Consider the following 144,179-nt stretch of genomic DNA (forward strand, 5'->3'; position numbering starts at 1 on the left):
ATTAAAAGTATTAAGGATAAGCTCCATCCCAATAAGGATAGTAAGGATTATAAAGAGAAATCATTGGGTTTGCAAAAAATCCTTGAGAAAGAAGATAAGGACCAAAGGATAAAGAAAAAAAAGAAATACAATAGAGACTTGTCTGATTATCATGGGAATGTGGTTTTTGATTGGCAGAAAAAACTCCTTGAGGAGTTGGCCAAGCAAAATAATAATGAGATGGACACATCTGTAGCCACACAGTCCCATGATATGACGGCAGGCCCATCAGGTGCTCCAATTCCTGTTCCCCATCCCAATAAACGAGGGATGCCTCAAACCAGACCCCCAAGAACAGGAGGGAATAATTATCCCCACCATTCACCTTATAGGGGCAAGGGGAACACGAGAGGGGGCCCTTCTTCACGTGGCCAGATGAGACATAGTGGTACACCCGGAACCTCATATCCCTCTAATTATGACCACAGAGGAAACCAACAAGGTTTCTCTTCCAATGGGGCACCCCCCCAGAGGGGGAGGGGAGGATGGCCCTATTCTAGCCAGCGAGGCAGAGGTCACAACATCGCCTACCCAGAAACCTGGAGAGGTGGACATAATGGAAATTTGGGATACCAATCACCAGGTTATGGCCATCCAGGTTTCGAGCCCGATTGGGAAAGTAATATCCCAACATCGAATAGCTTTTTCCCACTTATGGATAGGGATGGACCTGATGGTAGATTCCCTCAGGACCCCTCCCCACCTTACAACTTCGGTGGAAGGGGTATGCCGTCGCTAAGAAGCCTCAATGTACCAGCACCTCATAATGAGGCCACGGTCCCCCCCGATCAGACAAATTGGGGTTTTCACAAAACCAATCAAGGTGTAAAAAGACAGGGAGAAAGAGGAGAGGAGTCAGAGGGGGGAGGAGGTTACGAACAGCAAAAAAGATCCAGAAGGTGACAGGGAAGGGGATTTTCAACTTAAGCTCCAGAGCATTGACGGATCCTGAAAAAGCTATTCTTGATAAGGGCCTGAAATATGTCCCGCCCACCAAGCTGGATAAGTTCCATACCTATATGGACATCCATAGATTTGTTAGGAAGCTGAATATAAAGCGTTATGTGGCTTCTAACCCCATTAGAGATAGTGTGACGTTGGAGACGGGTATTGTTCACTCGGGGCTCTCCAACGCCTCACTATTCAACCCTCCAGGTACACTAGCACCAGCACTCAAAGTGTTTAGGGATATTCTATTGAAAGATTTAGACCTTTTAGAGGTCAAGAATGCTAAACTTAACAAAACCCTACAAGACGGTCTTGATTCCCTTTGCAAAAACAAGGATCTTGTTATAAGACCTGCGGACAAAGGGGGAGGCATTGTGGTGCTTGATCGACAAGATTACATGACGGAGATGTACAGGATTTTGGATGACCAAGGTACCTACACAATGCTTCCCTCTGACCCTAAAATAAAATATGCAAGGACACTACAAAAAATCGTTGATAGGGGGTGTCGTTCGGGCATCCTTAACCAAAAGGAGAGCCTTTACTTGGTTCCTAAGGCCGCACGCACACCCACAATATATTACTTACCGAAAGTTCATAAAAGTCTGGTCTGCCCCCCGGGACGTCCAATTGTAAGCGGCATTGATTCGCTTACTTCCCGGGTGGGCAGATATATAGACTTTTATTTACAACCCCTTGTACAGAGACTGCCATCTTATATCAAGGACTCCAGGCATGTCATTAGACTGCTCTCTGACATTGAAGTTAGAGCGGGGATGTGGATGGTTGCGGCTGATGTATCCAGCCTTTATACCATCATCCCACATTTGTTAGGTTTGGAGGCGGTTAAATATTTCCTTGACAGGGATTCTGGTCTTCCATCCAACCAGGTGGATTTCATAATGGAGCTGCTGGAATATGCAGCCTCCCACAATTACTTTTGGTTCGATAATAACTTTTACAGGCAAAACACAGGTGTGGCTATGGGGGCTAAGTATGCCCCGAGCCTGGCGAACCTCTTCATGGGGAAATGGGAGGAGGATGTCATCTATGCTCGCGATGTACCCCAGATTGTTCTGTGGGCGAGGTACATAGATGACATCCTCCTCCTATGGGATGGCGAACAGGCAGCTCTGCAGGAGTTCATGGTTCTTCTTAATACCAACCAGAGGGGTATCATCTTGAACTTTGAGATGAGTCAGACTGGTATTAACTTTCTGGATTTAAGAGTTTCCATCAATGAGAATAGTATTGTTACATCAACCTTCTTTAAGGAGACCGACAGGAATTCATTCATACCTGTGGACAGTTGTCATCATCGTCCCTGGCTGGAGTCGGTTCCGAAGAGCCAATATCTCCGTCTAAGGAGGAATTGCTCCAGTCAGATCCAGTTCACCGAGCAGGCAAATGTTCTCACAGACAGGTTTCTGGAAAAGGGTTATTCTGAGGAATTCCTGGTGACAACCCTCAATAAGGTGAAGGAGGTAAATAGGGAGGATTTGTTGGTGGAAAGGGGGTCTCGCACCAATGATAATATTTCTTCTGGTGTCCCCTTTCTGACCACGTATTCTCTACAGCATAACTCAATCAGAAACCTTATATACAAACACTGGCACGTGGCGCGCAGTGATAGGATTCTGAGTAAGGTTTTGCCAGAAAAACCACGGGTCATCTTTAGGGGTGTGCCCTCGATACGTAACCAGTTGGCCCCTAACATTTTAAATCCACCAGTTTCCAGACCTACTTTCTTTGGCCATCTAAAGGGATTTTATCAATGTAGAAAGTGTAGGGTCTGTGCATATAGTGCTTGTGCCCATAGACGGACTACTACTTTTTCTTCCAGCAGTACTAAACAAGTATACACTATCAAACCGTTTATTACTTGTACCACGGAGGGGGTAGTATATATGTTGCAGTGCCCTTGTGGCCTGCAATATGTGGGCAGGACCAAGAGGCCCCTTCAGGTCCGCCTCAATGAACATATCACTAATATTAAGAGTGGTTTTAAGAACCACTCTGTGTCCAAACACTATCTACAAGCACATGACAGAGACCCCTCCAATACTCTTTTTCTGGGTATAGATAGGTACAGGCCCCATTGGAGAGGGAGCTCCTTGGTCAGAGAGATATCGAGGTTAGAAATGGTCTGGATTCATAGATTGAGAACTTATGTACCTACGGGTTAAACATTGATACCGATGTTAATGCTTTTATCGATAATTCATGAATTTTCTGTATAGAGTGTGTTTAAGGATTTGGCCTAATATGGTGGATTCTTTCTGTATTTGATAGTATATAGTTTTTAATAACAATTTTTTAATAACAATGTTTTTTGGGGTCTGTGAACTCGATCTGAATCACGAGTATGTGGGCACTTTCCCCTTCCTTCCCTTCCCCCCCCCCCTTCCCCCCCCTCCCTCCCTTTCCTCTCCCCACTTCACCTGATGGGGTTTATATTATGGCATGCAATCTATGGCGGTGCCTTTTGTCACCCGACCGGGTGGACAATGCATTGCCAAAGAGTATGTATCACTTCACATATTCACTTAAATTTGGGGAGATTGCTGATGATAGTCAGGAATCCCTCCTTTTTTCTTTTTTCTTTTTTTAGGGTATTTCTGATGGTTGTCATGAATTCCCTTTTCTTGATTCACATTCTTTACACAAAATTTTTTTCATTCATTAATGCATTGCACGATATAAGTTGTGCTCAGAGAATCGATTTTCATAATTTGGTTCTTTAGACAGAGTTTGTTTTGCTAATTTTTGGAAGGAATTTTTCACATTAGAATTTTCCAATAACTTTTTTGATCATAACCTAGTTTATATTATACCTTATAAGCTTTTCATTTATTTAATCACACATTTTGGACACCGTTATATAATCATAACCTCGTAGGAGGATACGGTAGGTTTCCTCTAACCATTATCTTAGTACAGGATCATTCTTGTTAGTGTATGAGGATTATTACACATTTTAAATATGGGATAGCAGGTTTTTATATTTTATATTTTATTTTTATTTTTTGCTATTTCATAACATTCATATCCTGTTCACATTTAAAATTACACTCACACTGTTGTAGCTGGTGTTAATGTTGGGCTCAATTGTGTTTGGTTGCTGCCTGTCTTGGGAGGGATGCATGTAGTGACACGCTCTCTTCCGTGACGTTTGTAGGTTGCTGCCTGTCCTGGGAGGGATGCGTGTAGTGACACGCTCCCTTCCGTGACGTTTGTAGGTTAAGGGAATTTTTTCCCACACTTAATATGGCGCCTTGATGCTCGGGGTTCAGAACGAGGCTTGGCTTCCTTTATATGGTGGTGAGTCGCTGCGTGGCCCGTTCCCCATTGACAACGTCAGATGATGACTAAACGCGTCTGGGAAGGTACGCACTGACGTCACCACGCTTCCGGAGTAGAGGACGGGCTCCGTTTGTTTGTATGCCGGCCGGCTTTTTGTACACGCGATTTTACTAACTTAACTGTAAGTTACTACTTGTTTTAAAATAAATACTAGAAAGATTTTACACTATGGTGAGTTCTTCTTCCTTCTGGGTCACCCGTGGCTTTCGTGATGGTGATATGTGGCAGCGCAATTGAATCTGGAGTTTTACCCCCCATATGAACATCGGGAGTGCCAGCAAGCTGAAAGGCCTTGGCTGGGCTAAAGCCACTTGCCCTTTTACGCTTGCCATCTGGTAAGCAGGTTTTAACTACTAGGGTGGATTGTCACTACTGCTTCAAAATACACGGTGGCGGTGCTGTTTATTCTGGAAGGATTTCAATATCTCTCTGATGTCCTTTGCATAGACTGTTTAGTTTGAGCGCAGCTTCCCTTTTTCTTGAACTATCTAATTTGGTGTGATCACACTATATGCTGCTGCTAGTTATATATACATTTGTTGGTCAAGCGCGGTTCTCTTTATTTACATATTTTCACATAAGTGTTTGTAGGGCTTGTGTAAGACTGGTATTTCCTCATAGCCAGAAATTAGATTCAAACTTAAGTTTATGCCAAGCCAAAAAAAATGTTCTACTTTTGGATAGAGAAGAATTAGAACATCTTTCAGGTTTTCATGACTCTCTTTCATGGGCTCCGTTAGAAATATTTACCCTTCCTGTCCTATAAACAGTGGTTTCACTGTACACGTATTGAGGAAAAAATTCCAACAGTGACCCAGACAGAAATACAAATCTGACAAGGCTTCTATCCTTCAACTACTCTACCAAAGAAAACCTTTTTTTTTTACTATTTACTGTTTACTAGAAAATTATCCTCAATTGCTGTCTAATAAAATGTTGTCAGAAGATCAGGAATTGAGTGTAAATCTTTGTGAAGGGGCCCTGGATAGCAGTTTAAACCTAACAGAGGTTCTAACCCTTCCCTGCTCTGTTGAAAACTAAAAAAACATGTTTTGGCTAGACTATAATCCAACTTTCCAGGGTCTAGTTGGTGGCTGTGGGGAAAATAAACACTTGAATACATGAGACCCTTTATCATTATGTGCCCATTAGGATGAAATGCCCATATTGAGGTTGACCTGAGCCAAAAACATAAACTAGCGTAAAAAAAAAGATTAATAAAGGTTTAGTGGGAATGTAAGTGGTTGTGAACAGAGAGGATTTATTACATTGTCATAGAAAACATAACACAGTGATTCTTGAAAGAGCCTGTGTTCTGTTTCCTGAAATTAAACCCGAGGAGCGAATGCAGCCAGCTGTAAGCTTCCTTGGCCAACATCAGAAGAGTAGGTGGCAACTTTGAGGTTAAGAGGTGGCTGTAATGTAAGAAGAGCTGAGCCAAAGGGTCTCCTCAGTTCTGTTTCTGGGAAATCTGCTTGAAACACCAAGATGTGAAGCATCTCCATTGCGAGTGGCCCACCTGGTCTTGGGTGGTGCCCAGGGGAAAGCCATGTTACCTGGTTAGAGCTCCTCTAGGCCTTTAGGACAGGAATTTTGGTGCCTTAAGGTGGTCATAAACTATTCAATCTGATTGTACAATCTCCTTTAGATTTTCCAAAACTATACAATGGGACACGCCTAATCCAGCCAACCAACCTGTATTCAATTTTGCACGCCCCTGCACTATATAATTGATGGTAGAACTAAAGAAGATTGTACAATCAGATTGTATAGTGTATGGTGAGCTTTAGTGTGAAGCAATGGATTACTCTGAAGTAATCATAATGTTTCTGCCATGTCAGTTATTCCTGCTGAGCCCCAATGTCCTACTTTGTTTCACTAAAGACTTCCACAGTAATTCTAGCTAAAAATGAAGATTGTTTAAAAAAGTGAATGTTTTTGTTAAATGCACAAAATATTACTTGCTGTTAATATTTGTAAATCATTTAAAAGAATATGAAATAATAACTGAAGGGAACCTCCTCTTCTGGGGTCCTCTGCCAGCATTCCTGGCTTCTCCTCTTCTTGGTAAGCCACTTGCTATGGGGGCACACTTGTGGGCTCCCTCCCTAGCCAAGCTGTCTGCATCTATAGACAGACAGCTTGGATCGGCCCTGACTCCCTTTCCCTTGTCACTGGATTTGACTGAAAGCAGCAAAAGCCAATGGCTTTCACTGCCTCAGCAAACTCTGAGAGAGCAGTGATAGCTCCTACAGATTGTTACAGTGCTGGATTGAGAGAGGGCTCAGGGAACTATAAGGGGGTGTGGGGGGACATACTGCTTGCTAAGCATTTTTTACCCTAATGCAAGGAATGCATTAAAGTGGATGTAAACCCTCACATATACCCAGTGAAGTGAACACCCAGATGATACACAGAGATGAAACAAATCTCCTTCCATAAGTTTTACTTGTATATCTGCTGTCTTCAGCATTATATATTCTTTCAAAAGTGAACATCGTGTTAGAGATTTTCTCTTTCTGTTCAGCACTGGGAGTGAAGACAGCTGATTGGAGGAAAGGCACACACCCCCTCTCCACATAGGCAGAGACTTGCAGAGCTGTTTTCTGAATAGTTAAGCTTTCTGCTAATCTATTTATAGCAACCTCCCATGACACAAAAATTCAGGCTGCTTTTATCTCAGTTGATGGAGAACTTGTCAGAAGTTATCAGGCTGATAACAAAACAACGGAGCAGGAGAAAGCCACAGGACATAGGGCTTTGGAGAGAGATAAGAAAACATTGCAGATATATGTGCTCAGCTCAAATTTCATGAATTGGGTTTACATCCACTTTAAGGTAAAAAATGTTTAGGCTTTAGAACCACTTTAACTACCCAATCAGTTTGTATGCAATCAGGTATGCCTTATACAGTGTTGTGTACACTGTCCTCCTTCTTGCGACCCCGGCGGGCATGCGCAGTCCGCCGGGGAAGCCAGACGTGTCGGCAGGTGTAGTAGGCGCGGCCACGTCTCATCGCGGATGCCTGCGCATGCTCGGTGAGGGCCTGGCGGCGCTCGCCCCACCCGGGGGGCCATTCCAAGCGTGTCTGTCCCTCCTCTACCATTTGTAATCAGCTGTTGGCTATTACACCAACAGCTGATTGGTGAGGAGGGCTTTATATACACAGGCACTCCTCGCACCGAGCGTCCTCTGCTGTGTGCAGGACGCTGTCGGTCTGAGCTGATGTCTAAGCAACACAAAGTAAGTGACCCTAAAACTATGCTTCTACTTGAATTCCTACACACTTATCATTCATATCTGCACCGATGTGGCTAGAAGATACCACTCTTTAACTACAATTGGGAGCTTGTGCCCTCCTTCTATTTCCCCCCCTTTCCCGCCCCCCCTCTCCTCCCTTTCTTCCCTCCCCCCTTTCCCGCCCCCCTTCCCTCTCCCTCCCCCCCCCTTTTTTCTCTTTTTCTCCTTTCTTTTCCCCTCTCTCTTTTCTCCTCTCTCTTCTCTCTTCTCCTTTTCTTTTCTTGCTTTTTCTCATTTTTCTCCCATCTCCTTCTTTCTGCTCTCCCCCCCCTTATACCTATGTCTTTATGGTGTGACATGTACATATACTCACTATTTTTTTGTTAAATACACTATTTTCAATTTAGAAACCCTTGTTAAAACTTACAATCACCCCTGAAGAAGGAGGCTAAAACAACTCCGAAACGCGTCGGGTGCAAGCACATTGGTATCTATACCTATATATGTACAAATACATGAATCGCATTCCTTCCATCATTTGTTATAATGTAATTGATGTTTTTATGATGTCTTTGTAATGAATAAATTTGCTTATATATTATACCTTTTTCTTTATGTTTTTCTCATATGTGCCTTAAAAGTCCACTAGGGGAATTTCTTTTGCTTAAATTCAGGTATGCCTTTGCACTATATAATTAACTGTAGATCTAAAGGTGATTGTATAGTCAGAATGTAACTTGTATTTGAGCATTAGGCGATAAGGAATATTTTTTTTTCCCTACTGGACCAAACCGGGCCACGCTTTATGGTTTGGTTCACACTTGTGCGATGCGGGTACCCTGCAAATCCACTGCGGGTTCCCACATCGCACTCGACTCGTACAGCAGTTCACAATGCCACATGCAAACTGCTGGGAATGTCATACAATGTTAATGACACCCCCAATCAGCTCGCGTATTGCACTGTGAATTGACAGTTTGGACATGAATCGGATCCGATTCTGGTGTGGACCAAAAAAAGGGTCCTGTGCGAGTTTGGTCCGAATGCGATATCAACCATCTGTATGGATGAAATGGCATTGCACAGTCATCGCATGTGATTTGCACTGCACTGCAGTGCGAATCACATATGATCTATGAAACAATGCATACACTTGTGTAAAGATCGGTAATACAATGATGGGTTCAGAGCCATAAAATAAAAATAGAAAATGTTATTATGTTTGAGGGCCGGTCCACACTAGGAATCGCACAGAAACATGCTGTGCATTCTTGTGTGAGTCACATGCGGCTTTGTGCAGTGTGATTTGAGCTCATTCATTTAAATGGGCTCAGATCACACTGCACTGGACGGACTGCACTGAAACCGGATCGCATGGTACTCCTGTACCATACAATCCATTGCAGGCAAATACACTGCGATTGGGAACTGCATTTGGGGTGTCATTAACTTAACATTGACACCTGCTGCAGATCGCAACTGCAGTCCGGTTTCCTGCACCGCATTCTGGTTTGAACAGGGATTGCATGCAGTGATTTATTGCATACGTAAGTACTGTATATTTGATCATATATGCGTAACTTGCAAAACTGTCAACTAGAAGAAGGTGAAGAACTTTTTGAATGTATATGCATACTCACGATTTTTACGTGCCTATAAGCGTGCATTCGAAGGTACAGAACATACTGTAACTTTTGTTTGTCTCAGGATCTTTCTGCCAGCAAGATCCTGCATATCAACATCGGTGAATATGTCCGTGTGCAAATGGTCTTACTTCAAATCATCTGGGGGTTTAGAGTTTTGAGGATGCTGGTCTTTTATTTAGTTATTTTTGTCTTTTGGTTGAACTTGATAGACTTGTCTTTTTTTTACCTGTAGACTATTTATCAATGAAAGGAGAAGAGGAAAAAAACTGTGTGGATATTTCCTTAATTTCAATGTGTGGTATTTAGGTGACTGTCTGTCTGAGACGAAATGGCTGGTAAAAATCAAAGTCCATTGGAGTGATCTTCACGTCACCATCACTAAACCCAGGGCCTTTGAGTATCAGTGGACCTGAATGAGTACTGGGGCAAGAACAGGAGGGCACCTGGAGAGGAAGGCCCTGCTAAGCAGCTGCTGAGTAGTCCTATGAGCGCCTCCGGAATTAGTTGCCTCTAAAGACTATTTGTGCATGCCCTCCTTTTAATGGTTACCCGGGAGAACAGAGATATGGGAGCTGTAATTTTTTAAACTTGTTTTTAAAGGCGTAAGCTCTGGGGCTGTCATCTTTCTGTAGGCCCCTGCGGTTGACAGCACAAGAACCTGAACTTTAAGAGCCATCCCTCGTCGGTAAGGGCTGGGCACCTGTCCCTGACCACAGGTAACCCCTTAGTATGTGGATACGTACAAAGATTGGCACCTGTTTGCCCAAGTGAAATTATGAGATTGCAGTATCTCTGTAAACTAGTTTTTTCCATTATAATTGGTCTTACCTTTCACATTGTATGGGGTGTCAAGTTCTGAGAATGCAGCAGGAAGACATGGCTCAGGGGATACAACCAGTTTTTAAAAGAGAGACCTCCAAAATGAAGTCCTCTGGAGATGAGTTTTGACTCAATAAATTGTTTAGAGGCAATCATTAACCAAACACATATTTCAGTTTCGCTTGATTGCTTGATAACAAGTTTCTCTGGCTTCTAATATTAAAATTCTAAGATAAGTTCTCCTTACAGCCATAACATTATGGCTTTAAACTACACTTTTGGATTGTCAAGGGCGTAGAATTATGTGCACTGCCAAAAAATGAGTTCGTTTTCATTTGAATTTCATTTGTTTTGTTTTTTTTCTTTGTTTTTCGGGTCATTCGTTATGATCAAAATTCATAAATTTGTAAATTCGAAAATAAGAAAGAAAATCCAAAAATTGAAAACTCTAAAATTCTAAATAATAACTAACTAATAATTACTAACTGTGAAATTATAGGTATTGAAATTCGGCTGTTAATGAATGTAACGATAATGAATTTATCCAAAGTTACGATTTATCCGAAATAACGAATGCCGTATCTAAACAAATGGTAAGGATCGAATTAATAATAATAAAAAGTTTTTTTTAATTATTGTTATTTATTATTATTAATTTGTTAAGTTCTATTCGTTTAGATACGGCATTCGTTATTTCGGATAATTTGTAACTTCGGATAAATTCATATTCGTTACTTTCATTAACAGCCAAATTTGAAAGGAAATTCCAATACCTTTAATTTATAAGTAATAGTTAAGTTATTATTAGTTATTATTTCAGATTTTTGAATTTTCGGGTTTTAGAATTTTCGGATTTTCCTTCTTATTTTTGGATTTTTGTTCTTTTGAATTTTCGTTCTTATTTTAGAAATTATGGACTTTCTAATTTTCTAATTTTTGAATTTACGAATTTTCTAATATTTTAAATCTACACATTTATACAAAATTGTGATATTTCTGAATGTACAAATTTGTAGAAATTCGTTAAACGAATTCGGAACAAAACAAATTGCACATGTCTAGTAGGAACATAACTTGCAAGAATGGGAAGCTTTTATGGCTACAGTAGATGGGCAGAGACACAAACTACAATGAATTCTAAAAATTGCAGTGTCAAGGAATTGTAGGAAACTATAACATGCTTAAGCTCATGCAGATTTTAAAAATAATTCTTGGTTAAGTTTAAAGTGACCTTGTCGCTACAGAAGTTTTTATTAAACCAATTTCTGTAAATGAAGAGTGTACATAGTCACCTCTCCTACTGACTTTGCTGCTGAGTTCCACTCCGATGCTGAGAAATCTTCTGCTAAAGTCCACACTGAAACCAATACTTCCAAGAGTGTTGATGTTTTCTGCAGCTCTCACTGGTTTGATCAACTTTGTATAACAACAGTGTACTTTTAAAGTGATTGCTTGCAAGGGGAAAATGTCACTTAAAAGAGAAGCATGGGATTTTTTTTAATGAAATAATCATACTTACCAAGGTGGATGCAGCATTGGTCCCCCACCGTCTCTTCACTGAGAACCGAGCCACTGAACACCGCTGATGGCTCAGTTCTCTCACCTACCCGAGAGGAGAGCTGCTGTCTGTCAATCGGCAGCACTCCTGCTCTGCTCCTCCACGCTCATTGGAGAGCTGAGCTGTGGAGGGGAGGAGTGGGGAGCGGCTGTCTCAGCCTCTCAGCATCTCGCTGAGAGAGCCATCAGTCCAGGCACCTGGCGAATCCCGACCAGAGTCGGGATGACGCAATACATGGACTGATCTTGGTGACGTCAGCAGAGAGCCGACTTCAGTCCGCTCTCTGCTGAAAACAGGTCACAGGAGTGCAAGACAAATTCCACTCCTGTGACCCATAGGAGAAGCCCAGCAGAATAAGCTCAGGCCGGACTTCTTCTTTAACTTCTCTCAGTCCCCAGCAGTACATATTCAAAATAACTCCCTTCTGCCTTGCTCTGTTTGGCCACCTAGAGGGAAGTAAAAGAGCCAGCATAGGCCTGTGTATAGGTTAGTCTTAAGATTGGCCAGGGGAAGTCACATGGGAGTCCACAGCCCTGTGTGAGCTATGACAGGTTTGGAGCTTACACTGTTTGGAGCTTACACATTGTTTGTGTCTTCTTTACCCAGTCCTAGTGGCCAAACAAAGTTGTGGGGGAGAGAGGCAAGGTGACGTGGAGGAGGGAAGAACTAAGTGACCCTTTTTCACTTTACCCTGCAGAGTTTCCTTCTACAAACCAGTAAATCAGTGTGGTGATATACCCATGCATTTCACACAGTTTCGGATTTTACAGGCATGCATACAGTGGCACCAGCCACATTATATGGATTATTAAAACATATGGAAAATCAAAACATCCTTTATTAATACAGTACAAGTACAGCAACAGGTGACCCGCTATGTTAGCAGGCATGCTTCTTCCATTTTTCATCATTGATGTTTACATTGTTATAATAAAACTGGCAACAATTATGCTATTTAGTTCGGGTGTAGGGTACACAATCATCTTTACGTGTTCATGTTCACGCTTGACTACACAGTTAGATAGTGTTTTGAATGACTGTAAACAAATTATTATGACAATACAGGCTATCCCCGAGTTTCAAACATCCGACTGAGGGCACAGAGGAAGTGAGAGGAAATCTACCCCTAGAAAGGGAAATTCTCTCCTTTAAGAGTTATCATGGGTTATCAAGTGTCTCCACTGAAGCTTTATCACCAATCCCTGTTTTCGCGACAACCCAACATTTTCAAATTCCATTTGTCACAGGGACAGAAAGTGAGGTGAAATCTTCTGAACAGGGGCACAGACAGCAAAACAAATGTTACAAGTGTGTTAACCCTTCCCAATGCTATCCAAAAAAACGTAAAAATAAGTTTTTTACCCCAAAGAGTAATATAATCTTCTGTGTAGCGGGCGCGAATATGAGCAGCTGCCAGTTCACAGCGGACACTGATTGGCGTGTATCGCTGACTCTATATGCCAGCACCTGCCGATTGTTCAGTACAGAGGCAGAACAGTGGCCTGCCTATGTAAACAAGGCAGATCGCCATTCTGTCAAGAGGGAAGGCATGGATCCTGTGGCTTTGCACAACAGGGACATACATCCATGTCTTCCCCTAGTAAAAGCACCTCCCACAGAACACAAAAACACTGGCAAGGCACACAGTTAACCCTTTGATCACCCCTGATGTTAATCCCTTCCCAGCCAGTATCATTAGTACAGTGAAAGTGCATATTTTGTACCACTGATCACTGTATTAGTGTCACTGGTCCCCAAAATGTGTCAAAAGTGTCAGTTAGTGTCCGAATGACCACCACAATATTGCCGATTGCCGCCATTACTAGTAACAAAATAATGAAATAAATTAAAATGAATAAAAATATCCCATAGTTTATAGACGCTATAACTTTTGCAAAAACTAATCAATATATGCTTATTGGGATTTTTTGGACCAAAAATATGTAACAGATTACATATTGGCCTAAATTTATGAAGAAATTTGATTGTTTCAATTTTTAATTTTTATTGGACGTTTTTATAGCAGAAAGTAAAAAAAAAAATGTTTTTTTTTTTTTCAAAACTGACAGTCTTTTTATTGTTTATAGCGCAAAAAAAAAACAAAAAAAAACAAAAAAAAAACAAAAAAAAAAAAAAAAAAAAAAAACGCAGAGGTGATCAAATACCACCAGAAGAAAGCTCTATTTGAGGGAAAAAAGGACATCAATTTTATTTGGCTACAGCATTGCATGACCGTGCAATTGTCAATTAAAGTAACGCAGTACCATATTGTAAATAATGGCCTAGTCATGAAGGGGGGGGGAATCTTTCGGAGGTGAAGTGGTTAAGAACAAACTTATGGAATCTTGTTTGTAACCCAGTGACTGCCTGTAAGTGATCTAATAAAGTAGTGCAAAGAGCAGTGATTGTGTGTATAGCACAGCAGCCCAAAGCAACCAGATTTCATATTTTATCAGTATAGAGCAATTGGAAAAATGAATTGGTTGCTGTTGGTTACTTTACATTGCCCCTTAAGACCATTATGCCGTGTACACATGGTCGGACTTGCAAACGAGTTAACCTCCATCGGCATTTCCGACAGAAGAATTTAGAACATGTTCTCTATCTAAGTCCGTTGGAAATGCCGACAGAAAAAGTCCGATGGGGCACATACGCGGTCAGAATATCCGACCAAAATCTCCCATCAGACTTTTTCTGACGAAAATTTTGACCGTGTGTATGGGGCATAAGTGTAAACAGTAGTAGAACAATTTGATGTTGCATTGTATCACATTTGCTGCTGTCCCGCATCTCCTCTCTTGCTCGTCATCCTGATGCAAAGCACAGCCGCCATCTTTTTTCATAATATGTGTATCTTCAGGATAGGGCCATCAGTGACCTTGTAAGTATGAAATGTTCATTTTGCCATGAAATATGTAAGAAGTGTCATTAGAAACTGAAATTCAAACCACAAGAAAGGCTACATTTTCCACAGCAGCCTTAGGGAATCGATACATTCTACAGTTTTTCTCAAGAATGTCCAGTGAAGGAGAAGACCAAGAAGTAGATGGCTACTTTGGAAGGCTGTGATGGTGCTTTCCAGTTAGGCATGTGATATAAACGAAAGCTTGATGGTGGGGCATGAACATGCAAACATAGAAGGCAGTTTTTGTCGGTACATGACAATAATAAAAAATAATAATAATTTTAAAAAAGGGTTTGCTGCAAGACATATACATTTTACCACCCTTGTAAGGTAGATCTGTTTCCATGCAAGACTGATGGAACCACTGCTTTTTTTGTTACACAGCTGTGATAGGTAATGTTTACACTAACATAGTACACAGCATATATTTCAGGTCATCCCAAAGCTAAGATTATACAAGGAATTGGTAGAGAAAATATTGGCTTAGGCAGTGGAGCAGGATATCTGTATTGTTTCAATTTATATACAGTATACATATTTTTATCAATATTTTAGATCATTGCACCACAAAATACACAAAGAGGGAAATGGAAAAGATGAGACTTGAGCTAAACATTATCTTCAGCCCAGCATTATTACCCCAATATTCAGGTGAGCGCTTGTATTCGGTGACGCACATCTGCCGAATGATGGTGTTTTTAACTCTAATGTCGGTTTCATTCGCCTCAGTGGTGTTCTTTGCCTCATTTGGTTTAATTACATATTCAACCATGGTAGTATTGACACAGTCAGTGACAAACCTTTCTTCAGGCACATATGGATTGCCCTGATACTGGGGTTTGTAGACTTGATTGGGCATCTGGTTACGGTAGGAGTTATAGTAACGACTGTCCATATCATTGTCAAAGCTGTATCTCATGTTGCTCATGGCATTTCCTAGGACAAAACCACCAACTACTCCCACTGCTGCTGCACCAGCAACCATCTTCATGTTGGTTTTTTTCTTGTCAGGCTTCCATTGTTTGTTGTAGCTGCTTCCTCCGGGGTTATAATTGTGGCCACCACCTTGATTCCAGTTGGATCCAGGGTTGTTTGGATTGTGGGGATTATAGCCACCTCCTGTATTTGGTGGGAAGGCTGGGTTCTGGCCACGGTTGGGATTCCAATTGCTGCCTGTGTTTCCTGGGTAGCTTGGGTTCTGGTTGCTCCCACTATTACCCCAGCCACCAGTTTTGCCTTTTCCTTTCTTTGAGGCTACTGTCAACACGAGGCAGCAAGAGACAAGGAAAAGGCAGGCCCAAAATGTTTTTGGCATCTGAAAGAAAAATGTAAAATATTTGAGTTATATTTTTTGCAATACACAGAGTCTCATTTTGCAATAGCTAGCCATATGCTGCTGAAAATCAAGAATCATGCTTTTAATGAATATATGCATGCGCAGTAGGAAGCAGGCTGTAAAGCTGCAAGCCTTCACTTCCTGTTTCCTCTAGTGAAGATGCCGGCGCATGCACCCAAAGCAGATTGATGAATCGGCTAGGGGTGCCGACATTGCGGGATACCCGTACAGTTAAGTGTCCTTATATTTTTTTACAGGCTGGAACTCTGCTTTAAGCTGTCCATACACAGGTAGAACTTCATTTAAAAACAACTTTCAAAGCATTCATTCTATTTTTAAACAGTCAATGTGCTCCAACAATCATTTTCAATTATAATTAGTTGAAAAATCAAAAGGAGAAGTATGGGAATTTTTTCTAACTTCCTATCTGAACGAACTAATTTCTAACCATAAATGACTATTCACAGCACTGTCCCTATCATGCTGCTACAAAACACAATATATACCCTGAAGACGCCTGATTGGCTGGAGAAACGCGTTGGACGGGACAACACAGTGACATCATTTCTGGTCTGTGGAACATTTCCTGGTATTATTGCATGTTTTTATCTTTAAACAAGTGAGTGTGATGTTTTAGAGGAATGCTTTTATTTTAATAAAAAAATGTTCTTACACTATGCGAGCAGGGGTGTATCTGCTGCGAGGCAGACAAGGCATTTCCCTTTGGCTGCAGTTTTCAAGGGGGGCAGCCCCGCCCTTAGGCTCCCTCTTCCTGCCACTTCACCCCGCTGCACTGACCCCCGCAAACCCGATGCCCTACAGCTATCAGCTTCCCTCCTCTGCCCTCCCACCGACTTTGGGAGCTGCAGGGCATCCATAGAGGGATTGGTTTGTCCACATAGATCCCCCCTCTGCTCCTTGACCCTCCCTTTAGCCACCTCCAGCTCCCTGATTGCCAGACGCCCCTTCCATGCAGCTGCTGGCTGGCTCTCCCACCTCCTCCTCCCGCCGGTTGCAGCAGCTGCTAATGCGGAAATGTGGATGGATGAAGAGTGAGGGGCGGCTGCTCCATGCAGCTGCTTGTCAGTTCCCCCTCCGCCGGGCTGCAGCCGCTGCTAGTGCGGAAGACCTGGATGGATGGAGAGCCGGGGGCTGGTAAACGTGTTTACCAGACCCTTTCCTGAAAGAATACAGACAGCAATCACAGTACTGATCGCTTCTGTATACATTAATCGCTGACTCATAGTAAACCGTGTTTGCTACTTGTCAGTTTGTGAATGAAATATAGTAAACACTGTTTACTATATTTAATTTTATGAATGAATAGCAGTCTCTATACAGACTCCTATCTCATTTATCCTCAGTGCAGCTCAGGCTGCAGAGAAAGGGACTGACTTCAGTCCCTTTGTCTTAAAAAAGAGTCATTAGAGGTCTGTTTAGACCCCTGATGTCGCTCCAAAGCCCCCCCTCAAAAAAAAAATTGTATCTGTACAAACAAAAATAAACAAAGTCTTAATTTTTTTTTTAAATACAACCGAAAACATAGTAAGAGCCTTTTCACACAGGTTCTGTAAAGCAAATTCGCCTGCTCAGCGGTGGATCTGTCTGCTATGCGGACACAGACACAGCTTGCTTTTCTCTATGGGGTGGTTGGATGGAAACGGACCACCTGTCCATTTCCTTTAGACTGCCATCCAATCTGCCAGACAGATGGGGAATAAATCCCCAATCCATCTGTTTTTGCGGGATCGGATGGTGGTGGGTGTCAATGGACAGGAAGGGGTGGAACAAATTTAAATTGGGGGGGGGCGCCCGATTTTAATCTTGCCTAGGGCAGCACGAAACCAAAATACACCACTGTATGCGAGCCCCCCTTCTGTTCTTATACATGGTGGATGTGGCATGGGGAGTTAAGGCCAAGGGACTGGAGGAGATTGCTGGTGGAGTGGTGAAGGAGAGCTGATGTGGACCATCCTGCAAAGACCCAGGAGGGGAATATAGCAGGAGAAATACTTCATATTCCCATCCCACACGTTCCTGGATAGGCTCTCAAAGTTTGGGTGCTGTAGCAACAACCAGCTGGATACTGGTTCAAGTCACAAAGTAGAAATTTACCAGCACACCATGGATCAACAAAAGTGGCGTCCAAACTGATTATTTATTGCATATTGTGATCATGCAATAAATAATCCTTTGGACACCACTTTTGTTGATCCATGGTGTGCTGGCAAATTTCTACTTTATAGCAGGAGAAAGCCACGGGACTTAGTGCTTTGAAGAGAGATAAGACAACACTGCAGTTTTACGTGCCCAGCTCAAATTTCATGAATCGAGTTTACATCCACTTTTATTTGCAGGGATTTCCTCTAACTTCCTGTTTTGGCTAAAGGACAGGAAGTGAAGATACATCTCCCCAATGGTACACAGACGTCAAACATAAACCTTACAGGGGACCCTCCCTTACTCTATCCAAAATGAAAAAAAAAAGGTTTTGCCTATAGTTCTACTATAATTTGTTAGTCAAGTCCAAAATCTGCTGGTGCATCTAACACTACTCTCTTCCTAGAATGACAAGGCTGCTGTCCAAGTGGAGACACCCTAGGACATGTTTAAGAATGGTAAGCTTCAATATTTAAAATTGGTGTTTTTTGGGTTTAATACTGCTTTAATAAACAAAACAAAGTTTAGTTTGAATGAAATTAGATTGTACTGTATTATGAAGGCATGTATAGAGTTTGCATCTTATGTGAACTAAGTAATGAATGTATTTGTTATACCTACCATGGCAAGACACTCTTTGTCTGTCTAGCATTTTTTATGTTATGACTATGCTCTGGAAGCCTTTTCTGTGCCAAGACTCAGTGTATCTAGCCCAGTCTGCGTCCCCAGAAGTTCTACCATTTTTGAGATAATGGGAAACAAACCTCAACCAAAGTTTTAGGGCAGAAAGTGGAGAACAGATCAAAAAGAAATCCTTATAATGTTCTATTAATGTCAACACTCAGGAGATGAATTATTAGCTTAGGTTTCGATGGAACAAAACACACACTCACAGTGCAACGTCAAATATCACAGAACATCCCAGATATGTACTAGAGATGCCATAAATTGAAGGGCACCCTCATTCACATAAGGTGGCACTGCAGTGCTTACTAATCCAACAATTTTGTATTGAGGTATATAATCTCATCACTAAAACCATTGACAGCCATCCAGCCCCATTCCTACTACACCACACCACCATGACCCTAAAACAATACAAATGCTCATTTAAACCACATTTATTGACTGAAGCCAAAACCCTGATCCCAGGTTTATGGAAATCACAACATGCAACTATTATTTGAGACTTGCTATCTTAGATCAGTGTTTCTCAACATTTTTTTAAGTCAAGGCACCAGTGACAGCACATCCATTAGGGGCGCTTGGGCACTGCCCCCTCTATCCTCGCCACCCCCTATATGAATAATGCATAGCATGAATCTATCCATGGCCGCCACCACAACCCCCTATTCAGGCTTCCGGAACCTTTCAGGATGCCGGGCACCTGAATTACAGTGACAGGGTGTTTTTTTAAGGCACCTGATTAGAGCCTTAGGCTCTAATAGGCTTCAAAATAGGGTGGCTCGTGGCACAGAGCATTACGCCATGACCCCACCCAGGTGTTACAACAGTGAATGAATATCCGCTGTTGTAACACTGATCCTCAATCCGGCCAATCAGAAGCGGGTGTGAGACCCGTTTTCTGATTGGCCGAAAAGAGAAGACTCCCAATTGGCCACCGAGAAGGAGGGAGGAAAACGAAGCTGCCGCTGTGGAGACCCGTGGAGAGCAGGGGAATGGGAGGTTGCCGCCCAGCATGGGAAGCCGCGATGGGGTGTAAAAAAACTATTTTAATAGTTGTACATAATTCGGTAGCATTGACACACGCAAATACACTTTTGTACACTAGTACCGACTACAATTGCAGTGGGGGTTATTTACGAAAGTCAAATCCACTTTGCACTACAAGTGCACTTGGAAGTGCAGTCACTGTAAATCCAAAGGGGGACATGCAAGGAAAATAAAAAACAGCATTTTAGCTTGCACATGATTGGATGATAAAATCAGCAAAGCTTCCCCTCATTTCAGATCTTCCCCTCAGATTTACAGCGACTGAATTTCCAAGTGCACTTGTAGTGCAAAGTGGATTTGCCTTTGGTAAATAACCCCCAGTGTCTCTCCTCTCCCTCAGTTTTTCTCCATCTCAATCACATCCATCAGCTAATGTGACCCCAGTGCTGATGGCGAGGGGCCGGGGAGGGTCAAACAAGGATGCTGTGCAGGCGATCAACACCCTTCTTATCACCATTGTTGACATCACTGGTTGTTATTGTTAGGACACCAGTGCACAATAAAAACCTGTGGCTTTGTGTAACTAAAAGGCAGACTTGATCCACCTGCTGGCTTGTATACATTTTTGGGCAATTTTTAGGCATTTTACCAGGGCACCCCTGAAAAAAAACCTCAAGGCACCCCTGGGTGCATGGGCAACCTGTCTTAGATAACCTCAGATGAATTCGATCTACAATATAGAAGAATTAATTCACATAAGCTAAAATAATATGACCCACTTTTTTAAGAGCTGGACAAAATGGTACCTCTTCAGATATACTCATACCAACAAACAATGTCACCTCCTCTTAACCACCCATAAAGGACTTATTACAATGGTAAAGTACAGTAAGGGTTAATACACCCACTTTTTAACACTTATACACCTGCTAACTATAAAGTAGAGAAGAACTGTCGTACAACCTCTTCACAAACAGGCACAGTTGTACATAATATTGAAAAAGGAGACAGCATCATATTCTCTGGAGCCCCATCCCTATATTATCCAACCCTACCCCCCCATTTCCAATTCCCTCTCTCTCTAATCCACCAAAGCTACATAACCCGATTCCCCATTAAGCTATCCACACCCCGTGGAACCTCTATCCCACCCACCTTTTCCCACATGCCATTCCCTCCTATCCATTACACCATAGCTACCATACCCCTGTATCTACAGGTATGCCTAGACTTCTTCTAGAAGACCATAATATGCAGTCCATGCAGTACACTCCACCAAGAAAGCATACACAAGGAGAAACCGAGGAGAGGAGAGGAGAGGAGGGTGAGGGGAACCGTTTTTATTCCTGCCCTCCACCCACCTAGGTCTGATATAGTCAATAGAATAGATAATAGTTTATGACATTTTTAAGGTCCCCCTCTGAATGCCTATTGTTATTTCTGGGCTGTTGAAGCTATTTTACTCTTCTGGCTAATCCTCAATGTTTATGTAGCATGTTATAGAACAACATTTGTACTGCATTACTTAATGGAGAAGTCCAGCTCGAGCTCGTTTGGCTGGGCTTCTCCTCTGGGTCACAGGAGTGCAATTCGTTTTGCACTCCTGTGACCTGTTTTCAGCAGAGAGTGGTCTGAAGTCCGCTCTCTGCTGACGTCACCAAGGTCATTCCGACTTCGGAAGTTGCCTGGACTAATGGCAGTCATAGCCTCTCAGCGAGCCCCTGAGACGGCCGCTCCCCACCCCTCCACAGCTCAGCGCTCCAGTGAGCGTGAAGGAGCAGAGCAGGAGAGCTGCTGATTGACAGTCAGCAGCTCTCTTCTCGGGGAGCCGAGAGAACCAAGTCATCGGCGGTGTTTGATGGCCGGGTTCTCAGTGCAGAGACGCTGGGGGACAGATGCTGCATCCACCTAAGTAAGTATAATTATGGAAAAAAAGCCAAACCAATACATCTCCTTTAATATACTGCCTTAAAGATACTCTTCAAACTGTTCAAATATTGGCAAAACCTCTCTCGGTATCATACAAAGAATTTTTCAAAACCACTCCACAGGCGGTCGTCAGATGTAGAGAAAAATGGGAGGCGGAGATCCCTGATGTACAGGGAGAGGACTGGGATGAGTTATGGACGCAACCATTTAAACATTTGGTGTCAGCCAGGGATAGGCTGATTCAGTTCAAATTTTTGCACAGGAGCTATTATACTCCAGCTAGGCTGTTTAAGATCTTTCTCAATGCCTCTGCAGAATGTTGGAGGTGTTCCCACTCTCCGGCAGACGCTGACCACATTTTTTGGCACTGTCAACAGGTTCACGGTTTTGGTCGGATGTCACCTCATGTATCTCAGAATTATTGACGGTACCAATACCGCTGACAGTAAAGGTTTGCCTGTTGGGTCTAGTAGATGAAGTGGTGCCATCCCGTGCTTTGCGGACCATGCTCAACATTCTATTATTCTATGGGAGGAAAGCTATTTTATTACATTGGAAGAAGCCGGGTGCACCAACAGTGGCTTTCTGGAAGGGACTAGTAAACGCCATGCTACCCTACTATGATTCTACATACGAAGCCAGGGGATGAATGAAAAAATTTGATAAGGTGTGGCACACTTGGTATAAATCTAGTAGTACGGTAGGATAGAGAAGAGAATGTATATTGTGTTAACAAATTCCAATAGCAACCTGACACCCATACGCCCATAGGAAGAAGAGGCTGCTTTTTCATCTCTTGTCCCCTTCCTAAAATAAGATATCTATATTTCTTCTTTATTGATATACTGTATTAATTTTTCCACCCCGGCAAGTTAAAGGATCACCATGTTTCATAAAATTATGATGTGTGCCTAAATATAATATGCAACTTTCTATAGCTTAATTACCATTGTCCATTGGATATTAATAAATTGAAAAATCCTTCTTTACGAGCTGTGACTCAAGGTTGGGAAGTAGAGCTAAGGGGAGGGGGGAGGGAGGGAAGGGAAGGGTTTTTTTGCTAGACAGTTGAACTATGTTAGTTAGGCAAGTTGGGCCAGGCCATGTTGGCCATATTCGGACGGGGTCCATATGACACGTCTGAGTGCTGTATGTTGTATATTTTTGTGTGTTTGTAAAAAAGAAAACCAATAAACAGAATTAAAAAAAACAAAAAACAAAAAAAAAAAAACTGTTCAAATATTTTTCAATAGAATATTAGAAAAAAATTGACATTTTTAAGTGACTTCAAATTCAATTTGTCACTGATGGAGCTATGGGGTTCTCTGACAAATGATTTTTCTGAAATTCTGTACAAAAGCTTAAACGGAATTTTATCCGCGCATAGCCAGCTTTAACCTGACATTACAATTTTTTTTGTTTTCACTGCTATTTTTTTTCACTGCTATTTTCCAGAAGGAATTCCAGACACAATGCACATGTTCAGGGTATGTATAATGCCCTGTACACACGGGTGGACTTTTCTGCAACAAAGGTCCGACAGTCTTTCCGACGGACTTTCGAGTGACTTTTGACAGACTTCCGACGGACTTTCGAACGAACGGACTTGCCTACACACGATCACACCAAAGTCCGATGGATTTGTACGTGATGACGTACGACCGGACTAAAATAAGGAAGTTGATAGCCAGTAGCCAATAGCTGCCCTAGCGTCAGTTTTCGTCCGTCGGACTAGCATACAGACGAGCGGATTTTTCGACCGGACTCGAGTCCATCGGACAAATTTGAAACATGTTCCAAATCTAAAGTCCGTCAGATTTTCGACTGAAAAAGTCCACTGCAGGTCCAATGAAGCCCACACACAGTCGGATTGTCTGCCGGATTCGGTCCGTCGGACCAGTCCGGTCAAAAAGTTAGCTCGTGTGTACGCGGCATAAAGCACAATTACCATTTTTAAATTTTACCAACAATATAGCAAATATTCACGTTTTGAGTTCAGTTGCACGTCAAGGTGATTTGAACATTATTTCAAATATATCGCTTTCTGATTGTTTTGTTCCATCTCATTAGGAGTCTTTGGAGCTGCTATTTCACCTTTGTACCAGTTTAACTACTGTTAACTACTTTTAGCTTCCAAGCCATTTATCCAAAACAGCGGATCAAACCCCACCTACACACTGTGCCTGCTTTAGAGCAGGCTTCTGCATGTACCTCTTGTCAGCATGGCAACTTACTTTCCTGTTTTTACAAGCAGAAGCCAATCAGAGTGGCTCCTATTTAAAATTATCTCTGAAACCGCAAGTAACCATGTTACACAGCTTCAAATCACAGCTACAAAAAATCTGCTTATAGACATTTGAGCTTTTATTTCTCTGCCTAAAAGCTTGAAGAAGCTTGTGCTTTTTTGGGCTCCTTTGCACGTTTTTATTAAGCTTCTTTGATCTTTTATAAACATAAGTGTTTCTTTTTACACCCATTCCTCAGCTAATTTTTCCTTTTTTTGTTGTGTTTTCAAGCTTCTTTGCACTTTTTCATGCTTTTTCACACGTTTTTGAACACTTAGGCGTCTTTTCTGCTCGAAAGCTCCTCTCCAAAACTTGAGTTTGGTGGTGGGGGGTCTGCCTGTAGGAGCATATGCCTGTAAACTCCTGAAAAAGCCATAGTGTGCATGGGCACATTGGCTAACGTGGAGGGGAGTTTCCAGGCAGAAAAAAAGAGAGCTCAAAAAAGCTCAAAAGCCTGTAGGAGCCGCTTCTTTGAGATGCAGTGTGCATGAGCCCTTACAGTATGATCTGGTGCTTATGCTATTGTTTCTTTATTTTTTATGGGAATGTAACATCAGTTTGCGAATAATAAATGCTTCTCGATGGATATTAATAGTGTCTAGTATTCTTTTAATTCCACACAAATTCAAACTGGTGCTTTTTATTTAGACACATTTGATTAGATACTCCCAACCTAACCCAATGTCTTTTTTCTCTCATTTAATATCTCATTTTAGTTTTTTAACTGTTTAGCAAGCAAAATATTTATTTACATCTATGTTCATTTTGTAGCTTTAGACCCCTTCCACACAGGGCGGATCCGTTTTGACAGACTCCTCTTGCTCAGCCGGGATAGCTCCGCTGATCACCACTGAGCAGGCAGATGACAGGTCTGTCTCCGCTCACTGTGCAGAGATGGACCTATCAGAGTCCCACTCTCCTCTATGGGAGATCTGAAGAAAACGGACAGCCTGTCCATTTTCATCTGATCCGACCCACTGGACGGATGGTGAATGTATCGCCATACGTCTGTTTTCAGTGCATTTTGTCGGATTGGATGTCATAGGACACATGTCCGCTGACATCCGCCTCCCCATAGAGGACAATGGGTGGCCCAATCGCGTCCGCCGGATAAAACGGACAGGTTGATGCGATCCGTCCGATCGTGTGAAAGGGGTCTTACACATGTAGCACCCTGATGTTTAGGCAGGGTTGCTCTTAAATTTACCTACCAAGTAGGAGTTGCATTTGCTGATTGATGGGAGGTCAATTGGTTTCACCCTAATTCTGGAGTTGCTGCACTTCTCTCTTCTGTCACTAGATGGCTGGTTATCTGGTGGCATTAGATAAGACAAGGGCATTGCAAGGACAGATTAGGAATAGATGGGTTGTCTCAGCCAATGGGCAGGGATTTTCTTGGGTCCCTTGGCCTGCTGGGAGAGCCTATTTATTTGGGTGGAGTCAGGTGATTGGGGTTCTGTGCCACCTGGACGGCTGTCTGCGTGGACCTGTGTTGTGGTGCCCGGGCTGCTAGGCCAGAGCCTGAGGCCTAACCCGGAGACATCTGGCTGCTAGGCTGTCTGAGGGCTATCCAGAAGCAAGAGAGCAGCAAAGGGTTGAGATTGCGGCTTGCAGTCCAACCAGAAGTGACGGTTCTGCCGGCTGGAGAACCTGTCATGGTCGGAGGTAGAGGGGATGCGGTCGCCACTAAGGGACCATTCACCTTGTTACCGGGGACCACAGTGAGTAGCTGAAGAAAGTACCAGAGCAGTATTTTCACCAACCGGGGACGGTGAAGAATTGGGAAACTTCAGCAAGGTGTCAAGCCAGAGACCCAGCCAGCGGAGGCGACGCTTGCAGAGCAGTCTTGTGTGCCATGCCAGGGACCGAGCATGCCAGTGGGGTGACGCTTGAGGAGTATCTGTGAACGCCAAGCAAGGGACCCAGCAGGGAGGCGGGGGTGACGCTTGAGGAAGATACTGAGTGAGAAGGTTTTAAGAGCTCAGGGGATTCTGTGGCAGTGGATCAACAAGTCTAGTGGAAGACTGGGAGCTCAGTTGAGTGAATATCTACAAGAAGAGTTTGTAGAGGAAATAAAGAAGTTTGTTACAACTTTTTTTTTTTTTTTAAACAAGTTTATTTTATATGTAAAGAACTTCACTAAAAGTGTTGTAGCAGCATAAATATAGGGCTGTTTTAAAAATGTTTAGTCAAAAAAAATTAAAAAAAATAAAAGCAGAACAAAGGACATGGCCTACAGTACTGCTTGCCCTGGTAGTGGATTGCGCTGCTACTGGTGAAGACAAAGCCTTCTTTCTTCTCACAGTCCGATTAGTGTGAGAGGAAAGTTAAAGGTGGATGCTAACTACAGCTGCTGTTTACATTGTGTGGTGCTGTGATTGGTCACAGTGACCATGTAGTACAGAGTACATCTTTCTGGCATTGTCGCTTCTGTTTGTACATGCGCTGTCTCATTGGACAGTGCACATGCAGTACAGTGCACTTGCATAGAGTAGGGGGCATGCAAGAGCAGTTTAAAAAATGACATCTTAAACCATTGTCCCGCCCTCGGGGGTGCGCCATCCATCCTTTTATGTATAATGAGTGGATGACAAGTGGTTAATGTATTTAACGAAGGCTGGGAAAAAGAATCACTAGAGAGCATATTCATAGAAAATCACATTTATATTGACCTATGTGTTTGAAATGCAAGTATTGGATGCATGTCTAGTAGTAAACAAAAACCACATGGTTCATTGACTGTGCAGAAATCAAACTATGAGCAGAAAGGCAGACAATGATAATGGGCCACAACAAAGTCCAAAAGCAGCATCCATGATCTGTAACTGAAAATTCTGCCTCTTATCTTTTTAAAAGGAAAACTGAGCACCCCCCAGCTCCTGAAGCACGTGGAATACATAGTTAGTCATATTTGCTTCCCGATACATGTTAAAACATTTTTTTTAGATTTAATGTGACATTGTTAGTAGGGGTGCGCATCTTCACTGGCCTCACAATTCCATTCGATTACGATTATCCTGTCCACAATTCGATTCGATTCCGCGATGCATCACGATTACTGCGCACGGTTTTCATCCAAAAAATTCAAGCAGTCAGAAGAACTCAATTTTTTACATTTTATCTGTTCTTAAAATAAAGACAACACTCCCTGCATGTTGCAAAGTGTAAACACAGCAGACAACTTAAAGAGGAGCTCCAGACTGCCCCTAATGACTACAGGAGATGGTCAGAGACTGCAGACATGATATAGGAAGATGGTCAGAGACTGCAGACCTACTACAGTAGATGGTCAGAGACTGCAGACATGATACAAGAGAGCGTCAGAGACTGCAGACATGATACAAGAGAGGGTCAGAGACTGCGGACATGATACAAGAGAGGGTCAGAGACTGCGGACATGATACAAGAGGGTCAGAGACTGCGGACATGATACAAGAGAGGGTCAGAGACTGCAGACATGATACAAGAGCGGGTTAGAGACTGCGGACATGATACAAGAGAGGGTCAGAGACTGCGGACATGATACAAGAGTGGGTTAGAGACTGCGGACATGATACAAGAGAGGGTCAGAGACTGCGGACATGATACAAGAGCGGGTTAGAGACTGCAGACATGATACAAGAAATGGACAGAGACTGTGGACAATGTCCCCATAACGTCCCCCCAAACGACAATGTATGCCATTTCATTAATTTTGGTTTATGCAGGTCTTATTGTCTTAGTGATTGATTCACATCACAACTTCATTGATACCTTTTTTTGTATCATTTATGGTTTTGCTCATCACTGCCCCACACATGCAATGCATGGCTGCATGTGTTGGGTCAGTGATGAGCAAAACCATAAATCATACAAAAAAAGGTATCAATGAAGTTGTGATGTGAATCAATCATGAATAAATTTTGTGAAATTTTACCAGTTATTTGTATTATTAGCTATATTTCTTGTACATGTACCGCAATAGTTCACTTGCCATTTTTTTTTTTTTGGTGAGTTTGGGGTGGGGCCCATAATCCTGAATTATTTCCTTCAATTAATTTGGACGATGGTACATTTCATTAAGATACACCCCGTTTATCTTGTATTGTGAGGCCACATATGTTCTCTCATCAATGAAGTTGTGATGTGAATCAATCACTAAGACAATAAGACATGCATAAACCAAAATTAATGAAATGGCATGGTCACTTTAATGTTTAGGTCCACCATCAAGTTTTTTATGTTATTACGGTCATAATTTGGCAAATTTGCACATAATGATGCATCAGATATGTGTCTGATTGAAATACCTGATGATGATGACAGAGTGTGCACTGGTTTCCCGCCGCAGCCTGTGAGGAGGACAAGCGCAGCCATCTAGTAGTCTTCTGGCTCGCTTGGGTCCCCCACTGCCCTCAGCAGCCTGTTGTGAGGAGGACAAGCGCGAGATGCTGGCTTAGGTCTCTCGCAGCAGCCTGTGTGACAGTGAGCCGAGGAGGACTCTCTGGAGACCGAGAGTCGGGGACACTCGCTCCACATGTCTCCTCTCCTGTAGCAGCCAGCTAAACACACGGCAACGCGGCTGGGGATGACATCAGCGGGAGGCAGGAAATGAGGCCGTGGCTAACACCCATGGCTCAGTTCGGCTCAGTGTAGAGGCAGGGCACAGCGCCTTTCGGCTGCTTTCGGCTCCATTCGGAGAGGCAGGGCACAACGCGCCATGCAGATGACGTCACCCCAAAATCGATTATTTTGGTCGCAGCATCGATGCCAATCACGGACGAATCGCGATGTATTGCGAATCGCGATGTATTGATGATGCGATTAAATTCAACACCCCTAACTGCTAGGCAACACCACTGTGTGAGTATAAGGAAAAGAATCACACAGTTTGTATTAATGCAGAGATCAGGGCTCCGACATATTGTGTCCGAACAGCGAAAACTATTTTCCGCAATCCCGGATTAGGGTCCCAAAGGCTTTAGAGTCTTCGGTGGGACAAAACCTTCAATGCCGTGTCCAGGTTTTAATTGAAAACTGCAGGCTGGCTGAGTGAGCAGGTGTGCACAATTATAAGCAAGGACCTGACCATAGCCCAGGGCTCCCATCAGGACACAGGTATGTGCTCCATCCAGGAGGCAGGCATACTCTCATTAAGAGAGATGTTCTACCTAGGAGACAGCACTCCATGTTGGAGGAGGATTCTTTACCCACAGGACTGAGAGAGTCAGGACAGCTTAGCGAGTCTGGAGAACTGGAAGAGATGAGGTGACTAGGCGAGTCCAGGGAAATGAGGGAGTCTGTAAGTCTTGGAGGAGTGAGAGAGCCCAGGGAACCAGGATATCCACAATTGAAACATCAAAGTGGGCCTATGCAGCATGGTGCTGTAACTACAAACTGAGTGAGCCAGGAGAGCTAGGTGAGACAGTCTGAAAAAACAGTGAAAAGAGCAGCGGTGCTATGAAGAGGGAGCCAGGTGGCACAGCATTTTTGTTACCTATATTGCTGTGTGAAACTGAAACCCCTGCATGGGAAATCCTAATGTAAAATACTTTTCTTCACCTTACCTTTATTTTGTTCAAAAAAAGTGGGCCAGCGAGCCCTAAACCACAGTTTAGACTGCAGGGGGCTTCCATCCCTGGGAGTGCAGGAGAGCCAGGACAGGGAGAACAGACACCGGGCATCTCCTAGCTTTCACCCGGATCAGCCCCAGTGTGGGCACTGGTGGTGTATGAGGTGAGTGTGGGGGCACTGGGGGTGTCTCTCTCACCCCCCTCTTTCTCACCCTCCCCTCCTCACTCCCCTTCTTCCATTTCTTTCTTTTTCCATGTCCCCCATCTCTCTCTCCTTCCTATTCCTATCTCTTCTCCTAGTGGGGGGGAGCACTGTGGCAGGCTATCGGAGGGGAGGAGCACTGTGGCAGGCTATCGGAGGGGAGGAGCACTGTGGCAGGCTATCGGAGGGGAGGAGCACTGTGGCAGGCTATCGGAGGGGAGGAGCACTGTGGCAGGCTATCGGAGGGGAGGAGCACTGTGGCAGGCTATTGGAGGGGAGGAGCACTGTGGCAGGCTATCGGAGGGGAGGAGCACTGTGGCAGGCTATCGGTGAGGGGGAGCACTGTGGCAGGCTATCGGTGAGGGGGAGCACTGTGGCAGGCTATCGGAGGGGAGGAGCACTGTGGCAGGCTATCGGTGAGGGGGAGCACTGTGGCAGGCTATCGGAGAGGGGGAGCACTGTGGCAGGTTATCGGAGAGGGGGAGCACTGTGGCAGGCTATCGGAGAGGGGAAGCACTTGGCAGACTAGAGGGGAAGGGGTGGAACAAATTTAGATGCAAGGGCGTCCGATTTTAGTCTTGCCTAGGGCGGCACAAAACCAAAATACACCACTGTGCCTACATAATATGTGTTGAAATTACCACTTGTAGTCTCTAGCTGACAGCACAATGGCACCATTAGGATACAGGGACAGCTGACACCCTATAACAGGAAGTGCCTGAACAAGTGCCTTCATGGCAGGATCAGATAAAAAATTCATTTTTAAAATTACAATAACGTGTTGAAAATGATATGAGATTTAATGATTGGGTTTACTTACACTTACCTAGAATTAAGCAAAAATAATAGTTAGGATAAAATAGCAGAAAGCCAATGGTATTATCAGTTCTGTAAAAAGGAAGAGTGATAGGGAAAGAGAAGGTTACCAATGTGAGGAAATGCAGAGCATTGGGAGAAGGAAAACAATTGGGCATTTGACACCACTTCATTCCAGTCAGCATCTTGTGATTCAACTGGCAAAGCTGCAAATGGGAGGCAAGAAGCCAGAGGCCAGGAGCATGTAGGCATCAGAGAACGGAAGGTCAACTGTGTTTCCAGAAATAAAGGGCTATTTATGCAGTGGCCATACAGAGATCAGACAAGAGGGTCAAGTTTCTGTTATGTATATACAGTATATGGTTCTTTAACTGTGTTTGTTATTTCATCTATCTGTAATTGAAAGTGTTCCATTCCCATAAATAAACATAATAAAAGTTATTTTTAAATGGTCGCTGCATCCAAATGCGATATCTTAAGCAGAGCTACAGGCAATTTTTTTTTAAATTAAAATATGCTGTATAAAAAAGTGAACTCTCCTAAGGTGTATGCTACCTCCAGGATCACTGCCATTTATTTATTATTTACCATTTAATTCATGCCATGAAGTATAGCTCTTGCTGTGGCTTTGGGCTGTCATACACAGAAGATGTACTGTTCTTTATCCCCCCCCCCCCCTTACAAAATACAAGGCAATCTGTGAATGGATGTGGGAACAGGGGGGCAAACAGCTGCTGCGTATGTAAGATCCATACGTAAGCTCCGTACTGGCTGTCATTGATCTCGACATGCTGGCTGCACAGAAAATCTGTCATTTCCCAGGTACATAAACACAACCCTCTGCAGGGAGGTAGGTAGGGGACTATGCGTTTCTGTAAATGAAGCCTTATTGTTTTACATGGAGCTGACATATCATAGGTTTTACTTTCCTTTTCCTTCCTATATATTGCTTTTGTGAAACATTCTTGTTAAAGCAGACCAGGAATCCCTTGGTGTGTATGTGTACTTTATTGATGGCTCCATGGCCATTCTGGGCATTGTTTTTTTGTAGTAAATTGGTCACTTGTGGCCTTCATTAGAAGCACATGTGACAGAGTAACAATTACTTTTAAATTTACTGAAGAGTTTAGTGATTGGATTTATATTTACTGTCAAACATAAATATTCCAATTTAACCTTCTGCTTAAAGCGGAACTTTACCCATAACAACTTGATAAAAATAATGTTCTTAAGCAAGGAACATATATTCCACAATAATAATTATGCTACCAAAATTAGTGTGTGCTGTATTGTCTCCAGCATTGTTCCTGTTTCTTTTTGCTTGAGGCCACAATTTTGCTGAAGCCCAGAGCCCCTGCGAGCAGCAGTAAATCTTTAGGCTGTCAGCAGGTCAGCCTCTGGTTGCTCTGATTTTAGGCACAGTGCCAAAAACAGAGAGCAACCGAGCATGTACAGAGCAGGGTAAGACAGTGTGTTATTGGATTATAAACAGCATAGGCACGTATTTTTAATGTTTTGCTTGAGCTAATTAGGAAGCATGAGAGCTTGAGCCAATCAAGGAACAGGAGAGTCTGAACCAATTGGAGCATGGGAAAGAAATCTTTCTGTATTGCAAAGGACACTGGGAAGTGTAGTTTCCTAAAGAGCAAAGCACAATACCATTGAATGGCAGAGGGATGGACTCCAAACTACAGGAGCCAAGACCCTTATCTACAGAGGAGGAGAGACATGACTTTTTTTCCCCTGGGTGAAGGGTTGAGACAAAATTATTCTTGCTAGGGAATACTGTGCTGAGAGGACTTGCTATGGGACGAGCAGCTGCCTCAGAGAAAAAGAGCGCCACACAGAGAGGTCTTGCTGCCGGTGTCTGACTGCCTACATCTGAGGGAGGATAGAACCTGCACCAGAGCCAAGGGATCAAGTCTCTGGGACCTGATATCTGGAGCGGGCAAATGTGTGGAACGGGACCTGTCGCCTGCCAGGAATAGTGTGAGAAGAACCCACATTTAACATCTTGCTACACCCTGCTCTGCAAAGACTGCCCCTTGCATAATAACCTGTAGCTATATATCCACTTACTCTTAAAGAGACAGGCTTTTAGTGCACCACCTACAGAGGGCCCCGATGCAAGCTGGTTACCCTTAGTATTAAGGTGCCAGGTACTTTGCCACCCCCTACCGCGCTCAGGAACACTTACTGATACCCATATCTGTTGTATCTTAATAGAATTCACTCAAGAACATTATTATTGAGTCAGTTGGGCATAATCCAGCTCAATAGTGGTTAGTCTGGTTAAAACTTGGTTTAACGCTGTCATAATACAGTTGGGCCTTCCAGTTATAGGCCAGTGTTCAATTTATTCTGTTCTGTAACTTTGCAGTGTTTATTTGCTTCATAACATATCTTATACTGGTACCTGCTACACAACAATACATTTACTTAACCTGTTATCTGGTAGTCTGGGTCTAATTTTCTGTGCATTGCTACATTGTTGTGAATCACTAATGGTTAAAGAGGTTGTAACCCTAAAAAAAAAAAAAAAAAAAAAGAGAGGAGATCATGTTTCCTTATAGCAGGTTAACCACTTATTCAATAAAAGTGGCGTTACTGCCTTTTATTTTGTTTACAAACGATTTTTATTATTGTAGAAGGTAATAGTTTAGTACAAATGTGTAAAAGTAACAAGGGTAAAGCAAGTATATCAAATATGAAATTAATATAAGGTGTATAGTATATAAAAACAAAAAACAAAACAAAAAAAAAACAACAACATTTGAAAAACATAGCAAAACAATAGAGCAATAAGAATAAGATATGAGAACAATTTTTCCTATAAGATTGTATAGTTCAAAACACATTATTGTTCTAAAATGATGTGTAATTAGGTTATATAAAAGGTGATATTTATGGTGGTATGTCCCAAGGGGACCATTTTTTATGAAAAATATGCATGGTGTCAAAGAGCGTATTGTGGATACACTCTGAGAGTCTCATTTGTTCCATTCTATTCAACACCTGGGGCCAAGAAACCGTCGATGAATGCCAATTAAAAGCTATCATCCAATGAATTGAGTTAAACAGTGTGTGTATTAGTCTAATTTTATGTATGGGTACATTAGCTATAGATGCAAACAATAGACACATCTGAGGGGTGAGGGGAATTTTTTGCCTATAACATGCTCAATCTTAGCAGCTGCTTGTAGCCATATAGATTTCAAAATTTTGCAGTTCCAGAAGGTTTTTTACAATGGTATCTTGATCTGGGCTTCCTCTGAAGCATGTGTGAAATACCGATGGATAAAACAAGTTTATTTTATACAGGGTTGGGTACCATCTTGTGTGTACCATCTTGTCAGTGGCGGTGCATCCATAAGGGCGCACAGGCGCCACCCCCTCTCTCCAGCCACCCCTCTATCACCAATATATAGATTCATGCATTGCATGAATCAATTCATGGTCGTTGCTGCCACCCCCTATTTAGGCGCCCGGACCCTTTTCGGGCGCCGGGCGCCTGAATTACAGCGGCGGGCTATTTTTTTGAAGGCTCTAATAGGCGTCAAAAAATGTAAACAGCGAGCACCGTGCTTGGGGCTCACAGTTCACTCAGCTGTGTTGGGAAAGCGAATAAATATTTGCTTTCCTAACAATGAACCGCCTCTCCGCCAATCAGGTGCTTGGGTCTGTTACCCGTCACCTGATTGGCTGAAACGACAGGCGTGGAGAGGATGGGAGAATACATCGAGGACATGGAGAAAACTGCTCACCGCCGTCACCCGCTGCCAAACCGAGACAGAGCAAGTGCCGGGCAGACTACTGGCGGCGGGGGGGCACAGTTGCGGCATTTGATGGGGCACAGTGGCAGCCTTTGATGAGTCACAGTGGCAGCCTTTGATGGGGCACAGTGGCAGCCTTTGATGGGGCACAGTGGCAGCCTTTGATGGGGCACAGTGGCTGCATTTGATGGCGCAGTGGCGGCAATTGAAGGGCACAGTGGCTGCGTTTGATGGGCACAGTGGCTGCGTTTCATGGGCACAGTGGCTGCGTTTCATGGGCACAGTGGCTGCGTTTCATGGGCACAGTGGCTGCGTTTCATGGGCACAGTGGCTGCGTTTCATGGGCACAGTGGCTGCGTTTCATGGGCACAGTGGCTGCGTTTCATGGGCACAGTGGCTGCGTTTCATGGGCACAGTGGCTGCGTTTGATGGCACAGTGGCTGCGTTTGATGGGCACAGTGGCTGCGTTTGATGGCACAGTGGCTGCGTTTCATGGTACAGTGGCTGCATTTGATGGGCACAGTGAGGCTACAATTGATTTTTTTTTTCAGTTTGTTTGCGCCCCCCCAAAAATTTTGAGCACCAGCCACCACTGGTATAACTTGATGGCTGTTTCTCTCACCGAAATTGAGCCAGTACATTTCAGTGCGTTACTGCCTTGTAAAGAAATGTCCCTATACTATACTCTCTGCCTAAAAAGTCCAAGGGGGTTATCGTATCTGCATTTGATGCACATTCTTCCTTATAGCAGATTAAACAGCATAGTGCTTGTGCTGTCTAATCTGTCCCTTCCTATGCTGTAAAAAACCTGGTTGATCCTGCCTGTTCCTGTGTCTTCCTTAGTGTACCGACCACGGTAATCATGGCTGCTGCTCCATAATACCATGGTCAGGTTACGTGCCTCCGTCATCCTGCCTGTCAGCTCCCATGTGTGTGAGCAATCTCCTCCCTGCCCCTCCCCTCCTGCGGCTATTATTAGCTGGCAGTAAGGCTAAAGAAAGATTACTGTCGGCTCCTTTATTCTATCAAGCCATACTACACTGTGTACATGTTTGTATAAAATTATGCCTCTAAATACCTTCTTTCATTTTGTTCCTAGGGTCACATAACCCCGGGTCGCCTTCCTCCCCCGATCTAAGGGCTACAGAGGGAGGGGCTGAGCGGTCACTTGACCTCCCCGGCTGACATCAGAGGGGGATATCTGTCCCTCCTGTTGTAGCCCTTAGATCGGGGGAGGAGAGCGGTTGGAAGTTACGTGACCAGCCAGAAACAAACTGAAAAAAGGTATTTAGAGGCATAATTTTATACAAATGTTCACAGTGTAGTATGGCTTGATAGAACAGAGGGTCTGGCAGTAATATTTTTTGGGGTTTACAACCACTTTATGTTGTCCAGGTGTACATGGTTCTCTAACTCTAACAGGGTGTGTCAGTGTGGACAGAACGGTTTTAAGAGTCGTGGCAGAACAGAGGACCTATCAATATCAGCGGCTCCTGCAGGGGTAAACACAATACAAATATTCTAGATTTACATAATCAGTGGCATCAGTATTCAACTGTTTTATTGGGTGACCCACTTAATAATTTTGTGCAGTTTCTTGTTTGAAATTAGATGTGTTGCTGGCATTTTTCTTAACATGTGATGAATGTGTATGTGTAGAGCCATTACACTGTGTACTGCAGGAGGGTGGCACGGAAGTGTATTATTAACGTAGCTGACAGCTATTTCCAGCCGCTGATGTCACACTTCCTAGAACACGATAGCTCCCTCTTCTTACCCTCCTGCTTAGTAATCCCTCCTCATCTCCTTCTGGCTGAATGTTTGCTACATTTACTTCCAACACTACGTACAGGACAATGCAACATTCTACGACATTATACATGCTCATGTGACGTTTTCTTTAATGGCTTCTCCCACCCACCTTACCCTCCATGCTGACATCTTTCCCTCCCCACCCACTTTATCCCACACTGGAATCCATCCCTCCCCAACCTTCTTACATCTCACATTGATATCTCTCCCTCTCAACCCATCTTACCCTCCACAATGACATCCCCCCCCCCAACCCATCTTGTCCCTCACACTGTGATCCATCTCTCTCCAACCTTCTTATGTCCCACCTTGACATCTCTCCATCGCCAACCATCTTACCCTCCACACTGACATCTCTCTCCACATCCATCTTACCTCCCATGTTGTCATCCAACACACTGACTTCCATCCCTCCCAAACCAACCTACCCTCCATGTAGAGCTCTTTCTTTCCCCACTCATTTTACCCCCATGCTGACATCTCTCTTCACTCATCTTTACCTCAAAGCCAACGTACCTCCTACCCTACTTGTCTCTCCCCACCCTCCACACACCTAGGGTCGTATCTATGGAAAATAGCACCTATGTCAACCACTAAAATTGTGTCCCTGTTCAAACATCTGATAACAGAAAGTGATGGATTTACTGACCCAGGCTAATCCACCACTGAACTATGTAAAACATACAGTCGCTCCAGACTCTAGGTTGTGTCCTTAGCAATGCTCAAACTGGGACAATGCTCTCTCCTATCTCTGCAGTCTCTGTGATTTGGTGAACTTTTGCAGACCCACAGAATGGGGAATAGTCCCTCTAATGTTGCACAATGTCTATTTTTGAATAGCACAGCTACTACAGACCACTAGACCAATACTATAGACCACCAATACTACCCCCACCCATCTCACCAATATTACAGATCGCCACACCAATATTACTGACTACTAATACTGCACACCAACACTACAGACCACCAATACTACAGATCACTATACCAATATTACAGACTACCAATGCTACACCCCATCACATCAACACTACCCGCACTTACCACACCAATACCAATGATAAATATATGTGGCACAAATTGGATTCTCAGTATAGAATGGATCTCCACTATCCTGGAAATATAATAGAATCCGCATTACACAGTGGGGTTTCAGTTATATGATTATAGACTAGATCCCTCAATCTCAAGTGTTGGGCCGCAACATCCTCAGCACACACATCACCAGAATCAGGCACCGTCTTATGACATTAGCATTGTAAAGCTCAGTGGGGAGGATCTTTTCCAGTACCAGCAGAGCCAAGCACTGTGCAGAGAGAGGGCTGTGCCCATTACCCTGATTGGTGACCCACTATGGGTGACTAAACACACCAACACTCACCTACCATCCACATATCTATAGGGGCTGAGCTAGAGCCCCTCTTCAAGTGGTACCCAGGGCATAAGCCATATATATGCCACACTCTGGATATGTACGCCTCCCCCTGCACATCCAAAAGTATTTGTAATATCCCCAACCTTGCCTGTTTTGGAATGAGCAAGCTTCAGCTACTGATGATAATGAAGATATTAACAGTTTCCTTTGCCAGTATTTACAGAAACCACTGCTAAATATGAACTATTTAGCTTAAAAACAGTTCATTGATATATAATCAGTTAATAGAAACTGCTCCAGTCTATTCTCAAAGACCCAGTTATGCCCTATTAAACACTGCCATCTTGCCTCTATTAAAACATAGAAAAGGTAAAGGGTGGCTGCAAGTCACAGTCTACATAGCAGAGACACCTCTGCCCTTCCTGTGACAGTCAAGTGTTACTGCTCTCTGAATGTCAGCAGCCAGGTAAAGTGGTTAGTGATTACAATGGAGCTTAGTTAGTAACTTTTGACAAACGTCCAGATTTGCATATTGGTAATAGTACTGTTTATAAATGAATTCCTTTTTTTAGTGAGGTAAGAGCCTTTAAGATTGATATTTTTATCGTTTTTAGTGTCTGTTAGTCATAAGGAGTCACATAGGAGTTTTATTGTTTTATGGTCATCTTATCAGCTAAGACTTTATTAATCTAGTTCTTAATTATTGTTATTAAAAATACAATACTAATCTAAGGCCTATTTGTTGAACTGTAGCCCTCATGCTGGAGGTCTTTTGAACCACTGAAATGCATTGGCATTGGAAAGAGGGTGGGGGGCTGTAAGCAGGTGCAGTTAGCTAGTCTGCCACTAGGTGGCTCTGTCCCAGAAGAGTGTGGTAATAGGGAATTATGTAAGTGGGTGTTAGGTTCTTTTTTAGACTAATGCCGCGTACACACGAGCGGACTTTACGGCAGACTTTGCCCGGCGGACGGGATTTCGTCGGACAATTCGATCGTTTGTGGGCTCCAGCGGACTTTGTTTGCTCAAAAGTTGGACGGACTTGGATTTGAAACATGTTTTAAATCTATCCGTCGAACTCGAGTCCGGTCAAAAAGTCAGCTCGTCTGCATGCTAGTTCAACGGACAAAAAGCCACGCTAGGGCAGCTATTGGCTACTGGCTATGAACTTCCTTATTTTAGTCCGGTCGTATGTCATCACGTACGAATTCGACAGACTTTGGTGGATTGAGTGTAGGCAAGTCCGTTCATTCAGAAAGTATGTCGTAAAGTACGTCGAAAAGTCCACCAGGCAAAGTCTGCCGTAAAGTCCGACTGTGTGTACGCGGCATAAGCCTTCCTGTAGTGATGTAATCAGTGGCGTTAGTTGACATACATATACCAGGTTGGGGCACGGGACCTAGTGCAGTTGGGGCACGGGAGCCAAAACACCCCAAACCTATGCAGATATGGTCAGCACAGCCAAGGCAGAAGTCCCTGGGTGAGATAGTCCAATACCCAGAAGAGCCAGCTGTAAATAAGAAAACATCTGGAAAGCTGCGCTCCGATAAAAAATCATCTTTTATTATTGCATATAAAACCGCATCCAAGCCCTATTGGGGAAGGGGGGGGGGGCACAGAGGAAAGTCAACACATTTTGTGCTGTTCTACCATTTAATCATGACCCCACATTTATGAGAGACCACCCACTTTCTATAGCCAGCAGCACACCAGAGTCAGCTGGTAATCACTCCTGACCGTAGTCTCCTCTATGGATACACACAAACAACACTGTTTGCAAAATATAAAAACAATGTATCAAACATAAATCAAAACAAAATCTAATCCATGCTGAGCAACTGCTGCAACAAAGTGAGTTACACACTCCTCTGAATGAATCAGAGAGAGCGGACTGTAATGCACCCTGTGACTCAAGGTATTTCCCAGATATAAGCATGTCAATATTTGGGTAATGACATCACCAGCATTCCCCCGACCCTTTTGTTACATTTAGATTTTGACCTGGGAAATCTCCCAGCCCACAGCTGAATGGAGCTAGGGGTAGAGCAGTGTGCGGGAAGCTGTCACATTCTCTGAGCACTGGGGTACCTCCATTTGTAAGCTGGTCCTAATTACTCCCAGTTTCCTAATCTACGAACTGGTGGTAATTCTTCCAGAATTTGTTGCTTTCATAGCGAAAGGTTCTTAAAGCGAATGTTGGTTAGATCATGCACACTAAAATATTTACATATTCAGAATAAGCAGTAAAAGGACATCAAAGGACAATAACCTCATTTTCTATAACTAATTAATGCACATCCACTACCTATTGGCCCTGTAATCTTTTTTTTTTTATTACATTAAAGCGGAGTTCTGCTTAAAAAAAATAAATAAAAATAACTAACTAATAATTAACAAATACTGCAGCTGCTGACTTTTAATAATCGGACACTTACCTGTTCTAGGGTCCAGCGATACGGGCGTACGAAGCCCCCTCGTCTCCCCCTCCTCCCTGCAGCGCTGGCATTGTAACTGTGGGCGCCCGGCTGTGGCTTCACAGCCGGGCACCCACTGTGCATGAGCGAGCTGCGCCGCGCACCGTGACTGGCCGGGCAATCATTTGGGACCTGTGTCGTGTCCCAGATGATTGCCCAGAGGGAGGAGGGAGAGGTGAAATGACTTCCGGCTCCGCAGAGCCCAGGGAGGAAGTGGGAGCTGGAACCCTCATTTTTGAGGGTTTCTGCTCCTCCCCCCAAACAAATGTCATGCTAAATGTGGCATGTCAGGGGGTCACCTTTCTTGAAGCGGAAGTTCTATTTTTGGGTGGAACTCCGCTTTAAATAGTTTCTTAACAGGTTCCCGCCTGACCCATTGTACAATGACGGCTGGGCAGAACCGCTCTTGTTCAGTGCAGCAATTGGTGGGGAGCTTGATCCCTTGGACACAGCGCATCAACAATCAGGGTATAGAGCCTCTTTACCATGGGATCAGCTGTGTCCAATCACAGCTAATCATATGTAAACAAATGCCAGTTATTGTTTTTTTCCTTTCCTCAGCGCTGTCACTGTCTGAGGAAAGGAAAGCAGATAACTGACTTTCCTGTGGCAGGGCACATTTACACTGATCATCAGTGTCCTGATGATCAGTGCAGCTCTGTCAGTGTCCATAAGTGCAGCATATCAGTGCCCATTGGTGCTGCCTTATCAGTGCAGCCTCATCAGTGCCTCTTCATCAGTGACCATCAGTCCAGCCTCATCAGTGGCCATCAGTGCAGCTTCATCAGTTCCTCTTCATCAGTGGCCATCAGTGCAGCCTCATCAGTGCCCATCAGCGCACATCAGTGAAGAAGTAAAATTACTTACTTACAAAATCTTATAACAGAAACGAAGAAAAAGGTTTTTTTTCAAACTTTTTAGTTTGTTTAGCAAAAAATAAAAAATGTAGTGATGATTAAATATCACCAAAAGAAAGCTCTATCTGTCTAAAAAAAAAATGGTAAAAATGTCATATGGATACAGTGTTGCACGACTGCGCAATTGTCATTCAAAGTGCGACAACGCTGAAAGCTGAATATTGGCCTGGGCAGGAAAGATGTTAAAAAGTCCAGCATTGAGGGGAATAAGGATATTTTGCACATTTATCTCTGAGCATTAAAGCATATTAGCATTCCTCTCTGTTGTCAGTGTGCACTCTCAATATAATCTGCCAATATGCAGAAGCAGAATGATGTTCTAGAGTAAGGAATTGAATAATTATGTAATCTGTTAAAGGGAAACTCTACTTTTGCTAAGGAAAACATATTTATTTTATATTGCAAAATAGACTTTTTGGAAATTAAAATGTTTGTACCCTACCAAGAAATGTCTGTTATGTGTTCCCATTTGGTCCTCCTGCACATTCTGCCTCTGCTGAATGTTATCAGTTGGAATTGTTCTTAGCTCCCACTGTCAATGACACCTTCCCCGTGTTACTGAAATGAGGAAGGGTGCTATAGTCTGAAAACGGAACTAAACCCATCGATTTTACGGTTTCAAAAAACAGTTACATTTTCAGCATGCTGGCAATGTTAACTGTCCCACTTGCTCAAAACATCAATTAGCCGGTGTCATAACTGATCATGTGTGTAGCAGCATGGCAACTGCAGATCAAACAGAGGCTAAGATGGCAGCTTCCATGACTGAAAAGGATAGCAGGATTTAGTTCTGCTTTAACACACTTCCTGTCCTGGGGTGAAAATGTTGCTCCTCTATACATACAGTACAATGAACGAGTGTTGGCCCACCAGGACAAGATGTGTGTTACTGGCAGGATCACCAAGTGAAACACAAGAAGACACTCCAGCACGGTGCATGAAAGGTTTAATTTATTGGTTATGCTGCCAACTCTAAGTACTTGAAATTAATAACTTCAGTTGATTTTAAAGTAAAGCTTTTACAAACCTGGATGACTCAAACCAAGCATATGGTGAAAAAATAGAAGCTGCTTAAATAAGCAGCAAAACAACTTCAACATTACAGGACAAGTCACAGTGAATGTGACCAATGACTACAGCTGTATCTTCACTCTGGGGCAGTTAGGAGGCACACAGCCTTGTCATGGTAAATCTATTCCCCCTTCTTTCCTATGGGAAGGTCATAGTCCATTAACGCCAACAAGCAACCTAACATAGGAATGAATGGATAATCAATTGCATGTATGTGCCATGGCCAGGATACTCTAATTGGTGAGCCCATACAGTGAAGATATTCATGGAACATGAACAGGTAAATAGCAGACTTGGGGGAAGGAAGGGTGGTAAGATAACATTTTAAGGATAACCATACTACTAAAAACTACAATTATCTTTAAAGTAGAAACATCACTTCATTTTTTAATCACCTGCAGTCTAAATGCATATACAGTATGACTTGCACTTGTTCCATCCTGCAATTGTTGAGTAGCTTGGTAGGACCACTCACCCCCTGCTAGCCAGGAGATGAATATTTGATAAGAAGTGATGGACAGTGTTCGTCTCTGGCAGCAGGCACACACTGGGGATGAGCATCGCCATTTAGGACACATAAGGGCGGGGTTAATTCACAAAACAAGCTGAAGATCAGCCAGCACTGCAGTGCAATGTACAGAATGTTTACTAGCAGCTGCAGATCTATCAGCCCCACAGCACTGCCTGTTTACTATTCAATTTATGAATAAACAGTCAATACTGTGGTAGCTATGTAACAGATTTGCTGGCACAGTATATGTTTATTAGCAGCTGCAGACCAGTTACACAGCCTTGCCAGTGCTGACTGATCATGAATAAATTCTGTCATTAATACTGACAACAATAAGTCAGTGATCTGGGGATGTGTGATAGATCTGTGGCTGCTGCTAAATTGACTCTTCACCAGAGACCTATCATACAGTTTCACAGAGCTGGTTAATTACTCTTGAATTTATGAATGAACAGTCAGCACAGCAGATCTGTTCATAAAGGGAATCTTAGAGAGAGGTCAATGGCTACAGTGCTGTGCTATAGCTTCCCCATAGAAATGCCCGTAAATTGGGCTTCAGCCTGGGGTGGAGCTAAAGCACAGCACAAACAGAAGTAAAGATGTGTTTTTAATGCACAAAGGGCCTAAGGATCAGAATGGGACCAAGTGCTATATGCACTAGGTCCCATAGGGGATTTAATAGAAATGTAAAAAATTAAGTGATGCCTCTTCCTTAAACATATATTGGGTGTCAAATTCACTAGCAGACCTTAAAGTGAACCTTGCCACTAAAGGCACAGTCTGCTTAATATATCACAGCTTCCTCCCCCTTAACACATACAGTTGTAGCATAAAGAAAAAAAATCTGTATGAAATAAATGTTAGCATGATGTTTATGCAGACAAAGATGCAACAGCCATTCTCATATATTATGCTGTGATTAGTACATGCCACTTGGTGGTAGTGCACTAATATTATGTTTAATGCTTGAAATTTTAAGGATCTTCCTAATGGAACTACCTGGTTAAGGTGCCATTTTCTGTCTTTGTGTTTTCCTGTTGTTTTCCAGTCAAATAAAAAATGGCTCAGTAATGTGTCCAGCACCATCTTGTCTGGTAAGAGAATATCTGTAGCATCTTTCAAACTAAAAGTTTAGTTAATATACTTACCTTATCCCTACTTCCACCTGCAAGGGTAACATCATCACAACTCCAACAAGATTCCAGTGTATATTGAGTATTCTAAGGCTGGCCATAGACAAAATCGCTTGATTCTGCCATCAACACAGTCAGTGTTGATGGGGGAATCCCTCCCATTGTGTTCTCTTGGGGGAGGAGCCGTCTCCGCTAGCAGAACACAGTGAGAATGGCTAGCGGCTAGAACAACCCCTAGCAATAATCATATGTAAATTCCAACAGGCTGGTTGTACCCAAGTTGATTGATCGATCAACTTGGGTACATTTAGCTTGCCTATACAGTGTCTTAAAAAAGTATTCATACTCCTTGAAATTTTTATCATTTTGTCATGTTACAACCAAAAATGTATTTCTATTTTATTGGGATTTTATGATAGACTAACACAAAGTGGCACATAATTGTGAAGTGGATGGAAAATGATAAATGGTTTTCACATTTTTTTACAAAAAAAATCTGAAAAGTGTAGTGTGCATTTGTACTCAGTCCCCTTTACTCTGATACCCCTAACTAGAATCTAATGAAACCAATTGCCTTCAGAAGTCACCTAATTAGTAAAGTCCACCTGTGTGTAATTTAATCTCAGTATAAATACAGCTGTTCTGTGAAGCCCTTGGAGGTTTGTTAGAGAACCTTAGTGAACAAACAGCATCATGAAAGCTAAGGAACACACCAGACAGGTCAGGGATAAAGTTGTGGAGAAGTTAAAAGCAGGGATAGGTTATAAAACATATCCCAAGCTTTGAACATCCCACAGAGCACTGTTTAATCCATCATCCGAAAATGGAAAGAGTATGGCACAACTGCAAACCTACCAAGATATGGCCATCCACCTAAACTGACAGGCCGGGCAAGGAGAGCATTAATCAGAGAGCAGCCAAGAGGCTCATGGTAACTCTGGAGGAGCTGCAGAGATCCACAGCTCAGGTGGGAGAATCTGTCCACAGGACAACTATCAGTCGAGCCTTTATAAAAGAATGGCAAGAAGAAAGTCATTGTTGAAAGAAAGCCATAAGAAGTCCTGTTTGCAGTTTGTGAGAAGCCATGTGGGGGACACAGCAAACATGTGGAAGAAGGTGCTCTGGTCAGATGAGACCAAAATTGAACTTTTTGGTCTAAATGTGTGGCGGAAAACTAACACTGCACATCACCCTGAACACATCATCCCCACTGTGGGGCATGGTGACCCAGACATGGTGATGGCAGTGTTGTGGGATGCTTTTCTTCAGCAGGGACAGGGAAGCTGGTCAGTGTTGATAGAAAGATGGATGGAGCCAAATACAGGGCAATCTTAGAAGAAAACCTGTTAGGGTCTGCAAAAGACTTGAGACTGGGGTGGAGGTTCACCTTCCAGCAGGACACCGACCCTAAACATACAGCCAGAGATACAATGGAATAGTTTAGATCAAAGCATATTAATGTGTTAGAATGGCCCAGTCAAAGTCCAGACCTAAATCCAATTGAGAATCTGTGGCAAGACTTGAAAATTGCTGTCACAGACAGTCTCCATCAATCTGATAGAGCTTGAGCTATTTTGCAAAGAGGAATGGGCAAAAATGTCACTCTCTAGATGTGCAAAGCTGGTAGAGACATCCCCAAAAATACTTGCAGCTGTAATTGCAGTGAAAGGTGGTTCTACAAGTATTGATTCAGTGGGGCTGAATACAAATGCATGCTACACTTTTCAGATATTTATTTGTAAAACGATTGATCATTTTCCTCCCACTTCACATTTATGTGCCACTTTGTGTTGGTCTATCACATAAAATCCCAATAAAATTCATTTATGTTTCTGGTTGTAACATAACAAAATGTGGAAAATTTCAAGTGGTATGAATAGTTTTTCAAGACACTGTACACAGTTTGGTTCCTGCTGAACTGGCTGTGATTCGAACAGTCTATGGCTGGCTTAAATCTTGCAGGGAGGTGCTCCTGCACAATACCATAGAGTCATATCTCAATACTTGGGGTACTCACCATTCCCTGGGATCTTGCTGAAAAGATGGTGGATTTACCCCTTGCAGTACTAAAGCCAGGGTAAATATATTTTATAACTTTTTCTTTACAGTTTTTTTTCTTACTTTAAAGCTGCTATTAATTATGTGGAAAGGGGCCCTGATATATTGTACTTTGCCTTTTACTGCACGGTCTGCTTTAATGTCTATTATTTGGCACAAAGCTAATGCTAATGAAATCGCTCCTGTTGTGCTTGACATACTAATGAGAACTACTAGCCCTGTGATGTGATGATGATCAATCCGATTAGGCCGAAAAGGTCCTGTCCTTGGTTATGTGCAAAGGCGATGCAATGGCTTTAAAAATCCAGTGTGTGGGCCCTGGGATATTTACTTACAAGCCTGGCATGCAAAATATGATGTTACCTAGAAGCTCCTTTTCCTTTCAGAAGCAAGTCTTTATTAATATATACAGTATAGGAAAAAGAATACAATATAAGTATAAACTGGCAAAAAGAAGACAAGATCCAGAAGCTCCAGGAACGAACGTGTTAAGTAACACTCTGAACAAGGCCGCCCCTGTGTAGAGGATTCTACACAACACTGAGATCTATAAGAGGTTGGCTTGAAAGCCATTTTCGCATAGACGTCTCCATAGCAACCCATGACTTCAACCATCTGCTCTCTGCAATTCCCTCCACTTATTATACACAAACACACTGCAAGGAAAATTACAACCGCAGCCTGACTTCAATAGAACTAAAAAGCAATCATGGCGGAGAAATGTGCTCTGAATTATTGGTAATCTTTAGTAGATTACCCCAGGCAGTATTATGACCTATGTTTAAACTAAAATCTATGGATTTAAATACAGAATAACACACAGATGTGTTTCCACTCCAGAAATATTGAAGTGGAATCGTCACTATGGAAACGTCGGAGCTCGTCCGTAAATGTTAATGCATCTCCTGTTTCTGGTGTTTACCTAGTGGAAATTAACATTGAATTGTGCGTGCAGTACAAGCAGAGTCATTAGCACAGACCAGAGGAAATGGGGGTGTTTGTAGCACCGACTGGATTAGCATCTGCGTAGGACAAAAAGAACCATCTCGTGACATCTGCTGAGGTGTCAGATTGTAAGAATGCCCATGCTTGCCTACTAAGCCTGGCAATGCCTATCTTCTTGAGTCATTTTATTTTTTACTTTAAAAAAGATTCCAAACCAGTGTGCCTAGTGAATAGGTTACGATGCTTTGTTCTGCAGGCTCTGTCTGCTGCCAGGAAGCCATTTACTGATTACATAAAAATATTAATATTTTATAGCAGGACCTTAATGTCACATTTTATAATTCAGGTAGGTCCTGGAGTGCTCTAACAAACTGATAGGGACATGAGCAGCCATACCTCTCATTCATAAAATGTCCACAGCTATGCTAGGAAAGGTGAGATTGTGAAAGGAGGTGAGAGTGACCACTGCCGGGACAAGGCCATCTAGAGCCTAGGGCGAACATGCCAACCCCCCCCAAGATAGTTACATAGTTACATAGTAGGTGAGGTTGAAAAAAGACACACGTCCATCAAGTCCAACCTATGTGTGTGATTATGTGTCAGTATTACCTTACATATCCCTGTATGTTGCGGTCATTCAGGTGATTATCTAATAGTTTCTTGAAGCTATCAATGTTCCCCGCTGAGACCACCGCCTGTGGAAGGGAATTCCACATCCTTACCGCTCTTACAGAAAAGAACCCTCTACGTAGTTTAAGGTTAAACCTCTTTTCTTCTAATTGTAATGAGTGGCCCCGAGTCTTATTAAACTCTCTTCTGCGAAAAAGTTTTATCCCTATTGTGGGGTCACCAGTACAGTATTTGTAAATTGAAATCATATCCCCTCTCAAGCGTCTCTTCTCCAGAGAGAATAAGTTCAACGCTCGCAACCTTTCCTCATAACTAAGATCCTCCAGACCCTTTATTAGCTTTGTTGCCCTTCTTTGTACTCGCTCCATTTCCAGTACATCCTTCCTGAGGACTGGTGCCCAGAACTGGACAGCATACTCCAGGTGCGGCCGGACCAGAGTCTTGTAGAGCGGGAGAATTATCGTTTTATCTCTGGAGTTGATCCCCCTTTTAATACATGCCAATATTCTGTTTGCCTTATTAGCAACAGCTTGGCATTGCATGCCATTGCTGAGCCTATCATATACTAGGACCCCCAGGTCCTTTTCCATCCTAGATTCCCCCAGAGGTTCTCCCCCCAGTGTATAGATTGCATTCATATTTTTGCCACCCAAATGCATTATTTTACATTTTTCTACATTGAACCTCATTTGCCATGTAGTCGCCCACCCCATTAATTTGTTCAGGTCTTTTTGCAAGGTTTCCACATCCTGCGGAGAAGTTATTGCCCTGCTTAGCTTAGTATCGTCTGCAAATACAGAGATTGAACTGTTTATCCCATCCTCCAGATCGTTTATAAACAAATTAAATAGGATTGGTCCCAGCACAGAACCCTGGGGAACCCCACTACCCACCCCTGACCATTCTGAGTACTCCCCATTTATCACCACCCTCTGAACACGCCCTTGTAGCCAGTTTTCAATCCAGGTACTCACCCTATGGTCCATGCCAACGGACCCTATTTTGTACAGTAAACGTTTATGGGGAACTGTGTCAAATGCTTTTGCAAAATCCAGATACACCACGTCTACGGGCCTTCCTTTATCTAGATGGCAACTCACCTCCTCATAGAAGGTTAATAGATTGGTTTGGCAAGAACGATTCTTCATGAATCCATGCTGATTACTGCTAATGATATCGTTCTTAGTACTAAAATCTTGTATATAGTCCCTTATCATCCCCTCCAAGATTTTACATACTATTGATGTTAGGCTAACTGGTCTGTAATTCCCAGGGATGTTTTTTGGGCCTTTTTTAAATATTGGTGCTACATTGGCTTTTCTCCAATCAGCTGGTACCATTCCAGTCAATAGACTGTCTGTAAAAATTAGGAACAACGGTCTGGCAATCACCTGACTGAGTTCCCTAAGTACCCTCGGATGCAAGCCATCTGGTCCCGGTGATTTATTAATGTTAAGTTTCTCAAGTCTAATTTTAATTCCGTCCTCTGTTAACCATGGAGGTGCTTCCTGTGTTGTGTCATGAGGATAAACACTGCAGTTTTGGTTACTGAAGCCCCCCGATTCACTCGTGAAGACTACTGGGCATTATGTGTTAGGAAAAATCCCCCCCTCACGAAAAAATAAAAATAAAACATTTTTTTTTTAAAGTCATCAGCTACAAATACTGCAGCTGTTGACTTTTAAAATATGGACTCTTACTTGTCCAGGGTGCCTGCAATATCCTCCCCCGAAGCCGATCTGTCCCTCGGCTCTCGGGTGGAGGCGCCGCCATCTTCGGTAAGGGAATCAGCTTCACAGCCTGGTTCTCTACTGCGCATGCATGGCATAGGACATGATCCGCGGTGATCTATGCCCGGAAGTGGGAGCAAATACCTGTATTATACAGGTGTCTGCTCCCCCCTGAACGGTGCCAAATGTGACACCGGAGGGGGGGGGATCCGATCAGTGGAAGTTCCATTTTTGGGTGGAACTCCGCTTTAAGCATAAATTCCCCCTCCTCCCAGCACAAATCTGCCCCCCTGCTGAAATCCCCCCTCCCAGCATAAATCTTTGCCCTCCACCCCCCCTCAAATCTTCTCTCTCCCAACTCCCCCCCCACCCAAAAAAAAAAAACTCCTACTAGCACAAATTCTCTGCTCCTCAAATTTCCCCTCCGAGTAAACATCCTCTCCCCCCAATAAAAATTCCCCTCAACACAAATGCCTCCCTCCCTCTACCATATCACCTCTACTAGCACAAACACCCCAAATCCCCTTTCCTAGCACAAATCCTCTTCCCACATCCCCCCTCCCAACACAAATCCCTCCTTTCCAAGTACACTCCCTGCAAATTTCCCCTCCTAGAACAATTCTTACCCCCTGCTGCCCCCCAAATTCTCCCACCCAACACAGATTCTCTTCCCCGAATCTCTTTGTGTCGCCCCTCCTGCCCACCCCTTGTCCAGGCTCTGAGAGTGATGCTCTGTGAAGTCACATGGGCACCAAATTAATGGGAAGGAAATACTGTGCTGTAAGGAAGTATCATTTTCAGAAGACTTTTGCTTGTAGTCAGACACAAGTGTTTGTTGGGCATTTATGGACAAGGACAATATTTAGGGTGGGTATTTATAAATGAGGACAATATTTAAAATGGGGCCTGTGACAGACCTAGCTGGGAGAGGGACTTTTGGAGGGGACTGTATGCTAGCCTCTTGCCGATCGATCGTGGGCCCTGGCATTTGGGGGAACGGTGCTCTTTGTAAGCTGTATGCCTGGGGACCCTTGAGACGGTATTACTGTGGATTCGGGTCCTGGTCCCCCAGGACACACAGACTCTGGGGACCCTGGATTTGCCATATTAGAAATAGTGGCTGATTCATAATGCTGGGACAAATACTGTTAGGAGATGCTGATGTCAATGTGTATTGTAAATAAGTCTCTAATATGGGATCTAAGAGTCATTAGATCCCCATTGTTGTTTGTGTTAATTAACTCTGCTATTGTGATAATGTTGATTGGGGATTCTAAGTTACAAGATGGCCAGTCTGGCCTAAAGGTCATGTCTGAGTCATCTAGGCTGTCTAAAGGGATTAGTTAATTAGCCCATGTTAATTAGGTTAATTAGGTTACAGGTGTATTGTTAGAGTAATATGGGCCGGAGGTATGCACCTCCACTGTTAGTGTATAAAAGAGCCTGTATTTTTGAATAAAAGAGATTCCTGGTTGAACTTACATACAGCCTGCCTGGTGTTTGTTCTGAGCTATCACAACTGGGTTAGAACGGCACATAGCTGTAGTTCTAATCCCGGAGCATTGGATGACCGAGCAATCAGATGGTGCGATCTGCAATCTGATTCTATAGCAGCAGAGGAGTGTCGGGAGAGTGGAACTGAGCGAGCAAGGGGCTCGTTACAGGGCCAATGAGAGAAACCTAAGCAAAGCAGCTTGTAACCTGGTTTGGTGGCCTAGTTAGGATATGCAACATTATAAAGGACCTTCACTCTTAAAATGGAATTTAAAGTGTTGCAGGGACAGAAGGTAACAGGTACTATAACTTTTACTATTTCAAGGACATAATCATCGATACTTTGGCAACTGTCCTGGTATTGCAAGCAAGCTCTCTCTGTCTTCATTTGGTCAAGTTGCTTGCTCATGGGCTCAAAAACACTCTGGCATCTCCCTTCCAAGAGCTGATGCTCAAACCTGGCAGGCCACATGTCACTCCCCGTGTACATGTCACTACAACTTTAAACTTGCCCATGGCACCAGTGTGCTTTTGCAGCTAGCATTTGGTGCCAAGCTGCATGCCATGCCTTTAAATACCTTATCCTGTGATGTCACTGCACTGTGATGGGTATCCCTTCCAATCAGCTCTATACCTGTGCATAGAATGCCCCTCCAACAGCCACTAACCAATGTAGTAATTCAAAAGGTACATCATTTCATAGAAGAATTTCTCCTAAGATCCCCTTACAAGCCATGGCATAGGGTACCAATGTAGCCTTGAGTGGAAGCCTACAGCAGGTGAAAAGTAGGCCTTCAACCTGTGGCATTCCACTGGCTCAAGAGGAAGGGCTAGAACCCCCAAAAGATTTTTGGGGGATCATTAACTAGATTTACTCGCACCAGACAGGAAGTAAGAAAAATTCTGCAACAAGGACAAACAGAAAGAAATATCTGGTGTTCTAGCACTCCCTTACACTACTAACAACTGTATTTCTGTCTGTGTTGCAGTTAGAGTTTTACTTTCACTTCCTGTCCCGCTGACAACATTAGCCAAACATTTGCCAAAGAGGGAGTGGAGGGAAATGTCTATAGTGGAGTCCCTGATCCCAGTGAAAACCCAAATGGGGTTTTTATTCCTTCCCCACCTACAGTAAAACATTGGTTTGAGAGTAACTTGATTTGAGAGCGTTTTGCAAGACAAGCTAAAATGTTTAAATAATTTTTGACTTGATATACAAGTAGCGTCATGTCACAACTGAGTATAAAAGAGAAGGGAGGCGCCTCTAAGTGTAGCAATGTGGGTACATTCAATGAAGGTACAACATTTAGCAAAATATTGCTACACTTGGAGGCGCCTCTCTTCTCTTTTATACTCTGTAGCTCCTGCTAGATTTTGCTTCTAATCCCCTTGTGGAGGTTTCCATTTGTGGATGGACATTTTATGGTTACACAACCTATCATATTGCTATAATCCTTTTATATGGACTATAAAATGAAGGACCTATGAATAAATGGTTGTGGAACAAATCATTTGGGTTTCCATTATTTCTTATGGGGAAATTTGCTTTGATATAGAAGTGCTTTGGATTACAAGCATGCTTCTGGAACGCATTATGCTCGCAATCCAAGGTTTTACTGTATTTAAAAACCAAAATGAATAAACATTTAGCTTGACAGACATTTTAACACTGCAGAGAACTTTGTGGCTGGAGGAATTCTGACAGATCACTTGTGTTTTATCTGCCAACGTATTGGTAATTCTATTCAGTCAGTCTTGTGGTTCACACAGCGCAGCCAAGAAATGATATGAGCATTTCCTGGTTTAGCTTTGCAGCTTCTCTCACTGCTTCCAGTCTTTTCATTGGACAACACCAACATCTTTTTAACATCACACTGCTAATCCCTTGTCCAGGCAGGTAATACAAAAAGCTACAAAGCTGGACCTGAAATAGGGGAATCATCTAGGGTAGAATGCCAGGATTGCAAACAAAGAGTTTAGAGCAGCAGCTGCAACTGTGAAGGACTTGTGTTGTTTACCCTTCCCTTCCTGTTTTCTCTTCCAATCACAACATTTTTTTCTCCCAGAATGCAAGGTTTCTGGGAAAGGGACGATGAATACAAAAAAAAGAAACAGCACTCAAAATGCCTCATCCGTAAATTTGTGAAGAAATAGAGAAAAAGAATTCCAAAAAAGGAAAACCTGTGGTCGGACTTTAAATGCACAACAAACAGTAGAAACATACATAAAATTTGAGCATTTATCGAAATATATATATATATATATATATATAATACAAACAACAGGAACATGAAAGAAACATTGATAAAAATCATATATACAAAAAACAATCTATATATGATATGAGCCCTAATGCGTCATTAGGGCCCATATCTTTCAATAAATGCTAATATTTTTGTATATTTCTACTGTTTGTTGTGCCTTTAAAGTCCGACCACAGGTTTTCCCTTTTTGGAATTCTTTTTCTTTATTTCTTCGTGAATGGGAGGACGACAGGTCTCCCCTGCCCATTTACATGCCTTATATTCTCAATGTAAAATACAATTCATTTTGTGAATGGATCAGGAGACACATCCCCTAATGGCGTCCCTAGGGGGGGCCAGAGGGGGCCCTGACCCCCCCAACATTATGCTGCGCCCCACCATGTGCCCCCCCCCCCAATAAAAAAAAAAATTTTTTTTTTTTTACAAAAAATCAATGTCTAAGAGAGAGAGAGTCCCCAGTCAGCTCCTGCGGGTGATTCCTCCCCCCTCCCTCTGCTCGCTGACACTGCATAATGCAAGCACTCCCACAACCACGGCCACCCGATCTGCTCCTTCCCCTGCATCCTCATTGGCAGAGAGAAGAGCGAGTTGCAGGAAGGACTCCACCAGGACTCTCAGTTACTGAAAAACAGACTGATTTCTCCCATCCTTAGGACAGGAGAACCAGCCTGTAAATTCCAAGAGATGCCAGACCAGCGCTGTCAATAGCAGGGGCAGGACAGAAAGAGGAGGCTGGGGAACCCCACAGTGGCAGAACACCAGGGCCCGGTGGCAAGACCACCGTTGCAACCCTGATAGCTCTCCCACTGCTTTGGATTCTTATATTCTCTTGGTATGCTGGTGACATATATCTCTGGTTTTCTGCCACCCTGGGGGGCCCCAATACAGTAGGAAGGGAGCTCACTGCAGAACATGTGAAAGGGCCATTGTGGGGTCGTAGTAAAGGGCCCCAGGAGATTTATATAATTGCATTTTATAGTTGCCCCCCTACTTTTGTCCCTGTCCCCCTATGTGCCCCCCCTAAATATAAAAGCTGGAGACGCCACTGCATCCCCCACAGTGCTGAAAGCATGGGGCATGCACAGGGGGTGTGCCAGGTGGGGCACACCCTAATCACTATGTGCTGTGCCAATTCCCCCTACTGCCCCCCCCCCTGCAGTGCTGCTAGCTTCCCTCTACTGCGGGGGATGTTTCAGGATGTAGAGCAGGGAAAGGGGCTAGTAAATATGTAATTTACCAGCCCCTTCCTTTTCCAAATAAACACAGTGAACACACTTGTCACTGTGTCCATTCATAACTGAAGCATAGTAAACTGTGTTTATTATGCTTCAGTTTGTGAATGAATAGGAAGCCACTTAGCACAGACCAATTTATTCACTGCCCCATGCAGCTGAGGCTGCAGAGAAAAACGTGTGTTTGAGCTTTGGGGTGCACACCCCCAATGCAGTAGGCTGCGCATACCTATGGCTGAAAGATCACTGCTGTGTGGAGTATCTGGTGTCATTGGAGAGAGGATTTTTACCGTAACTAACCAGTGCTTTACCAGTACTTTATATTATCACTACACTATAGCGACCCACAGTGCTGACGGCTGCTGCTACCGGCTGAGTGGGGGTTTGAGTCAAATGTTGTCTGTGTGGAAAGTGTTTTCTATGGTTGTATGAAGACTTGCCTTGCATCTCTGATTTGTAAAGTGTCACCAGCATATAAAGGGTGCCGGTTGGAGACCTGCCAGTGAGATTTTCCTCTTTTGGCCTTACTTGACTCTTGTTCACTCAAGGAGTCCACTTTATCTGGTGAGTGTGGTGTGAGTATCTTGGGTAAACCACAGTGGAAGACACTTATATGTATGCTATCATTTATTGTGCCATGTTTGACTTTATAACAAGTGGGACTCAATTGTTTTTTCCGCACAGATAAGAATTTAACGCTATTATATGTTTTGCTGATATTGGTTTATCACATTAGCTATAGCTCTGTTCCCCTTGATAAGGGTTTATGTATATTGATATAGCTGAGACATTGTCTTGTGGCTGCGGCTGTTTCTCTTTTTCTGTAAGGACTAATAGTAAGTGACTGGATATTGAGCAATTTATTATGCTGTTTTTAACGCAATTCCAAGATCACTCTAGATTTTTTTGGAACAGGTGATTATAACATATTAGTATAAAGTGATTTTAGTTTTATCTCCCAAGCTTGCTATTAAAAGCAAGCACACTTAATCCTCGTACACATGATCAGATTTTCGAACAATCGAATGTCCATTTGTTGTTGCATGCTAGTCTCATGTCTAAAGTGAAGAAGTTTCTCACCATACAAAAATTCTCGTACGACAGAATACAACTTCAGAAGTGACGTGATGTGTTGACTAGTTTTGTACGTATTCTTTCTTTTCTGAGCACGTGTAGTCTTCAGCTTACGATTTTTTTCGCATGAAAACCGTACTAATTAAACGAAAATTTGACGTTGAGTTCACCTACGACAAAAATTTTATAGTCTGCACATCCAGCTTTTGTCTGACGAAAAACCGGAATCGGCTGTCGTAAGCACCATACTAATGATCCAAAAAAAGGGTTGATCGTTCGTTGGACGAAATTTTACTTCTGATTTTCATATCGTGTGTATGGGCCTTAATGGGTTTTTATGCAGACCTTTACCCTATAAAGCAAATTATTTTCACCTGCCTCCTGCCCCCTCTCTCTCCCACAATTAGATATTTTTTTAAAGGTTTTTAACAGTTTTGGGCTGCAGTGCAGCACTTCCTCTTTTCTTACCTTGACAAGAATGTCATTCGCCCCCTGCTCCCAGGAGGGAGTTACACTGGCAGACGCATGTGTGCATTTGAATTCCGTGCATGTGCAGATGTCAGGGTGTGGGTCCCAGCATAGCCATGCGGTACATCTGTGCATGTGCAGGGGTTTCCTGTGTGTGTGTTAGGATGGAGAATGGATGGTATGAAAGTCCCAAATCTCAGTATGTCTGCACATTAGGGTTGCCACCTGTCCGGGATTAATCCAGACAGTTTGGGTTTGGAATCAGGCGTACAGGTTTCAGGCTGCCTGAAACCCGGACACATTATTCAGCCTGGAATATGGCTCCCCAGCAGGGTTGTTGGCTGTAGTTGTCTAAGCTGAGAGTGTCTGTTACACTCTCTTTCATGCTGCCCAAAGCCAGCACTAACAACCCCCCCCCCCCCCCCCACACACACACACACACACACAAACACACACACACACACACGGGAGAGGAGAGAGGGCTCGATCTGCACCTCTTCCTCCCGCCCCTACCCCTCTGTGTCTGCCCACACTCCAATCCCCAGGGATTGGAGTGTGGGCAGACAGTAGTGCGCTTACTTTTGCTTTCCTGTCACCTGATAGCACGCTATAGATCGCTATCAGCTGACATCACAGAGCACTCTAGGCTCTGGAAGGATCCCGACCATATTGTCAGGATCCATCCAGCTGTCTGATTGACAGCTGTCTCCAGTTCTCAGTTTTCGGCTGACAGCCAAAGCCAGTTGTGCGCACCCCCTCCTTAGCCCAGTGCTCCAGTGAGTGCTGTCAGTCACTGCTATCCACCCCAATCAGACTGAGGATTGATCGATCAGCGATCATGTGATTGCTCAGTTCTCAGTGTTAAAGCCAATGTGGGGCAGCTGCAGCATCACACTGATGCTGCGGCATAGAGATGAGTATGAAGTAGGGATGCACCGACACCCTTTTTTTATCAGCACGTATGAATACCGATATTTTCGGTCAAGTAGTAAAAACAGTCCTGCTGCTCCAGGTATACCGGCATTGATGGTGTCTGAAATCCAGCTATGCATGGGGTAAGCATTTTTGACAAAGCACGTATTAAACGTGTGAAACGTGTCAACCATTTTTTCCCTGCCAAATGCCCTGTGCCTGTTTTTATTGATTATTTTTTGAAAAAATAAGCTTTTATCTGCATTATATGGGTGTGCAGTCGTCCAATCTTTTCTTCACGTTTGGTCAAGTACTCGACGATTCTAAGTACTGATATTTTGCGGTGCGATTTGCGTCCATACAAAATGAATGGGCTTGAATCGCGCTGCAAAGAATCGCATATGATTTGAACAGGAATGCGGTGCGATTCCTGTCTGAATCGCATGCGGTTTCCCAACTGCTCCTGTGTGAACCCAAGCTTGTCATAGTGATTACAGCCTGGGTTCACACAGGAGAAGTGCAGGAAACTGCATGCGATTCGGATAGAAATTGCACCGCATTCCTGTTAAAATTGCATGGGATTCTTTGCAGTGCTGTGCATGTCCATTCATTTTGTATGGACGCAAATCACAACGCAAAGTATCAGTTTCAGGTATTGGGAGCATTTTCACGAGTACGAGCACTTGTGAAAATACTCGGGATCTGCACTGATACCGGTATCGATATCGGCGCATCCCTAGTATGAAAGCTGTTTTTTTTTTTTTTTTTTTTTTTTTTTTTTACACAACCCTAAACTTTTACTTTAATACATTGACATTTGATGAAATTCTGTACATTTTTTTTTTTTTTTTTTTTTTAACAGATGCCTAAAAAACAGGTTCAGAAGTACAGATAGCAAAAATGTCATCCTTGTAGAGCAGACAGTTATAATAAATGAATCTCGGCGAGTTGTTAGAGGCTGCTGCAGTTTAGTAAACAACAGCCTTGTATCTATTGCATAGATTTATTCAGAGGGTTATATCCAGGCTTTTTTTCTCAGCGAATAGGTGCAGGTACTCCCCCTTTCCTGAGTCTTCGCCCCCCTACCCACCTCCGAGCACCGTCCCTTTGTTCTACATTTTGCCTAAAGAATGCAGAAAAGTATCATTCTTGGTGCTAAGTAGTTTGGTATGGAATTTGCTAATGAAAAGCAGTAAAATAGGTCCCCTGCAGCCAGCAATAATAGACCTCCCCCCCAGTAACAACAGATCTCCCCAGTAACAATAGATCCTTCACAGCAACTGTGGAAATCCCCAGCAACAATAGATCCCTCCCAGTAACAGATAGCCTCCCCAGCAACAATAGATCACCCCACAAGAAAATAACCTAGCAACACTAGATCCACTCAGCAACAATAGATCACCCCACAAGAAAATAACCTAGCAACACTAGATCCACCCAGCAACAATAGATCACCTCACAAAAAAATAACCTAATAACGCTAGATCCACCCAACAACAATAGATCACGCCGCAAGAAAATAACCTAGCAACACTAGATCCACTCAGCAACAATAGATCACCCCACAAGAAAATAACCTAGCAACACTAGATCCACTCAGCAACAATAGATCACCCACAAGAAAATAACCTAGCAACACTAGATCCACCCAGCAAAAATAGATCACCCCACAAGAAAATAACCTAGCAACACTAGATCCACCCAACAACAATCGATCACCCCACAAGAAAATAACCTAGCAACGCTAGATCCACCCAGCAACAATCGATCACCCCACAAGAAAATAACCTAGCAACGCTAGATCTACTCAGCAACAATAGATCACCCCACAAGAAAATAACTTAGCAACGCTAGATCCACCCACAAGAAAATAACCTAGCAACACTAGAACCACCCAACAACAATAGATCACCCCGCAAGAAAATAACCTAGCAACACTAGCTCTACCCAGCAACAATAGATCACCCAGTATCCAGAATCAATAGTCTCTCCAGCAGCCAGCAACAACAGCCTACTCCCTCAGCAGTAGATCTCTCCCATCAACAATTGACCCCCCAGAAACAATAGATCCCCCCACCAGCAGTAGTAGACCTTCCCAGCATCAATAGATCCACCCCAGCAACATTAGAACCCCCAGCATCAATAGACACTCCAGCACATCCAGGCACCCCTTGGCATATCATTCATTGCTGGAGGTGCCAGAACTGCGTTCCCCCATGTTCAAGCTGAAAAAAAAGCTCTGGTTATATAATTCCTTTCCCCGATTACCTCGAAGCATAAAAACATCATAACACTGCTGTATCAATCCAACCTATGAGACCACATACAATAAATGAAGCTGTATGCTGCATACTCTGACTGTGGATAGATTAGGGACCCCACTATCAAAGAAGACGATGCTTCATTCTATTGCCATGTGTTGACCAAACATTCTGTGGCTTTTTACAATGCAATTGACTGAAGTCTATTGTTGCTGTCATTTCAGGAGCATCGCTGAATACATCAATGGGATCCTGGATGTCGTAAGTCAGTATGATGGCTGTAAGCATTGCGATAAATCCTAAATTATAAAATAACAGTTTGATGTCTGGTGAAGTCTACAGATTATTAACTGCATCGTGTGGAAAACAAACTGATGCTTTTTGCCTTTTTGTTAAATGGAATTATTATTATCAATGTACATGTTATAATATTAGGAGCGAATAATAGTAATAATAATACATTGGCACAAAGACGCATAAGACATGCCATTGTTATATAGCAATAGAAGCTGTTCCATTTGGACAGGCGGTGGGTGTACTGCGTCATTAAATATCCACACCCTTTAATTATTTATATAGATTTCCAGGCTATAAAATGGATTGCAAGCTTGCTGGCTTATAACACCTTGTGAAATGAACAACAAGTCAGAAATGGTAGATTTGTCCAGTAAACAGAACATAAGCTAGAACATAAGAATGGTGGGGTCAGGTATATAATAAGAGTTAAATTACCTTGTCTATGTTGTGCTGATTACCTTTGCTGTCAGAGCTGTGTGTATCTGCTTGTGAAGCTTGTAGGGAGTGCTCAGAATACAAGGCAGAGGAAGGAGGGTGAAGAGGACTGGGAAGGAGGGTGAAGAGGACTGGGAAGGAGGGTGAAGAGGACTGGGAGGGACTGGCACATTGATCCTCACTGAGGGGGAAGGGATGAAGGGAGCACGTTGTTCTATAATGGATATTACACCCGTCCTAATGGCGTGAGGGAGACGAAAGGTTATGGTTTATTCACAGAGCTTGGTTACTAGAAAGCTGACATGTTAATTCTATGGGAACCTGGGCGGAAGGGTGTTTTCATTATTGATTGCATTAATTCATTTTTTCCACTGATAAAGATGGCCCTCCTGCTTGCTTGTGATTTCATGGAAAGAACCTAAACCTTCTGCACTGTTTGAATGGCAGGGCTGTCTTGTTAGAACAGACATGGCGGTATGTGTGTATCCAGGGGGCATGGTAGGTGTCTGTCCAATCTCCAGGTTCTGCATCACTCCAACACCAATAGCCAGCAGAGAAGGACATTTTTCCAACTCTAATCATAAAAGCTTGTCATCAGCAGCAGAAGGCAAAAATTAGGCATAAAAGCAACACATATTCAAGTAGCCAGTAACTCAACAGAGAACTATCATTAGAAGCTCTGGCCCCCTACATTATGTAATTTATTTTGTTGTCTGTTTTTAACGTGATTCCAAGATCACTTGGGATTTCTGGAACAGGAGATTATAACATAGTATAATGTGGGTTTATTTTTATCAACCAAGCTTGTTATTGTAGCAGGCAAATTTAACCACCTCAATACAGGGCACGTACACCCCCTTCCTGCCCAAGCCATTTTTCAGTTTTCAGCGCTGTCGCACTTTGAATGACAATTGCGCGGTCGTGTTACACTGCACCTTAATTAAATTTTTATAATTTTTTTCCCACAAATAGAGCTTTCTTTTGGTGGTATTTGATCACCTCTGCGGTTTTTATTTCTTGCGCTATAAACAAAATAAGAGGGACAATTTTGAAAAAAAACAATATTTTTTACTTTTTGCTATAATAAATATCCAATTTTTTTTTTTAACAAATTTTTTCCTCAGTTTAGGCCGATACGTATTCTTCTACATATTTTTGGTAAAAAAAAATTGCGATAAGCATATATTGATTGGTTTGCGCAAAAGTTATAGCGTCTACAAAATACGGGATAGATTTATAGCATTTTTATTATTTATTTATTTTTTACTAGTAATGGCGGCGATCTGCAATTTTTATTGTGACTGCGATATTGCGGCGGACATATCGGACACTTTTGACACATTTTTGGGACCATTAACATTTATACAGCGATCAATGCTATAAAATTGCATTGATTACTGTGTAAATGTGACTGGCAGGGAAGGGGTTAACACTAGGGGGCGCTCGAGGGGTTAATGTATGACCTAAGGAGGTGATTCTAACTGTGGGGGGAGGGGACTGACTGGGGGAGGTGACCGATCGCTGTCCCTATGTACAAGGGACACGCCATCGGTCTCCTCTCCTCTCTGACAGGACGTGGATCTGTGTTTACATGCACAGATCCACGCTCCTGCTGTGTTACCCGGCAATCGCGGGTGCCCGGCGGACATCGCGGCCGCCGGGCACGCGCACCTGGACCCGAGTGACACGGCGGCGCGCGCGCGCCCCCTAGTGGCTCGGGAAGGCGAGGACGTCATATGACGTCCTCCCAGAATAACAGAAGCCTCGTCCAGCCGTCATATGACGGTGGGCGGTGGCTTAGTGGTTAAGCTATTTCTCATGGTTAGTTTGTGAGTCAGAATTTGGGTCAGAGTTACTGCAGGTCAGGCTGGATTGCTCTACATAGGCAGGTCTCTGGTACCTCCCCCTAGATTTGGAAGTTTAGAGAAGCTTCTAGAAGTTAGTGGGCAGAGGCCGGGAGGGCTGATCTGCATACTTGAGGGAACTTGGCCAATCCTGGCCGAGTCAGCCCTTAAAGGGGTTGTAAAGTTATTTTTTTTTTTTTTTTAAATAACAAACATGTTATACTTACCTTCACTGTGCAGCTCGTTCTGCACAGAGTGGCCCCAAACCTGGTCTTCTGGGGTCCCTCAGCGGCTGTTTCAGCTCCTCCCCGCAAGCATTTACCACCTTCATGTGAGCTCCCTCGCACGGTGGTGAGTGCTTGCGGGCGCGCTCCCGTGATGCAGCCGGCGGCTATAGCCGCTCGCTGTATCACTCGGCCCCACCCCCCGGCGTGCCGCGTCATCGGATGTGATTGACAGCAGCGCGAGCCAATGGCTGCGCTGCTTTCAATCCATCCACTGCAGCCAATCAGCGACCAGGCTGAGCTGCAATGAAGCTGACGAGGACGCGCAGCGAAGATTCGAGGCGTCAGGTAAGTAAAACGGGGGGCCTGGGGGCGGCGGTACTGTCAAAAGTTTTTTCACCTTAATGCATAGAATGCATTAAGGTGAAAAAATTTTTACCTTTACAACCCCTTTAAATTTGGAAAATCCATGCTAGCAGGGGAGTCGGGTAAATGATGAAGTGCTGGAGAGACTGTTAGTGGCCTAGGAGGGTGACCCCTGTGTCTGGGGGTGGGGGGCTCTGCCTTCAGGCTCGGCTAGGGCTGGTTTGGAAGGTCTTATCAGCATCTCCGTTTGAGGAGGTATCTTGCCTAAGGAGCAGCAGGGAACAAGGAGGACAGTGTGAGTACATCAGCACACCCAGGGATTCACAAGCTTTCAGGAGGACAGCGCTGTGCCTAACCTATCCTATGCCTTGCGCTGGGAGATCTTCGTAGTAGCCAAGTGGGCTGGTGGACAAGCAGCCAGAAGGGCTGATAGTTCCTGCAGGCAGTAGATCTGGGAGCAGTTTCTACAGTGGGGTTGGAGATACTCCTGAATGCAGCTTACAACACACTGGGGGTTATTTACGAAAGGTAAATCCACTTTGCACTGCAAGTGCACTTGAAAGTGCACTTAGAAGTGCAGTCGCTTTAAATCTAAGGGGTAGATCTGAAATGAGTGGAAGCTCTGCTGATTTTATCATCCAACCATGTGCAAGCTAAAATGCTGTTTTTTATTTTCCTTGCATATCCCCCTAGGATCTACAGTGACTTTACTTTCAAGTGCACTTTCAGTGCAAAGTGGATTTGCCTTTAGTAAATAAACCCCACTGTGCTATTTTCTAGAAGGGACTGAGAGTTCCTAGTCCTTAAGGGGCTTTGCTTTTGATCACCAAAGACTGTCAGTGTCCAGTAGGGATGAGCCGAACACCCCCCGGTTCGGTTCGCACCAGAACCTGCGAACGGACCGAAAATTCGCATGAACGTTAGAACCTCATTGACGTCTATGGGACTCGAACGTTCGAAATCAAAAGTGCTCATTTTAAAGGCTAATTTGCATGGTATTGTCCTAAAAAGGGTTTGGGGACCCGGGTCCTGCCCCAGGGGACGTGTATCAATGCAAAAAAAACTTTTAAAAACGCCCATTTTTTCGGGAGCAGTGATTTTAATGATGCTTAAAGTAAAAAAAAAAAAAAAGTGAAATATTCCTTTAAATATCGTACCTGGGGGGTGTCTAGTATGCCTGTAAAGTGGCGCGTGTTGCCCGTGCTTAGAACAGTCCCTGCACAAAATGTCGTTTTAAAGGAAAAAAGTCATTTAAAACTGCTTGCGGCTTTAATGTAATGACGGGTCCTGGCAATATGGATTAAAATCAGTGAGACAAACGGCATGGGTACCCCCCAGTCCATTACCAGGCCCTTTGGGTCTTGTATGGATATTAAGGGGAACCCCGCACCCAAATTAAAAAAGGAAACAGTAGTATACAGGCTCTGTACTCTGAACAGCAGTATACAGGCGGTGCAAACAAGACAGGGACTGTAGGTTTGTTGTTAAGTAGAATCTGTAATTTTGAACTGGTACATTTTTAACGTGTTTAGCTCCAGCCAAAAAATCTATTTTAAGCTTTTTTGGAAAACATAGGGAAGGGTTATCACCCCTGTGACATTTGTTTTGCTGTCTGTACTCCTCTTCAGAAGATTTCACCTCACTTTTTGTCCCAATGACAAATGTTTTTTTAAAATGTGGGTTTTTTTGTGAAACAAGGATTGGTAATAAAGCATCAGTGGAAAGGAGAAATGTTTTTCCCATATTAACTCTTATGCCCCGTACACACGGTTGGACTTTGTTCGGACATTCCGACAACAAAATCCTAGGATTTTTTCCAACGGATGTTGGCTCAAACTTGTCTTGCATACACACAGTCACACAAAGTTGTCGGAAAATCCGATCGTTCTGAACGCGGTGACGTAAAACACGTACGTCGAGACTATAAACGGGGCAGTGGCCAATAGCTTTCATCTCTTTATTTATTCTGAGCATGCGTGGCACTTTGTCCGTCGGATTTGTGTACACACGATCGGAATTTCCGACAACGGATTTTGTTGTCGGAAAATTTTATCTCCTGCTCTCCAACATTGTGTGTCGGAAAATCCGATGGAAAATGTCCGATGGAGCCCACACACGGTCGGAATTTCCGACAACACGCTCCGATCGGACATTTTCCATCGGAAAATCCGACCGTGTGTACGGGGCATTACAGGAGAGAATTTCCCTTCCTAGGGGTAGATTTCATCTCACTTCCTGTTGTCTCCTTCCGTTTGCAAGTAGGAGTCGTTTGTAAGTTGGATGTTTGAAAGTAGGGGCCTGCCCTATATACTCAGCAGAAATTTGGGCCTTAGGTGTTGTTGTGGCCACAACACTGTAAGCCCTCACAGGGCCCTGCTGTGAAATATTAGATCAGGAATTGTAATTGCATGCCCCTGTTGAACAGGGGCTGAAAAATTGGGCCTTAGGCACTGGTGCTGGTGCCACAACACTGCAACCCCTCACAGATACTCTAGTTGGAACGCAGGAACGAGCCCTGCTGCAAAGTATTGCATCAAAAATTGTAAGCTATCAAGCTATCAGCGTGATCATTGAGGAGGAAGAGGATAATTACTCAGGATAGTCACTCAGCATCAGCATAGGCAGTCTTTGAAGGGATCTGAGATTTCAAAAAAAAATATTCGGTTACATCAGCATCAGGTGCTTGGTAGCTGGTGGTGATCCAAGATTGATTCATTTTTATGAAGGTCAGTCGATCGACCGAGTCGGTGGACAGACGCACCCTGTGATCGGTTACAAAGCCTCCAGCAGCACTGAATGTGCGTTCCGAAAGAACGCTGGATGCAGGACAGGCCAGTAGCTCATTTGCATACTGTGCAAGCTCTGGCCAGTGATCCATCCTCAAGACCCAGTAACTCAGAGGATTTTCGGTGGGAAAGGTGTCCAAGTCAGATCTTGCCCCTAGGTATTCCTGCACCATGTAAAACAGACGCTGGCGATGGTTGCTGGAACCAATCATACCTTGGGGCTGCGGACTAAAAAATTGTCTGAACGCATCGGTCAGACGGCCACCTTCTTTGACTGACCGAAGCCTCAGCAACACGTTGTCCAGAAACAGGAGTTTGTAAACTCCCAGTCTCTGGGAACGCGTTGCACAGACCTTTCTGCAAGGCCTCCCGAAGATGTTTCATCCTCTGCTCCCACTGCGACGGCAAGATAAGGTCCGCAACCTTACCCTTGTAACGTGGATCAAGGAGGGTTGCCAGCCAGTATTGTTCCTTCTCCTTGATACCACGAATACGAGGATCCTTACGCAGGCTTTGCAGGATCAGGGAGGCCATGCAGCGTAGGTTTGCTGAGGCATTCGGTCCGGAGTCCTTTGGGTCACTAAGGACGACATGGTCCGCAGCCACCTCCTACCAGCCACGTACAAGTCCATGTGTATCTTGGGACTGATCCCTTAAAGACTGCTGCTGATGCTGAGTGCCAGGCTCCACCTCCATACTGACACAATCCTCCTCCTCCTCCTCTTCTTGTGTGATCTTCGGGCACGCCAGAACACTGTCTGGATAAAGGGAGCCTAAAGAAAGTCCTCCTTTTCCTGCCTCTGTTCTGCTTCAAGTGCCCTGTCCATTATTCCACGCAGCGTGTGCTCCAACAGGTGGACAAGGGGGACAGTGTCACTGATGCATGCACTGTCACTGCTCACCATCCTTGTGGCCTCCTCAAATGGTGACAGGACAGTGCAAGCATCCCTGATCATGGCCCACTGGCGTGGGGGAAAAAAACCAAGCTCCCCTGAGCTCCGCACATTCCACAAACTCACGGAAGGGGGCAGAGTCTACCTACTGAAAAGGTAGCAGTTGAAGTGCTAGCAATTTTGCCAAGCTAGCATTCAACCGCTGGGCATGTGGATGGCTGGGAGCGAACTTCTTTCGGCGGTGCAGCAGCTGGGGCAGGGAAATTTGCCTGGTACAATCTGATGTCAGTATACTGAAAGCAGTTTGCCCACAGGTACTTGGCCGTGACACACCTAATTCTACACCTTCATTCCTCTCAGTGCAGGTCTCAGAGAGGACTGAAGGTATAGTGGGGTTGGAGATCTCAGCTGATGAGGAGCAAGGAGAGGTCCTATTTGTTCTTTGGTGTGGGTCTTTTAGATACGCTTGCCAATGAACTGCATGGCAGGTCAACATATGTCTGGTCAAGCATGTGGTGCCCAAGCGGGAGATGTTTTGGCCACGCGAGATACGCTTGAGACATATATTGCAAATAGCAGCGGTGCGATCTGATGCACTCGTCTCAAAAAAGGCCCACACTAAAGAACTTTTGGAATAACGCGCAGAGACAGCAGCGCCCTGCACATGCGGAGCTTTGAGGTGTGATGCAGTCAGTGTGCTACCCTTAGGCTGGACCCTGGAGGGCATCCTGCCTCGTTGGTGATGTGCCTCCTCCTCCTCTCTCCTATCAGGCACCCACGTTGAGTCAGTGACCTCATAATCCCCTCCCTCCTCATCACTGGAGCAAACCTGGCAGTATGCTGCAGCAGGGGGAGCATGACTGACAGATTGCTGACCTTCTTGGGCACCCCCTCTCTCCGTGCTCACGTTACTGCCTTCATCTAGCTCAGTATCATCATCAGAGCCTTCTAAAGGCTGGGCATCCTCCTGGAGCATGTACCCAACACTGTGGTCAAACAGTTCAAGGGACTCCTCAGGAGGACATGGTGGGGCTAGGGAAGGAATCACTGATGCCATTGAGCCGAGGGAAGAGGTTGCGTTGGCAGCTGCTTTGCCAAAGTACCCTGAGCATGGGTGAGAGAGGATGAGGAGGATGAGGACGGCTTGGTCATCCACTCGACCAAGTCTTCCACATGTTGCGGCTCAACACAGCCAGCTGCCGAAAAAAAAAGGCCAAGCGTGTCCCATGGCCACGTGCTGATGAGGATGCACCGTCTCCACGACCAGCACTGTTGCCTCTAGACACGGAGCCTGCTTGCTCTCTTTTATTGGCTTGTGACTGTCTGCCTCTCCTTGTTGGCCTTCCAGACATACTAATGGCCTGTAGCTGCACTAAGCTGGGATATATATATATATATATATATATATATATATATATATATATATATATAAAATATATACTGATACTGCAGCTACTGTAGCAAAATCAACTGCTGCCTGTAGTATAACACCCCCAAACTTCTACAGGTAGCTTTAGCTGTGCAGAGCTCGCAAAAAACTAACTTGTAGCTTTAGCTGAACACTGTGAGGAGGACGCAGTACACTAACTTGTAGCTTTAGCTGAACACTGTGCAGAGGTTGCACTACACTAACTTGTAGTTTTAGCTGAACACTGTGCAGAGGTCGCACTACACTAACTTGTAGTTTTAGCTGAACAATGTTCAGAGGACGCACTACACTAACTTGTAGCTTTAGCTGAACACTGCAGAGGTCGCACTACACTAACTTGTAGCTTTAGCTGAACACTGTGAGGAAGACGCACTACACTATCTTGTAGCTTTAGCTGAACACTGTGCAGAGGTCGCACTACACTAACTTGTAGTTTTAGCTGAACACTGTGAGGAGGACGCACTACACTAACTTGTAGCTTTAGCTGAACACTGTGCAGAGGTTGCACTACACTAACTTGTAGCTTTAGCTGAACACTGTGAGGAGGATGCACTACACTAACTTGTAGCTTTAGCTGAACACTGTGCAGAGGTCGCACTACACTAACTTGTAGTTTTAGCTGAACACTGTTGAGAGGACGCACTACACTAACTTGTAGCTTTAGCTGAACACTGTGCAGAGGTCGCACTACACTAACTTGTAGTTTTAGCTGAACGCTATTCAGAGGACGCACTACACTAACTTGTAGCTTTAGCTGAACACTGTGCAGAGGTCGCACTACACTAACTTGTAGTTTTAGCTGAACACTGTGAGAAGGACGCACTACACTAACTTGTAGTTTTAGCTGAACACTGTGAGAAGGACGCACTACACTAATTTTTAGCTTTAGCTGAACACTGTGCAGAGGTCGCACTACACTAACTTGTAGTTTTAGCTGAACACTGTTCAAAGGACGCACTACACTAACTTGTAGCTTTAGCTGAACACTGTGCAGAGGTCGCACTACACTAACTTGTAGTTTTAGCTGAACACTGTGAAAAGGACACACTACACTAACCTGTAGCTTTAGCTGAACACTGTGAGGAGGACGCACTACCCTAACTTGTAGCTTTAGCTGAACACTGTGCAGAGGTCACACTAAACTAGTTTGTAGCATTAGCTGAACACTGTGAGGAGGACGCACTACACTAACTTGTAGCTTTAGCTGAACACTGTGCAGAGGTCGCACTACACTAACTTATAGCTTTAGCTGAACACTGTGAGGAGGACGCACTACACTAACTTGTAGTTTTAGCTGAACACTGTGCAGAGGTCGCACTACACTAACTTGTAGTTTTAGCTGAACACTGTTCAGAGGACGCACTACACTAACTTGTAGCTTTAGCTGAACACTGCGCAGAGGTCGCACTACACTAATTTGTAGCTTTAGCTGAACACTGTTCAGAGGACGCACTACACTAACTTGTAGCTTTAGCTGAACACTGTGCAGAGGTCGCACTACACTAACTTGTAGTTTTAGCTGAACACTGTGCAGAGGTCGCACTACACTAACTTGTAGCTTTAGCTGAACACTGTGCAGAGGTCGCACTACATTAACTTGTAGTTTTAGCTGAACACTGTTCAGAGGACGCACTACACTAACTTGTAGCTTTAGCTGAACACTGTGCAGAGGTCGCACTACACTAACTTGTAGCTTAGCTGAACAATGTTCAGAGGACGCACTACACTAACTTGTAGCTTTAGCTGAACACTGCAGAGGTCGCACTACACTAACTTGTAGCTTTAGCTGAACACTGTGAGGAAGACGCACTACACTATCTTGTAGCTTTAGCTGAACACTGTGCAGAGGTCGCACTACACTAACTTGTAGTTTTAGCTGAACACTGTGAGGAGGACGCACTACACTAACTTGTAGCTTTAGCTGAACACTGTGCAGAGGTCGCACTACACTAACTTGTAGCTTTAGCTGAACACTGTGAGGAAGACGCACTACACTATCTTGTAGCTTTAGCTGAACACTGTGCAGAGGTCGCACTACACTAACTTGTAGTTTTAGCTGAACACTGTGAGGAGGACGCACTACACTAACTTGTAGTTTTAGCTGAACACTGTTCAGAGGACGCGCTACACTAACTTGTAGCTTTAGCTGAACACTGTGCAGAGGTTGCACTACACTAACTTGTAGTTTTAGCTGAACACTGTTCAGAGGACGCACTACACTAACTTGTAGCTTTAGCTGAACACTGTGCAGAGGTCGCACTACACTAACTTGTAGTTTTAGCTGAACACTGTGAGAAGGACGCACTACCCTAACTTGTAGCTTTAGCTGAACACTGTGCAGAGGTCACACTAAACTAGCTTGTAGCATTAGCTGAACACTGTGAGGAGGACACACTACACTAACTTGTAGCTTTAGCTGAACACTGTGCAGAGGTCGCACTACTCTAACTTGTAGTTTTAGCTGAACACTGTGAGGAGGACGCACTACACTAACTTGTAGCTTTAGCTGAATACTGTAAGGAGGACGCACTACCCTAACTTGTACCTTTAGCTGAACACTGTGCAGAGGTCACACTAAACTAACTTGTAGATTTAGCTGAACACTGTGAGGAGGACGCACTACACTAACTTGTAGTTTTAGCTGAACACTGAGCAGAGGTCACACTAAACTAGCTTGTAGTTTTAGCAGAACACTGTGAGGAGGACGCACTACACTAACTTTTAGCTTTAGCTGAACACTGTGCAGAGGTCGCACTACACTAACTTGTAGCTTTAGCTGAACACTGTTCAGAGGACGCACTACACTAACTTGTAGCTTTAGCTGAACACTGTGCAGAGGTCGCACTACACTAACTTGTAGTTTTAGCTGAACACTGTGAGAAGGACGCACTACACTAATTTTTAGCTTTAGCTGAACACTGTGCAGAGGTCGCACTACACTAACTTGTAGTTTTAGCTGAACACTGTTCAAAGGACGCACTACACTAACTTGTAGCTTTAGCTGAACACTGTGCAGAGGTCGCACTACACTAACTTGTAGTTTTAGCTGAACACTGTGAGAAGGACACACTACACTAACTTGTAGCTTTAGCTGAACACTGTGAGGAGGACGCACTACCCTAACTTGTAGCTTTAGCTGAACACTGTGCAGAGGTCACACTAAACTAGCTTGTAGCATTAGCTGAACACTGTGAGGAGGACGCACTACACTAACTTGTAGCTTTAGCTGAACACTGTGAGGAGGTCGCACTACACTAACTTGTAGCTTTAGCTGAACACTGTTCAGAGGATGCACTACACTAACTTGTAGCTTTAGCTGAACACTGTGCAGAAGTCGCACTACACTAACTTGTAGTTTTAGCTGAACACTGTTCAGAGGACGCACTACACTAACTTGTAGCTTTAGCTGAACACTGTGCAGAGGTCGCACTACATTAACTTGTAGTTTTAGCTGAACACTGTTCAGAGGACGCACTAAACTAACTTGTAGCTTTAGCTGAACACTGTGCAGAGGTCGCACTACACTAATTTGTAGCTTTACTGAACACTGTGCAGAGGACGCACTACACTAACTTGTAGCTTTTAGCTGAACACAGCCAGCTGCCGAAAAAAAGGCCAAGCGTGTCCCATGGCCACGTGCTGATGAGGATGCACCGTCTCCATGACCAGCACTGTTGCCTCTAGACACGGAGCCTGCTTGCCCTCTTTTATTGGCTTGTGACTGTCTGCCTCTCCTTGTTGGCCTTCCAGACATACTAATGGCCTGTAGCTGCACTAAGCTGGGATATATATATATATATATATATATATATATATATATATATATAAAATATATACTGATACTGCAGCTACTGTAGCAAAATCAACTGCTGCCTGTAGTATAACACCCCCAAACTTCTACAGGTAGCTTTAGCTGAACACTGTGCAGAGCTCGCAAAAAACTAACTTGTAGCTTTAGCTGAACACTGTGAGGAGGACGCAGTACACTAAATTGTAGCTTTAGCTGAACACTGTGCAGAGGTTGCACTACACTAACTTGTAGCTTTAGCTGAACACTGTTCAGAGGACGCACTACACTAACTTGTAGCTTTAGCTGAACACTGTTCAGAGGACGCACTACACTAACTTGTAGCTTTAGCTGAACACTGTGCAGAGGTCGCACTACACTAACTTGTAGCTTTAGCTGAACACTGTTCAGAGGACGCACTACACTAACTTGTAGCTTTAGCTGAACACTGTTCAGAGGACACACTACATTAACTTGTAGCTTTAGCTGAACACTGTGCAGAGGTCGCACTACTCTAACTTGTAGTTTTAGCTGAACACTGTTCAGAGGACGCACTACACTAATTTGAAGCTTTAGCTGAACACTGCAGAGGTCGAACTACACTAACTTGTAGCTTTAGCTGAACACTGTGAGGAAGACGCACTACACTATCTTGTAGCTTTAGCTGAACACTGTGCAGAGGTCGCACTAAACTAACTTGTAGTTTTAGGTGAACACTGTGAGGAGGATGCACTACACAACTTGTAGCTTTAGCTGAACACTGTGCAGAGGTTGCACTACACTAACTTGTAGCTTTAGCTGAACACTGTGAGGAGGATGCACTACACTAACTTGTAGCTTTAGCTGAATACTGTTGAGAGGACGCACTACACTAACTTGTAGCTTTAGCTGAACACTGTGCAGAGGTCGCACTACACTAACTTGTAGCTTTAGCTGAACACTGTGAGGAAGACGCACTACACTATCTTGTAGTTTTAGCTGAACACTGTGCAGAGGTCGCACTACACTAACTTGTAGCTTTAGCTGAACACTGTAAGGAGGACGCACTACCCTAACTTGTACCTTTAGCTGAACACTGTGCAGAGGTCATACTAAACTAACTTGTAGCTTTAGCTGAACATTGTGAGGAGGACGCACTACACTAACTTGTAGCTTTAGCTGAACACTGTTCAAAGGACGCACTACACTAACTTGTAGCTTTAGCTGAACACTGTGCAGAGGTCGCACTACACTAACTTGTAGTTTTAGCTGAACACTGTGAGAAGGACACACTACACTAACTTGTAGCTTTAGCTGAACACTGTGAGGAGGACGCACTACCCTAACTTGTAGCTTTAGCTGAACACTGTGCAGAGGTCACACTAAACTAGCTTGTAGCATTAGCTGAACACTGTGAGGAAGACGCACTACACTAACTTGTAGCTTTAGCTGAACACTGTGCAGAGGTCGCACTACACTAACTTGTAGCTTTAGCTGAACACTGTGAGGAGGACGCACTACACTAACTTGTAGCTTTAGCTGAACACTGTGCAGAGGTCGCACTACACTAACTTGTAGTTTTAGCTGAACACTGCGCAGAGGTCGCACTACACTAATTTGTAGCTTTAGCTGAACACTGTTCAGAGGACGCACTACACTAACTTGTAGCTTTAGCTGAACACTGTGCAGAGGTCGCACTACACTAACTTGTAGTTTTAGCTGAACACTGTTCAGAGGACGCACTACACTAACTTGTAGCTTTAGCTGAACACTGTGCAGAGGTTGCACTACACTAATTTGTAGCTTTAGCTGAACACTGTGCAGAGGTCGCACTACACTAATTTGTAGCTTTACTGAACACTGTTCAGAGGACGCACTACACTAACTTGTAGCTTTAGCTGAACATTGTGCAGAGGTTGCACTACACTAATTTGTAGCTTTACTGAACACTGTTCAGAGGACGCACTACACTAACTTGTAGCTTTAGCTGAACACTGTGCAGAGGTCGCACTACACTAACTTGTAGTTTTAGCTGAACAATGTGAGAAGGACACACTACACTAACTTGTAGCTTTAGCTGAACACTGTGAGGAGGACGCACTACCCTAACTTGTAGCTTTAGCTGAACACTGTGCAGAGGTCACACTAAACTAGCTTGTAGCATTAGCTGAACACTGTGAGGAGGACGCATTACACTAACTTGTAGCTTTAGCTGAACACTGTGCAGAGGTCGCACTACACTAACTTGTAGCTTTAGCCAAACACTGTGAGGAGGACGCACTACACTAACTTGTAGCTTTAGCTGAACACTGTTCAGAGGATGCACTACACTAACTTGTAGCTTTAGCTGAACACTGTGCAGAGATCGCACTACTCTAACTTGTAGTTTTAGCTGAACACTGTTCAGAGGACGCACTACACTAATTTGAAGCTTTAGCTGAACACTGCAGAGGTCGAACTACACTAACTTGTAGCTTTAGCTGAACACTGTGAGGAAGACGCACTACACTATCTTGTAGCTTTAGCTGAACACTGTGCAGAGGTCGCACTAAACTAACTTGTAGTTTTAGGTGAACACTGTGAGGAGGATGCACTACACAACTTGTAGCTTTAGCTGAACACTGTGCAGAGGTTGCACTACACTAACTTGTAGCTTTAGCTGAACACTGTGAGGAGGATGCACTACACTAACTTGTAGCTTTAGCTGAATACTGTTGAGAGGACGCACTACACTAACTTGTAGCTTTAGCTGAACACTGTGCAGAGGTCGCACTACACTAACTTGTAGCTTTAGCTGAACACTGTGAGGAAGACGCACTACACTATCTTGTAGTTTTAGCTGAACACTGTGCAGAGGTCGCACTACACTAACTTGTAGCTTTAGCTGAACACTGTAAGGAGGACGCACTACCCTAACTTGTACCTTTAGCTGAACACTGTGCAGAGGTCACACTAAACTAACTTGTAGCTTTAGCTGAACATTGTGAGGAGGACGCACTACACTAACTTGTAGCTTTAGCTGAACACTGTTCAAAGGACGCACTACACTAACTTGTAGCTTTAGCTGAACACTGTGCAGAGGTCGCACTACACTAACTTGTAGTTTTAGCTGAACACTGTGAGAAGGACACACTACACTAACTTGTAGCTTTAGCTGAACACTGTGAGGAGGACGCACTACCCTAACTTGTAGCTTTAGCTGAACACTGTGCAGAGGTCACACTAAACTAGCTTGTAGCATTAGCTGAACACTGTGAGGAAGACGCACTACACTAACTTGTAGCTTTAGCTGAACACTGTGCAGAGGTCGCACTACACTAACTTGTAGCTTTAGCTGAACACTGTGAGGAGGACGCACTACACTAACTTGTAGCTTTAGCTGAACACTGTGCAGAGGTCGCACTACACTAACTTGTAGTTTTAGCTGAACACTGCGCAGAGGTCGCACTACACTAATTTGTAGCTTTAGCTGAACACTGTTCAGAGGACGCACTACACTAACTTGTAGCTTTAGCTGAACACTGTGCAGAGGTCGCACTACACTAACTTGTAGTTTTAGCTGAACACTGTTCAGAGGACGCACTACACTAACTTGTAGCTTTAGCTGAACACTGTGCAGAGGTTGCACTACACTAATTTGTAGCTTTAGCTGAACACTGTGCAGAGGTCGCACTACACTAATTTGTAGCTTTACTGAACACTGTTCAGAGGACGCACTACACTAACTTGTAGCTTTAGCTGAACATTGTGCAGAGGTTGCACTACACTAATTTGTAGCTTTACTGAACACTGTTCAGAGGACGCACTACACTAACTTGTAGCTTTAGCTGAACACTGTGCAGAGGTCGCACTACACTAACTTGTAGTTTTAGCTGAACAATGTGAGAAGGACACACTACACTAACTTGTAGCTTTAGCTGAACACTGTGAGGAGGACGCACTACCCTAACTTGTAGCTTTAGCTGAACACTGTGCAGAGGTCACACTAAACTAGCTTGTAGCATTAGCTGAACACTGTGAGGAGGACGCATTACACTAACTTGTAGCTTTAGCTGAACACTGTGCAGAGGTCGCACTACACTAACTTGTAGCTTTAGCCAAACACTGTGAGGAGGACGCACTACACTAACTTGTAGCTTTAGCTGAACACTGTTCAGAGGATGCACTACACTAACTTGTAGCTTTAGCTGAACACTGTGCAGAGATCGCACTACACTAACTTGTAGTTTTAGCTGAACACTGTTCAGAGGACGTACTACACTAACTTGTAGCTTTAGCTGAACACTGTGCAGAGGTCGCACTACACTAACTTGTAGTTTTAGCTGAACACTGTGAGAAGGACGCACTACACTAACTTGTAGCTTTAGCTGAACACTGTGAGGAGGACGCACTACCCTAACTTGTAGCTTTAGCTGAACACTGTGCAGAGGTCACACTAAACTAGCTTGTAGCATTAGCTGAACACTGAGAGGAGGACGCACTACACTAACTTGTAGCTTTAGCTGAACACTGTGCAGAGGTCACACTACTCTAACTTGTAGTTTTAGCTGAACACTGTGAGGAGGACGCACTACACTAACTTGTAGCTTTAGCTGAACACTGTAAGGAGGACGCACTACCCTAACTTGTACCTTTAGCTGAACACTGTGCAGAGGTCACACTAAACTAACTTGTAGCTTTAGCTGAACACTGTGAGGAGGACGCACTACACTAACTTGTAGTTTTAGCTGAACACTGTTCAGAGGACGCACTACACTAACTTGTAGCTTTAGCTGAAAACTGCGCAGAGGTCGCACTACACTAATTTGTAGCTTTAGCTGAACACTGTTCAGAGGACGCACTACACTAACTTGTAGCTTTAGCTGAACATTGTGCAGAGGTCGCACTACACTAACTTGTAGTTTTAGCTGAACACTGTGCAGAGGTCACACTAAACTAGCTTGTAGTTTTAGCTGAACACTGTGAGGAGGACGCACTACACTAACTTTTAGCTTTAGCTGAACACTGCGCAGAGGTCGCACTACACTAACTTGTAGTTTTAGCTGAACACTGTGAGAAGGACGCACTACACTAATTTTTAGCTTTAGCTGAACACTGTGCAGAGGTCGCACTACACTAACTTTTAGTTTTAGCTGAACACTGTTCAAAGGACGCACTACACTAACTTGTAGCTTTAGCTGAACACTGTGCAGAGGTCGCACTACACTAACTTGTAGTTTTAGCTGAACACTGTGAGAAGGACACACTACACTAACTTGTAGCTTTAGCTGAACACTGTGAGGAGGACGCACTACCCTAACTTGTAGCTTTAGCTGAACACTGTGCAGAGGTCGCACTACACTAACTTGTAGCTTTAGCTGAACACTGTGAGGAGGACGCACTACACTAACTTGTAGCTTTAGCTGAACACTGTGCAGAGGTCGCACTACACTAACTTGTAGTTTTAGCTGAACACTGTTCAGAGGACGCACTACACTAACTTGTAGCTTTAGCTGAACACTGCGCAGAGGTCGCACTACACTAATTTGTAGCTTTAGCTGAACACTGTTCAGAGGACACACTACACTAACTTGTAGCTTTAGCTGAACACTGTGCAGAGGTCGCACTACACTAACTTGTAGTTTTAGCTGAACACTGTTCAGAGGACGCACTACACTAACTTGTAGCTTTAGCTGAACACTGTGCAGAGGTTGCACTACACTAACTTGTAGCTTTAGCTGAACATTGTGCAGAGGTCGCACTACACTAATTTGTAGCTTTACTGAACACTGTTCAGAGGACGCACTACACTAACTTGTAGCTGTAGCTGAACACTGTTCAGAGGACGCACTACACTAACTTGTAGCTTTAGATGAACACTGTGCAGAGGTTGCACTACACTAAGTTGTAGCTTTACTGAACACTGTTCAGAGGACGCACTACACTAACTTGTAGCTTTAGCTGAACACTGTGAGGAGGACGCACTACACTAACTTGTAGCTTTAGCTGAACACTGCAGAGGTCGCACTACACTAACTTTTAGCTTTAGCTGAACACTGTGAGGAGGACGCACTACACTAACTTGTAGCTTTAGCTGAACACTGTGCAGAGGTCGCACTACACTAACTTGTAGTTTTAGCTGAACACTGTTCAGAGGACGCACTACACTAACTTGTAGCTTTAGCTGAACACTGCGCAGAGGTCGCACTACACTAATTTGTAGCTTTAGCTGAACACTGTTCAGAGGACGCACTACACTAACTTGTAGCTTTAGCTGAACACTGTGCAGAGGTTGCACTACACTAACTTGTAGTTTTAGCTGAACACTGTTCAGAGGACGCACTACACTAACTTGTAGCTTTAGCTGAACACTGTGCAGAGGTTGCACTACACTAACTTGTAGCTTTAGCTGAACACTGTGCAGAGGTTGCACTACACTAATTTGTAGCTTTACTGAACACTGTTCAGAGGACGCACTACACTAACTTGTAGCTTTAGCTGAACACTGTGCAGAGGTCGCACTACACTAACTTGTAGTTTTAGCTGAACACTGTTCAGAGGACGCACTACACTAACTTGTAGCTTTAGCTGAACACTGTGCAGAGGTCGCACTACACTAACTTTTAGTTTTAGCTGAACACTGTGAGGAGGATGCACTACACTAACTTGTAGCTTTAGCTGAACACTGTGAGGAGGATGCACTACACTAACTTGTAGCTTTAGCTGAACACTGTGAGGAGGACGCACTACACTAACTTGTAGCTTTAGCTGAACACTGTGAGGAGGACACACTACGCTAACTTGTAGCTTTAGCTGAACACTGTGAGGAGGACGCACTACCCTAACTTGTAGCTTTAGCTGAACACTGTGCAGAGGTCACACTAAACTAGCTTGTATCATTAGCTGAACACTGTGAGGAGGACGCACTACACTAACTTGTAGCTTTAGCTGAACACTGTTCAGAGGATGCTCTACACTAACTTGTAACTTTAGCTGAACACTGTTCAGAGGACGCACTACACTAACTTGTAGCTTTAGCTGAACACTGTGCAGAGGTCGCACTACACTAACTTGTAGTTTTAGCTGAACACTGTTCAGAGGACGCACTACACTAACTTGTAGCTTTAGCTGAACACTGTGCAGAGGTCGCACTACACTAACTTGTAGTTTTAGCTGAACACTGTGAGAAGGACGCACTACACTAACTTGTAGCTTTAGCTGAACACTGTGAGGAGGACGCACTACCCTAACTTGTAGGTTTAGCTGAACACTGTGCAGAGGTCACACTAAACTAGCTTGTAGCATTAGCTGAACACTGTGAGGAGGACGCACTACACTAACTTGTAGCTTTAGCTGAACACTGTGCAGAGGTCGCACTACTCTAACTTGTAGTTTTAGCTGAACACTGTGAGGAGGACGCACTACACTAACTTGTAGCTTTAGCTGAACACTGTAAGGAGGACGCACTACCCTAACTTGTACCTTTAGCTGAACACTGTGCAGAGGTCACACTAAACTAACTTGTAGCTTTAGCTGAACACTGTGAGGAGGACGCACTACACTAACTTGTAGCTTTAGCTGAACACTGTGAAGAGGTCGCACTACACTAACTTGTAGTTTTAGCTGAACACTGTGCAGAGGTCACACTAAACTAGCTTGTAGTTTTAGCTGAACACTGTGAGGAGGACGCACTACACTAACTTTTAGCTTTAGCTGAGCACTGTGCAGAGGTCGCACTACACTAACTTGTAGTTTTAGCTGAACACTGTGAGAAGGACGCACTACACTAATTTTTAGCTTTAGCTGAACACTGTGCAGAGGTCGCACTACACTAACTTGTAGTTTTAGCTGAACACTGTTCAAAGGACGCACTACACTAACTTGTAGCTTTAGCTGAAGACTGTGAGGAGGACGCACTACCCTAACTTGTAGCTTTAGCTGAACACTGTGCAGAGGTCACACTAAACTAGCTTGTAGCATTAGCTGAACACTGTGAGGAGGACGCACTACAATAACTTGTAGCTTTAGCTGAACACTGTGCAGAGGTCGCACTACACTAACTTGTAGTTTTAGCTGAACACTGTTCAGAGGACGCACTACACTAACTTGTAGCTTTAGCTGAACACTGCGCAGAGGTCGCACTACACTAATTTGTAGCTTTAGCTGAACACTGTTCAGAGGACGCACTACACTAACTTGTAGCTTTAGCTGAACACTGTGCAGAGGTCGCACTACACTAACTTGTAGTTTTAGCTGAACACTGTTCAGAGGACGCACTACACTAACTTGTAGCTTTAGCTGAACACTGTGCAGAGGTTGCACTACACTAACTTGTAGCTTTAGCTGAACACTGTGCAGAGGTTGCACTACACTAATTTGTAGCTTTACTGAACACTGTTCAGAGGACGCACTACACTAACTTGTAGCTTTAGCTGAACACTGTGCAGAGGTCGCACTACACTAACTTGTAGTTTTAGCTGAACACTGTTCAGAGGACGCACTACACTAACTTATAGCTTTAGCTGAACACTGTGCAGAGGTCGCACTACACTAACTTTTAGTTTTAGCTGAACACTGTGAGGAGGATGCACTACACTAACTTGTAGCTTTAGCTGAACACTGTGAGGAGGATGCACTACACTAACTTGTAGCTTTAGCTGAACACTGTGAGGAGGACGCACTACACTAACTTGTAGCTTTAGCTGAACACTGTGAGGAGGACACACTACGCTAACTTGTAGCTTTAGCTGAACACTGTGAGGAGGACGCACTACCCTAACTTGTAGCTTTAGCTGAACACTGTGCAGAGGTCACACTAAACTAGCTTGTATCATTAGCTGAACACTGTGAGGAGGACGCACTACACTAACTTGTAGCTTTAGCTGAACACTGTGCAGAGGTCGCACTACACTAACTTGTAGCTTTAGCTGAACACTGTTCAGAGGATGCTCTACACTAACTTGTAGCTTTAGCTGAACACTGTTCAGAGGACGCACTACACTAACTTGTAGCTTTAGCTGAACACTGTGCCGAGGTCACACTACACTAACTTGTAGTTTTAGCTGAACACTGTTCAGAGGACGCACTACACTAACTTGTACCTTTAGCTGAACACTGTGCAGAGGTCACACTAAACTAACTTGTAGCTTTAGCTGAACACTGTGAGGAGGACGCACTACACTGACTTGTAGCTTTAGCTGAACACTGTGCAGAGGTCGCACTACACTAACTTGTAGTTTTAGCTGAACACTGTGCAGAGGTCACACTAAACTAGCTTGTAGTTTTAGCTGAACACTGTGAGGAGGACGCACTACACTAACTTTTAGCTTTAGCTGAGCACTGTGCAGAGGTCGCACTACACTAACTTGTAGTTTTAGCTGAACACTGTGAGAAGGACGCACTACACTAATTTTTAGCTTTAGCTGAACACTGTGCAGAGGTCGCACTACACTAACTTGTAGTTTTAGCTGAACGCTGTTCAAAGGACGCACTACACTAACTTGTAGCTTTAGCTGAAGACTGTGAGGAGGACGCACTACCCTAACTTGTAGCTTTAGCTGAACACTGTGCAGAGGTCACACTAAACTAGCTTGTAGCATTAGCTGAACACTGTGAGGAGGACGCACTACAATAACTTGTAGCTTTAGCTGAACACTGTGCAGAGGTCGCACTACACTAACTTGTAGTTTTAGCTGAACACTGTTCAGAGGACGCACTACACTAACTTGTAGCTTTAGCTGAACACTGCGCAGAGGTCGCACTACACTAATTTGTAGCTTTAGCTGAACACTGTTCAGAGGACGCACTACACTAACTTGTAGCTTTAGCTGAACACTGTGCAGAGGTCGCACTACACTAACTTGTAGTTTTAGCTGAACACTGTTCAGAGGACGCACTACACTAACTTGTAGCTTTAGCTGAACACTGTGCAGAGGTTGCACTACACTAACTTGTAGCTTTAGCTGAACACTGTGCAGAGGTTGCACTACACTAATTTGTAGCTTTACTGAACACTGTTCAGAGGACGCACTACACTAACTTGTAGCTTTAGCTGAACACTGTGCAGAGGTCGCACTACACTAACTTGTAGTTTTAGCTGAACACTGTTCAGAGGACGCACTACACTAACTTGTAGCTTTAGCTGAACACTGTGCAGAGGTCGCACTACACTAACTTTTAGTTTTAGCTGAACACTGTGAGGAGGATGCACTACACTAACTTGTAGCTTTAGCTGAACACTGTGAGGAGGATGCACTACACTAACTTGTAGCTTTAGCTGAACACTGTGAGGAGGACGCACTACACTAACTTGTAGCTTTAGCTGAACACTGTGAGGAGGACACACTACGCTAACTTGTAGCTTTAGCTGAACACTGTGAGGAGGACGCACTACCCTAACTTGTAGCTTTAGCTGAACACTGTGCAGAGGTCACACTAAACTAGCTTGTATCATTAGCTGAACACTGTGAGGAGGACGCACTACACTAACTTGTAGCTTTAGCTGAACACTGTGCAGAGGTCGCACTACACTAACTTGTAGCTTTAGCTGAACACTGTTCAGAGGATGCTCTACACTAACTTGTAGCTTTAGCTGAACACTGTTCAGAGGACGCACTACACTAACTTGTAGCTTTAGCTGAACACTGTGCAGAGGTCGCACTACACTAACTTGTAGTTTTAGCTGAACACTGTTCAGAGGACGCACTACACTAACTTGTACCTTTAGCTGAACACTGTGCAGAGGTCACACTAAACTAACTTGTAGCTTTAGCTGAACACTGTGAGGAGGACGCACTACACTAACTTGTAGCTTTAGCTGAACACTGTGCAGAGGTCGCACTACACTAACTTGTAGTTTTAGCTGAACACTGTGCAGAGGTCACACTAAACTAGCTTGTAGTTTTAGCTGAACACTGTGAGGAGGACGCACTACACTAACTTTTAGCTTTAGCTGAGCACTGTGCAGAGGTCGCACTACACTAACTTGTAGTTTTAGCTGAACACTGTGAGAAGGACGCACTACACTAATTTTTAGCTTTAGCTGAACACTGTGCAGAGGTCGCACTACACTAACTTGTAGTTTTAGCTGAACACTGTTCAAAGGACGCACTACACTAACTTGTAGCTTTAGCTGAAGACTGTGAGGAGGACGCACTACCCTAACTTGTAGCTTTAGCTGAACACTGTGCAGAGGTCACACTAAACTAGCTTGTAGCATTAGCTGAACACTGTGAGGAGGACGCACTACAATAACTTGTAGCTTTAGCTGAACACTGTGCAGAGGTCGCACTACACTAACTTGTAGTTTTAGCTGAACACTGTTCAGAGGACGCACTACACTAACTTGTAGCTTTAGCTGAACACTGCGCAGAGGTCGCACTACACTAATTTGTAGCTTTAGCTGAACACTGTTCAGAGGACGCACTACACTAACTTGTAGCTTTAGCTGAACACTGTGCAGAGGTCGCACTACACTAACTTGTAGTTTTAGCTGAACACTGTTCAGAGGACGCACTACACTAACTTGTAGCTTTAGCTTAACACTGTGCAGAGGTTGCACTACACTAACTTGTAGCTTTAGCTGAACACTGTGCAGAGGTTGCACTACACTAATTTGTAGCTTTACTGAACACTGTTCAGAGGACGCACTACACTAACTTGTAGCTTTAGCTGAACACTGTGCAGAGGTCGCACTACACTAACTTGTAGTTTTAGCTGAACACTGTTCAGAGGACGCACTACACTAACTTGTAGCTTTAGCTGAACACTGTGCAGAGGTCGCACTACACTAACTTTTAGTTTTAGCTGAACACTGTGAGGAGGATGCACTACACTAACTTCTAGCTTTAGCTGAACACTGTGAGGAGGATGCACTACACTAACTTGTAGCTTTAGCTGAACACTGTGAGGAGGACACACTACACTAACTTGTAGCTTTAGCTGAACACTGTGAGGAGGACACACTACGCCAACTTGTAGCTTTAGCTGAACACTGTGAGGAGGACGCACTACCCTAACTTGTAGCTTTAGCTGAACACTGTGCAGAGGTCACACTAAACTAGCTTGTATCATTAGCTGAACACTGTGAGGAGGACGCACTACACTAACTTGTAGCTTTAGCTGAACACTGTGCAGAGGTCGCACTACACTAACTTGTAGCTTTAGCTGAACACTGTTCAGAGGATGCTCTACACTAACTTGTAGCTTTAGCTGAACACTGTGCAGAGGTCGCACTACACTAACTTGTAGTTTTAGCTGAACACTGTTCAGAGGACGCACTACACTAACTTGTAGCTTTAGCTGAACACTGTGCAGAGGTCGCACTACACTAACTTGTAGTTTTAGCTGAACACTGTGAGAAGGACGCACTACACTAACTTGTAGCTTTAGCTGAACACTGTGAGGAGGACGCACTACCCTAACTTGTAGGTTTAGCTGAACACTGTGCAGAGGTCACACTAAACTAGCTTGTAGCATTAGCTGAACACTGTGAGGAGGACGCACTACAATAACTTGTAGCTTTAGCTGAACACTGTGCAGAGGTCGCACTACACTAACTTGTAGTTTTAGCTGAACACTGTTCAGAGGACGCACTACACTAACTTGTAGCTTTAGCTGAACACTGCGCAGAGGTCGCACTACACTAATTTGTAGCTTTAGCTGAACACTGTTCAGAGGACGCACTACACTAACTTGTAGCTTTAGCTGAACACTGTGCAGAGGTCGCACTACACTAACTTGTAGTTTTAGCTGAACACTGTTCAGAGGACGCACTACACTAACTTGTAGCTTTAGCTGAACACTGTGCAGAGGTTGCACTACACTAACTTGTAGCTTTAGCTGAACACTGTGCAGAGGTTGCACTACACTAATTTGTAGCTTTACTGAACACTGTTCAGAGGACGCACTACACTAACTTGTAGCTTTAGCTGAACACTGTGCAGAGGTCGCACTACACTAACTTTTAGTTTTAGCTGAACACTGTGAGGAGGATGCACTACACTAACTTGTAGCTTTAGCTGAACACTGTGAGGAGGATGCACTACACTAACTTGTAGCTTTCGCTGAACACTGTGAGGAGGACGCACTACACTAACTTGTAGCTTTAGCTGAACACTGTGAGGAGGACACACTACGCTAACTTGTAGCTTTAGCTGAACACTGTGAGGAGGACGCACTACCCTAACTTGTAGCTTTAGCTGAACACTGTGAGGAGGACGCACTACCCTAACTTGTAGCTTTAGCTGAACACTGTGCAGAGGTCACACTAAACTAGCTTGTATCATTAGCTGAACACTGTGAGGAGGACGCACTACACTAACTTGTAGCTTTAGCTGAACACTGTGCAGAGGTCGCACTACACTAACTTGTAGCTTTAGCTGAACACTGTTCAGAGGATGCTCTACACTAACTTGTAGCTTTAGCTGAACACTGTTCAGAGGACGCACTACACTAACTTGTAGCTTTAGCTGAACACTGTGCAGAGGTCGCACTACACTAACTTGTAGTTTTAGCTGAACACTGTTCAGAGGACGCACTACACTAACTTGTACCTTTAGCTGAACACTGTGCAGAGGTCACACTAAACTAGCTTGTAGTTTTAGCTGAACACTGTTCAGAGGACGCACTACACTAACTTGTAGTTTTAGCTGAACACTGTGCAGAGGTCACACTAAACTAGCTTGTAGTTTTAGCTGAACACTGTGAGGAGGACGCACTACACTAACTTTTAGCTTTAGCTGAGCACTGTGCAGAGGTCGCACTACACTAACTTGTAGTTTTAGCTGAACACTGTGAGAAGGACGCACTACACTAATTTTTAGCTTTAGCTGAACACTGTGCAGAGGTCGCACTACACTAACTTGTAGTTTTAGCTGAACACTGTTCAAAGGACGCACTACACTAACTTGTAGCTTTAGCTGAAGACTGTGAGGAGGACGCACTACCCTAACTTGTAGCTTTAGCTGAACACTGTGCAGGGGTCACACTAAACTAGCTTGTAGCATTAGCTGAACACTGTGAGGAGGACGCACTACAATAACTTGTAGCTTTAGCTGAACACTGTGCAGAGGTCGCACTACACTAACTTGTAGTTTTAGCTGAACACTGTTCAGAGGACGCACTACACTAACTTGTAGCTTTAGCTGAACACTGCGCAGAGGTCGCACTACACTAATTTGTAGCTTTAGCTGAACACTGTTCAGAGGACGCACTACACTAACTTGTAGCTTTAGCTGAACACTGTGCAGAGGTCGCACTACACTAACTTGTAGTTTTAGCTGAACACTGTTCAGAGGACGCACTACACTAACTTGTAGCTTTAGCTGAACACTGTGCAGAGGTTGCACTACACTAACTTGTAGCTTTAGCTGAACACTGTGCAGAGGTTGCACTACACTAATTTGTAGCTTTACTGAACACTGTTCAGAGGACGCACTACACTAACTTGTAGCTTTAGCTGAACACTGTGCAGAGGTCGCACTACACTAACTTGTAGTTTTAGCTGAACACTGTTCAGAGGACGCACTACACTAACTTGTAGCTTTAGCTGAACACTGTGCAGAGGTCGCACTACACTAACTTTTAGTTTTAGCTGAACACTGTGAGGAGGATGCACTACACTAACTTGTAGCTTTAGCTGAACACTGTGAGGAGGATGCACTACACTAACTTGTAGCTTTAGCTGAACACTGTGAGGAGGACACACTACACTAACTTGTAGCTTTAGCTGAACACTACGAGGAGGACACACTACGCCAACTTGTAGCTTTAGCTGAACACTGTGAGGAGGACGCACTACCCTAACTTGTAGCTTTAGCTGAACACTGTGCAGAGGTCACACTAAACTAGCTTGTATCATTAGCTGAACACTGTGAGGAGGACGCACTACACTAACTTGTAGCTTTAGCTGAACACTGTGCAGAGGTCGCACTACACTAACTTGTAGCTTTAGCTGAACACTGTTCAGAGGATGCTCTACACTAACTTGTAGCTTTAGCTGAACACTGTTCAGAGGACGCACTACACTAACTTGTAGCTTTAGCTGAACACTGTGCAGAGGTCGCACTACACTAACTTGTAGTTTTAGCTGAACACTGTTCAGAGGACGCACTACACTAACTTGTAGCTTTAGCTGAACACTGTGCAGAGGTCGCACTACACTAACCTGTAGTTTTAGCTGAACACTGTGAGAAGGACGCACTACACTAACTTGTAGCTTTAGCTGAACACTGTGAGGAGGACGCACTACCCTAACTTGTAGGTTTAGCTGAACACTGTGCAGAGGTCACACTAAACTAGCTTGTAGCATTAGCTGAACACTGTGAGGAGGACGCACTACACTAACTTGTAGCTTTAGCTGAACACTGTGCAGAGGTCGCACTACTCTAACTTGTAGTTTTAGCTGAACACTGTGAGGAGGACGCACTACACTAACTTGTAGCTTTAGCTGAACACTGTAAGGAGGACGCACTACCCTAACTTGTACCTTTAGCTGAACACTGTGCAGAGGTCACACTAAACTAACTTGTAGCTTTAGCTGAACACTGTGAGGAGGACTCACTACACTAACTTGTAGCTTTAGCTGAACACTGTGCAGAGGTCGCACTACACTAACTTTTAGTTTTAGCTGAACACTGTGCAGAGGTCACACTAAACTAGCTTGTAGTTTTAGCTGAACACTGTGAGGAGGACGCACTACACTAACTTTTAGCTTTAGCTGAGCACTGTGCAGAGGTCGCACTACACTAACTTGTAGTTTTAGCTGAACACTGTGAGAAGGAAGCACTACACTAATTTTTAGCTTTAGCTGAACACTGTCCAGAGGTCGCACTACACTAACTTGTAGTTTTAGCTGAACACTGTTCAAAGGACGCACTACACTAACTTGTAGCTTTAGCTGAAGACTGTGAGGAGGACGCACTACCCTAACTTGTAGCTTTAGCTGAACACTGTGCAGAGGTCGCACTACACTAACTTGTAGTTTTAGCTGAACACTGTTCAGAGGACGCACTACACTAACTTGTAGCTTTAGCTGAACACTGTGCAGAGGTTGCACTACACTAACTTGTAGCTTTAGCTGAACACTGTGCAGAGGTCGCACTACACTAATTTGTAGCTTTACTGAACACTGTTCAGAGGACGCACTACACTAACTTGTAGCTTTACCTGAACACTGCAGAGGTCGCACTACACTAACTTGTAGCTTTAGCTGAACACTGTGAGGAAGACGCACTACACTATCTTGTAGCTTTAGCTGAACACTGTGCAGAGGTCGCACTACACTAACTTGTAGTTTTAGCTGAACACTGTGAGGAGGACGCACTACACTAACTTGTAGCTTTAGCTGAACACTGTGCAGAGGTCGCACTACACTAACTTGTAGCTTTAGCTGAACACTGTGAGGAAGACGCACTACACTATCTTGTAGCTTTAGCTGAACACTGTGCAGAGGTCGCACTACACTAACTTGTAGTTTTAGCTGAACACTGTGAGGAGGACGCACTACACTAACTTGTAGCTTTAGTTGAACACTGTGCAGAGGTCGCACTACACTAACTTGTAGTTTTAGCTGAACACTGTGAGGAGGACGCACTACACTAACTTGTAGCTTTAGCTGAACACTGTGCAGAGGTTGCACTACACTAACTTGTAGTTTTAGCTGAACACTGTTCAGAGGACGCACTACACTAACTTTTAGCTTTAGCTGAACACTGTGCAGAGGTCGCACTACACTAACTTGTAGTTTTAGCTGAACACTGTGAGAAGGACGCACTACCCTAACTTGTAGCTTTAGCTGAACACTGTGCAGAGGTCACACTAAACTAAACTAGCTTGTAGCATTAGCTGAACACTGTGAGGAGGACACACTACACTAACTTGTAGCTTTAGCTGAACACTGTGCAGAGGTCGCACTACTCTAACTTGTAGTTTTAGCTGAACACTGTGAGGAGGACGCACTACACTAACTTGTAGCTTTAGCTGAACACTGTAAGGAGGACGCACTACCCTAACTTGTACCTTTAGCTGAACACTGTGCAGAGGTCACACTAAACTAACTTGTAGATTTAGCTGAACACTGTGAGGAGGACGCACTACACTAACTTGTAGTTTTAGCTGAACACTGAGCAGAGGTCACACTAAACTAGCTTGTAGTTTTAGCAGAACACTGTGAGGAGGACGCACTACACTAACTTGTAGCTTTAGCTGAACACTGTGCAGAGGTCGCACTACACTAACTTGTAGTTTTAGCTGAACACTGTGAGGAGGACGCACTACACTAACTTGTAGCTTTAGCTGAACACTGTGCAGAGGTCGCACTACACTAACTTGAAGCTTTAGCTGAACACTGTGAGGAAGACGCACTACACTATCTTGTAGCTTTAGCTGAACACTGTGCAGAGGTCGCACTACACTAACTTGTAGTTTTAGCTGAACACTGTGAGGAGGACGCACTACACTAACTTGTAGCTTTAGCTGAACACTGTGCAGAGGTCGCACTACACTAACTTGTAGTTTTAGCTGAACACTGTTCAGAGGACGCACTACACTAACTTGTAGCTTTAGCTGAACACTGTGCAGAGGTTGCACTACACTAACTTGTAGTTTTAGCTGAACACTGTTCAGAGGACGCACTACACTAACTTGTAGCTTTAGTTGAACACTGTGCAGAGGTCGCACTACACTAACTTGTAGTTTTAGCTGAACACTGTGAGAAGGACGCACTACCCTAACTTGTAGCTTTAGCTGAACACTGTGCAGAGGTCACACTAAACTAAACTAGCTTGTAGCATTAGCTGAACACTGTGAGGAGGACACACTACACTAACTTGTAGCTTTAGCTGAACACTGTGCAGAGGTCGCACTACTCTAACTTGTAGTTTTAGCTGAACACTGTGAGGAGGACGCACTACACTAACTTGTAGCTTTAGCTGAACACTGTAAGGAGGACGCACTACCCTAACTTGTACCTTTAGCTGAACACTGTGCAGAGGTCACACTAAACTAACTTGTAGATTTAGCTGAACACTGTGAGGAGGACGCACTACACTAACTTGTAGTTTTAGCTGAACACTGAGCAGAGGTCACACTAAACTAGCTTGTAGTTTTAGCAGAACACTGTGAGGAGGACGCACTACACTAACTTTTAGCTTTAGCTGAACACTGTGCAGAGGTCGCACTACACAAACTTGTAGCTTTAGCTGAACACTGTTCAGAGGACGCACTACACTAACTTGTAGCTTTAGCTGAACACTGTGCAGAGGTCGCACTACACTAACTTGTAGTTTTAGCTGAACACTGTGAGAAGGACGCACTACACTAATTTTTAGCTTTAGCTGAACACTGTGCAGAGGTCGCACTACACTAACTTGTAGTTTTAGCTGAACACTGTTCAAAGGACGCACTACACTAACTTGTAGCTTTAGCTGAACACTGTGCAGAGGTCGCACTACACTAACTTGTAGTTTTAGCTGAACACTGTGAGAAGGACACACTACACTAACTTGTAGCTTTAGCTGAACACTGTGAGGAGGACGCACTACCCTAACTTGTAGCTTTAGCTGAACACTGTGCAGAGGTCACACTAAACTAGCTTGTAGCATTAGCTGAACACTGTGAGGAGGACACACTACACTAACTTGTAGCTTTAGCTGAACACTGTGAGGAGGACGCACTACCCTAACTTGTAGCTTTAGCTGAACACTGTGCAGAGGTCACACTAAACTAACTTGTAGCTTTAGCTGAACACTGTGCAGAGGTTGCACTACACTAATTTGTAGCTTTAGCTGAACACTGTGCAGAGGTCGCACTACACTAATTTGTAGCTTTACTGAACACTGTTCAGAGGACGCACTACACTAACTTGTAGCTTTAGCTGAACATTGTGCAGAGGTTGCACTACACTAATTTGTAGCTTTACTGAACACTGTTCAGAGGACGCACTACACTAACTTGTAGCTTTAGCTGAACACTGTGCAGAGGTCGCACTACACTAACTTGTAGTTTTAGCTGAACAATGTGAGAAGGACACACTACACTAACTTGTAGCTTTAGCTGAACACTGTGAGGAGGACGCACTACACTAACTTGTAGCTTTAGCTGAACACTGTGCAGAGGTCGCACTACACTAACTTGTAGTTTTAGCTGAACACTGTGAGGAGGACGCACTACACTAACTTGTAGCTTTAGCTGAACACTGTGCAGAGGTTGCACTACACTAACTTGTAGTTTTAGCTGAACACTGTTCAGAGGACGCACTACACTAACTTGTAGCTTTAGCTGAACACTGTGCAGAGGTCGCACTACACTAACTTGTAGTTTTAGCTGAACACTGTGAGAAGGACGCACTACCCTAACTTGTAGCTTTAGCAGGACACTGTGCAGAGGTCACACTAAACTAAACTAGCTTGTAGCATTAGCTGAACACTGTGAGGAGGACACACTACACTAACTTGTAGCTTTAGCTGAACACTGTGCAGAGGTCGCACTACTCTAACTTGTAGTTTTAGCTGAACACTGTGAGGAGGACGCACTACACTAACTTGTAGCTTTAGCCGAACACTGTAAGGAGGACGAACTACCCTAACTTGTACCTTTAGCTGAACACTGTGCAGAGGTCACACTAAACTAACTTGTAGATTTAGCTGAACACTGTGAGGAGGACGCACTACACTAACTTGTAGTTTTAGCTGAACACTGAGCAGAGGTCACACTAAACTAGCTTGTAGTTTTAGCAGAACACTGTGAGGAGGACGCACTACACTAACTTGTAGCTTTAGCTGAACACTGTGCAGAGGTCGCACTACACTAACTTGTAGTTTTAGCTGAACACTGTGAGGAGGACGCACTACACTAACTTGTAACTTTAGCTGAACACTGTGCAGAGGTCGCACTACACTAACTTGTAGCTTTAGCTGAACACTGTGAGGAAGACGCACTACACTATCTTGTAGCTTTAGCTGAACACTGTGCAGAGGTCGCACTACACTAACTTGTAGTTTTAGCTGAACACTGTGAGGAGGACGCACTACACTAACTTGTAGCTTTAGCTGAACACTGTGCAGAGGTCGCACTACACTAACTTGTAGTTTTAGCTGAACACTGTTCAGAGGACGCACTACACTAACTTGTAGCTTTAGCTGAACACTGTGCAGAGGTTGCACTACACTAACTTGTAGTTTTAGCTGAACACTGTTCAGAGGACGCACTACACTAACTTGTAGCTTTAGCTGAACACTGTGCAGAGGTCGCACTACACTAACTTGTAGTTTTAGCTGAACACTGTGAGAAGGACGCACTACCCTAACTTGTAGCTTTAGCTGAACACTGTGCAGAGGTCACACTAAACTAAACTAGCTTTTAGCATTAGCTGAACACTGTGAGGAGGACACACTACACTAACTTGTAGCTTTAGCTGAACACTGTGCAGAGGTCGCACTACTCTAACTTGTAGTTTTAGCTGAACACTGTGAGGAGGACGCACTACACTAACTTGTAGCTTTAGCTGAACACTGTAAGGAGGACGCACTACCCTAACTTGTACCTTTAGCTGAACACTGTGCAGAGGTCACACTAAACTAACTTGTAGATTTAGCTGAACACTGTGAGGAGGACGCACTACACTAACTTGTAGTTTTAGCTGAACACTGAGCAGAGGTCACACTAAACTAGCTTGTAGTTTTAGCAGAACACTGTGAGGAGGACGCACTACACTAACTTTTAGCTTTAGCTGAACACTGTGCAGAGGTCGCACTACACTAACTTGTAGCTTTAGCTGAACACTGTTCAGAGGACGCACTACACTAACTTGTAGCTTTAGCTGAACACTGTGCAGAGGTCGCACTACACTAACTTGTAGTTTTAGCTGAACACTGTGAGAAGGACGCACTACACTAATTTTTAGCTTTAGCTGAACACTGTGCAGAGGTCGCACTACACTAACTTGTAGTTTTAGCTGAACACTGTTCAAAGGACGCACTACACTAACTTGTAGCTTTAGCTGAACACTGTGCAGAGGTCGCACTACACTAACTTGTAGTTTTAGCTGAACACTGTGAGAAGGACACACTACACTAACTTGTAGCTTTAGCTGAACACTGTGAGGAGGACGCACTACCCTAACTTGTAGCTTTAGCTGAACACTGTGCAGAGGTCACACTAAACTAGCTTGTAGCATTAGCTGAACACTGTGAGGAGGACGCACTACACTAACTTGTAGCTTTAGCTGAACACTGTGAGGAGGTCGCACTACACTAACTTGTAGCTTTAGCTGAACACTGTTCAGAGGATGCACTACACTAACTTGTAGCTTTAGCTGAACACTGTGCAGAGGTCGCACTACACTAACTTGTAGTTTTAGCTGAACACTGTTCAGAGGACGCACTACACTAACTTGTAGCTTTGGCTGAACACTGTGCAGAGGTCGCACTACACTAACTTGTAGTTTTAGCTGAACACTGTTCAGAGGACGCACTACACTAACTTGTAGCTTTAGCTGAACACTGTGCAGAGGTCGCACTACATTAACTTGTAGTTTTAGCTGAACACTGTTCAGAGGACGCACTAAACTAACTTGTAGCTTTAGCTGAACACTGTGCAGAGGTCGCACTACACTAATTTGTAGCTTTACTGAACACTGTGCAGAGGACGCACTACACTAACTTGTAGCTTTTAGCTGAACACAGCCAGCTGCCGAAAAAAAGGCCAAGCGTGTCCCATGGCCACGTGCTGATGAGGATGCACCGTCTCCATGACCAGCACTGTTGCCTCTAGACACGGAGCCTGCTTGCCCTCTTTTATTGGCTTGTGACTGTCTGCCTCTCCTTGTTGGCCTTCCAGACATACTAATGGCCTGTAGCTGCACTAAGCTGGGATATATATATATATATATATATATATATATATATATATATACTGATACTGCAGCTACTGTAGCAAAATCAACTGCTACCTGTAGTATAACACCCCCAAACTTCTACAGGTAGCTTTAACTGAACACTGTGCAGAGCTCGCAAAAAACTAACTTGTAGCTTTAGCTGAACACTGTGAGGAGGACGCAGTACACTAAATTGTAGCTTTAGCTGAACACTGTGCAGAGGTTGCACTACACTAACTTGTAGCTTTAGCTGAACACTGTTCAGAGGACGCACTACACTAACTTGTAGCTTTAGCTGAACACTGTTCAGAGGACGCACTACACTAACTTGTAGCTTTAGCTGAACACTGTGCAGAGGTCGCACTACACTAACTTGTAGCTTTAGCTGAACACTGTTCAGAGGACGCACTACACTAACTTGTAGCTTTAGCTGAACACTGTTCAGAGGACACACTACACTAACTTGTAGCTTTAGCTGAACACTGTGCAGAGGTCGCACTACTCTAACTTGTAGTTTTAGCTGAACACTGTTCAGAGGACGCACTACACTAATTTGAAGCTTTAGCTGAACACTGCAGAGGTCGCACTACACTAACTTGTAGCTTTAGCTGAACACTGTGAGGAAGACGCACTACACTATCTTGTAGCTTTAGCTGAACACTGTGCAGAGGTCGCACTAAACTAACTTGTAGTTTTAGCTGAACACTGTGAGGAGGATGCACTACACAACTTGTAGCTTTAGCTGAACACTGTGCAGAGGTTGCACTACACTAACTTGTAGCTTTAGCTGAACACTGTGAGGAGGATGCACTACACTAACTTGTAGCTTTAGCTGAATACTGTTGAGAGGACGCACTACACTAACTTGTAGCTTTAGCTGAACACTGTGCAGAGGTCGCACTACACTAACTTGTAGCTTTAGCTGAACACTGTGAGGAAGACGCACTACACTATCTTGTAGTTTTAGCTGAACACTGTGCAGAGGTCGCACTACACTAACTTGTAGCTTTAGCTGAACACTGTAAGGAGGACGCACTACCCTAACTTGTACCTTTAGCTGAACACTGTGCAGAGGTCACACTAAACTAACTTGTAGCTTTAGCTGAACATTGTGAGGAGGACGCACTACACTAACTTGTAGTTTTAGCTGAACACTGTTCAGAGGACGCACTACACTAACTTGTAGCTTTAGCTGAACACTGTGCAGAGGTTGCACTACACTAACTTGTAGTTTTAGCTGAACACTGTTCAGAGGACGCACTACACTAACTTGTAGCTTTAGCAGAACACTGTGCAGAGGTCGCACTACACTAACTTGTAGTTTTAGCTGAACACTGTGAGAAGGACGCACTACCCTAACTTGTAGCATTAGCTGAACACTGTGCAGAGGTCACACTAAACTAAACTAGCTTGTAGCATTAGCTGAACACTGTGAGGAGGACACACTACACTAACTTGTAGCTTTAGCTGAACACTGTGCAGAGGTCGCACTACTCTAACTTGTAGTTTTAGCTGAACACTGTGAGGAGGACGCACTACACTAACTTGTAGCTTTAGCTGAACACTGTAAGGAGGACGCACTACCCTAACTTGTACCTTTAGCTGAACACTGTGCAGAGGTCACACTAAACTAACTTGTAGATTTAGCTGAACACTGTGAGGAGGACGCACTACACTAACTTGTAGTTTTAGCTGAACACTGAGCAGAGGTCACACTAAACTAGCTTGTAGTTTTAGCAGAACACTGTGAGGAGGACGCACTACACTAACTTGTAGCTTTAGCTGAACACTGTGCAGAGGTCGCACTACACTAACTTGTAGTTTTAGCTGAACACTGTGAGGAGGACGCACTACACTAACTTGTAGCTTTAGCTGAACACTGTGCAGAGGTCGCACTACACTAACTTGTAGCTTTAGCTGAACACTGTGAGGAAGACGCACTACACTATCTTGTAGCTTTAGCTGAACACTGTGCAGAGGTCGCACTACACTAACTTGTAGTTTTAGCTGAACACTGTGAGGAGGACGCACTACACTAACTTGTAGCTTTAGCTGAACACTGTGCAGAGGTCGCACTACACTAACTTGTAGTTTTAGCTGAACACTGTTCAGAGGACGCACTACACTAACTTGTAGCTTTAGCTGAACACTGTGCAGAGGTTGCACTACACTAACTTGTAGTTTTAGCTGAACACTGTTCAGAGGACGCACTACACTAACTTGTAGCTTTAGCTGAACACTGTGCAGAGGTCGCACTACACTAACTTGTAGTTTTAGCTGAACACTGTGAGAAGGACGCACTACCCTAACTTGTAGCTTTAGCTGAACACTGTGCAGAGGTCACACTAAACTAAACTAACTTGTAGCATTAGCTGAACACTGTGAGGAGGACACACTACACTAACTTGTAGCTTTAGCTGAACACTGTGCAGAGGTCGCACTACTCTAACTTGTAGTTTTAGCTGAACACTGTGAGGAGGACGCACTACACTAACTTGTAGCTTTAGCTGAACACTGTAAGGAGGACGCACTACCCTAACTTGTACCTTTAGCTGAACACTGTGCAGAGGTCACACTAAACTAACTTGTAGATTTAGCTGAACACTGTGAGGAGGACACACTACACTAACTTGTAGTTTTAGCTGAACACTGAGCAGAGGTCACACTAAACTAGCTTGTAGTTTTAGCAGAACACTGTGAGGAGGACGCACTACACTAACTTTTAGCTTTAGCTGAACACTGTGCAGAGGTCGCACTACACTAACTTGTAGCTTTAGCTGAAAACTGTTCAGAGGACGCACTACACTAACTTGTAGCTTTAGCTGAACACTGTGCAGAGGTCGCACTACACTAACTTGTAGTTTTAGCTGAACACTGTGAGACGGACGCACTACACTAATTTTTAGCTTTAGCTGAACACTGTGCAGAGGTCGCACTACACTAACTTGTAGTTTTAGCTGAACACTGTTCAAAGGACGCACTACACTAACTTGTAGCTTTAGCTGAACACTGTGCAGAGGTCGCACTACACTAACTTGTAGTTTTAGCTGAACACTGTGAGAAGGACACACTACACTAACTTGTAGCTTTAGCTGAACACTGTGAGGAGGACGCACTACCCTAACTTGTAGCTTTAGCTGAACACTGTGCAGAGGTCACACTAAACTAGCTTGTAGCATTAGCTGAACACTGTGAGGAGGACGCACTACACTAACTTGTAGCTTTAGCTGAACACTGTGAGGAGGTCGCACTACACTAACTTGTAGCTTTAGCTGAACACTGTTCAGAGGATGCACTACACTAACTTGTAGCTTTAGCTGAACACTGTGCAGAGGTCGCACTACACTAACTTGTAGTTTTAGCTGAACACTGTTCAGAGGACGCACTACACTAACTTGTAGCTTTGGCTGAACACTGTGCAGAGGTCGCACTACACTAACTTGTAGTTTTAGCTGAACACTGTTCAGAGGACGCACTACACTAACTTGTAGCTTTAGCTGAACACTGTGCAGAGGTCGCACTACATTAACTTGTAGTTTTAGCTGAACACTGTTCAGAGGACGCACTAAACTAACTTGTAGCTTTAGCTGAACACTGTGCAGAGGTCGCACTACACTAATTTGTAGCTTTACTGAACACTGTGCAGAGGACGCAGTACACTAACTTGTAGCTTTTAGCTGAACACAGCCAGCTGCCGAAAAAAAGGCCAAGCGTGTCCCATGGCCACGTGCTGATGAGGATGCACCGTCTCCATGACCAGCACTGTTGCCTCTAGACACGGAGCCTGCTTGCCCTCTTTTATTGGCTTGTGACTGTCTGCCTCTCCTTGTTGGCCTTCCAGACATACTAATGGCCTGTAGCTGCACTAAGCTGGGATATATATATATATATATATATATATATATATATATATATATATATATAAAATATATACTGATACTGCAGCTACTGTAGCAAAATCAACTGCTGCCTGTAGTATAACACCCCCAAACTTCTACAGGTAGCTTTAGCTGAACACTGTGCAGAGCTCGCAAAAAACTAACTTGTAGCTTTAGCTGAACACTGTGAGGAGGACGCAGTACACTAAATTGTAGCTTTAGCTGAACACTGTGCAGAGGTTGCACTACACTAACTTGTAGCTTTAGCTGAACACTGTTCAGAGGACGCACTACACTAACTTGTAGCTTTAGCTGAACACTGTTCAGAGGACGCACTACACTAACTTGTAGCTTTAGCTGAACACTGTGCAGAGGTCGCACTACACTAACTTGTAGCTTTAGCTGAACACTGTTCAGAGGACGCACTACACTAACTTGTAGCTTTAGCTGAACACTGTTCAGAGGACACACTACACTAACTTGTAGCTTTAGCTGAACACTGTGCAGAGGTCGCACTACTCTAACTTGTAGTTTTAGCTGAACACTGTTCAGAGGACGCACTACACTAATTTGAAGCTTTAGCTGAACACTGCAGAGGTCGCACTACACTAACTTGTAGCTTTAGCTGAACACTGTGAGGAGGACGCACTACACTAACTTGTAGCTTTAGCTGAACACTGTGCAGAGGTCGCACTACACTAACTTGTAGTTTTAGCTGAACACTGCGCAGAGGTCGCACTACACTAATTTGTAGCTTTAGCTGAACACTGTTCAGAGGACGCACTACACTAACTTGTAGCTTTAGCTGAACACTGTGCAGAGGTCGCACTACACTAACTTGTAGTTTTAGCTGAACACTGTTCAGAGGACGCACTACACTAACTTGTAGCTTTAGCTGAACACTGTGCAGAGGTTGCACTACACTAATTTGTAGCTTTAGCTGAACACTGTGCAGAGGTCGCACTACACTAATTTGTAGCTTTACTGAACACTGTTCAGAGGACGCACTACACTAACTTGTAGCTTTAGCTGAACATTGTGCAGAGGTTGCACTACACTAATTTGTAGCTTTACTGAACACTGTTCAGAGGACGCACTACACTAACTTGTAGCTTTAGCTGAACACTGTGCAGAGGTCGCACTACACTAACTTGTAGTTTTAGCTGAACAATGTGAGAAGGACACACTACACTAACTTGTAGCTTTAGCTGAACACTGTGAGGAGGACGCACTACCCTAACTTGTAGCTTTAGCTGAACACTGTGCAGAGGTCACACTAAACTAGCTTGTAGCATTAGCTGAACACTGTGAGGAGGACGCATTACACTAACTTGTAGCTTTAGCTGAACACTGTGCAGAGGTCGCACTACACTAACTTGTAGCTTTAGCCGAACACTGTGAGGAGGACGCACTACACTAACTTGTAGCTTTAGCTGAACACTGTTCAGAGGATGCACTACACTAACTTGTAGCTTTAGCTGAACACTGTGCAGAGGTCGCACTACCCTAACTTGTACCTTTAGCTGAACACTGTGCAGAGGTCACACTAAACTAACTTGTAGCTTTAGCTGAACACTGTGAGGAGGACGCACTACACTAACTTGTAGCTTTAGCTGAACACTGTGCAGAGGTCGCACTACACTAACTTGTAGTTTTAGCTGAACACTGTGCAGAGGTCACACTAAACCAGCTTGTAGTTTTAGCTGAACACTGTGAGGAGGACGCACTACACTTACTTTTAGCTTTAGCTGAACACTGCGCAGAGGTCGCACTACACTAACTTGTAGTTTTAGCTGAACACTGTGAGAAGGACGCACTACACTAACTTGTAGCTTTAGCTGAACACTGTGAGGAGGACGCACTACCCTAACTTGTAGGTTTAGCTGAACACTGTGCAGAGGTCACACTAAACTAGCTTGTAGCATTAGCTGAACACTGTGAGGAGGACGCACTACAATAACTTGTAGCTTTAGCTGAACACTGTGCAGAGGTCGCACTACACTAACTTGTAGTTTTAGCTGAACACTGTTCAGAGGACGCACTACACTAACTTGTAGCTTTAGCTGAACACTGCGCAGAGGTCGCACTACACTAATTTGTAGCTTTAGCTGAACACTGTTCAGAGGACGCACTACACTAACTTGTAGCTTTAGCTGAACACTGTGCAGAGGTCGCACTACACTAACTTGTAGTTTTAGCTGAACACTGTTCAGAGGACGCACTACACTAACTTGTAGCTTTAGCTGAACACTGTGCAGAGGTTGCACTACACTAACTTGTAGCTTTAGCTGAACACTGTGCAGAGGTTGCACTACACTAATTTGTAGCTTTACTGAACACTGTTCAGAGGACGCACTACACTAACTTGTAGCTTTAGCTGAACACTGTGCAGAGGTCGCACTACACTAACTTGTAGTTTTAGCTGAACACTGTTCAGAGGACGCACTACACTAACTTGTAGCTTTAGCTGAACACTGTGCAGAGGTCGCACTACACTAACTTTTAGTTTTAGCTGAACACTGTGAGGAGGATGCACTACACTAACTTGTAGCTTTAGCTGAACACTGTGAGGAGGATGCACTACACTAACTTGTAGCTTTAGCTGAACACTGTGAGGAGGACGCACTACACTAACTTGTAGCTTTAGCTGAACACTGTGAGGAGGACACACTACGCTAACTTGTAGCTTTAGCTGAACACTGTGAGGAGGACGCACTACCCTAACTTGTAGCTTTAGCTGAACACTGTGAGGAGGACGCACTACCCTAACTTGTAGCTTTAGCTGAACACTGTGCAGAGGTCACACTAAACTAGCTTGTATCATTAGCTGAACACTGTGAGGAGGAAGCACTACACTAACTTGTAGCTTTAGCTGAACACTGTGCAGAGGTCGCACTACACTAACTTGTAGCTTTAGCTGAACACTGTTCAGAGGATGCTCTACACTAACTTGTAGCTTTAGCTGAACACTGTTCAGAGGACGCACTACACTAACTTGTAGCTTTAGCTGAACACTGTGCAGAGGTCGCACTACACTAACTTGTAGTTTTAGCTGAACACTGTTCAGAGGACGCACTACACTAACTTGTACCTTTAGCTGAACACTGTGCAGAGGTCACACTAAACTAGCTTGTAGTTTTAGCTGAACACTGTTCAGAGGACGCACTACACTAACTTGTAGTTTTAGCTGAACACTGTGCAGAGGTCACACTAAACTAGCTTGTAGTTTTAGCTGAACACTGTGAGGAGGACGCACTACACTAACTTTTAGCTTTAGCTGAGCACTGTGCAGAGGTCGCACTACACTAACTTGTAGTTTTAGCTGAACACTGTGAGAAGGACGCACTACACTAATTTTTAGCTTTAGCTGAACACTGTGCAGAGGTCGCACTACACTAACTTGTAGTTTTAGCTGAACACTGTTCAAAGGACGCACTACACTAACTTGTAGCTTTAGCTGAAGACTGTGAGGAGGACGCACTACCCTAACTTGTAGCTTTAGCTGAACACTGTGCAGAGGTCACACTAAACTAACTTGTAGTTTTAGCTGAACACTGTGAGAAGGACGCACTACACTAATTTTTAGCTTTAGCTGAACACTGTGCAGAGGTCGCACTACACTAACTTGTAGTTTTAGCTGAACACTGTTCAAAGGACGCACTACACTAACTTGTAGCTTTAGCTGAACACTGTGAGGAGGACACACTACACTAACTTGTAGCTTTAGCTGAACACTACGAGGAGGACACACTACGCCAACTTGTAGCTTTAGCTGAACACTGTGAGGAGGACGCACTACCCTAACTTGTAGCTTTAGCTGAACACTGTGCAGAGGTCACACTAAACTAGCTTGTATCATTAGCTGAACACTGTGAGGAGGACGCACTACACTAACTTGTAGCTTTAGCTGAACACTGTGCAGAGGTCGCACTACACTAACTTGTAGCTTTAGCTGAACACTGTTCAGAGGATGCTCTACACTAACTTGTAGCTTTAGCTGAACACTGTTCAGAGGACGCACTACACTAACTTGTAGCTTTAGCTGAACACTGTGCAGAGGTCGCACTACACTAACTTGTAGTTTTAGCTGAACACTGTTCAGAGGACGCACTACACTAACTTGTAGCTTTAGCTGAACACTGTGCAGAGGTCGCACTACACTAACCTGTAGTTTTAGCTGAACACTGTGAGAAGGACGCACTACACTAACTTGTAGCTTTAGCTGAACACTGTGAGGAGGACGCACTACCCTAACTTGTAGGTTTAGCTGAACACTGTGCAGAGGTCACACTAAACTAGCTTGTAGCATTAGCTGAACACTGTGAGGAGGACGCACTACACTAACTTGTAGCTTTAGCTGAACACTGTGCAGAGGTCGCACTACTCTAACTTGTAGTTTTAGCTGAACACTGTGAGGAGGACGCACTACACTAACTTGTAGCTTTAGCTGAACACTGTAAGGAGGACGCACTACCCTAACTTGTACCTTTAGCTGAACACTGTGCAGAGGTCACACTAAACTAACTTGTAGCTTTAGCTGAACACTGTGAGGAGGACTCACTACACTAACTTGTAGCTTTAGCTGAACACTGTGCAGAGGTCGCACTACACTAACTTTTAGTTTTAGCTGAACACTGTGCAGAGGTCACACTAAACTAGCTTGTAGTTTTAGCTGAACACTGTGAGGAGGACGCACTACACTAACTTTTAGCTTTAGCTGAGCACTGTGCAGAGGTCGCACTACACTAACTTGTAGTTTTAGCTGAACACTGTGAGAAGGAAGCACTACACTAATTTTTAGCTTTAGCTGAACACTGTCCAGAGGTCGCACTACACTAACTTGTAGTTTTAGCTGAACACTGTTCAAAGGACGCACTACACTAACTTGTAGCTTTAGCTGAAGACTGTGAGGAGGACGCACTACCCTAACTTGTAGCTTTAGCTGAACACTGTGCAGAGGTCGCACTACACTAACTTGTAGTTTTAGCTGAACACTGTTCAGAGGACGCACTACACTAACTTGTAGCTTTAGCTGAACACTGTGCAGAGGTTGCACTACACTAACTTGTAGCTTTAGCTGAACACTGTGCAGAGGTCGCACTACACTAATTTGTAGCTTTACTGAACACTGTTCAGAGGACGCACTACACTAACTTGTAGCTTTACCTGAACACTGCAGAGGTCGCACTACACTAACTTGTAGCTTTAGCTGAACACTGTGAGGAAGACGCACTACACTATCTTGTAGCTTTAGCTGAACACTGTGCAGAGGTCGCACTACACTAACTTGTAGTTTTAGCTGAACACTGTGAGGAGGACGCACTACACTAACTTGTAGCTTTAGCTGAACACTGTGCAGAGGTCGCACTACACTAACTTGTAGCTTTAGCTGAACACTGTGAGGAAGACGTACTACACTATCTTGTAGCTTTAGCTGAACACTGTGCAGAGGTCGCACTACACTAACTTGTAGTTTTAGCTGAACACTGTGAGGAGGACGCACTACACTAACTTGTAGCTTTAGCTGAACACTGTGCAGAGGTCGCACTACACTAACTTGTAGTTTTAGCTGAACACTGTGAGGAGGACGCACTACACTAACTTGTAGCTTTAGCTGAACACTGTGCAGAGGTTGCACTACACTAACTTGTAGTTTTAGCTGAACACTGTTCAGAGGACGCACTACACTAACTTTTAGCTTTAGCTGAACACTGTGCAGAGGTCGCACTACACTAACTTGTAGTTTTAGCTGAACACTGTGAGAAGGACGCACTACCCTAACTTGTAGCTTTAGCTGAACACTGTGCAGAGGTCACACTAAACTAAACTAGCTTGTAGCATTAGCTGAACACTGTGAGGAGGACACACTACACTAACTTGTAGCTTTAGCTGAACACTGTGCAGAGGTCGCACTACTCTAACTTGTAGTTTTAGCTGAACACTGTGAGGAGGACGCACTACACTAACTTGAAGCTTTAGCTGAACACTGTAAGGAGGACGCACTACCCTAACTTGTACCTTTAGCTGAACACTGTGCAGAGGTCACACTAAACTAACTTGTAGATTTAGCTGAACACTGTGAGGAGGACGCACTACACTAACTTGTAGTTTTAGCTGAACACTGAGCAGAGGTCACACTAAACTAGCTTGTAGTTTTAGCAGAACACTGTGAGGAGGACGCACTACACTAACTTGTAGCTTTAGCTGAACACTGTGCAGAGGTCGCACTACACTAACTTGTAGTTTTAGCTGAACACTGTGAGGAGGACGCACTACACTAACTTGTAGCTTTAGCTGAACACTGTGCAGAGGTCGCACTACACTAACTTGTAGCTTTAGCTGAACACTGTGAGGAAGACGCACTACACTATCTTGTAGCTTTAGCTGAACACTGTGCAGAGGTCGCACTACACTAACTTGTAGTTTTAGCTGAACACTGTGAGGAGGACGCACTACACTAACTTGTAGCTTTAGCTGAACACTGTGCAGAGGTCGCACTACACTAACTTGTAGTTTTAGCTGAACACTGTTCAGAGGACGCACTACACTAACTTGTAGCTTTAGCTGAACACTGTGCAGAGGTTGCACTACACTAACTTGTAGTTTTAGCTGAACACTGTTCAGAGGACGCACTACACTAACTTGTAGCTTTAGCTGAACACTGTGCAGAGGTCGCACTACACTAACTTGTAGTTTTAGCTGAACACTGTGAGAAGGACGCACTACCCTAACTTGTAGCTTTAGCTGAACACTGTGCAGAGGTCACACTAAACTAAACTAGCTTGTAGCATTAGCTGAACACTGTGAGGAGGACACACTACACTAACTTGTAGCTTTAGCTGAACACTGTGCAGAGGTCGCACTACTCTAACTTGTAGTTTTAGCTGAACACTGTGAGGAGGACGCACTACACTAACTTGTAGCTTTAGCTGAACACTGTAAGGAGGACGCACTACCCTAACTTGTACCTTTAGCTGAACACTGTGCAGAGGTCACACTAAACTAACTTGTAGATTTAGCTGAACACTGTGAGGAGGACGCACTACACTAACTTGTAGTTTTAGCTGAACACTGAGCAGAGGTCACACTAAACTAGCTTGTAGTTTTAGCAGAACACTGTGAGGAGGACGCACTACACTAACTTTTAGCTTTAGCTGAACACTGTGCAGAGGTCGCACTACACTAACTTGTAGCTTTAGCTGAACACTGTTCAGAGGACGCACTACACTAACTTGTAGCTTTAGCTGAACACTGTGCAGAGGTCGCACTACACTAACTTGTAGTTTTAGCTGAACACTGTGAGAAGGACGCACTACACTAATTTTTAGCTTTAGCTGAACACTGTGCAGAGGTCGCACTACACTAACTTGTAGTTTTAGCTGAACACTGTTCAAAGGACGCACTACACTAACTTGTAGCTTTAGCTGAACACTGTGCAGAGGTCGCACTACACTAACTTGTAGTTTTAGCTGAACACTGTGAGAAGGACACACTACACTAACTTGTAGCTTTAGCTGAACACTGTGAGGAGGACGCACTACCCTAACTTGTAGCTTTAGCTGAACACTGTGCAGAGGTCACACTAAACTAGCTTGTAGCATTAGCTGAACACTGTGAGGAGGACACGCTACACTAACTTGTAGCTTTAGCTGAACACTGTGAGGAGGACGCACTACCCTAACTTGTAGCTTTAGCTGAACACTGTGCAGAGGTCACACTAAACTAACTTGTAGCTTTAGCTGAACACTGTGCAGAGGTTGCACTACACTAATTTGTAGCTTTAGCTGAACACTGTGCAGAGGTCGCACTACACTAATTTGTAGCTTTACTGAACACTGTTCAGAGGACGCACTACACTAACTTGTAGCTTTAGCTGAACATTGTGCAGAGGTTGCACTACACTAATTTGTAGCTTTACTGAACACTGTTCAGAGGACGCACTACACTAACTTGTAGCTTTAGCTGAACACTGTGCAGAGGTCGCACTACACTAACTTGTAGTTTTAGCTGAACAATGTGAGAAGGACACACTACACTAACTTGTAGCTTTAGCTGAACACTGTGAGGAGGACGCACTACACTAACTTGTAGCTTTAGCTGAACACTGTGCAGAGGTCGCACTACACTAACTTGTAGTTTTAGCTGAACACTGTGAGGAGGACGCACTACACTAACTTGTAGCTTTAGCTGAACACTGTGCAGAGGTTGCACTACACTAACTTGTAGTTTTAGCTGAACACTGTTCAGAGGACGCACTACACTAACTTGTAGCTTTAGCTGAACACTGTGCAGAGGTCGCACTACACTAACTTGTAGTTTTAGCTGAACACTGTGAGAAGGACGCACTACCCTAACTTGTAGCTTTAGCTGGACACTGTGCAGAGGTCACACTAAACTAAACTAGCTTGTAGCATTAGCTGAACACTGTGAGGAGGACACACTACACTAACTTGTAGCTTTAGCTGAACACTGTGCAGAGGTCGCACTACTCTAACTTGTAGTTTTAGCTGAACACTGTGAGGAGGACGCACTACACTAACTTGTAGCTTTAGCTGAACACTGTAAGGAGGACGCACTACCCTAACTTGTACCTTTAGCTGAACACTGTGCAGAGGTCACACTAAACTAGCTTGTAGATTTAGCTGAACACTGTGAGGAGGACGCACTACACTAACTTGTAGTTTTAGCTGAACACTGAGCAGAGGTCACACTAAACTAGCTTGTAGTTTTAGCAGAACACTGTGAGGAGGACGCACTACACTAACTTGTAGCTTTAGCTGAACACTGTGCAGAGGTCGCACTACACTAACTTGTAGTTTTAGCTGAACACTGTGAGGAGGACGCACTACACTAACTTGTAGCTTTAGCTGAACACTGTGCAGAGGTCGCACTACACTAACTTGTAGCTTTAGCTGAACACTGTGAGGAAGACGCACTACACTATCTTGTAGCTTTAGCTGAACACTGTGCAGAGGTCGCACTACACTAACTTGTAGTTTTAGCTGAACACTGTGAGGAGGACGCACTACACTAACTTGTAGCTTTAGCTGAACACTGTGCAGAGGTCGCACTACACTAACTTGTAGTTTTAGCTGAACACTGTTCAGAGGACGCACTACACTAACTTGTAGCTTTAGCTGAACACTGTGCAGAGGTTGCACTACACTAACTTGTAGTTTTAGCTGAACACTGTTCAGAGGACGCACTACACTAACTTGTAGCTTTAGCTGAACACTGTGCAGAGGTCGCACTACACTAACTTGTAGTTTTAGCTGAACACTGTGAGAAGGACGCACTACCCTAACTTGTAGCTTTAGCTGAACACTGTGCAGAGGTCACACTAAACTAAACTAGCTTGTAGCATTAGCTGAACACTGTGAGGAGGACACACTACACTAACTTGTAGCTTTAGCTGAACACTGTGCAGAGGTCGCACTACTCTAACTTGTAGTTTTAGCTGAACACTGTGAGGAGGACGCACTACACTAACTTGTAGCTTTAGCTGAACACTGTAAGGAGGACGCACTACCCTAACTTGTACCTTTAGCTGAACACTGTGCAGAGGTCACACTAAACTAACTTGTAGATTTAGCTGAACACTGTGAGGAGGATGCACTACACTAACTTGTAGTTTTAGCTGAACACTGAGCAGAGGTCACACTAAACTAGCTTGTAGTTTTAGCAGAACACTGTGAGGAGGACGCACTACACTAACTTTTAGCTTTAGCTGAACACTGTGCAGAGGTCGCACTACACTAACTTGTAGCTTTAGCTGAACACTGTTCAGAGGACGCACTACACTAACTTGTAGCTTTAGCTGAACACTGTGCAGAGGTCGCACTACACTAACTTGTAGTTTTAGCTGAACACTGTGAGAAGGACGCACTACACTAATTTTTAGCTTTAGCTGAACACTGTGCAGAGGTCGCACTACACTAACTTGTAGTTTTAGCTGAACACTGTTCAAAGGACGCACTACACTAACTTGTAGCTTTAGCTGAACACTGTGCAGAGGTCGCACTACACTAACTTGTAGTTTTAGCTGAACACTGTGAGAAGGACACACTACACTAACTTGTAGCTTTAGCTGAACACTGTGAGGAGGACGCACTACCCTAACTTGTAGCTTTAGCTGAACACTGTGCAGAGGTCACACTAAACTAGCTTGTAGCATTAGCTGAACACTGTGAGGAGGACACACTACACTAACTTGTAGCTTTAGCTGAACACTGTGAGGAGGACGCACTACCCTAACTTGTAGCTTTAGCTGAACACTGTGCAGAGGTCACACTAAACTAACTTGTAGCTTTAGCTGAACACTGTGCAGAGGTTGCACTACACTAATTTGTAGCTTTAGCTGAACACTGTGCAGAGGTCGCACTACACTAATTTGTAGCTTTACTGAACACTGTTCAGAGGACGCACTACACTAACTTGTAGCTTTAGCTGAACATTGTGCAGAGGTTGCACTACACTAATTTGTAGCTTTACTGAACACTGTTCAGAGGACGCACTACACTAACTTGTAGCTTTAGCTGAACACTGTGCAGAGGTCGCACTACACTAACTTGTAGTTTTAGCTGAACAATGTGAGAAGGACACACTACACTAACTTGTAGCTTTAGCTGAACACTGTGAGGAGGACGCACTACACTAACTTGTAGCTTTAGCTGAACACTGTGCAGAGGTCGCACTACACTAACTTGTAGTTTTAGCTGAACACTGTGAGGAGGACGCACTACACTAACTTGTAGCTTTAGCTGAACACTGTGCAGAGGTTGCACTACACTAACTTGTAGCTTTAGCTGAACACTGTTCAGAGGACGCACTACACTAACTTGTAGCTTTAGCTGAACACTGTGCAGAGGTCGCACTACACTAACTTGTAGTTTTAGCTGAACACTGTGAGAAGGACGCACTACCCTAACTTGTAGCTTTAGCTGGACACTGTGCAGAGGTCACACTAAACTAAACTAGCTTGTAGCATTAGCTGAACACTGTGAGGAGGACACACTACACTAACTTGTAGCTTTAGCTGAACACTGTGCAGAGGTCGCACTACTCTAACTTGTAGTTTTAGCTGAACACTGTGAGGAGGACGCACTACACTAACTTGTAGCTTTAGCTGAACACTGTAAGGAGGACGCACTACCCTAACTTGTACCTTTAGCTGAACACTGTGCAGAGGTCACACTAAACTAACTTGTAGATTTAGCTGAACACTGTGAGGAGGACGCAATACACTAACTTGTAGTTTTAGCTGAACACTGAGCAGAGGTCACACTAAACTAGCTTGTAGTTTTAGCAGAACACTGTGAGGAGGACGCACTACACTAACTTGTAGCTTTAGCTGAACACTGTGCAGAGGTCGCACTACACTAACTTGTAGTTTTAGCTGAACACTGTGAGGAGGACGCACTACACTAACTTGTAACTTTAGCTGAACACTGTGCAGAGGTCGCACTACACTAACTTGTAGCTTTAGCTGAACACTGTGAGGAAGACGCACTACACTATCTTGTAGCTTTAGCTGAACACTGTGCAGAGGTCGCACTACACTAACTTGTAGTTTTAGCTGAACACTGTGAGGAGGACGCACTACACTAACTTGTAGCTTTAGCTGAACACTGTGCAGAGGTCGCACTACACTAACTTGTAGTTTTAGCTGAACACTGTTCAGAGGACGCACTACACTAACTTGTAGCTTTAGCTGAACACTGTGCAGAGGTTGCACTACACTAACTTGTAGTTTTAGCTGAACACTGTTCAGAGGACGCACTACACTAACTTGTAGCTTTAGCTGAACACTGTGCAGAGGTCGCACTACACTAATTTGTAGTTTTAGCTGAACACTGTGAGAAGGACGCACTACCCTAACTTGTAGCTTTAGCTGAACACTGTGCAGAGGTCACACTAAACTAAACTAGCTTTTAGCATTAGCTGAACACTGTGAGGAGGACACACTACACTAACTTGTAGCTTTAGCTGAACACTGTGCAGAGGTCGCACTACTCTAACTTGTAGTTTTAGCTGAACACTGTGAGGAGGACGCACTACACTAACTTGTAGCTTTAGCTGAACACTGTAAGGAGGACGCACTACCCTAACTTGTACCTTTAGCTGAACACTGTGCAGAGGTCACACTAAACTAACTTGTAGATTTAGCTGAACACTGTGAGGAGGACGCACTACACTAACTTGTAGTTTTAGCTGAACACTGAGCAGAGGTCACACTAAACTAGCTTGTAGTTTTAGCAGAACACTGTGAGGAGGACGCACTACACTAACTTTTAGCTTTAGCTGAACACTGTGCAGAGGTCGCACTACACTAACTTGTAGCTTTAGCTGAACACTGTTCAGAGGACGCACTACACTAACTTGTAGCTTTAGCTGAACACTGTGCAGAGGTCGCACTACACTAACTTGTAGTTTTAGCTGAACACTGTGAGAAGGACGCACTACACTAATTTTTAGCTTTAGCTGAACACTGTGCAGAGGTCGCACTACACTAACTTGTAGTTTTAGCTGAACACTGTTCAAAGGACGCACTACACTAACTTGTAGCTTTAGCTGAACACTGTGCAGAGGTCGCACTACACTAACTTGTAGTTTTAGCTGAACACTGTGAGAAGGACACACTACACTAACTTGTAGCTTTAGCTGAACACTGTGAGGAGGACGCACTACCCTAACTTGTAGCTTTAGCTGAACACTGTGCAGAGGTCACACTAAACTAGCTTGTAGCATTAGCTGAACACTGTGAGGAGGACGCACTACACTAACTTGTAGCTTTAGCTGAACACTGTGAGGAGGTCGCACTACACTAACTTGTAGCTTTAGCTGAACACTGTTCAGAGGATGCACTACACTAACTTGTAGCTTTAGCTGAACACTGTGCAGAGGTCGCACTACACTAACTTGTAGTTTTAGCTGAACACTGTTCAGAGGACGCACTACACTAACTTGTAGCTTTGGCTGAACACTGTGCAGAGGTCGCACTACACTAACTTGTAGTTTTAGCTGAACACTGTTCAGAGGACGCACTACACTAACTTGTAGCTTTAGCTGAACACTGTGCAGAGGTCGCACTACATTAACTTGTAGTTTTAGCTGAACACTGTTCAGAGGACGCACTAAACTAACTTGTAGCTTTAGCTGAACACTGTGCAGAGGTCGCACTACACTAATTTGTAGCTTTACTGAACACTGTGCAGAGGACGCACTACACTAACTTGTAGCTTTTAGCTGAACACAGCCAGCTGCCGAAAAAAAGGCCAAGCGTGTCCCATGGCCACGTGCTGATGAGGATGCACCGTCTCCATGACCAGCACTGTTGCCTCTAGACACGGAGCCTGCTTGCCCTCTTTTATTGGCTTGTGACTGTCTGCCTCTCCTTGTTGGCCTTCCAGACATACTAATGGCCTGTAGCTGCACTAAGCTGGGATATATATATATATATATATATATATATATATACTGATACTGCAGCTACTGTAGCAAAATCAACTGCTACCTGTAGTATAACACCCCCAAACTTCTACAGGTAGCTTTAACTGAACACTGTGCAGAGCTCGCAAAAAACTAACTTGTAGCTTTAGCTGAACACTGTGAGGAGGACGCAGTACACTAAATTGTAGCTTTAGCTGAACACTGTGCAGAGGTTGCACTACACTAACTTGTAGCTTTAGCTGAACACTGTTCAGAGGACGCACTACACTAACTTGTAGCTTTAGCTGAACACTGTTCAGAGGACGCACTACACTAACTTGTAGCTTTAGCTGAACACTGTGCAGAGGTCGCACTACACTAACTTGTAGCTTTAGCTGAACACTGTTCAGAGGACGCACTACACTAACTTGTAGCTTTAGCTGAACACTGTGCAGAGGTCGCACTACTCTAACTTGTAGTTTTAGCTGAACACTGTTCAGAGGACGCACTACACTAATTTGAAGCTTTAGCTGAACACTGCAGAGGTCGCACTACACTAACTTGTAGCTTTAGCTGAACACTGTGAGGAAGACGCACTACACTATCTTGTAGCTTTAGCTGAACACTGTGCAGAGGTCGCACTAAACTAACTTGTAGTTTTAGCTGAACACTGTGAGGAGGATGCACTACACAACTTGTAGCTTTAGCTGAACACTGTGCAGAGGTTGCACTACACTAACTTGTAGCTTTAGCTGAACACTGTGAGGAGGATGCACTACACTAACTTGTAGCTTTAGCTGAATACTGTTGAGAGGACGCACTACACTAACTTGTAGCTTTAGCTGAACACTGTGCAGAGGTCGCACTACACTAACTTGTAGCTTTAGCTGAACACTGTGAGGAAGACGCACTACACTATCTTGTAGTTTTAGCTGAACACTGTGCAGAGGTCGCACTACACTAACTTGTAGCTTTAGCTGAACACTGTAAGGAGGACGCACTACCCTAACTTGTACCTTTAGCTGAACACTGTGCAGAGGTCACACTAAACTAACTTGTAGCTTTAGCTGAACATTGTGAGGAGGACGCACTACACTAACTTGTAGTTTTAGCTGAACACTGTTCAGAGGACGCACTACACTAACTTGTAGCTTTAGCTGAACACTGTGCAGAGGTTGCACTACACTAACTTGTAGTTTTAGCTGAACACTGTTCAGAGGACGCACTACACTAACTTGTAGCTTTAGCAGAACACTGTGCAGAGGTCGCACTACACTAACTTGTAGTTTTAGCTGAACACTGTGAGAAGGACGCACTACCCTAACTTGTAGCATTAGCTGAACACTGTGCAGAGGTCACACTAAACTAAACTAGCTTGTAGCATTAGCTGAACACTGTGAGGAGGACACACTACACTAACTTGTAGCTTTAGCTGAACACTGTGCAGAGGTCGCACTACTCTAACTTGTAGTTTTAGCTGAACACTGTGAGGAGGACGCACTACACTAACTTGTAGCTTTAGCTGAACACTGTAAGGAGGACGCACTACCCTAACTTGTACCTTTAGCTGAACACTGTGCAGAGGTCACACTAAACTAACTTGTAGATTTAGCTGAACACTGTGAGGAGGACGCACTACACTAACTTGTAGTTTTAGCTGAACACTGAGCAGAGGTCACACTAAACTAGCTTGTAGTTTTAGCAGAACACTGTGAGGAGGACGCACTACACTAACTTGTAGCTTTAGCTGAACACTGTGCAGAGGTCGCACTACACTAACTTGTAGTTTTAGCTGAACACTGTGAGGAGGACGCACTACACTAACTTGTAGCTTTAGCTGAACACTGTGCAGAGGTCGCACTACACTAACTTGTAGCTTTAGCTGAACACTGTGAGGAAGACGCACTACACTATCTTGTAGCTTTAGCTGAACACTGTGCAGAGGTCGCACTACACTAACTTGTAGTTTTAGCTGAACACTGTGAGGAGGACGCACTACACTAACTTGTAGCTTTAGCTGAACACTGTGCAGAGGTCGCACTACACTAACTTGTAGTTTTAGCTGAACACTGTTCAGAGGACGCACTACACTAACTTGTAGCTTTAGCTGAACACTGTGCAGAGGTTGCACTACACTAACTTGTAGTTTTAGCTGAACACTGTTCAGAGGACGCACTACACTAACTTGTAGCTTTAGCTGAACACTGTGCAGAGGTCGCACTACACTAACTTGTAGTTTTAGCTGAACACTGTGAGAAGGACGCACTACCCTAACTTGTAGCTTTAGCTGAACACTGTGCAGAGGTCACACTAAACTAAACTAACTTGTAGCATTAGCTGAACACTGTGAGGAGGACACACTACACTAACTTGTAGCTTTAGCTGAACACTGTGCAGAGGTCGCACTACTCTAACTTGTAGTTTTAGCTGAACACTGTGAGGAGGACGCACTACACTAACTTGTAGCTTTAGCTGAACACTGTAAGGAGGACGCACTACCCTAACTTGTACCTTTAGCTGAACACTGTGCAGAGGTCACACTAAACTAACTTGTAGATTTAGCTGAACACTGTGAGGAGGACACACTACACTAACTTGTAGTTTTAGCTGAACACTGAGCAGAGGTCACACTAAACTAGCTTGTAGTTTTAGCAGAACACTGTGAGGAGGACGCACTACACTAACTTTTAGCTTTAGCTGAACACTGTGCAGAGGTCGCACTACACTAACTTGTAGCTTTAGCTGAACACTGTTCAGAGGACGCACTACACTAACTTGTAGCTTTAGCTGAACACTGTGCAGAGGTCGCACTACACTAACTTGTAGTTTTAGCTGAACACTGTGAGACGGACGCACTACACTAATTTTTAGCTTTAGCTGAACACTGTGCAGAGGTCGCACTACACTAACTTGTAGTTTTAGCTGAACACTGTTCAAAGGACGCACTACACTAACTTGTAGCTTTAGCTGAACACTGTGCAGAGGTCGCACTACACTAACTTGTAGTTTTAGCTGAACACTGTGAGAAGGACACACTACACTAACTTGTAGCTTTAGCTGAACACTGTGAGGAGGACGCACTACCCTAACTTGTAGCTTTAGCTGAACACTGTGCAGAGGTCACACTAAACTAGCTTGTAGCATTAGCTGAACACTGTGAGGAGGACGCACTACACTAACTTGTAGCTTTAGCTGAACACTGTGAGGAGGTCGCACTACACTAACTTGTAGCTTTAGCTGAACACTGTTCAGAGGATGCACTACACTAACTTGTAGCTTTAGCTGAACACTGTGCAGAGGTCGCACTACACTAACTTGTAGTTTTAGCTGAACACTGTTCAGAGGACGCACTACACTAACTTGTAGCTTTGGCTGAACACTGTGCAGAGGTCGCACTACACTAACTTGTAGTTTTAGCTGAACACTGTTCAGAGGACGCACTACACTAACTTGTAGCTTTAGCTGAACACTGTGCAGAGGTCGCACTACATTAACTTGTAGTTTTAGCTGAACACTGTTCAGAGGACGCACTAAACTAACTTGTAGCTTTAGCTGAACACTGTGCAGAGGTCGCACTACACTAATTTGTAGCTTTACTGAACACTGTGCAGAGGACGCACTACACTAACTTGTAGCTTTTAGCTGAACACAGCCAGCTGCCGAAAAAAAGGCCAAGCGTGTCCCATGGCCACGTGCTGATGAGGATGCACCATCTCCATGACCAGCACTGTTGCCTCTAGACACGGAGCCTGCTTGCCCTCTTTTATTGGCTTGTGACTGTCTGCCTCTCCTTGTTGGCCTTCCAGACATACTAATGGCCTGTAGCTGCACTAAGCTGGGATATATATATATATATATATATATATATATATATATATATATATATATATAAAATATATACTGATACTGCAGCTACTGTAGCAAAATCAACTGCTGCCTGTAGTATAACACCCCCAAACTTCTACAGGTAGCTTTAGCTGAACACTGTGCAGAGCTCGCAAAAAACTAACTTGTAGCTTTAGCTGAACACTGTGAGGAGGACGCAGTACACTAAATTGTAGCTTTAGCTGAACACTGTGCAGAGGTTGCACTACACTAACTTGTAGCTTTAGCTGAACACTGTTCAGAGGACGCACTACACTAACTTGTAGCTTTAGCTGAACACTGTTCAGAGGACGCACTACACTAACTTGTAGCTTTAGCTGAACACTGTGCAGAGGTCGCACTACACTAACTTGTAGCTTTAGCTGAACACTGTTCAGAGGACGCACTACACTAACTTGTAGCTTTAGCTGAACACTGTTCAGAGGACACACTACACTAACTTGTAGCTTTAGCTGAACACTGTGCAGAGGTCGCACTACTCTAACTTGTAGTTTTAGCTGAACACTGTTCAGAGGACGCACTACACTAATTTGAAGCTTTAGCTGAACACTGCAGAGGTCGCACTACACTAACTTGTAGCTTTAGCTGAACACTGTGAGGAGGACGCACTACACTAACTTGTAGCTTTAGCTGAACACTGTGCAGAGGTCGCACTACACTAACTTGTAGTTTTAGCTGAACACTGCGCAGAGGTCGCACTACACTAATTTGTAGCTTTAGCTGAACACTGTTCAGAGGACGCACTACACTAACTTGTAGCTTTAGCTGAACACTGTGCAGAGGTCGCACTACACTAACTTGTAGTTTTAGCTGAACACTGTTCAGAGGACGCACTACACTAACTTGTAGCTTTAGCTGAACACTGTGCAGAGGTTGCACTACACTAATTTGTAGCTTTAGCTGAACACTGTGCAGAGGTCGCACTACACTAATTTGTAGCTTTACTGAACACTGTTCAGAGGACGCACTACACTAACTTGTAGCTTTAGCTGAACATTGTGCAGAGGTTGCACTACACTAATTTGTAGCTTTACTGAACACTGTTCAGAGGACGCACTACACTAACTTGTAGCTTTAGCTGAACACTGTGCAGAGGTCGCACTACACTAACTTGTAGTTTTAGCTGAACAATGTGAGAAGGACACACTACACTAACTTGTAGCTTTAGCTGAACACTGTGAGGAGGACGCACTACCCTAACTTGTAGCTTTAGCTGAACACTGTGCAGAGGTCACACTAAACTAGCTTGTAGCATTAGCTGAACACTGTGAGGAGGACGCATTACACTAACTTGTAGCTTTAGCTGAACACTGTGCAGAGGTCGCACTACACTAACTTGTAGCTTTAGCCGAACACTGTGAGGAGGACGCACTACACTAACTTGTAGCTTTAGCTGAACACTGTTCAGAGGATGCACTACACTAACTTGTAGCTTTAGCTGAACACTGTGCAGAGGTCGCACTACCCTAACTTGTACCTTTAGCTGAACACTGTGCAGAGGTCACACTAAACTAACTTGTAGCTTTAGCTGAACACTGTGAGGAGGACGCACTACACTAACTTGTAGCTTTAGCTGAACACTGTGCAGAGGTCGCACTACACTAACTTGTAGTTTTAGCTGAACACTGTGCAGAGGTCACACTAAACCAGCTTGTAGTTTTAGCTGAACACTGTGAGGAGGACGCACTACACTTACTTTTAGCTTTAGCTGAACACTGCGCAGAGGTCGCACTACACTAACTTGTAGCTTTAGCTGAACACTGTGAGGAGGACGCAGTACACTAAATTGTAGCTTTAGCTGAACACTGTGCAGAGGTTGCACTACACTAACTTGTAGCTTTAGCTGAACACTGTTCAGAGGACGCACTACACTAACTTGTAGCTTTAGCTGAACACTGTTCAGAGGACGCACTACACTAACTTGTAGCTTTAGCTGAACACTGTGCAGAGGTCGCACTACACTAACTTGTAGCTTTAGCTGAACACTGTTCAGAGGACGCACTACACTAACTTGTAGCTTTAGCTGAACACTGTTCAGAGGACACACTACACTAACTTGTAGCTTTAGCTGAACACTGTGCAGAGGTCGCACTACTCTAACTTGTAGTTTTAGCTGAACACTGTTCAGAGGACGCACTACACTAATTTGAAGCTTTAGCTGAACACTGCAGAGGTCGCACTACACTAACTTGTAGCTTTAGCTGAACACTGTGAGGAGGACGCACTACACTAACTTGTAGCTTTAGCTGAACACTGTGCAGAGGTCGCACTACACTAACTTGTAGTTTTAGCTGAACACTGCGCAGAGGTCGCACTACACTAATTTGTAGCTTTAGCTGAACACTGTTCAGAGGACGCACTACACTAACTTGTAGCTTTAGCTGAACACTGTGCAGAGGTCGCACTACACTAACTTGTAGTTTTAGCTGAACACTGTTCAGAGGACGCACTACACTAACTTGTAGCTTTAGCTGAACACTGTGCAGAGGTTGCACTACACTAATTTGTAGCTTTAGCTGAACACTGTGCAGAGGTCGCACTACACTAATTTGTAGCTTTACTGAACACTGTTCAGAGGACGCACTACACTAACTTGTAGCTTTAGCTGAACATTGTGCAGAGGTTGCACTACACTAATTTGTAGCTTTACTGAACACTGTTCAGAGGACGCACTACACTAACTTGTAGCTTTAGCTGAACACTGTGCAGAGGTCGCACTACACTAACTTGTAGTTTTAGCTGAACAATGTGAGAAGGACACACTACACTAACTTGTAGCTTTAGCTGAACACTGTGAGGAGGACGCACTACCCTAACTTGTAGCTTTAGCTGAACACTGTGCAGAGGTCACACTAAACTAGCTTGTAGCATTAGCTGAACACTGTGAGGAGGACGCATTACACTAACTTGTAGCTTTAGCTGAACACTGTGCAGAGGTCGCACTACACTAACTTGTAGCTTTAGCCGAACACTGTGAGGAGGACGCACTACACTAACTTGTAGCTTTAGCTGAACACTGTTCAGAGGATGCACTACACTAACTTGTAGCTTTAGCTGAACACTGTGCAGAGGTCGCACTACCCTAACTTGTACCTTTAGCTGAACACTGTGCAGAGGTCACACTAAACTAACTTGTAGCTTTAGCTGAACACTGTGAGGAGGACGCACTACACTAACTTGTAGCTTTAGCTGAACACTGTGCAGAGGTCGCACTACACTAACTTGTAGTTTTAGCTGAACACTGTGCAGAGGTCACACTAAACCAGCTTGTAGTTTTAGCTGAACACTGTGAGGAGGACGCACTACACTTACTTTTAGCTTTAGCTGAACACTGCGCAGAGGTCGCACTACACTAACTTGTAGTTTTAGCTGAACACTGTGAGAAGGACGCACTACACTAATTTTTAGCTTTAGCTGAACACTGTGCAGAGGTCGCACTACACTAACTTTTAGTTTTAGCTGAACACTGTTCAAAGGACGCACTACACTAACTTGTAGCTTTAGCTGAACACTGTGCAGAGGTCGCACTACACTAACTTGTAGTTTTAGCTGAACACTGTGAGAAGGACACACTACACTAACTTGTAGCTTTAGCTGAACACTGTGAGGAGGACGCACTACCCTAACTTGTAGCTTTAGCTGAACACTGTGCAGAGGTCGCACTACACTAACTTGTAGCTTTAGCTGAACACTGTGAGGAGGACGCACTACACTAACTTGTAGCTTTAGCTGAACACTGTGCAGAGGTCGCACTACACTAACTTGTAGTTTTAGCTGAACACTGTTCAGAGGACGCACTACACTAACTTGTAGCTTTAGCTGAACACTGCGCAGAGGTCGCACTACACTAATTTGTAGCTTTAGCTGAACACTGTTCAGAGGACACACTACACTAACTTGTAGCTTTAGCTGAACACTGTGCAGAGGTCGCACTACACTAACTTGTAGTTTTAGCTGAACACTGTTCAGAGGATGCACTACACTAACTTGTAGCTTTAGCTGAACACTGTGCAGAGGTTGCACTACACTAACTTGTAGCTTTAGCTGAACATTGTGCAGAGGTCGCACTACACTAATTTGTAGCTTTACTGAACACTGTTCAGAGGACGCACTACACTAACTTGTAGCTTTAGCTGAACACTGTTCAGAGGACGCACTACACTAACTTGTAGCTTTAGATGAACACTGTGCAGAGGTCGCACTACACTAACTTGTAGTTTTAGCTGAACACTGTGAGAAGGACACACTACACTAACTTGTAGCTTTAGCTGAACACTGTGAGGAGGACGCACTACCCTAACTTGTAGCTTTAGCTGAACACTGTGCAGAGGTCGCACTACACTAACTTGTAGCTTTAGCTGAACACTGTGAGGAGGACGCACTACACTAACTTGTAGCTTTAGCTGAACACTGTGCAGAGGTCGCACTACACTAACTTGTAGTTTTAGCTGAACACTGTTCAGAGGACGCACTACACTAACTTGTAGCTTTAGCTGAACACTGCGCAGAGGTCGCACTACACTAATTTGTAGCTTTAGCTGAACACTGTTCAGAGGAAGCACTACACTAACTTGTAGCTTTAGCTGAACACTGTGCAGAGGTCGCACTACACTAACTTGTAGTTTTAGCTGAACACTGTTCAGAGGACGCACTACACTAACTTGTAGCTTTAGCTGAACACTGTGCAGAGGTTGCACTACACTAACTTGTAGCTTTAGCTGAACACTGTGCAGAGGTTGCACTACACTAATTTGTAGCTTTACTGAACACTGTTCAGAGGACGCACTACACTAACTTGTAGCTTTAGCTGAACACTGTGCAGAGGTCGCACTACACTAACTTGTAGTTTTAGCTGAACACTGTTAAGAGGACGCACTACACTAACTTGTAGCTTTAGCTGAACACTGTGCAGAGGTCGCACTACACTAACTTTTAGTTTTAGCTGAACACTGTGAGGAGGATGCACTACACTAACTTGTAGCTTTAGCTGAACACTGTGAGGAGGATGCACTACACTAACTTGTAGCTTTAGCTGAACACTGTGAGGAGGACGCACTACACTAACTTGTAGCTTTAGCTGAACACTGTGAGGAGGACACACTACGCTAACTTGTAGCTTTAGCTGAACACTGTGAGGAGGACGCACTACCCTAACTTGTAGCTTTAGCTGAACACTGTGCAGAGGTCACACTAAACTAGCTTGTATCATTAGCTGAACACTGTGAGGAGGACGCACTACACTAACTTGTAGCTTTAGCTGAACACTGTGCAGAGGTCGCACTACACTAACTTGTAGCTTTAGCTGAACACTGTTCAGAGGATGCTCTACACTAACTTGTAACTTTAGCTGAACACTGTTCAGAGGACGCTCTACACTAACTTGTAGCTTTAGCTGAACACTGTGCAGAGGTCGCACTACACTAACTTGTAATTTTAGCTGAACACTGTTCAGAGGACGCACTACACTAACTTGTAGCTTTAGCTGAACACTGTGCAGAGGTCGCACTACACTAACTTGTAGTTTTAGCTGAACACTGTGAGAAGGACGCACTACACTAACTTGTAGCTTTAGCTGAACACTGTGAGGAGGACGCACTACCCTAACTTGTAGGTTTAGCTGAACACTGTGCAGAGGTCACACTAAACTAGCTTGTAGCATTAGCTGAACACTGTGAGGAGGACGCACTACACTAACTTGTAGCTTTAGCTGAACACTGTGCAGAGGTCGCACTACTCTAACTTGTAGTTTTAGCTGAACACTGTGAGGAGGACGCACTACACTAACTTGTAGCTTTAGCTGAACACTGTAAGGAGGACGCACTACCCTAACTTGTACCTTTAGCTGAACACTGTGCAGAGGTCACACTAAACTAACTTGTAGCTTTAGCTGAACACTGTGAGGAGGACGCACTACACTAACTTGTAGCTTTAGCTGAACACTGTGCAGAGGTCGCACTACACTAACTTGTAGTTTTAGCTGAACACTGTGCAGAGCTCACACTAAACTAGCTTGTAGTTTTAGCTGAACACTGTGAGGAGGACGCACTACACTAACTTTTAGCTTTAGCTGAGCACTGTGCAGAGGTCGCACTACACTAACTTGTAGTTTTAGCTGAACACTGTGAGAAGGACGCACTACACTAATTTTTAGCTTTAGCTGAACACTGTGCAGAGGTCGCACTACACTAACTTGTAGTTTTAGCTGAACACTGTTCAAAGGACGCACTACACTAACTTGTAGCTTTAGCTGAAGACTGTGAGGAGGACGCACTACCCTAACTTGTAGCTTTAGCTGAACACTGTGCAGAGGTCACACTAAACTAGCTTGTAGCATTAGCTGAACACTGTGAGGAGGACGCACTACAATAACTTGTAGCTTTAGCTGAACACTGTGCAGAGGTCGCACTACACTAACTTGTAGTTTTAGCTGAACACTGTTCAGAGGACGCACTACACTAACTTGTAGCTTTAGCTGAACACTGCGCAGAGGTCGCACTACACTAATTTGTAGCTTTAGCTGAACACTGTTCAGAGGACGCACTACACTAACTTGTAGCTTTAGCTGAACACTGTGCAGAGGTCGCACTACACTAACTTGTAGTTTTAGCTGAACACTGTTCAGAGGACGCACTACACTAACTTGTAGCTTTAGCTGAACACTGTGCAGAGGTTGCACTACACTAACTTGTAGCTTTAGCTGAACACTGTGCAGAGGTTGCACTACACTAATTTGTAGCTTTACTGAACACTGTTCAGAGGACGCACTACACTAACTTGTAGCTTTAGCTGAACACTGTGCAGAGGTCGCACTACACTAACTTGTAGTTTTAGCTGAACACTGTTCAGAGGACGCACTACACTAACTTATAGCTTTAGCTGAACACTGTGCAGAGGTCGCACTACACTAACTTTTAGTTTTAGCTGAACACTGTGAGGAGGATGCACTACACTAACTTGTAGCTTTAGCTGAACACTGTGAGGAGGATGCACTACACTAACTTGTAGCTTTAGCTGAACACTGTGAGGAGGACGCACTACACTAACTTGTAGCTTTAGCTGAACACTGTGAGGAGGACACACTACGCTAACTTGTAGCTTTAGCTGAACACTGTGAGGAGGACGCACTACCCTAACTTGTAGCTTTAGCTGAACACTGTGCAGAGGTCACACTAAACTAGCTTGTATCATTAGCTGAACACTGTGAGGAGGACGCACTACACTAACTTGTAGCTTTAGCTGAACACTGTGCAGAGGTCGCACTACACTAACTTGTAGCTTTAGCTGAACACTGTTCAGAGGATGCTCTACACTAACTTGTAGCTTTAGCTGAACACTGTTCAGAGGACGCACTACACTAACTTGTAGCTTTAGCTGAACACTGTGCAGAGGTCGCACTACACTAACTTGTAGTTTTAGCTGAACACTGTTCAGAGGACGCACTACACTAACTTGTACCTTTAGCTGAACACTGTGCAGAGGTCACACTAAACTAACTTGTAGCTTTAGCTGAACACTGTGAGGAGGACGCACTACACTAACTTGCAGCTTTAGCTGAACACTGTGCAGAGGTCGCACTACACTAACTTGTAGTTTTAGCTGAACACTGTGCAGAGGTCACACTAAACTAGCTTGTAGTTTTAGCTGAACACTGTGAGGAGGACGCACTACACTAACTTTTAGCTTTAGCTGAGCACTGTGCAGAGGTCGCACTACACTAACTTGTAGTTTTAGCTGAACACTGTGAGAAGGACGCACTACACTAATTTTTAGCTTTAGCTGAACACTGTGCAGAGGTCGCACTACACTAACTTGTAGTTTTAGCTGAACGCTGTTCAAAGGACGCACTACACTAACTTGTAGCTTTAGCTGAAGACTGTGAGGAGGACGCACTACCCTAACTTGTAGCTTTAGCTGAACACTGTGCAGAGGTCACACTAAACTAGCTTGTAGCATTAGCTGAACACTGTGAGGAGGACGCACTACACTAACTTTTAGCTTTAGCTGAGCACTGTGCAGAGGTCGCACTACACTAACTTGTAGTTTTAGCTGAACACTGTGAGAAGGACGCACTACACTAATTTTTAGCTTTAGCTGAACACTGTGCAGAGGTCGCACTACACTAACTTGTAGTTTTAGCTGAACGCTGTTCAAAGGACGCACTACACTAACTTGTAGCTTTAGCTGAAGACTGTGAGGAGGACGCACTACCCTAACTTGTAGCTTTAGCTGAACACTGTGCAGAGGTCACACTAAACTAGCTTGTAGCATTAGCTGAACACTGTGAGGAGGACGCACTACAATAACTTGTAGCTTTAGCTGAACACTGTGCAGAGGTCGCACTACACTAACTTGTAGTTTTAGCTGAACACTGTTCAGAGGACGCACTACACTAACTTGTAGCTTTAGCTGAACACTGTGCAGAGGTCGCACTACACTAACTTGTAGTTTTAGCTGAACACTGTGAGAAGGACGCACTACACTAACTTGTAGCTTTAGCTGAACACTGTGAGGAGGACGCACTACCCTAACTTGTAGGTTTAGCTGAACACTGTGCAGAGGTCACACTAAACTAGCTTGTAGCATTAGCTGAACACTGTGAGGAGGACGCACTACACTAACTTGTAGCTTTAGCTGAACACTGTGCAGAGGTCGCACTACTCTAACTTGTAGTTTTAGCTGAACACTGTGAGGAGGACGCACTACACTAACTTGTAGCTTTAGCTGAACACTGTAAGGAGGACGCACTACCCTAACTTGTACCTTTAGCTGAACACTGTGCAGAGGTCACACTAAACTAACTTGTAGCTTTAGCTGAACACTGTGAGGAGGACGCACTACACTAACTTGTAGCTTTAGCTGAACACTGTGCAGAGGTCGCACTACACTAACTTGTAGTTTTAGCTGAACACTGTGCAGAGCTCACACTAAACTAGCTTGTAGTTTTAGCTGAACACTGTGAGGAGGACGCACTACACTAACTTTTAGCTTTAGCTGAGCACTGTGCAGAGGTCGCACTACACTAACTTGTAGTTTTAGCTGAACACTGTGAGAAGGACGCACTACACTAATTTTTAGCTTTAGCTGAACACTGTGCAGAGGTCGCACTACACTAACTTGTAGTTTTAGCTGAACACTGTTCAAAGGACGCACTACACTAACTTGTAGCTTTAGCTGAAGACTGTGAGGAGGACGCACTACCCTAACTTGTAGCTTTAGCTGAACACTGTGCAGAGGTCACACTAAACTAGCTTGTAGCATTAGCTGAACACTGTGAGGAGGACGCACTACAATAACTTGTAGCTTTAGCTGAACACTGTGCAGAGGTCGCACTACACTAACTTGTAGTTTTAGCTGAACACTGTTCAGAGGACGCACTACACTAACTTGTAGCTTTAGCTGAACACTGCGCAGAGGTCGCACTACACTAATTTGTAGCTTTAGCTGAACACTGTTCAGAGGACGCACTACACTAACTTGTAGCTTTAGCTGAACACTGTGCAGAGGTCGCACTACACTAACTTGTAGTTTTAGCTGAACACTGTTCAGAGGACGCACTACACTAACTTGTAGCTTTAGCTGAACACTGTGCAGAGGTTGCACTACACTAACTTGTAGCTTTAGCTGAACACTGTGCAGAGGTTGCACTACACTAATTTGTAGCTTTACTGAACACTGTTCAGAGGACGCACTACACTAACTTGTAGCTTTAGCTGAACACTGTGCAGAGGTCGCACTACACTAACTTGTAGTTTTAGCTGAACACTGTTCAGAGGACGCACTACACTAACTTATAGCTTTAGCTGAACACTGTGCAGAGGTCGCACTACACTAACTTTTAGTTTTAGCTGAACACTGTGAGGAGGATGCACTACACTAACTTGTAGCTTTAGCTGAACACTGTGAGGAGGATGCACTACACTAACTTGTAGCTTTAGCTGAACACTGTGAGGAGGACGCACTACACTAACTTGTAGCTTTAGCTGAACACTGTGAGGAGGACACACTACGCTAACTTGTAGCTTTAGCTGAACACTGTGAGGAGGACGCACTACCCTAACTTGTAGCTTTAGCTGAACACTGTGCAGAGGTCACACTAAACTAGCTTGTATCATTAGCTGAACACTGTGAGGAGGACGCACTACACTAACTTGTAGCTTTAGCTGAACACTGTGCAGAGGTCGCACTACACTAACTTGTAGCTTTAGCTGAACACTGTTCAGAGGATGCTCTACACTAACTTGTAGCTTTAGCTGAACACTGTTCAGAGGACGCACTACACTAACTTGTAGCTTTAGCTGAACACTGTGCAGAGGTCGCACTACACTAACTTGTAGTTTTAGCTGAACACTGTTCAGAGGACGCACTACACTAACTTGTACCTTTAGCTGAACACTGTGCAGAGGTCACACTAAACTAACTTGTAGCTTTAGCTGAACACTGTGAGGAGGACGCACTACACTAACTTGTAGCTTTAGCTGAACACTGTGCAGAGGTCGCACTACACTAACTTGTAGTTTTAGCTGAACACTGTGCAGAGGTCACACTAAACTAGCTTGTAGTTTTAGCTGAACACTGTGAGGAGGACGCACTACACTAACTTTTAGCTTTAGCTGAGCACTGTGCAGAGGTCGCACTACACTAACTTGTAGTTTTAGCTGAACACTGTGAGAAGGACGCACTACACTAATTTTTAGCTTTAGCTGAACACTGTGCAGAGGTCGCACTACACTAACTTGTAGTTTTAGCTGAACGCTGTTCAAAGGACGCACTACACTAACTTGTAGCTTTAGCTGAAGACTGTGAGGAGGACGCACTACCCTAACTTGTAGCTTTAGCTGAACACTGTGCAGAGGTCACACTAAACTAGCTTGTAGCATTAGCTGAACACTGTGAGGAGGACGCACTACACTAACTTTTAGCTTTAGCTGAGCACTGTGCAGAGGTCGCACTACACTAACTTGTAGTTTTAGCTGAACACTGTGAGAAGGACGCACTACACTAATTTTTAGCTTTAGCTGAACACTGTGCAGAGGTCGCACTACACTAACTTGTAGTTTTAGCTGAACGCTGTTCAAAGGACGCACTACACTAACTTGTAGCTTTAGCTGAAGACTGTGAGGAGGACGCACTACCCTAACTTGTAGCTTTAGCTGAACACTGTGCAGAGGTCACACTAAACTAGCTTGTAGCATTAGCTGAACACTGTGAGGAGGACGCACTACAATAACTTGTAGCTTTAGCTGAACACTGTGCAGAGGTCGCACTACACTAACTTGTAGTTTTAGCTGAACACTGTTCAGAGGACGCACTACACTAACTTGTAGCTTTAGCTGAACACTGCGCAGAGGTCGCACTACACTAATTTGTAGCTTTAGCTGAACACTGTTCAGAGGACGCACTACACTAACTTGTAGCTTTAGCTGAACACTGTGCAGAGGTCGCACTACACTAACTTGTAGTTTTAGCTGAACACTGTTCAGAGGACGCACTACACTAACTTGTAGCTTTAGCTGAACACTGTGCAGAGGTTGCACTACACTAACTTGTAGCTTTAGCTGAACACTGTGCAGAGGTTGCACTACACTAATTTGTAGCTTTACTGAACACTGTTCAGAGGACGCACTACACTAACTTGTAGCTTTAGCTGAACACTGTGCAGAGGTCGCACTACACTAACTTGTAGTTTTAGCTGAACACTGTTCAGAGGACGCACTACACTAACTTGTAGCTTTAGCTGAACACTGTGCAGAGGTCGCACTACACTAACTTTTAGTTTTAGCTGAACACTGTGAGGAGGATGCACTACACTAACTTGTAGCTTTAGCTGAACACTGTGAGGAGGATGCACTACACTAACTTGTAGCTTTAGCTGAACACTGTGAGGAGGACGCACTACACTAACTTGTAGCTTTAGCTGAACACTGTGAGGAGGACACACTACGCTAACTTGTAGCTTTAGCTGAACACTGTGAGGAGGACGCACTACCCTAACTTGTAGCTTTAGCTGAACACTGTGCAGAGGTCACACTAAACTAGCTTGTATCATTAGCTGAACACTGTGAGGAGGACGCACTACACTAACTTGTAGCTTTAGCTGAACACTGTGCAGAGGTCGCACTACACTAACTTGTAGCTTTAGCTGAACACTGTTCAGAGGATGCTCTACACTAACTTGTAGCTTTAGCTGAACACTGTTCAGAGGACGCACTACACTAACTTGTAGCTTTAGCTGAACACTGTGCAGAGGTCGCACTACACTAACTTGTAGTTTTAGCTGAACACTGTTCAGAGGACGCACTACACTAACTTGTACCTTTAGCTGAACACTGTGCAGAGGTCACACTAAACTAACTTGTAGCTTTAGCTGAACACTGTGAGGAGGACGCACTACACTAACTTGTAGCTTTAGCTGAACACTGTGCAGAGGTCGCACTACACTAACTTGTAGTTTTAGCTGAACACTGTGCAGAGGTCACACTAAACTAGCTTGTAGTTTTAGCTGAACACTGTGAGGAGGACGCACTACACTAACTTTTAGCTTTAGCTGAGCACTGTGCAGAGGTCGCACTACACTAACTTGTAGTTTTAGCTGAACACTGTGAGAAGGACGCACTACACTAATTTTTAGCTTTAGCTGAACACTGTGCAGAGGTCGCACTACACTAACTTGTAGTTTTAGCTGAACACTGTTCAAAGGACGCACTACACTAACTTGTAGCTTTAGCTGAAGACTGTGAGGAGGACGCACTACCCTAACTTGTAGCTTTAGCTGAACACTGTGCAGAGGTCACACTAAACTAGCTTGTAGCATTAGCTGAACACTGTGAGGAGGACGCACTACAATAACTTGTAGCTTTAGCTGAACACTGTGCAGAGGTCGCACTACACTAACTTGTAGTTTTAGCTGAACACTGTTCAGAGGACGCACTACACTAACTTGTAGCTTTAGCTGAACACTGCGCAGAGGTCGCACTACACTAATTTGTAGCTTTAGCTGAACACTGTTCAGAGGACGCACTACACTAACTTGTAGCTTTAGCTGAACACTGTGCAGAGGTCGCACTACACTAACTTGTAGTTTTAGCTGAACACTGTTCAGAGGACGCACTACACTAACTTGTAGCTTTAGCTGAACACTGTGCAGAGGTTGCACTACACTAACTTGTAGCTTTAGCTGAACACTGTGCAGAGGTTGCACTACACTAATTTGTAGCTTTACTGAACACTGTTCAGAGGACGCACTACACTAACTTGTAGCTTTAGCTGAACACTGTGCAGAGGTCGCACTACACTAACTTGTAGTTTTAGCTGAACACTGTTCAGAGGACGCACTACACTAACTTGTAGCTTTAGCTGAACACTGTGCAGAGGTCGCACTACACTAACTTTTAGTTTTAGCTGAACACTGTGAGGAGGATGCACTACACTAACTTGTAGCTTTAGCTGAACACTGTGAGGAGGATGCACTACACTAACTTGTAGCTTTAGCTGAACACTGTGAGGAGGACGCACTACCCTAACTTGTAGCTTTAGCTGAACACTGTGCAGAGGTCACACTAAACTAGCTTGTATCATTAGCTGAACACTGTGAGGAGGACGCACTACACTAACTTGTAGCTTTAGCTGAACACTGTGCAGAGGTCGCACTACACTAACTTGTAGCTTTAGCTGAACACTGTTCAGAGGATGCTCTACACTAACTTGTAGCTTTAGCTGAACACTGTTCAGAGGACGCACTACACTAACTTGTAGCTTTAGCTGAACACTGTGCAGAGGTCGCACTACACTAACTTGTAGTTTTAGCTGAACACTGTGAGAAGGACGCACTACACTAACTTGTAGCTTTAGCTGAACACTGTGCAGAGGTCGCACTACACTAACTTGTAGTTTTAGCTGAACACTGTTCAGAGGACGCACTACACTAACTTGTAGCTTTAGCTGAACACTGTGCAGAGGTCGCACTACACTAACTTGTAGTTTTAGCTGAACACTGTGAGAAGGACGCACTACACTAACTTGTAGCTTTAGCTGAACACTGTGAGGAGGACGCACTACCCTAACTTGTAGGTTTAGCTGAACACTGTGCAGAGGTCACACTAAACTAGCTTGTAGCATTAGCTGAACACTGTGAGGAGGACGCACTACAATAACTTGTAGCTTTAGCTGAACACTGTGCAGAGGTCGCACTACACTAACTTGTAGTTTTAGCTGAACACTGTTCAGAGGACGCACTACACTAACTTGTAGCTTTAGCTGAACACTGCGCAGAGGTCGCACTACACTAATTTGTAGCTTTAGCTGAACACTGTTCAGAGGACGCACTACACTAACTTGTAGCTTTAGCTGAACACTGTGCAGAGGTCGCACTACACTAACTTGTAGTTTTAGCTGAACACTGTTCAGAGGACGCACTACACTAACTTGTAGCTTTAGCTGAACACTGTGCAGAGGTTGCACTACACTAACTTGTAGCTTTAGCTGAACACTGTGCAGAGGTTGCACTACACTAATTTGTAGCTTTACTGAACACTGTTCAGAGGACGCACTACACTAACTTGTAGCTTTAGCTGAACACTGTGCAGAGGTCGCACTACACTAACTTGTAGTTTTAGCTGAACACTGTTCAGAGGACGCACTACACTAACTTGTAGCTTTAGCTGAACACTGTGCAGAGGTCGCACTACACTAACTTTTAGTTTTAGCTGAACACTGTGAGGAGGATGCACTACACTAACTTGTAGCTTTAGCTGAACACTGTGAGGAGGATGCACTACACTAACTTGTAGCTTTAGCTGAACACTGTGAGGAGGACGCACTACACTAACTTGTAGCTTTAGCTGAACACTGTGAGGAGGACACACTACGCTAACTTGTAGCTTTAGCTGAACACTGTGAGGAGGACGCACTACCCTAACTTGTAGCTTTAGCTGAACACTGTGAGGAGGACGCACTACCCTAACTTGTAGCTTTAGCTGAACACTGTGCAGAGGTCACACTAAACTAGCTTGTATCATTAGCTGAACACTGTGAGGAGGACGCACTACACTAACTTGTAGCTTTAGCTGAACACTGTGCAGAGGTCGCACTACACTAACTTGTAGCTTTAGCTGAACACTGTTCAGAGGATGCTCTACACTAACTTGTAGCTTTAGCTGAACACTGTTCAGAGGACGCACTACACTAACTTGTAGCTTTAGCTGAACACTGTGCAGAGGTCGCACTACACTAACTTGTACTTTTAGCTGAACACTGTTCAGAGGACGCACTACACTAACTTGTACCTTTAGCTGAACACTGTGCAGAGGTCACACTAAACTAGCTTGTAGTTTTAGCTGAACACTGTTCAGAGGACGCACTACACTAACTTGTAGTTTTAGCTGAACACTGTGCAGAGGTCACACTAAACTAGCTTGTAGTTTTAGCTGAACACTGTGAGGAGGACGCACTACACTAACTTTTAGCTTTAGCTGAGCACTGTGCAGAGGTCGCACTACACTAACTTGTAGTTTTAGCTGAACACTGTGAGAAGGACACACTACACTAATTTTTAGCTTTAGCTGAACACTGTGCAGAGGTCGCACTACACTAACTTGTAGTTTTAGCTGAACACTGTTCAAAGGACGCACTACACTAACTTGTAGCTTTAGCTGAAGACTGTGAGGAGGACGCACTACCCTAACTTGTAGCTTTAGCTGAACACTGTGCAGAGGTCACACTAAACTAGCTTGTAGCATTAGCTGAACACTGTGAGGAGGACGCACTACAATAACTTGTAGCTTTAGCTGAACACTGTGCAGAGGTCGCACTACACTAACTTGTAGTTTTAGCTGAACACTGTTCAGAGGACGCACTACACTAACTTGTAGCTTTAGCTGAACACTGCGCAGAGGTCGCACTACACTAATTTGTAGCTTTAGCTGAACACTGTTCAGAGGACGCACTACACTAACTTGTAGCTTTAGCTGAACACTGTGCAGAGGTCGCACTACACTAACTTGTAGTTTTAGCTGAACACTGTTCAGAGGACGCACTACACTAACTTGTAGCTTTAGCTGAACACTGTGCAGAGGTTGCACTACACTAACTTGTAGCTTTAGCTGAACACTGTGCAGAGGTTGCACTACACTAATTTGTAGCTTTACTGAACACTGTTCAGAGGACGCACTACACTAACTTGTAGCTTTAGCTGAACACTGTGCAGAGGTCGCACTACACTAACTTGTAGTTTTAGCTGAACACTGTTCAGAGGACGCACTACACTAACTTGTAGCTTTAGCTGAACACTGTGCAGAGGTCGCACTACACTAACTTTTAGTTTTAGCTGAACACTGTGAGGAGGATGCACTACACTAACTTGTAGCTTTAGCTGAACACTGTGAGGAGGATGCACTACACTAACTTGTAGCTTTAGCTGAACACTGTGAGGAGGACACACTACACTAACTTGTAGCTTTAGCTGAACACTACGAGGAGGACACACTACGCCAACTTGTAGCTTTAGCTGAACACTGTGAGGAGGACGCACTACCCTAACTTGTAGCTTTAGCTGAACACTGTGCAGAGGTCACACTAAACTAGCTTGTATCATTAGCTGAACACTGTGAGGAGGACGCACTACACTAACTTGTAGCTTTAGCTGAACACTGTGCAGAGGTCGCACTACACTAACTTGTAGCTTTAGCTGAACACTGTTCAGAGGATGCTCTACACTAACTTGTAGCTTTAGCTGAACACTGTTCAGAGGACGCACTACACTAACTTGTAGCTTTAGCTGAACACTGTGCAGAGGTCGCACTACACTAACTTGTAGTTTTAGCTGAACACTGTTCAGAGGACGCACTACACTAACTTGTAGCTTTAGCTGAACACTGTGCAGAGGTCGCACTACACTAACTTGTAGTTTTAGCTGAACACTGTGAGAAGGACGCACTACACTAACTTGTAGCTTTAGCTGAACACTGTGAGGAGGACGCACTACCCTAACTTGTAGGTTTAGCTGAACACTGTGCAGAGGTCACACTAAACTAGCTTGTAGCATTAGCTGAACACTGTGAGGAGGACGCACTACACTAACTTGTAGCTTTAGCTGAACACTGTGCAGAGGTCGCACTACTCTAACTTGTAGTTTTAGCTGAACACTGTGAGGAGGACGCACTACACTAACTTGTAGCTTTAGCTGAACACTGTAAGGAGGACGCACTACCCTAACTTGTACCTTTAGCTGAACACTGTGCAGAGGTCACACTAAACTAACTTGTAGCTTTAGCTGAACACTGTGAGGAGGACTCACTACACTAACTTGTAGCTTTAGCTGAACACTGTGCAGAGGTCGCACTACACTAACTTGTAGTTTTAGCTGAACACTGTGCAGAGGTCACACTAAACTAGCTTGTAGTTTTAGCTGAACACTCTGAGGAGGACGCACTACACTAACTTTTAGCTTTAGCTGAGCACTGTGCAGAGGTCGCACTACACTAACTTGTAGTTTTAGCTGAACACTGTGAGAAGGAAGCACTACACTAATTTTTAGCTTTAGCTGAACACTGTCCAGAGGTCGCACTACACTAACTTGTAGTTTTAGCTGAACACTGTTCAAAGGACGCACTACACTAACTTGTAGCTTTAGCTGAAGACTGTGAGGAGGACGCACTACCCTAACTTGTAGCTTTAGCTGAACACTGTGCAGAGGTCGCACTACACTAACTTGTAGTTTTAGCTGAACACTGTTCAGAGGACGCACTACACTAACTTGTAGCTTTAGCTGAACACTGTGCAGAGGTTGCACTACACTAACTTGTAGCTTTAGCTGAACACTGTGCAGAGGTCGCACTACACTAATTTGTAGCTTTACTGAACACTGTTCAGAGGACGCACTACACTAACTTGTAGCTTTAGCTGAACACTGCAGAGGTCGCACTACACTAACTTGTAGCTTTAGCTGAACACTGTGAGGAAGACGCACTACACTATCTTGTAGCTTTAGCTGAACACTGTGCAGAGGTCGCACTACACTAACTTGTAGTTTTAGCTGAACACTGTGAGGAGGACGCACTACACTAACTTGTAGCTTTAGCTGAACACTGTGCAGAGGTCGCACTACACTAACTTGTAGTTTTAGCTGAACACTGTGAGGAGGACGCACTACACTAACTTGTAGCTTTAGCTGAACACTGTGCAGAGGTTGCACTACACTAACTTGTAGTTTTAGCTGAACACTGTTCAGAGGACGCACTACACTAACTTTTAGCTTTAGCTGAACACTGTGCAGAGGTCGCACTACACTAACTTGTAGTTTTAGCTGAACACTGTGAGAAGGACGCACTACCCTAACTTGTAGCTTTAGCTGAACACTGTGCAGAGGTCACACTAAACTAAACTAGCTTGTAGCATTAGCTGAACACTGTGAGGAGGACACACTACACTAACTTGTAGCTTTAGCTGAACACTGTGCAGAGGTCGCACTACTCTAACTTGTAGTTTTAGCTGAACACTGTGAGGAGGACGCACTACACTAACTTGTAGCTTTAGCTGAACACTGTAAGGAGGACGCACTACCCTAACTTGTACCTTTAGCTGAACACTGTGCAGAGGTCACACTAAACTAACTTGTAGATTTAGCTGAACACTGTGAGGAGGACGCACTACACTAACTTGTAGTTTTAGCTGAACACTGAGCAGAGGTCACACTAAACTAGCTTGTAGTTTTAGCAGAACACTGTGAGGAGGACGCACTACACTAACTTGTAGCTTTAGCTGAACACTGTGCAGAGGTCGCACTACACTAACTTGTAGTTTTAGCTGAACACTGTGAGGAGGACGCACTACACTAACTTGTAGCTTTAGCTGAACACTGTGCAGAGGTCGCACTACACTAACTTGTAGCTTTAGCTGAACACTGTGAGGAAGACGCACTACACTATCTTGTAGCTTTAGCTGAACACTGTGCAGAGGTCGCACTACACTAACTTGTAGTTTTAGCTGAACACTGTGAGGAGGACGCACTACACTAACTTGTAGCTTTAGCTGAACACTGTGCAGAGGTCGCACTACACTAACTTGTAGTTTTAGCTGAACACTGTTCAGAGGACGCACTACACTAACTTGTAGCTTTAGCTGAACACTGTGCAGAGGTTGCACTACACTAACTTGTAGTTTTAGCTGAACACTGTTCAGAGGACGCACTACACTAACTTGTAGCTTTAGCTGAACACTGTGCAGAGGTCGCACTACACTAACTTGTAGTTTTAGCTGAACACTGTGAGAAGGACGCACTACCCTAACTTGTAGCTTTAGCTGAACACTGTGCAGAGGTCACACTAAACTAAACTAGCTTGTAGCATTAGCTGAACACTGTGAGGAGGACACACTACACTAACTTGTAGCTTTAGCTGAACACTGTGCAGAGGTCGCACTACTCTAACTTGTAGTTTTAGCTGAACACTGTGAGGAGGACGCACTACACTAACTTGTAGCTTTAGCTGAACACTGTAAGGAGGACGCACTACCCTAACTTGTACCTTTAGCTGAACACTGTGCAGAGGTCACACTAAACTAACTTGTAGATTTAGCTGAACACTGTGAGGAGGACGCACTACACTAACTTGTAGTTTTAGCTGAACACTGAGCAGAGGTCACACTAAACTAGCTTGTAGTTTTAGCAGAACACTGTGAGGAGGACGCACTACACTAACTTGTAGCTTTAGCTGAACACTGTGCAGAGGTCGCACTACACTAACTTGTAGTTTTAGCTGAACACTGTGAGGAGGACGCACTACACTAACTTGTAGCTTTAGCTGAACACTGTGCAGAGGTCGCACTACACTAACTTGTAGCTTTAGCTGAACACTGTGAGGAAGACGCACTACACTATCTTGTAGCTTTAGCTGAACACTGTGCAGAGGTCGCACTACACTAACTTGTAGTTTTAGCTGAACACTGTGAGGAGGACGCACTACACTAACTTGTAGCTTTAGCTGAACACTGTGCAGAGGTCGCACTACACTAACTTGTAGTTTTAGCTGAACACTGTTCAGAGGACGCACTACACTAACTTGTAGCTTTAGCTGAACACTGTGCAGAGGTTGCACTACACTAACTTGTAGTTTTAGCTGAACACTGTTCAGAGGACGCACTACACTAACTTGTAGCTTTAGCTGAACACTGTGCAGAGGTCGCACTACACTAACTTGTAGTTTTAGCTGAACACTGTGAGAAGGACGCACTACCCTAACTTGTAGCTTTAGCTGAACACTGTGCAGAGGTCACACTAAACTAAACTAGCTTGTAGCATTAGCTGAACACTGTGAGGAGGACACACTACACTAACTTGTAGCTTTAGCTGAACACTGTGCAGAGGTCGCACTACTCTAACTTGTAGTTTTAGCTGAACACTGTGAGGAGGACGCACTACACTAACTTGTAGCTTTAGCTGAACACTGTAAGGAGGACGCACTACCCTAACTTGTACCTTTAGCTGAACACTGTGCAGAGGTCACACTAAACTAACTTGTAGATTTAGCTGAACACTGTGAGGAGGACGCACTACACTAACTTGTAGTTTTAGCTGAACACTGAGCAGAGGTCACACTAAACTAGCTTGTAGTTTTAGCAGAACACTGTGAGGAGGACGCACTACACTAACTTTTAGCTTTAGCTGAACACTGTGCAGAGGTCGCACTACACTAACTTGTAGCTTTAGCTGAACACTGTTCAGAGGACGCACTACACTAACTTGTAGCTTTAGCTGAACACTGTGCAGAGGTCGCACTACACTAACTTGTAGTTTTAGCTGAACACTGTGAGAAGGACGCACTACACTAATTTTTAGCTTTAGCTGAACACTGTGCAGAGGTCGCACTACACTAACTTGTAGTTTTAGCTGAACACTGTTCAAAGGACGCACTACACTAACTTGTAGCTTTAGCTGAACACTGTGCAGAGGTCGCACTACACTAACTTGTAGTTTTAGCTGAACACTGTGAGAAGGACACACTACACTAACTTGTAGCTTTAGCTGAACACTGTGAGGAGGACGCACTACCCTAACTTGTAGCTTTAGCTGAACACTGTGCAGAGGTCACACTAAACTAGCTTGTAGCATTAGCTGAACACTGTGAGGAGGACACACTACACTAACTTGTAGCTTTAGCTGAACACTGTGAGGAGGACGCACTACCCTAACTTGTAGCTTTAGCTGAACACTGTGCAGAGGTCACACTAAACTAACTTGTAGCTTTAGCTGAACACTGTGCAGAGGTTGCACTACACTAATTTGTAGCTTTAGCTGAACACTGTGCAGAGGTCGCACTACACTAATTTGTAGCTTTACTGAACACTGTTCAGAGGACGCACTACACTAACTTGTAGCTTTAGCTGAACATTGTGCAGAGGTTGCACTACACTAATTTGTAGCTTTACTGAACACTGTTCAGAGGACGCACTACACTAACTTGTAGCTTTAGCTGAACACTGTGCAGAGGTCGCACTACACTAACTTGTAGTTTTAGCTGAACAATGTGAGAAGGACACACTACACTAACTTGTAGCTTTAGCTGAACACTGTGAGGAGGACGCACTACACTAACTTGTAGCTTTAGCTGAACACTGTGCAGAGGTCGCACTACACTAACTTGTAGTTTTAGCTGAACACTGTGAGGAGGACGCACTACACTAACTTGTAGCTTTAGCTGAACACTGTGCAGAGGTTGCACTACACTAACTTGTAGTTTTAGCTGAACACTGTTCAGAGGACGCACTACACTAACTTGTAGTTTTAGCTGAACACTGTGAGAAGGACGCACTACCCTAACTTGTAGCTTTAGCTGGACACTGTGCAGAGGTCACACTAAACTAAACTAGCTTGTAGCATTAGCTGAACACTGTGAGGAGGACACACTACACTAACTTGTAGCTTTAGCTGAACACTGTGCAGAGGTCGCACTACTCTAACTTGTAGTTTTAGCTGAACACTGTGAGGAGGACGCACTACACTAACTTGTAGCTTTAGCTGAACACTGTAAGGAGGACGCACTACCCTAACTTGTACCTTTAGCTGAACACTGTGCAGAGGTCACACTAAACTAACTTGTAGATTTAGCTGAACACTGTGAGGAGGACGCACTACACTAACTTGTAGTTTTAGCTGAACACTGAGCAGAGGTCACACTAAACTAGCTTGTAGTTTTAGCAGAACACTGTGAGGAGGACGCACTACACTAACTTGTAGCTTTAGCTGAACACTGTGCAGAGGTCGCACTACACTAACTTGTAGTTTTAGCTGAACACTGTGAGGAGGACGCACTACACTAACTTGTAACTTTAGCTGAACACTGTGCAGAGGTCGCACTACACTAACTTGTAGCTTTAGCTGAACACTGTGAGGAAGACGCACTACACTATCTTGTAGCTTTAGCTGAACACTGTGCAGAGGTCGTAATAACACTAACTTGTAGTTTTAGCTGAACACTGTGAGGAGGACGCACTACACTAACTTGTAGCTTTAGCTGAACACTGTGCAGAGGTCGCACTACACTAACTTGTAGTTTTAGCTGAACACTGTTCAGAGGACGCACTACACTAACTTGTAGCTTTAGCTGAACACTGTGCAGAGGTTGCACTACACTAACTTGTAGTTTTAGCTGAACACTGTTCAGAGGACGCACTACACTAACTTGTAGCTTTAGCTGAACACTGTGCAGAGGTCGCACTACACTAACTTGTAGTTTTAGCTGAACACTGTGAGAAGGACGCACTACCCTAACTTGTAGCTTTAGCTGAACACTGTGCAGAGGTCACACTAAACTAAACTAGCTTGTAGCATTAGCTGAACACTGTGAGGAGGACACACTACACTAACTTGTAGCTTTAGCTGAACACTGTGCAGAGGTCGCACTACTCTAACTTGTAGTTTTAGCTGAACACTGTGAGGAGGACGCACTACACTAACTTGTAGCTTTAGCTGAACACTGTAAGGAGGACGCACTACCCTAACTTGTACCTTTAGCTGAACACTGTGCAGAGGTCACACTAAACTAACTTGTAGATTTAGCTGAACACTGTGAGGAGGACGCACTACACTAACTTGTAGTTTTAGCTGAACACTGAGCAGAGGTCACACTAAACTAGCTTGTAGTTTTAGCAGAACACTGTGAGGAGGACGCACTACACTAACTTTTAGCTTTAGCTGAACACTGTGCAGAGGTCGCACTACACTAACTTGTAGCTTTAGCTGAACACTGTTCAGAGGACGCACTACACTAACTTGTAGCTTTAGCTGAACACTGTGCAGAGGTCGCACTACACTAACTTGTAGTTTTAGCTGAACACTGTGAGAAGGACGCACTACACTAATTTTTAGCTTTAGCTGAACACTGTGCAGAGGTCGCACTACACTAACTTGTAGTTTTAGCTGAACACTGTTCAAAGGACGCACTACACTAACTTGTAGCTTTAGCTGAACACTGTGCAGAGGTCGCACTACACTAACTTGTAGTTTTAGCTGAACACTGTGAGAAGGACACACTACACTAACTTGTAGCTTTAGCTGAACACTGTGAGGAGGACGCACTACCCTAACTTGTAGCTTTAGCTGAACACTGTGCAGAGGTCACACTAAACTAGCTTGTAGCATTAGCTGAACACTGTGAGGAGGACGCACTACACTAACTTGTAGCTTTAGCTGAACACTGTGAGGAGGTCGCACTACACTAACTTGTAGCTTTAGCTGAACACTGTTCAGAGGATGCACTACACTAACTTGTAGCTTTAGCTGAACACTGTGCAGAGGTCGCACTACACTAACTTGTAGTTTTAGCTGAACACTGTTCAGAGGACGCACTACACTAACTTGTAGCTTTGGCTGAACACTGTGCAGAGGTCGCACTACACTAACTTGTAGTTTTAGCTGAACACTGTTCAGAGGACGCACTACACTAACTTGTAGCTTTAGCTGAACACTGTGCAGAGGTCGCACTACATTAACTTGTAGTTTTAGCTGAACACTGTTCAGAGGACGCACTAAACTAACTTGTAGCTTTAGCTGAACACTGTGCAGAGGTCGCACTACACTAATTTGTAGCTTTACTGAACACTGTGCAGAGGACGCACTACACTAACTTGTAGCTTTTAGCTGAACACAGCCAGCTGCCGAAAAAAAGGCCAAGCGTGTCCCATGGCCACGTGCTGATGAGGATGCACCGTCTCCATGACCAGCACTGTTGCCTCTAGACACGGAGCCTGCTTGCCCTCTTTTATTGGCTTGTGACTGTCTGCCTCTCCTTGTTGGCCTTCCAGACATACTAATGGCCTGTAGCTGCACTAAGCTGGGATATATATATATATATATATATATATATATATAAAATATATACTGATACTGCAGCTACTGTAGCAAAATCAACTGCTGCCTGTAGTATAACACCCCCAAACTTCTACAGGTAGCTTTAACTGAACACTGTGCAGAGCTCGCAAAAAACTAACTTGTAGCTTTAGCTGAACACTGTGAGGAGGACGCAGTACACTAAATTGTAGCTTTAGCTGAACACTGTGCAGAGGTTGCACTACACTAACTTGTAGCTTTAGCTGAACACTGTTCAGAGGACGCACTACACTAACTTGTAGCTTTAGCTGAACACTGTTCAGAGGACGCACTACACTAACTTGTAGCTTTAGCTGAACACTGTGCAGAGGTCGCACTACACTAACTTGTAGCTTTAGCTGAACACTGTTCAGAGGACGCACTACACTAACTTGTAGCTTTAGCTGAACACTGTTCAGAGGACACACTACACTAACTTGTAGCTTTAGCTGAACACTGTGCAGAGGTCGCACTACTCTAACTTGTAGTTTTAGCTGAACACTGTTCAGAGGACGCACTACACTAATTTGAAGCTTTAGCTGAACACTGCAGAGGTCGCACTACACTAACTTGTAGCTTTAGCTGAACACTGTGAGGAAGACGCACTACACTATCTTGTAGCTTTAGCTGAACACTGTGCAGAGGTCGCACTAAACTAACTTGTAGTTTTAGCTGAACACTGTGAGGAGGATGCACTACACAACTTGTAGCTTTAGCTGAACACTGTGCAGAGGTTGCACTACACTAACTTGTAGCTTTAGCTGAATACTGTTGAGAGGACGCACTACACTAACTTGTAGCTTTAGCTGAACACTGTGCAGAGGTCGCACTACACTAACTTGTAGCTTTAGCTGAACACTGTGAGGAAGACGCACTACACTATCTTGTAGTTTTAGCTGAACACTGTGCAGAGGTCGCACTACACTAACTTGTAGCTTTAGCTGAACACTGTAAGGAGGACGCACTACCCTAACTTGTACCTTTAGCTGAACACTGTGCAGAGGTCACACTAAACTAACTTGTAGCTTTAGCTGAACATTGTGAGGAGGACGCACTACACTAACTTGTAGTTTTAGCTGAACACTGTTCAGAGGACGCACTACACTAACTTGTAGCTTTAGCTGAACACTGTGCAGAGGTTGCACTACACTAACTTGTAGTTTTAGCTGAACACTGTTCAGAGGACGCACTACACTAACTTGTAGCTTTAGCAGAACACTGTGCAGAGGTCGCACTACACTAACTTGTAGTTTTAGCTGAACACTGTGAGAAGGACGCACTACCCTAACTTGTAGCATTAGCTGAACACTGTGCAGAGGTCACACTAAACTAAACTAGCTTGTAGCATTAGCTGAACACTGTGAGGAGGACACACTACACTAACTTGTAGCTTTAGCTGAACACTGTGCAGAGGTCGCACTACTCTAACTTGTAGTTTTAGCTGAACACTGTGAGGAGGACGCACTACACTAACTTGTAGCTTTAGCTGAACACTGTAAGGAGGACGCACTACCCTAACTTGTACCTTTAGCTGAACACTGTGCAGAGGTCACACTAAACTAACTTGTAGATTTAGCTGAACACTGTGAGGAGGACGCACTACACTAACTTGTAGTTTTAGCTGAACACTGAGCAGAGGTCACACTAAACTAGCTTGTAGTTTTAGCAGAACACTGTGAGGAGGACGCACTACACTAACTTGTAGCTTTAGCTGAACACTGTGAGGAGGACGCACTACACTAACTTGTAGCTTTAGCTGAACACTGTGCAGAGGTCGCACTACACTAACTTGTAGCTTTAGCTGAACACTGTGAGGAAGACGCACTACACTATCTTGTAGCTTTAGCTGAACACTGTGCAGAGGTCGCACTACACTAACTTGTAGTTTTAGCTGAACACTGTGAGGAGGACGCACTACACTAACTTGTAGCTTTAGCTGAACACTGTGCAGAGGTCGCACTACACTAACTTGTAGTTTTAGCTGAACACTGTTCAGAGGACGCACTACACTAACTTGTAGCTTTAGCTGAACACTGTGCAGAGGTTGCACTACACTAACTTGTAGTTTTAGCTGAACACTGTTCAGAGGACGCACTACACTAACTTGTAGCTTTAGCTGAACACTGTGCAGAGGTCGCACTACACTAACTTGTAGTTTTAGCTGAACACTGTGAGAAGGACGCACTACCCTAACTTGTAGCTTTAGCTGAACACTGTGCAGAGGTCACACTAAACTAAACTAACTTGTAGCATTAGCTGAACACTGTGAGGAGGACACACTAAACTAACTTGTAGCTTTAGCTGAACACTGTGAGGAGGACGCAGTACACTAAATTGTAGCTTTAGCTGAACACTGTGCAGAGGTTGCACTACACTAACTTGTAGCTTTAGCTGAACACTGTTCAGAGGACGCACTACACTAACTTGTAGCTTTAGCTGAACACTGTTCAGAGGACGCACTACACTAACTTGTAGCTTTAGCTGAACACTGTGCAGAGGTCGCACTACACTAACTTGTAGCTTTAGCTGAACACTGTTCAGAGGACGCACTACACTAACTTGTAGCTTTAGCTGAACACTGTTCAGAGGACACACTACACTAACTTGTAGCTTTAGCTGAACACTGTGCAGAGGTCGCACTACTCTAACTTGTAGTTTTAGCTGAACACTGTTCAGAGGACGCACTACACTAATTTGAAGCTTTAGCTGAACACTGCAGAGGTCGCACTACACTAACTTGTAGCTTTAGCTGAACACTGTGAGGAGGACGCACTACACTAACTTGTAGCTTTAGCTGAACACTGTGCAGAGGTCGCACTACACTAACTTGTAGTTTTAGCTGAACACTGCGCAGAGGTCGCACTACACTAATTTGTAGCTTTAGCTGAACACTGTTCAGAGGACGCACTACACTAACTTGTAGCTTTAGCTTAACACTGTGCAGAGGTCGCACTACACTAACTTGTAGTTTTAGCTGAACACTGTTCAGAGGACGCACTACACTAACTTGTAGCTTTAGCTGAACACTGTGCAGAGGTTGCACTACACTAATTTGTAGCTTTAGCTGAACACTGTGCAGAGGTCGCACTACACTAATTTGTAGCTTTACTGAACACTGTTCAGAGGACGCACTACACTAACTTGTAGCTTTAGCTGAACACTGTGCAGAGGTCGCACTACACTAACTTGTAGTTTTAGCTGAACAATGTGAGAAGGACACACTACACTAACTTGTAGCTTTAGCTGAACACTGTGAGGAGGACGCACTACCCTAACTTGTAGCTTTAGCTGAACACTGTGCAGAGGTCACACTAAACTAGCTTGTAGCATTAGCTGAACACTGTGAGGAGGACGCATTACACGAACTTGTAGCTTTAGCTGAACACTGTGCAGAGGTCGCACTACACTAACTTGTAGCTTTAGCCGAACACTGTGAGGAGGACGCACTACACTAACTTGTAGCTTTAGCTGAACACTGTTCAGAGGATGCACTACACTAACTTGTAGCTTTAGCTGAACACTGTGCAGAGGTCGCACTACCCTAACTTGTACCTTTAGCTGAACACTGTGCAGAGGTCACACTAAACTAACTTGTAGCTTTAGCTGAACACTGTGAGGAGGACGCACTACACTAACTTGTAGCTTTAGCTGAACACTGTGCAGAGGTCGCACTACACTAACTTGTAGTTTTAGCTGAACACTGTGCAGAGGTCACACTAAACCAGCTTGTAGTTTTAGCTGAACACTGTGAGGAGGACGCACTACACTTACTTTTAGCTTTAGCTGAACACTGCGCAGAGGTCGCACTACACTAACTTGTAGTTTTAGCTGAACACTGTGAGAAGGACGCACTACACTAATTTTTAGCTTTAGCTGAACACTGTGCAGAGGTCGCACTACACTTACTTTTAGTTTTAGCTGAACACTGTTCAAAGGACGCACTACACTAACTTGTAGCTTTAGCTGAACACTGTGCAGAGGTCGCACTACACTAACTTGTAGTTTTAGCTGAACACTGTGAGAAGGACACACTACACTAACTTGTAGCTTTAGCTGAACACTGTGAGGAGGACGCACTACCCTAACTTGTAGCTTTAGCTGAACACTGTGCAGAGGTCGCACTACACTAACTTGTAGCTTTAGCTGAACACTGTGAGGAGGACGCACTACACTAACTTGTAGCTTTAGCTGAACACTGTGCAGAGGTCGCACTACACTAACTTGTAGTTTTAGCTGAACACTGTTCAGAGGACGCACTACACTAACTTGTAGCTTTAGCTGAACACTGCGCAGAGGTCGCACTACACTAATTTGTAGCTTTAGCTGAACACTGTTCAGAGGACACACTACACTAACTTGTAGCTTTAGCTGAACACTGTGCAGAGGTCGCACTACACTAACTTGTAGTTTTAGCTGAACACTGTTCAGAGGACGCACTACACTAACTTGTAGCTTTAGCTGAACACTGTGCAGAGGTTGCACTACACTAACTTGTAGCTTTAGCTGAACATTGTGCAGAGGTCGCACTACACTAATTTGTAGCTTTACTGAACACTGTTCAGAGGACGCACTACACTAACTTGTAGCTTTAGCTGAACACTGTTCAGAGGACGCACTACACTAACTTGTAGCTTTAGATGAACACTGTGCAGAGGTTGCACTACACTAAGTTGTAGCTTTACTGAACACTGTTCAGAGGACGCACTACACTAACTTGTAGCTTTAGCTGAACACTGTGCAGAGGTCGCACAACACTAACTTGTAGTTTTAGCTGAACACTGTGAGGAGGACGCACTACACTAACTTGTAGCTTTAGCTGAACACTGTGCAGAGGTCGCACTACACTAACTTGTAGCTTTAGCTGAACACTGTGAGGAGGACGCACTACACTAACTTGTAGCTTTAGCTGAACACTGTGCAGAGGTCGCACTACACTAACTTGTAGTTTTAGCTGAACACTGTTCAGAGGACGCACTACACTAACTTGTAGCTTTAGCTGAACACTGCGCAGAGGTCGCACTACACTAATTTGTAGCTTTAGCTGAACACTGTTCAGAGGACGCACTACACTAACTTGTAGCTTTAGCTGAACACTGTGCAGAGGTCGCACTACACTAACTTGTAGTTTTAGCTGAACACTGTTCAGAGGACGCACTACACTAACTTGTAGCTTTAGCTGAACACTGTGCAGAGGTTGCACTACACTAACTTGTAGCTTTAGCTGAACACTGTGCAGAGGTTGCACTACACTAATTTGTAGCTTTACTGAACACTGTTCAGAGGACGCACTACACTAACTTGTAGCTTTAGCTGAACACTGTGCAGAGGTCGCACTACACTAACTTGTAGTTTTAGCTGAACACTGTTAAGAGGACGCACTACACTAACTTGTAGCTTTAGCTGAACACTGTGCAGAGGTCGCACTACACTAACTTTTAGTTTTAGCTGAACACTGTGAGGAGGATGCACTACACTAACTTGTAGCTTTAGCTGAACACTGTGAGGAGGATGCACTACACTAACTTGTAGCTTTAGCTGAACACTGTGAGGAGGACGCACTACACTAACTTGTAGCTTTAGCTGAACACTGTGAGGAGGACACACTACGCTAACTTGTAGCTTTAGCTGAACACTGTGAGGAGGACGCACTACCCTAACTTGTAGCTTTAGCTGAACACTGTGCAGAGGTCACACTAAACTAGCTTGTATCATTAGCTGAACACTGTGAGGAGGACGCACTACACTAACTTGTAGCTTTAGCTGAACACTGTGCAGAGGTCGCACTACACTAACTTGTAGCTTTAGCTGAACACTGTTCAGAGGATGCTCTACACTAACTTGTAGCTTTAGCTGAACACTGTTCAGAGGACGCACTACACTAACTTGTAGCTTTAGCTGAACACTGTGCAGAGGTCGCACTACACTAACTTGTAGTTTTAGCTGAACACTGTTCAGAGGACGCACTACACTAACTTGTAGCTTTAGCTGAACACTGTGCAGAGGTCGCACTACACTAACTTGTAGTTTTAGCTGAACACTGTGAGAAGGACGCACTACACTAACTTGTAGCTTTAGCTGAACACTGTGAGGAGGACGCACTACCCTAACTTGTAGGTTTAGCTGAACACTGTGCA

The 144,179-nt window shown here is 44.1% G+C and overlaps 1 protein-coding gene across 1 annotated transcript; it reads right to left on the minus strand.

Annotated features, from left to right (window-relative positions):
* Positions 1-12,433: 12,433 nt before the first annotated feature.
* Positions 12,434-59,491, minus strand: PRNP (prion protein (Kanno blood group)). The gene is made up of 2 exons (XM_073622045.1): positions 59,339-59,491; positions 12,434-15,833 (listed from the first exon to the last, which is right to left on the minus strand). The coding sequence occupies exon 2, from the start codon at positions 15,831-15,833 to the stop codon at positions 15,075-15,077; it is 759 nt and encodes a 252-aa protein (XP_073478146.1). The 5' UTR covers positions 59,339-59,491; the 3' UTR covers positions 12,434-15,074.
* Between the last annotated feature and the right edge of the window lie 84,688 nt (positions 59,492-144,179).

Source organism: Aquarana catesbeiana, linkage group LG03, assembly GCF_042186555.1.
Source record: "Aquarana catesbeiana isolate 2022-GZ linkage group LG03, ASM4218655v1, whole genome shotgun sequence".
Lineage (NCBI taxonomy): Eukaryota > Metazoa > Chordata > Amphibia > Anura > Ranidae > Aquarana > Aquarana catesbeiana.

Bases quoted from the DNA above. Each gene is read 5' to 3' on its own strand.
- PRNP (XM_073622045.1), bottom strand. From the start codon at position 15,833: ATGCCAAAAACATTTTGGGCCTGCCTTTTCCTTGTCTCTTGCTGCCTC.